Raw genomic sequence first — 131,757 nt, forward strand, 5'->3', positions numbered from 1 at the left:
AACTCTTTTCTTCCTCAAGGACAGTGGAACCATGTCTGGATTTCATCATCCCAGTCAGGGGAAAGGGGGATCAGAAATGACATCAAAGAAAGAGTAGACCTGGATAAGGCAATATAATTGGGAGGAAAGGAAGAGAGAGATTCCTAAATGATCTCAAGGAGAGGAAGACACCCAAAATGAGGGCGATCATGATTACAAGTCAATGTGCTTCAGTTCCTCTTTGTTAAGTTTTCCTTATAAGAATAAAGTAGTCAGACTTTAGGGGCATGCTAGTGAGGCAGGGGAGACAGGAAGCCAAAGGTCTCAAGGCAATCGTAGGGGGAGCAGGGCAGAGGGTGCACTCTGCAAGCATCCCTAAGGAGCACACAGAAGGGTAGCCCCGCGTCCCACCTCCGGGCTATTTGTAAATCAGAGATGCTGCCTTGTTGGCTATTCAAGGAGCTAGGCCCAAGCTGAGGGCTGGCCTGGGAAAATGGTTATCAGTCAGAGAGAGGAAATGTGCAAAGCGGAGTAGGAATAAGCTCCTGTTGGGGACAAGATTCTGCTTGCTCTGATTTCCAGTCAAAGAGTAGCAAGAGTGGGTTGTCCTGAAGAAACAGCCCTGGGGGGGAAGCAAGCGCTATTAGCAGCAGAAATCCAGAAAAAACACAGCGACCGGAAAAGTCCTTACCCTGGGTAGGGAAGGCTTACGCTGCTGGGGTAACCTGGGCAGGATACAGCCGAGGACACGCTCCCTACACAGCGGGAGTAGCTGGGCTCTGGACTACAAGTAGCAGGCCACAGAAAGCTGAGAATACTGAACCGCCGCTTGTTTTATCATCCCTGCTGAGGTCCCACACATGAGTCCCCTGACCATGGGACAAAAAACTCCTGTCTATTTAGTCTGGTATTAGAGGTCACCGAGAACAAACCCTTGCCTTTCCCGCTCTACTCCCGCCCTCGACACAAGCCCAACTCCCATGCCCTCTTTCCCAAAACCTTCACTGAAGTTAACTCTGCCCGGAGGGAATTCTCCCGTGGAATCCCCGTACCGTTTACACCAAAGCTACATGGAAGTAATTCCACAGACAGTCCCAAGTCCCACACGAGATTTGAGGCTCTGGGACAGCGGATCTCTGGCTATCGTTGCATCTCCTATAATGTGGTGTAGACAGTAAGGATGTCGCAAACATCCTGCCCCCACAGTCACCGGATCTAGGGGTCATCTTTGCCGAGGATCTGTCCTACCAGCTTCCCTCCAACGGAGAAGCCCGCTCAGCTGCAAACAGCACCAAACCAAAGCAGAGGGCCTAGGGAGCCACCCCGATTAGCTCGAGGTGGAGGGGAAACAGAAATACTCATTAAAAAGCCAAGTCAGAGAAAACCTGCCCTCCAGTGACTCCCCACAAAGCTCCCAGAGGACCTTTGTCTAGCTTTGTGATAACAGTCAGAAAAGGGAAAAGGGACCATAAAGGACTATTAGAAACCTAAGCTTCTAATCAAGTCTTTGGTTCAGTTTGAAGCAAGAAATTGAGAATCCCTATGTTACAGAAAAGCCCAGTGACTAGAACACTAGACAAAATCAGAAACATCTGAGTTCAAATACTGCCTCGGGCAGTGTGTGACTGGGTGACCCTGGGCAAACCACAGTTGGTAAAATGAGGCTAAGAAGGGCCCCTTCCCTCAAAGGGGGCAGAAGGCTTAAGGAGACGTCTGGAAAGTACATGACAAATCTAAAAAAGGCTACAGAAATCAGAGATTCATTATTGCTTCATCTTGCTCATGTTTGAGGGAATTCAGCTAGAAATGGGCCTGGAGACAATGGGGCAGCCGGCAAAATGAATCCAAGGCCTGGGACGGAGGCTCACCTTCCTCAGAATCACCGAGAGCAGTTTTGGTTGGACTCCAAGAGTAGCTGGGCTGCTCAGGCCCAGGGTGTGAGACAATGGGCCAAAGCTGGAGCTCTCAATTCCCTGATTTCAGCTGTTCTAGTCATACCAGTATGGGAGGGTCCAGTGGAAGTTCAGAAAGTTTAGAAAGCAAAGCTAACCAAGGGACCTCTGTGCACATGGCTTAGATCGTCTAACTCTGGCTGGGTTCTGAGCCTGCTGTTACTCGACACCCCCTTGCCAAAGCAGTCTGGCCCAGATTCGCTCCCTGAGTTCTCCCAGCCAGGCCCAGGCTCTCATCTTCCAACGTTTCTGCCCTCATTCTTTCTCCTTTTTGGGGTTCCTCAGCTGGGCACCATCACCCGTCAGCTCCAGCAGCCACTGCTGCTTCAGTCAAACATGAAAAAGCCTCCGAGAAATAGTCCGATGGGGATGCAAAGTGCTGAAGGTCAGCACCTTTTTCTCCAGAGGTTTGTTTAGGGCCAAGATGCAATTGTGTCTTTAAGGCTAACATGTTTCTGTAGACCTGACACTTTAGGCCTGGTTCATGGGAATTCTGAAGAAGGTCAAGTCTCTGCCACCACAAGGGTGAGCACCGCTCCGTTTCAAATCTCACAAAAGAATAACGGCGGACATTTTGGTAGTGTTCTAAAGCTGGCAAAGCACTTTACAGACGTTATCTCATCTGGGCCTCGTGACACCCTGTACTTATAAGAATTATCCCCATATTACAGATGAGAAAAATGAGATTTAGAGATGAAGTGATTTGCCCAGGGTCACACAGTTAGGAAGCATCAGAGACAGGATTTGACCCCAGGTCTTCCCGACTTTGAATCCAGCACTCTGCCGGGGTTTGGCAGAGCTGAGCAGGGTAGGGCTACTGGCCTAGCAGATGAAGAAAAAAAGTTCTCGAGTGGCTTCAAGGTCACGCACACCTGGGATTCCTATGTTACAAGCTTGACATCGCCACCACCATCTCACTTGCTTGTATTTATGCCCCCAGAACTTATAGCACAATGCATACCAGCTAGTGAGTGGCTAATAAAAGCTTTTCCTTTGTGCTCCATCAGGTAGGTGGCCCCCCGGCTTCCTGCTTCTCCCTCTGACTCAGCCATCCGAATACATTTCCTATAATACCAGTTTCAACTGGCTGAGCTATGGACTGGCCTGGAGCTGGAGCCAGAGTCAGATGCAGGGGCCTACATGCCTCCGGAGCCCACGGTGACCCTTTTTCTACAACAAAAACCAAGTCTCTTCACATCCACCATATCCAGTTTTGTGTCAGCAGACACAAGAACCCAATGAACATTTCTTGGGCCGACTCTTATCGATCACACTTTTTCTTTCTTTCTTTTTAAAAAACTAACACGGTAATTGAGGCACTTGCGGTTACAGAAGCTGAACATACTTCAGACCCTACTTAATTTTATTTCCTATCTTCCTATGTTTCGGGTCTCATGAAAAGGTTTACTTTGAATCAAAACAGAAAGAAAGCTTGCCACCACCAAGAAAACCGTCCCAAGCGCCCAGAAGAAAAGCTCGAGGCGACTTTTCCCCAAACGCTGTCCCAATCAATGCGACTGCTTCCCTAATGCAAGCTAGGATATCAAATAAGCATCGGCCCTGTTCTGCCCCCCCCCCCCCCCCCCCCCCCCCCCCCGGCCTGCATGCTTACAATGTCCAGAGAGTCCCAATCTCTCTGAACATTCAACTAATCATTAAGCATTTATTAAGTACTTACTATGTGCACAAAGCTAGAATACAAAAATGAAACCAATCGCCTTACATTTGAACTTTGTCGCTGATACTCTGTCTGCTGGAGTGATACCCACCCAGCAGAGACCTACAAAGTGGCTGAATGTAAAGATGAAAGCGCTAGAGCTTCCTGTGGGACACTGACAAAAACGAAATAAAGCGGCTGACCTCGTGACTCCATCACCTTCCTCAAAAGAAGCCAATGTAGTGCTTCTCGGTAACAAACTAACATTTTACCCACACACAGCCTGTCACGATCGCTGGAGTCCACGAATGAGGATCTCTGCCTGGTGCCGACACCAGCCTAAGGGAACGGGAGAGCGCGAGGTCCTCTCGGAGAGAGGGAGCGACCGATTCAATGGACGGCTCCTGAGCTGCCCCTCTCTCCTCCCGTGGCAGAGACCGCGGGAACAGTGGGGGAGAGATCACGAGCAGGGGCAGGAAGGGCACATCGGACAAAATGGAACTTCAATTCCCTGACTTAAGAGATTCCATGAGTCTCCATGAGCGGAAAAGTAGAGCTCGGGGGACTCCCTTACTTCTGCCATCCCTGTACCATGACCATTTCTAGCTCTTTTCTTGGTGCAGGTTCCTGCTACGGGACTTTAAACAAGCAGAGAAGAAGGGAGATCATAGTGCATTGCTTTGAAATCCAGCTGGCCCCACACTGACTGGAAAGCACTTGGGGAGTCACAAGGGGAGAAGCCCGGCCCTTAGTGGGGAGTCCAGCCAAAGAGCCCTAAGAAATACAAAGCCGTTCTGAAAACGCAGCACTCGCTCCCAAGAAACCAAGCACGATCAGCAAGTTTCTAGCAGCATCCGCATGCCGGGCAGCCAAAACGAGAAGCTATTCGTAAGATCAAAGTTACGAGCCGTCACAAAGGAGGGCCGAGGACAAGCACTGACGAGACCTGACGTCACTTTGGTCCACTCAGGCAGAGTGCTCTGGCTCATTCACCAAACCGAGTCCACACCCCCCACCCCACCCCTTCCCCACCCCAGAGCCACTATATGCCAGCAACCAGAAGCGGCACCAAGGGCTTCATCCCCAGCACAATCCAAAGCTCTTCACGGGACAGACAGAGCTGCCCGTCTGATTCTAAGAACACTGGAACGTTTCTAAGAAACTCTCCAAAAACTCCGACTCCTTAGATAACAGCTACATGAGGTAGTTCAGAGATAACCCCATCTTGGAGATGAGGAGACCCAGACAGTCCAACAGAGCAGCAGCTAGTACATGGCCACACAGACGGAGCTAAGGCCAAACTGCGGAACCCAAGGCTCTGCAGGTCACTCGGGTCAACAAGCTAGTTTGCCTTTGCTAGGTTTATAAATAAGACGATTCCTCATGATTAGTGGAAGAGGAGAGCGGAAGACAAGACTCTGGCGCCCACAGCACTCAGTCTCACATTTACACCGAGCCCTTGGAAGAGATATTCGAATAACCAGTCACTTTAAAAATTCCTTATAAAAATGGAAAAGATCCGTTCCCAGGGGGGAACCTCCCCTTCAGGGGGAAGGGGGCAAGAAGAGGGAGCAAGTCGCTAACTTCAGAACTGTCAGCCAGATGGACCCCAGGCCTCAGACTCGGGGCCCCTGGTCACAGCTCCTCTCAGCTTTACCGATGACTTCACCGGAAGAGCAGGAGACGGGACGACAGTCCAGATCCAAGACCATGTGATCCACATGAGGAGCATAAGACTTCACTGGCTGAACATGCAGGATCTGGATCTCCCAGGGCTTCCCGTGCAGCTGCAGAAGCAAGACTCCAATGCGAGCAGCCACAGCCTCAGCCCACCTGAGCCACTCTAGCTTGGTGATCTTTGCCGGTGTCTGCCTTTCTGAATTCCTGGCAGCTCTCTGTTCCTTCTGCCCCGCCTCGCTGCTGCTGAAGAGCTGAAGTTCCTTCCCTGGGAAGGACTCCACATTGTGGTGGATATGCAGGATGCCCCCTGTGTCCCGGCGTAGCACCTGGCAGGCAGTGGGCCAGCCCTCCTCCGAGCTGGGGATGAGCCCCAAGTTCACCCTGTCAGCAATGCTCCATAATTTCAGCTAAGGAGAGGTGGGGGGGGAGAGATACAGAGAGAGGGGGGTGAGTAGACATCAGGGCCTCCAAATGAGTCACCACATTAAAAGGCCAAAAGGAGGGAAGGAGAGAGGAAGGAAGGAAGGAAGGGAGGGAGGGAGGGAGGGAGAGAGGGAGGAAGGAAGGGAGAGAGGTAAGAAAGAGAGAAGGAAAGAAGAAAAGAACAAAGGAGGGAGGGAAGAGAAGGAAGGGAGGGAAGGAAGGAAGAAAGGAGGGAAGGGAGGGAGGAAGGAAGCAAGCAAGAAAGGGAAGGAGGGAGGGAGGTAAGAAAGAGAGGGAGGGATGGAGAGAGGAAGGAAAGAGAGAAGGAAGGGAGGGAAGGAAGGAAGGTAAGAAAGAGAAGGGAGGGAGGGAGAGAGGCAGGTAAGAGAGAAGGAAGGAGGGAGGGTGGGAAGGAAGGGAGGGAGGGAGGAAGGAAGGAAGGAAGGGATGGAGGTAAGAAAGAGAGAAGGAAAGAAGCAAAGAACAAAGGAGGGAGGGAGGAGAGAAGGAAAGGAGAGAGGGAAGGAAGGAAGGAAAGGAGGGAGGGAGGTAAGAAGGAGAGAAGGAAGGGGGGGGGGAGGGAGAAAGGAAGGAAAGAGAGAAGGAAGGAAGGGAAGGTGGGAAGGGAGGGAGGGAGGGAGGGAGGAAGGAAGGAAGGAAGGGAGGGAGGAGGGAAGGAGGAAGGAAGGAGAGAAGGAAGGAAGGGAGGGGGGGATGGAGAAAGGAAAGAAAGAGAGAAGGAAGGAAGGGAAGGTGGGAGGAAGGAAGAGAGGGAGGGAGGGAGGAAGGAAAGAGAGAAGGAAGGAAGGGAGGGTGGGAAGGAAGGGAGGGAGGGAGGGAGGAAGGAAGGAAGGGAAGGGATGGAGGTAAGAAAGAGAGAAGGAAGGAAGGGAGGGAGGGAGGGAGGGAGAGGGAGGAAGGAAGGAAGGGAGGAAGAGAGGGAGGGAGAGGGAGAGAGGGAGGAAGGAAGGGGGGGAGGTAGGAAGGGAGGGAGGTAAGAAAGAGAAGGAAAGAAGGAAAGAACAAAAGAACAAAAGAGGGAGGGAAGAGAGAGGGAGGGAAGGAAGGGGAGGAGGGAAGGGAGGGAAGAAGGGAAAGAGGGGAGGGAGGTAAGAAAGAGAGAAGGAAGGGGAGGGAGGGAGAGAGGAAGGAAACAGAGAAGGAAGGGAGGGAGGGAGGAAGGAAGGGATGGAGGTAAGAAAGAGAGAAGGAAAGAAGAAAAGAACAAAGGAGGGAGGGAAGAGAAGGAAAGGAGAGAGGGAAGGAAGGAAAGAAGGGAGGGAGGGAAGGGAGGGAGGAAGGAAGGGAAGGAGGTAAGAAAGAGAGAAGGAAGGAAGGAAGGGAAGGTGGGAAGGGTGGGAAGGGAGGGGGAGGAAGGAAGGAAGGAAGGGAGGAAGGGAGGTAAGAAAGAGAGAAGGGAGGGAGAGAGGGAGAGAGGGGGAGGGAGAGAGGGAGGAAGGAAGGGGGGGAGGTAGGAAGGGAGGGAGGTAACAAAGAGAGAAGGAAAGAAGAAATGAACAAAGGAGGGAGGGAAGAGAGAAGGAAGGGAGGGAGGGAGGGATGGAAAAAGGAAGGAAAGAGAGAAGGAAGGTAAGAGAGAAGGAAGGGAGGGAGGGAGGGAGGGAGGGACGGAGGAAGGAAGGGGGGGGGGGAAGGAGGGAGGTAACAAAGAGAGAAGGAAAGAAGAAATGAACAAAGGAGGGAGGGAAGAGAGAAGGAAGGGAGGGAGGGAGGGATGGAAAAAGGAAGGAAAGAGAGAAGGAAGGTAAGAGAGAAGGGAGGGAGGGAGGGAGGGGAGGAGGAGGAAGGAAGGAAGGAAGGAAGGAAGGGAGGGAGGTAAGAAAGAGAGAAGGAAAGAAGAAAAGAAGAAAGGAGGGAAGGAGGAAGGGAGGGAAAGAATAAGCATTTCTCAAGTGTCTGCTATGGACTAGGCCCCGTGCTGAGCACCTAACAGATGTTCAGCTGAATCCTTCCAGTTCTCTTTGGGAAAAGGCTGCTCTGAAACACACCATCACCAGCCCCACTCCAGACAAGAAGTTCAGAGTAGATAACAACCTCTTCCTTTGGCTCTTCTTCCAACACAGACTCCCTGTCCCTAGTCACCTACTCAGACCCCTTCTAGGGCTGCTGATTCTTCAGATTTAAACCCCACACTGTAAGGACCTGAGGCAACCACTCCGTTCCCTTCTTGCCCTCGTTCTAACCCTTTGAGGTTCTCCTCCACTGCAAAAACCAGCATGTGCTGCTCTCCATCAGATGCTTTAAATGTCAAGAACGTGAGTCCCACAGAGTGAGGTGATCCTGGCAGACAGCTCAAGACATCATTGTTCTCCATCCCCAAAAAGACAGGATCCAACTCAATGATTTCTAAGGTATATCCTGGCCCCCAAGCTGTCTGCGTTTTCCTGAGGAAGGGCGGGACTGGGACGGGCCGCTTGAGAAGAGGGCGAGAGAGGGGATGGTGGACCAGATGCGAAGTCCTGCTCGTTGGGGTCCGCTCACTCACCTTCCTGTTATCACCGAGGTGGATATGGCATCGATCCGCAACGCCATTGAGCTCCAGGTTCTTCCTCAAGGCAGCGGCGGCGTGAGGGTCCCACTCGCAGGCATGGACGAAGGCAGCATTTGCGTGGATCAGGAATGGCAAGGTGAAGTAACCAATGCCTGAGAGAGAGGAGACAAGGATGAAGGCCTTGAGCGGGCAGGTCTTGCCAGACCAAGGCGGGCTCCACGCTCTTATGTGCGTTGTGACCCACGAACAGTAGTCTCCCGTGGCAAGAGAAACCGTCTAGGAACAAGGGACGAGGTTACAAAGGGAACGAGATTCGGCCACATGGATGCTGGTGGCGGGTGAAAGCCCCGAGGACCGACATGCAGAAAGGCAACATCTGGCTCACAGCCCAGCACATGGCTTACTCTGCCCGCCAAAGCTACGCAGCGACTTCCCACGATCACAGCCCAGCCCCTGACACAGAGGAGGCACTTAATGCTTGCCGGTTCATTGGTAGCCAAAGGGTAGGGTTAGAGAGGACACAAGAAACCAACTCCCTCGGTCTACTTCAAAAGCGAGACAACTGAATGTTCTTCCTCGAGCTAATTAAGAACCATATTCAGAGCTTCCTGCCGCTTACGGAAGCAGAATCATACAAGCAGACGTCAAAAAGCAGCCAGCCGGCTCCAGATGGACCATGGTGCTGGCTAGGCACTGGACGGACCCACGCTCCCTACTTTCTAAGGCCCTAGGATCTGACAGAGACGACACTGATACAGACAGAAAGGAGACAGGAAGGAAACAGAACTCCAGTATTTACGTCACATCCATGCCAAGGGTTAAGTGCACATCTGGTGTGGAAACTCAGGCCACAGCTATGGGAACTTCCTAGCCAAGCAGAAAGTGGGGGGGCAGGAAGGCAACTGAGGAGATCCCAGGAAGGGAAGAGAAGGTTCCAGAGTCAGGTATGGTTCGGGAGAAGGTCTCTAGGCAGGTTATGACAGAGAAGGAGAGAAAAGGCGTGAAACAGTCTGTGGCAGGGAATCTGGTGAAAGTTGGTGAGGGAAACCACAGTGGACGTGCTACAGAGGAAGGAATGAATGGATGGATGGATGGATGGACGGAAGGAAGGAAGGAAGGAAGGAAGGGAGGGAGGGAGAAAAGAAAAAAGGAAGGAAGGGAGGAAGAAAAGGAGGGAGGGAAAAGAACAAAGGAAGGAAGAAAAGAAGGAAGAGCGGAAGGGAGGGAGAGAGAAAGGGAAAAGAACCAAGGAAGGAAGGAAGGGAGGGAGGGGCTATAAGTGGTGAAGGAGTATGGTCAAAGCTAGGGGAGGGCCACTCCCAAAAAGGAAACTAAACTAACTGAGGCCCTGGATTCCGATCTCAGCTTTGCCACTTCACAGCTCCTACACGCTCCCTCAGCCTGCCGGAGCCTCCTCTTCCGCATGTAACGTCCAAGGTCCCTTCCGGCTCTGTCTGAAGCTCGGCCTCTCTCCGGGCCCCTCCTTCCGAGCGGGCAGGATTCCTGAATCCGCACGCTCGGGCATCAGCACAGAGCAAGCCTACCAAAAAGCTCCTTACGGTCTGGCACCGACAGCATCGCTCCCGAGCGGAGCGGCGCCTCTGACTCAAGAGGCTGCTCCCAAAGGTTGTCACCTGCATAGAGATCCACCAGCACTTCTCCAGCACAGGTCATTGATGCTACCCGTAGCTTCTCAGTGATGTTTCCAAAGGAGAACATGCTTTGGGTCACATCAAACGTGTACCTAGGGAAATCAATATACCGAGGGGCCAAGTGAACAACATGGTGAGCATCCTCAAACTTCTGAGCGCCCCCCAAGAAACGCTCCATTAGGTAGTTCAGAGAAGAGTGCAGGAAGGAATGAGGTTCTCTCAACCCCAAGCTCTACGGCTCAGCCCGAGTGCCACCGACAAGGAACAGTGCCTGGTGCTCCAGAGCTCTGAGGTGATGCCCTCACCAGCCCTTCTGCTCCCTTCTGCCCATGCCCTCAAATGAGTTTCCCTTGGCTCACCATCCCTTCCCGTACCTACCTGATGCCATTATCCACATGCTCCACCCAGCCATGGGCACCCAGCAGCAGGGTTACTTTGGGAGCTCGAGTCCCACCTGGTGACACACGCCCCCGCTTTGCCAAACGCTGGCCTCCCAGCGCAGAGGCGACAGTCTTCCAGAGGCCTGGTTCTGGAACAAAGCACAGCCCCCCAAAGGGAGATGGGGATGAGGCTGCCTCAGAGGGAGCGTCGAGTTAGACCGGGGTACTTCTTTCACTTACCCAGTTTTTTCCAATGGGCAGCTCTGAAGCTCTCCTCATTGAGCAGGATTAGGTCACCGTGACGTTGCCAGGAGCGGGGAAGATCTTTCTCTAGTTCGGCCGACCACACGCGCCCCTGGCCCTCCACCAGACGCCGCACTTCCTGACGTAACTTCTGGGTGGGAGAACGATTCTGAGCTTTCTTCGAGGGAAGGGGGTTCTGGGAAAGGAACACAGAAGAGACGTACGCAGAGGACATATACATAGGGAAGAGTGGCACGGGGAAATCCCAACGCCAAAGCCCGCACGTAGAGCGAAGGACCGCGTCTGGCAGACCGGACGACAGCTACCCACAGAGTAAAGCCAGTCTCGGCGAAAAGCTCCCCAGGCCCCAGAGAAGCGGAGCCAAACACAGGGTCCCACACCCAGGACTCATCAACGCCAAGGTCCGCTCTTGCCAGCGAGGGCCTCTACCCGGATACTGACCAGGACGTGCGTCAGCCTGCAGGTGCTCTCGGGGAGCCCTTGCTGCCTCAGTATTTGCAGGTGCTGCTCAGTGAGGCCCTCTTCCAGAACAGGTAGCGCCATGGTACCGTTGGGCAGCTGCTTCACTCGGTGGCACTTATCCAGGAGTTGGTGCTTTTCGAGAAATTTCCTGCAGGACCAACAAGGAATTTGGCTCCGGGGCCAAGGAGCTTCAAGCTGGGCAAGTCACAGGATGACATTTCTTCTCTGGTCTCCAGTGTCCCCACGGTCCCAGCTGGCTCAGAGACCGAGCTACATGCATCCTGTCACATCAGCACCCTGGTTGCGAGCACAAGGGTTGAGGACTTCACAAAACCAGTGCCGCCACTGTACCCCCAATCTGGGATCCATTGTCCTATAGTCCTCTGTTAAGCTCCATCTCTCCTTTCATACAAGTACTAAATCATTTAACCCCATTTCTGCCGCAATCATCTCCCCGAGATGTCCCCGTAACCTTCTCTTACCTGCAATGCTGTGTAAACTGAGGTTCTGTCACAATAGCCACGATAACCTCGGTCTTTCCACCGTCAGCTTCTGTTTTGTCAGAGCCTGGGGGAAAGAAAAAGTAGCGGCTCAGTTGGAGAGGAAGCCCGGAAGCGTCCGCCTTCCCAGGTTGGGGATGCATCCGGTGGCCCAAATCTCTGTTCAGCCTTCGTGCCTGGAGCGCCATAATATGAGCCTGCCTGGGACGGGCAGAGGAAGGGGGATCCGGCATATGGACCACATGGGAAACTCCCAAAGGTGAGTCTTTGAATGGCACTCTAGCCATCCCATCTCCTCTCTGGTACGGCCAGAGCCTTGAGCAAGCAGCCAGGCACCGGTCTTACCGTACGAGTTGGTGGAGAGCAAGGAGCCAGGCGAGCTTGTGGCCCTCCGGGCCTAGCTGGCCCAACCTTCCATGCCAGGGACTATACTGGCACAGCTGTGTGAGGAGACTAGCCACGGGGAGCTGAGAGCACAGAACCAGATAACCCAACTCACTCTTAAGAAATGCCACACTGGCACGAGGAGACGTGTTCATACGGGGCCAATGCAGGAATTTCTTTTGCTTAAAGAAGTAGATTTGTTTGGAGGCTGTTTTCCTCCCCACCCTCCCAAATTTAGAAGGGGAGAGGCTAGCAATAGGGGTTGTCAAAGAGAAAAAGAAAATGTCACCGAGGGATTTTTTAAAGTACACTGAAGACAAGAGAAGGAAGGCCGGTAGAAAAAAATGAGCAGAACAGCTTTGAAAGTGACAGGCTGAATTTATTATATACTTTAAAAGGAAAAAGCGAGCCATACGTAAAGGAGAGTCATGGTTGCAGGGACAATCTTCCTTGTCTCTTCTACTCTGCACCTTGACTCATTTTACTTGGCGCTGGGTAAGGTCAGAATAAGAATTTACAACAAAGAAATGCACGTGCGTTTCTGATTCCTGAATTCCTTCTACTTCTGATACAGACACTGAGTGACTGGGAGAGAGTCATAACAGGGGCCTCAACAGACTAAGGTTCTAAGGCCAAACACCCCTAAATTACCCTTTGAAAACTATCTGGGACCTAATTTTTTCCCAAACGGTGATATAGAGTCTTTTTATACCTTAATTCACGCTCCTTCCTGGCTGTTTCTCACACAAGAGGCTTTTTCAGTACCTGGAGCAAAGGGGGGGGGGGGGGGGGGAAGGGGGAAAGGATAGTGTCCTCACCTCAATCCCTGAAGGTTTAGCTGAAATTTCAGCTGGGGGGGCCCCCAGAGGCTACCTCCCATTTACCTTCCATATGTCTTATATGTACCCAGGTGTTTGCACTTAAGTCTCCCCGTGTGACAAGGAGCTCTCTGAGGGCAGGACCTAGGATTTTGCCTCTATCTTGGTCCTCAGTGTTTTAGCACGGTGGCTGGCACATGAGGCGTGTTTCAGAAATGCTTGGGGGGGGGGGGGGGGGGGGGGGGGGAGCCTCCCTACACCCGGCTGTTCGGAGGCCCAGCCGGCTCCTGGGCTGCTGCTGCTGCTTCCTTGATTGCTCAGGGGAGAGGAAGACCAGCAGCAAGACCCAAAGGCTGCCGGGAGCTGGGCAGCGAACCAGGCTGCCTCCAGCACCCCTTCCTTCCGGCTCCTGCCAGGCAGCCCTCCGTCAAGCACCCCCTCTAGACCGGCAGGCTGGAGACAAAGGCGCTGGCCCCGCCGAGTGCCGGGGCCCGGGGCCAAGGTCTTCCCCTCCGGCCAGTAGTGACCGGTCCAGGTGGCGCCCCCTTCCGGCCGGGTAGCCCCGAAAAACGTTCCCCACTGAAGCGTCGGGTCGCGATGGGGAGAACCTGAACCTCAGCCGGCTCCGGCCCCCGGTCCCCGGCCCCGGTCGGCTCCCCCCGCGCCCCCTCCTCGCCCCCCCACGCCGAGCACATGGAGCTCGAGCCCCCTGCCCGGTCCAGCGCAGCAGCACCTCCCCCCGCCCCCCCCCCCCGCTCCCCGCTCGGGCCCTCCCCAGTCCCTTCGGCCTCAGGACTCCCTCCTACGCGTACCCGCGGGCGCTCCAGTTCCAGCTCCGGGGCCCCGGGGGCCGGGGGCCTTGCTGGCACCCGGCCCGGCTGCTGCATGCCGCTCCATGCACTCGGCGTCAGCCCGAGCCGGGGCGGGCGCTGGGGCGGGGCCGGGGGCGGAGCCGCGCGTTTCCCGCTCCCAGGAGGAACCAAAGCAAAGCGGCCCCGGAGGCCGACGGAGGGCTTCGGGGTGGCGCCCCGGACACTGGCGCCGCCATCTTTAATGAGACGCCGCCCTCCGCCGGGGGCGGTCCAGAGGAAGGGAGGAGGGTGAGCTAAGCGTGGAGAGGGAGGGGCCCGCGTAGACTAAGGGCTCCATGGAGGCTGGGCCGAAGGGCAGCTTTCCAGGAAGCCCGGCCAGTTCTTTGCCACGAGCCCGGGGCCCGGCGGAAGGAGCGCCGGGCCTCCCTCCGCCGCTGTTTACGGAAGAACGCTGGCGGGGTCCTAGGGGCCGTCCCTGCGAAGGGAGCCGCCCCTCGCGCATTGCGGAAGTGCGGGCAGGCGCACAAGCTACTTGTACTCGCACCGGAAGAGGGCTCGGAAGACGATGGCGGGTCTGGCGGTCCGCGATCCCGCGGTGGACCGATCGCTGCGCTCCGTATTCGGTGAGCTGCCCTCGCCGAGGGGGCCGGTTTCGGAGCCGGCTTGCGGGCTGAGTGGCTCTCGGGGTCGGGTTGTGCGGAAGCGGGAAACTGGACCGGGCCGGGGTAGGGGGGCGCAGGCAGGCAGGAAGGGGAGGACTGCGGGCCGCCGGGTTGGGGGGGGGGCGCGGCGCTCGCACTCTCGACCTCAAAGGCCTACGGACCGAGCGCGTAGGGCTTTAGGAAAGGAGGAGGGGGGGGGGGGCAGGGCCGCGGGGAATGGAATCCGGCTTTTTGGCTACGCGTGCTGCGTCCGTTGAAATGAGTGCGCGTGCTCCCGGCCACCTTGGCTCCCGTGGCCCACGTGCCTCGCGTGGTTCCCGTGCCTCGCGTGGTTCCCGTGCCTCGCGTGGTTCCCGTGCTTTGCGTGCTGCGTGCTTCGCGCTTCTGCGGCCGCGCCGCGTTCCCCCCTCCTTCCGTCGCTGCTACCTCTGCCCCTTTCGCAGCCCTTCGGGCTCCGATTCTGGCGTCTTCTCCCTCCGGCCAGGGAGGAGGACGGTGGGCTCTTGGGGGTCCCCGGCTGCCGAACGAACGAATGACGCCCTGGGCTGGCGGCCAGACTTGCAGGCAGCAGAGCGCTGGGCCCACCTTGTGGGCCTCTTCCAATCGCGCTCGAGTAGCGCGCTCCATAGCTCCTGCAGACGCCGAAAAAGGTCGTCTCGCAACCAAAGCAGGGCCGGGCCTTTCGTAGCCCTCTACCCTGAACCAGAGTAACGAGGGGGACAGGGGGCAGGGGGCAGGGGGCGGCAAGCTTTGCTATCCCGGTGGCGGCGGCGATGACGACCAGGCAGCCTTTGAATGCCCCCTCCAACCTCATCCCTGCTGGGGGTGGGGGGGCGGTAGAAGAGAAGGGTGGTCCCCCCAATGTCCCTCCCCCCAGCTTGGGAACCTCAAAGCCGGGCCTACTGCGGTGTGGGAGCAGAGGTGAGATAAAAAGGCACCCTCTGAAGACCAAGGTGCCCTAATGTCTAGGGACACGGGGAGCGGGGAGGGAGGAACCCACCAAAGGTCTACTTGTTAGAAATGTAATCAAGTGGAGAATTCGTTGCTCCCTCTACTGTCTAAATCCAGGCGATCCTTTTTCAGGGAGTAGGTAGGGAGATGGAGATTAAAAACAGCCTAGACAGAAAATTGGATATTTTTCTCCCTGATTGCTAGAAGTACTATGGCCTGTGGAGGTCTAGATTCCAGTCGGCTAATCTTCTCTTGAAATGGTCTACTGCAAACCTGGGATTTCATCTTTCCTACTTTCTCTTCCTTAGTGGGAAACATTCCTTATGAAGCTACAGAAGAACAATTAAAGGACATCTTTTCCGAAGTTGGACCAGTTGTCAGTTTCAGGTAACAGGCCATTCTTTCCTCACACTTTTTGAAGTTTCTTCTAGGGAAAACTCTTAGAATAGATTATTACTAGTAATTCTTGATCCTGAATTCTAAGCAGAAGTTTAATCCTCCCTGATCCCTTGATAAAATTTCAGTGAAGAAGGCTTATCCTGTCCTTTGGTTCTCCCCTTTAGGTTGGTATATGATCGGGAAACAGGGAAACCAAAGGGTTATGGCTTCTGTGAATATCAAGACCAAGAAACTGCTCTCAGTGCTATGCGCAACCTGAATGGCCGTGAGTTCAGCGGGAGGGCGCTTCGAGTGGACAATGCTGCTAGCGAGAAGAACAAGGAGGAACTAAAGAGTGAGTTCGGTCACAAAGCGTTGTGGGCGTCTAAGTTGCAGAGGGCTTTGGGGATATAAAAGATTTCCATTTCTGAATGAGATGCTCAGTCCTGCATTATTCACCGAGATGAAGCACTGGGTTTGTCAACTGATACAATTATAATATGACATGTTGAGGAAAGGTCAGTAATCGATGACCCAAACATTAGTTTGCCTTGAAGCTCCTTAGTTGAAAGGAGGCAAGACTTGTATTTGAACTTGGGCTCGTGATGCTAACGTGTAATATTAATGTGTCCTCTGCTCACTTTGGTGATTACTGGACATTTAGAACGTTGTGGTATTTCTGTGGTGTCCATTTTAGGAATGACCATCCTCTAGAACTCTGAACTCAGTCCTGTTAAGAGGAATTGGGAAGCCTTGTCTTCCAATATAAGCTCAAAGCTTTTTGCCGGTTTGTAAAGTTGGCTAGTTAACCTTGTCAAAATCACTCCCAGTTGGGAGGGAGCAAAGGTGTTTGTTTTCATACTGCCAACAGCAACTTCCATTTATTGTTCTTATAAATTCCAATAACAAAGATTACTGTTACTTAGGGGTTCAATCATAACATACAAGGAAGAAAAAATTACGCTGGAAATACTAACCATGCTGATGGGTTGAGCGAATAAGCATAGGGGAAAAAAACCCAGACAGTTATGAATTGTTCATAAGTAAATTCATTTAAGTTGCTAATCCTCCTATATATTGGCAGTAAAGCCCAGCAAGAAGAGATAGCTACAGAATATATGAGAATACTTGGCAGTCTTCCTATTAAAATACACACACAAGGACTAGATGAATCTACCTACAAAGTACTCGATGGGAAAGGGAGATTTAAATAATTGGAGAAATATTAAATTCTCTTGGGTAGGCCAAGATAATCAAATGAAAATGTCAGCAGCACTTAACTCACTGGGTGCCATACCACTCAATCTGCCAAAAGATTCCTTTGTAGGTCTAATAGAGGAACAAAAGGTTCTCAAAGAAAATGATGAATAAAAGGAGATAAGGGAGGACCTGCCAGTACCAGTTGTGTACTATGTACTTCAAAGTAGTGATTATCAAAATTAATCAAATAATGAGAAGTCAGTGGAACAGAATCAGTATGCGGTATAGCCAAGCAAATGAACAGTGGTAGCCTACTGTTCCATAAACTCGAAGCCCTCGTAGCTGCTGGGATAATGGCTCACTATTTGGCAAAAACTGCTTAGAAAATTGGACTGCTGCTGGCAGAAATTAGAAATAGATTAACATTTCATACCACATAACAAAATAAACTCCAGATATCTCAAAGATCATGTTATATGTGAGCAGAAGGAGGAAGAAATGACATTTCAAGTCTATGAATAGGGAAAGACTGACCAGATAAGGGATAGAAAGGGTCACAGAAGGTAAAGTGGATGGTTTTGATTGTGCAAAATTAGAAAGGGTTTGCAAACAAATCCAATACAGCTAAGATTAGAAGGGAAACAAACCAAGAAGATCTTTGCAATCAATTTCTCTGGTAAAGGCTTCACTTCCCACATATCTGAAGAAATTTCTCATATTTACAGGAATCAGCTGTTTATCTGTAACCCTATAAAAAATGCCCCTTTTTCATTGCATCAGATTGGCAAATTTGACAAAAAGGGGAAACGGCAAAACAGACATATGGACACAACTGTTTTTGGAGTTGTGAAGTGGTCCAGCTATTCTGGAAGACAGTTTGGAAGTATGGCTCAAAAGTTACTAAACTGCATTTGTCTTGTGCCACTGCTAGGCTTGTACCCCCAAAGAGAACAAAGAATGAGGGAAAGGGAACGTGTGTGCACAGATATTTATAGTGGCTCTTTTTATAGTGAGAGAGAACTAGAAATGGGGGGGGGTGGCAGGGGCATGGCACTCATCAGTTGGAAATAGCTGAGCAAATTATATATGAATTTATCTAAATGCTGTTGCGTCTGAAGAAAGTTTTCAGAGCAACTTAGGAAGACCTCTGAACTAAAAGTGAGCTAAGCCAGTACTTGGACATTGTAAAAAAGCAATTTTTAAGATTTAAGAATTCTGGTCAATACAAGGACCAGCGAATCTGCTAGATCAGAGTTGTCAAACTCATGGGAGGGGGAAAGGGACCGAATTCAAATACAATCGACAGACATTTAACTAAATACAAATATAATACGGCATAGGCAGTGTTAATTGTCATTTTCGAGTCTCTGATGTGATCTTGCTATTTGAGTTTGGTATGCCAGTTCCAGAGTGCTACCCACCGTTCACATGAAACACACATAAATAATAAATATTTGACAACTGGTAGGGGGCAGGGAGAGAAAATGTGATTTTAAAAAGATAGAAAGAAAAAACTATCTCTTAACAGCAAAATCATTCCTTTTGACTTGTCGAAAACTACAAGTTATGCTTTGTAAGCTTCTGGAATTTCTGTTAATCTTGCTTTGCTATTGGGTATGTTCGATGTTCTGCCAAGCCAATCGCTACTGTCGATACAGTATAGAATTTCAGTAATTTTAAACATTTCTTGGCATAAAAATTCAGAAGCTTTGATGATAAACATTTGTTTCCCTTAGTTTCCACTGTGTCAGATTAAGGGCAGGACAGCTATTGTCTTCATATGGCATCTAGATGTGGTTGGCCTGATGTGGCCTATGCAGGATTTATAGGACTTTAAATTTGTAACAGTTTCAAGATGCTAACATAAGAAGCAGCTCTGCATTTGGCATCATTTGGGGTTTCGTTTTGAATTTTGTCATGTTTGTCTTGATTAGGTCTTGGCACCGGTGCCCCCATCATTGAATCTCCCTATGGAGACCCCATTAGCCCTGAAGATGCTCCAGAATCCATTAGCAGAGCAGTTGCTAGTCTACCACCTGAACAGATGTTTGAGCTGATGAAACAAATGAAGGTAAGAAGTTGAAGACAGATGGAAATTCTCACATTGAAAGAGCAATCCCAAATGTTAATAGAAACTGCTTCCTTTGGTGTGAACGGTGTGGCCACAGATAAGAGTGGTCTTTGCTTGGTTCCATCTAGATTTAGTATCACTGGCATTCCCTTGTAGCAGAGAATTGTCAGGTACTTGTTATCTTTGTAGACCAAGAGGAACTAGTATTTCAGCTGGGGGGAGCCCATAGAAAACCTGATCCAGTGGTTAGAAGGGAGGGGTGTAATTAAAGAGGCTCTTGAAAGCCCCCAGTTGAATGAGGTGTTGCCCGATGGTAGTACCTCCTCAAGGAGAGGACTCTCAGATTCATCAGTCAGGGCTCTTACTGTATTATTTCACTTACTGTATTCCTGGGATCTGATGAATTCTCTCTTTGCTCAGCTTTGTGTGCAGAATAGTCCCCAAGAAGCACGGAACATGCTGCTCCAAAACCCCCAACTAGCCTATGCTTTGCTGCAGGCCCAAGTCGTGATGCGAATCGTGGATCCAGAGATTGCACTGGTAAGTCCTTCAGGTTGTCTGTGGGAGCGAGCCACTATTCCTTTGTGGTGGGAGGCCGGGCTTGGCGGATTATCCTCTCACATCTTGGCCAGTTCCAGCGCATATGTTTGTCTCTTTCCCATAGAAAATTTTGCATCGTCAAGCAAATATCCCATCTCTGATTCAAGGTAACCCGCAACCTGGCCAAGGACCCGGTGCGCCAATGAACCAGCCAGCTACTCCAGCCTCTCAACCACAGCCCTTGGTAGGGGTTCACATATAAGCACTCCTCTCTGTCTTAGAATGTTATTGTTCTCTTGCTGAGAGAAAAATGGAGAGCAAATAAAATAAATAGAAAAAATAAAATAGAGAATATTTTCTCTAGAATACAGGGGAAAAAAAAAAGCTGCCCAATTAAAAATTGTTTTCACTTTGTGGTATGTACGTCTAATGTGATGCTCTCATAGATGCTGGGAGGGGAGTAGAAATTGGGGATGATTGAATAGTGGAAATGAAGTTGGGGACTCGAAAGAGAGTGGACTCTGCTCACTTACTGCTCTTAACCTATCTTTGGCTTTGTGCAGTGGCGAGTCTTTCGAATGAGATGGTTTTTATTTAAAGTACTTAGCGCAGTCCGGGGCACAAAAGTGTTTGATAAATGCTCATTCCCTTCCCCTGTATGTAAAGAACTGTGGATATGCGACTCAGTATGAGAAGTGACCTTTGAAAACAACTCCACCAAATTCACCCCAAAGTCTCCCAGTTGCCTTCTTAAAAGCATCACTGCTTTGGTACTTCTCTAAAGAGAATCTCAAGACACCTGCCTTTCTTTTCCTTTAGTTACCTAGGAGCTCCCCAACTGGGATTGAGTGGAACAATTGGATTGATTGGGATGTCAAAAGAACAGATGGATCCCAATATCCAGGGGCTACTCAATCCCAGCTGTACTGAGTTTTGGAATATCCTACTCTGTTATGCAAACACTCCTGTACACCCTTCCCTGAGAAGCCCAAAGGATTGCATCTATGCCTTTTTCTGCTTTTGTGCCCTGTGGGTGGGCATTACCATCTGGACAGGGATGGGGGGGGGGAGGTGGTTAGAGTGACTAGTTTGAAGGGAATTTAGGGTTATCATCAACTAGTGTATTTATTAAATCCCCACAGGGACATGGGACAGGCTCTGATTTCTTCTCTTGTTCAGGGTGGGATGCATGTGAATGGAGCTCCTTCTCTGATGCAACCACCTCTGCCAGGTGGCGTACCCGCACCAGGAGCAATGCCTACTGCAGGACCTGGCCCTGGCCCTTTGGCTCCTGGAGGTGAGCTGTGCTTCAGATTCTCGCCATTTGAGGATCTTTAAACACAGTCCCATGGCAATGTATTCATTCCAGAGGAGCACCAAGGCTCTTGCCATTAATGTGATGCGATGAGAGAAGCCCAAAAAGTGCTATCGAAATGTGCTCTCTTGGAACATTTTGTTGAGTTGCTTTTAGTCAAGTCTGCTTCTCTGTGGCCGTATTTGGAATAACCAAAGTAGACGATGCTTCGTATCTTTCTTTCTGAAAAAGATGGGATGAAGTAGTCTGAGTGAATGCTTTGAACACGATAGGGAAAGGAGGAAGGTCTCAAGCATATAATTAGTCCCAGTCTCTGGTCTCTTTTGCCTGTGGTTTGATGGAGTGCTTTGGGGCCTTGAAACATTAAAGATGAAGAGAAATGAAGGCCACTGGGCTGTAATTTGCCTCGCATGATGTGTTCAAGGCTTGACGAGGCCTCGGCCCACGGTTCACCTTTTGGCTGCAGTTTGAGAAAGCCTGAGGCCCGTTTGTCTAACCATGAAGCCCTAGGCACATGGGTAGAAGCCCCTTGTGGAACAGGTGGCATCTCTCAGCTGAGGCCTTTCCTGAGTCTCAGAAGGCGCTTGTTCTTTGTACAGAGACTAGCTGGAGGTCTACTAAACAATAACTGCCTTTGTTACTCAATCCCTAGCCAAGTGTGTGGTTTTTTATGTTTGTTTGTTTGTTTGTTTTTTTGTTTGTTTTGTTTTTTGTTTGTTTTTTTGTTTTTGTTTTTTTTGAGGGGAATGGAGCAGGGAATGAACTTGCCTTTGAGGGATTATAATTCTGTCTAGGAGGAAAACGATCCGTAAGCTTCTTCTTTGTCCTAAATTGATTCTCTTGGCTTTTGTCTTCCAGGCGGGATGCAGTCCAAGGTTGGGATGCCAGGCGGTGGGCCAGTATCCCTAGACCGGGGCCAAGGTAGGCTGTGTTGTCTTACTAACACAGATTACTCACACAGTGCTTGAATCTTCCAGACTCTTCATTTAGTAAGGTAAAAAGCCCACTTGCACAAGCATCAGTCATGAAACCGAGCCACCCTCAGCCTAAGACGAATCGGACAGCACTTTTTTGCTGATGGGTTAATAGTCGTGCTAGTATGTGCGCGCGCGCGCTCTCTCTCTCTCTCTCCCTCTCTCTCTCTCTCTCTCTCTCTCTTCCTGTATTGCTAGTGCTGGCTGTTCAGCGGGCAAAGGGAGCGATGGGCACATGAAGGAGCCAGGGTGCATAAAATGACAATAGCTTAAAAAGCCTGCTCAGAGCTGTTGGGCAGAGTACAGGCCAGTGAAGCCCATGCGTCTTGGGTCTGGCGTACCAGCATGGCCGCCACAGCAGCGGCCAACACTTGGTTGTCGTCATCGGCGTGCGCAGACTCCTGGTCACAATAGCAGCAGCAGCCCCAGACTTTCTGCCTTCTGTCTCCATGTGGCCAGATCCTTTTAAAAGCAAAGAAAATGTGGTTCATTTGCATTTGAGAACCAGGAAGACCAGTGATGGGGAGCTTCAAGTGCTCTTTTCCTCAAATAGCTCTCAGATGCCTCTAGCCTTTCTTGAGGGACGAAACCTCCCCTCAAGGGGCGCAGACAAAAGTGGCCAGCAAGGAAGATCTGCGAGGCCTTAAGACACAATATTCTACCCTCCTTCTCATTTCAAGCTGGTGTACTGGGGAAGGTTCCTGAAATGACAGGACCAATAATCCACTCCACAGATGACTGACAGCAATCCGGTTCAAGACCATTGTCTCGCTCTTTCCCTCAGGGTCTGTGTGCTTTGAGCGTAGGTGGATAGGGGTGCGGTGTGCCACCTATCTGGCCACAGAAGAGATAGGTGAGGGGTTTTCCCTCCTTTCACCCATAGGTAGTGCCACTTTTGTGTTTGAAAATTGCTCTATAGGAAAAGTGGAGAAACGGGGTTCTGAAGCGGATGCTCTTGGGGCTCCTTGGTAGCAGCTCTTCTTGCATGCCTCTAAAGGGCACAGGAGTCCGGGCTCCCTCTTGCCTTTGCAGCTATCGTCTCTCCCAGCAGTCTTGCTTCTCCTGCATGCGTGTATGCTGTGGCCACGGGGGACAGGGAGCCGGCCCGAGAGCGCGGCATCTCTCTGCCTTCTACCACCCGTGATTGTGGTGCCATCGCACCTGTGCTGTTGCTATTTGTGTGCATGGGAGCGCAGCCCTTCCTGGGGCTCGGCTCATCGTTCCTGAAAAGCGATTTCCTTGGAAGAGCCTTGGTCTTCCGAGACCCCACCTGACACTTGCTTCGCTGTTGGCCGCTTTTATGTTTTAGCTCTGATTTTGCCTGTGCCACCCCACGTGCTTCGACCCTTTTCTCAGTTAACCCACCCTTCACGCTTGGACTTCTTTTTTTTTTTTTTTTTAAACCTGCTATGTTTTATTTGTGAGCATGTGACCATACTATTGGATGAAGACTATCCATTTTCTAGCTCAAACAACACAGAAGTCTTTTTAGGAAGAAAATAAAATTGTAAGAGAAATAACGATCCAAGGAAGCTAGGATTGCTTCCGTAGTCAAATTTGCAAAACAGGCTTGACATTTCTTTTTGGTACTCTGGTCACACACACGGCTTCTGGGAATCCACCTTCCCATAGTTAAAGTGTGGTTCAGGTACAAAAAGAAACTGAACGGCCTGACACGGGAATGATTTTGAGCTTTGGTGAGCATGTTTACAAATCCGCAGGTGTGGGTATGTGTGTGTGTGCGCGCGTGTGTGTGTGCGTGCGGGCGTGTGGGGGATGTGCAAGCCATTCATGTCTTTGCTCTTTTTCCTTCTCTTTAACTTGCTGCTCACCCAGGGACCCTACAGCACTCGCCCGTGGGACCCGCCGGGCCTGCACCCATTGAGCGAGTTCAAGGTACCCACGGTAACTGCAGGTTTCTTCTGCTTGTGTTCAGGGTGGGGCATGAGAGGAGGAGAGCTGTGTGGAAGTGAGCGTCAAGTTGAGAACCCCAAAGGGTGATACTTTGGCTTTGCTTTTCCCTGGGAGGGAGCCACAAGCCTGAGATAGGCCTTTGTTTTGGAGGCTTGGTTGTCAGGAGGCTCGGATGGAATGACAGTAGTCTGTAGGATGGCAAGTGGTCTTTCCCCGGCTAAGAGGTCCTCGTAGGCACAGCCACGTTCACATGTGCCGAGACAGGAGCTGCTTTTTGTTACTGTGGTTGTTGGGCCGAGGTACGAGTTCTCCTCATGACGACAGAGGGCACAGTTGGCAATTCTGCACGAGCCGCCGCTGTGGCCCCGGGCTCTGCTCGTTCCCTATTTTCTCCTATGGAATTTATTTCAGGAATTTCTTTTTCTTTTTCTTTTTTCTTTTTTTTTTTTTTTTTTTTTTTTTTTTTTTTTTTTTTGGGATGAGTTTTCCCGAACCCTAAGGTGTGGTAGTTGTGTTGACTGTGGTACACTGAGTTATTACTCTGAGTGTCCTTGGTTTTTCACTTCAGTAATTCCCCCTTTGTTTCCCTGGCAGTGCCAATGCCAGACCCCAGAGCCCCTATGCAGCGTGGACCTATGCCTGCTGGCGGCCCACCTCCCCGAGGTCTTTTAGGAGATGCTCCAAATGACCCACGTGGAGGGACTTTGCTCTCAGTCACTGGAGAAGTAGAACCCAGGTAAGCAAGTACAAAGCGAGAAGGGCGAGCTTTAACTAACTCGCGCCCCCTCGCTTGGAGCCAAAGATTTGCCATATCAGTTGTGTCCCTCACACCCCCACGCTCCCCCCCAAAAAAAGAAATTTTTCTAAAAAGAAAAGAAGGAAAAAAAGAAAAAAGTGAACTATTCTTAGATGCTCTCCAGGACTGAGCGCACCATGGGACAGAACTGCAGATTGCAGACAGGTACATCAACCTGGGCTGACTGGCTATTGTTTCCTTGGCAATCTTTCATCATTATTAAGTGCCTGACAGTGAAAGGTCAAAACATCCAAACGGGGAGATGGTCAGTGTCGGGTGGTCTCTATGGCATATATGTGTGTATGGGTAATGCAAGGTCACGGCGTGGTATGGCCTAGACCCCCACCAGAGAAACGTGCTGCTGTTCAAAGAACACAAGTAGGACGACATTACTCGGATGGCCATGTGTGATTGGTTTCCTGCCGTAATTCTGGCAGCGCGTGAGTTGGATGATTTAGCTGTCTGATAACCATCATCTTACTCCTGCCAATGTGTAGACTTAAGCTCTGGTGTCAGGTTTATGTCTAATCTCTGTTTTTTTGATCCTTTCCTAGCTGACTCCTTCCTTTTGCCTTTCCCTTTCTCCATGTACAGAGGATATCTGGGTCCACCTCATCAGGGTCCTCCCATGCATCACGTCCCTGGCCATGACAGTCGTGGCCCTCCCCATGAGATGAGGGGAGGACCGCTGGGAGAGCCACGGCCTTTAATGGGAGAACCCAGAGGACCCATGCTGGATCAGAGGGGCCCACCTATGGATGGCAGAGGTAAGGATAAGCTCATCACATTAGTTGGCCACGGTAGTTTTCACTCGAGTCAGATTTTGTTTTTAAAAGAAAATAGAGGTGAGGAAAGCCTCACATAGTAGGAAAGAAATGAGTCGAGTATAAAGCAATTTTGACTCCAGAGGACTAACAGTAAAACACCTTCCTCCTCCCAGAGCAGAGACGGATGCTTGGCGTGGAGCACAGGGAGGCAGGCTTTCGTAGTCAGGTGTGGCCAGGGTGTCAGGTTGTTTTGCGGTAGAGAATGGGGTGTTGGCAAGTGACAGATGGACAAAACGAGAAGGATGAGCTTTACCTACCTGTTACCTCCTCTCTTGGAGCCAAAGATTTTCTTCTGTATCAGTTGCAACATCCACCTCCCACTCCCACCCCCCCACCCCCCCAAAAAGAAAAAAAGGAAACACACAAAGTTTTCTTTCTCAATCAGACAGTAAAAAGAAACAGAGGTGAAGGGATAGAGTGTTATTAGCCAGGAGTGTGCAACATACACAATGGAGGGACGGTTTTGAGCCAAGTCGTTAGAATTGCATTCGTTGCCTGGATGTTTACCTTGTTCAAGCAGTAAGCCCACAACAAGCAACTGTTGGTTTTTGAATTTAGAGCTGTAGCCTTCTTAACTCTTACCACAGGTGGACGAGATCCCCGAGGGATAGATGCCAGGGCCATGGAGGCCAGGGCCATGGAGGCCAGAGGCATGGACGCAAGAGCGATGGAAGCCAGGGGGATGGAGGCCCGGGGCTTAGAATCAAGGGCCATGGAGCCTAGGGGCATGGACACAAGAACGATGGAAACTCGAGGACCTGGCCCCAGAGGCCCAATGCCGGGGGGACTCCAGGGACCTGGGCCAATCAATATGGGAGCGGGTGGCCCTCAGGGCCCTAGGCAGGTATGCATAGCCCCTCTTTTAGTAGTTTTGGATTCTTCTCCTCCGGTTCTAAATGACCACTTCCTTGTTGTTTTTGCTCGAGTTCTTAGAGACAGGAGTCATGGTATGCAAGATTCTACTTAAAGTTTGTTTTGTTTTGCCTTGGTCTCTTTTTTGGCCGGTGCTACTGTATCCTAGAGACTAAGGTTCTCTTACTGCAGCTGATACCTTCGAAGAAGCTGTCTGATGTGTCTAACGTGTCAATCTCTAGCCCAAGTAAACAGGGTGTCACGGGAGTGGTTTGTTAATACACCCCTATTAAAACCTCCTGATCTCATCTCCCTACCTCCTGGCTTTTCTTCCTAGTGCTCCTAGAAACTAAATGGCTTTTTTCACTTTGCATTATTTCAGAAGAGTCTTGTTGGACCATCTTGGTCACTTTACAATGTTTCGTTTATAGCACATCTGCCAAAGGGTATTTAACCACTCCTCCTCTTCAAGAATCACCCCCTTGATTTCTTTCTCCACATGTACAGGGTTCTGGACTCTCACCCTAGGCAAGGTCATCTACCTTCCTTGGGTTCCAGGCAATTCTTTTAAGACTGAGTTACATGTATGGGACTGGCTGCCCTCTAGGGGAGGGAGGGAGGGAAGGAGGGGAAAAGTTGAAACAGAAGTTTTTGCAAGAGTAAATGTTGAAATATTACCCATGCATGTTTTGTACATAAAAAGCTATAATAATAAAAAAAAATGTAATTCAAAAAAAAGACTGAGTCACAGGGATTTCTCTTTTCCCATCTTTGTTTATTTTGCCTTTCCCTTTCTGGGGAAGGTGTATGTCTCCCTTTCTCCCCCATGGGGGGGGATCAGGGAGCTGTCTCTTGTCCCTTCCCTCCCCACCCATCCCCTCTCATCGTTGTGCTCTTTGGTAAAAAAGGTATCTCTTTCTGACTTCACAACTCTCAACTCTAGGGGGAGCCCAAGCCCTGTAGCTTTTTTCCCCCTTTATTTAAAGCTTCCTTGGCAGTTTTTACAGCTTAGCCTACAGCACACACGCTAGCTGGCCGGCCGGCTGGCCCGCCTCACTTCTAGCTTCCCATTTCCTAAAGAATAGGCTCTGACTGACTGGCATCTGGCCTACCTTCTATGGCAGGTGTTACTACTTTTCCTACAGAACACTCCCGGAGTACAGCAGCATCTGCAGAAGAGGACGCTTGGGTTACTTTGTCGCCTCTGCTTACTCCCTCAGTTCCTTTTGCCGCTGTGCTCGCCAGAGCTAGCATTTCTAGTATGACATTGAATTTAGTCAGGGACGGCAGACATCCTAGCTTCACCCCTGGATCTTATTCAGAATTGGCCTGTGTATCTCCATTACAGAGAGGGTTTGCTCTGGGGCTGACTTACAGAAACCCTTTGAGGAGGCCTGTACTTTCAGTGGGTTCTGTGTTTGGTCAAAAAGCCTTTCTGCATCTATTGAGATAAATCACACATTTTTGTTATTGATATGGTCAGTTATGCTTATGGTTCTCTTAATATTGAACCAGCCCTGCATTTCTACTATAAATTGAACCTGATCAACATGTGTGCTCTTGTTCTTTTTCTTGCAATTGGAGTTAAGTGACTTGATCAGGGTCACACAGCCAGCAATGCATATGATTTTTGTGATTTATTACTATAATCTTGCTGGTATTTTCTTGAAAATTTTTGCATCGAAATTCATTAGGGAAATTGGCCGAGAGTTTCCCTGGTTTAGGTATCAAAACTATAATTATATCACAAAGGGAATTTGGTAGGAATCTTTTTTTTTTTTTTTTTTTTTTCTTCCTGTTTCTATAATGTTGGAAGGAATTGCTTTTTTAAATGTTTGGAAATTCATCTGGTGGGGAAGGGATTGTTCCTTAAGGAGATTCATGTTTGTTCAGTTTCTTTTTTTTTTTTTTTTTTTTTTAATGGGCTTATTTAGGGTTTCTCTTTCTTCTTTTGTTACTCCGGGCAGTTTTGTGGCTTCTCATTTCCTCCAAAACATTCCCTGTCTCTCTGTCAGTCATCAGTTCTAGCTTCCATAGCAGAGGCTAATTACTTTTTCTCCAGAATACACCTACTCCCATAATCAGACAGGTATATTTTCCTCATCTTTTCTCTAGGGCCAGTCCTAGTCATAATTATGCACCTTTCTTCATTGTTCTTTCTTTGTAGTTTGTTGTAGCCATTTTACATGCTCCTTTCCTGGTTTGACTTCCTTGCCTCTGCCACAGAGTTTCTCTCAATTCCTCATCTTTGTAATTTCTTACAAAGCTATTATAGTATTTTCATTTACCAGTTTGTTGAACATTTCCCTATTTGATAGATTATCATTTTGTCTACAGTTATAATTACAACACACACTCCAGACCCTGTTGCTCTGACTCTTGTGGTGTGGATTTCTTTCTTTCTTCCTTTTGACTTTGAGATTAGGGCAATTCCTTAGGGTACATGACTAGGCCTTTGGAGGGTTCCCAGTTTCATGTTGTTCTCCCAGATGGTTGAACTACTTCACAGCTACACAACAGCATATTCTTCTTCTTGATCTGGCTTTTTTTTTTTTTTTTTTTTCGGGGGGGGGGGGGGGGGGGGGGGGGGTGGGGGCGAGACGGACATTGTGTGTCTCTAAAACTCATCACGTTCTCCTCTCTTTGGACACACAGGTCCCAGGCATGCAGGGATCTGGTCTGCAAGGCGGAGGTCAGCCTGGGGGATTTAGTCCTGGGCAGAACCAAGTTACTCCACAAGATCATGAAAAGGTAAGTCAACTCTGCCAGTGATTCAGATGCCTCCTCTCCATCTGAGCATGTGCACAATGAGGCTGTGATACAATGAAGGATTTTCTGTGTCCATTCAGGAGTGGTGTTTTTACTTGTCCACAGACCCAGAACTCTGGTAACTGAATGAGATTTCTGTAGTTGCCTGATCTCCATCAAAGACAGGCTAAAAAGAGCCTCATCTTGTCTTCTCTTTCATCCTTCACGCTGTAAAAATATTAAAAAGACTAAAAAAAAAAAAAATGCTGTTGAGGCAGTAGATATTACTTGGATTGGTGAAGTCCAGTTCTATTCTCTGACCTCTGGGCAAGTCACTTTATTGACTCAGTTTCCTTAAATATGAAATGGGATCACAAGAGCAGGCCCCTCTCTCCCAAGATTCTCATGAGGATTAAATGAGATAATTTACAAAGCACCATAAAATGTTGACTATTGTTAGCTCTTTGCTTTTATATTAGGTCTTTGCAGGAAACTCATGTATGGTAGGAATAAGAATAGCAAATGGTGGTTTACATATAGCCTCTCTTGTGATACCACCATCCTGCCTATTATAATCTCTTCCTTTATGGCTGAGGGAAATGTATATTCAGGGAAAGGAAGTGACTGAGGTGGAATAGGAGTCTTCCTGACAACAGTCCTGTGTGCTTTGCACTAGCCTTGGCTGCCTGGGGGGGAAGAAAATAGAGGGATTTGAAGAAAGGAATGCCAGGTCTTGTAAACCAAAGGGATCCCCTCTCCTCTAGGCTCCTAATTTACCAGCCTGGCCTTTGGGCTCCTGGAGGCCCTGGTCTGTGGTTTTATTTGCATGCAGGCTTCTCTGTTGGCCTTCTCCCTCCCTTGGTCTTGTTGCCCGTCGCCTTTGTATAAGATGGTCTTTCTTTTGCCATTTGACGTCGTCTTCCCCGCTCCCTCCCAGTTCCAGGACTGACTTCGTAGGCAGATGATGGCAATGGAGATTTACGTAGCTGCCATTATTACCGTTCCATAATCGTCTTCCTTTCTATCCACAGGCTGCTTTGATTATGCAAGTGCTCCAACTGACTGCAGACCAAATTGCCATGCTGCCTCCCGAGCAACGGCAGAGTATCCTGATTTTAAAGGAACAGATACAAAAATCTACTGGCGCCCCTTGAGTGGTGAGCAAACAGACTCCCAGCCAGGGAGGGTGGGGGGGCTAGAGAATTCTACACGGGTCGCTTTTGTACTCATCCAGAAGTTTCAGTCCTTTACTTGTCCCTCCTGATCTCTGTTTGGCTTCTGTGGGGCCAATCCAGCCCCTGGGAGGTGGGGTGATACTGTGGGCCAGCGGCCCCATCATCATCAAGGCTCTGAGTTAATTGCTTCGGATATGCTCATATATGGAGCGTTTCGATAAATATGTATGTAACTTAGTAACCGGAGTATTGACTTGTGAAGCAAATTCTGATGTGAAAAGAATAGAAGTATGTAGCCAAGGAAGCAAATGGTCAAAAAAATCCACCGTATGCTCTGACAGGTTTTAGAATGAGTTAGTACAGCCTGACACATAGCTCACTCCCATTATCACCCTTCCTCCTTTGCCAAACTCATCTTCCGAATAAAGTCATCGTGACCCTGAAAGTGGTGGTTCACTTTACAGTTTGGTCTTCAATGTTTTTGAGATTCAGTAGCTTTGTGGAAGCTAAGCCGTCTGGCTAGTTCCACAGACTGGGTTGATTCCACCCTGCCAAGTTTTTCTACTCTCCTGTGCCTCTTTCTTTCACTGAGAAGGTGACATTGGGCTCTCGGAGGTTTGCCAGCCAAACCCAAATCGCGACGGGTCCTGCCCGAGGCGTTAATAGCCTCAATCACAAATCACAGGCCTAGCTACCTCCACAGAGCTTTGCTGCCATTTAGAACTTCTTTGGATCCCATCTCCCAGTCCAGTGATACATCTCTGGCAACAGCCAGTGATCTAGTGATCTTATTGCACGACAAGCTAGATCCCCACATCAGTCAGTCCGTGAACATTTATTGTCTACTATGTCATGGCACTGGGCTAATTGCTAGGAATACAAAGATACAGACAGTCCCTCCCCATTGAGTAGGCCACAAATAGAGCAGACTTCTTCCCCAAAGTTTTCAAGCCTCTGGCCACCCTTCGAAGCATTGCATTCAAGATTTGACATAAGTCTTAGTTCATCATCTTGGCCACAAGTGTGTTTACGCAGTTTTCCTGCCCCAGGAAATGGAAAATACGAAGTCTGCTTTGGGGCCAAGAGTGGGAGAAGACCCCCCTGGGAAAGGTAGCCTGAGGGCCTCACATGGTCCTGTGTGTATCTCTGCTTCATTCCCTAACTCATCAGGATTCCCCAGCTTGGATGGGCCTGCATTTTCTGACACCAGGAGATCTTTCTTTGAAGATTTAAGCTGTCAGGTCGCTTCTACTTTAGTTAGGCTAGGTACTTACTAGGGGAAGAGAAATGGGCCACTCTTTGTAATTGCTTGGAGCCACCCCCCATAAGCTTCTGTAGGAGTTTCCTCTGTTGTACTTATGGGGGAGAGGAGGCCTCTCTCCTTGTAAATAGCAATTGAAAATTGCCAAGGAGGTTCCATGTAAGTGGGCAGCAGGCCTAGCTTCTCCCTCCCCATCTCAGAGGCTCGTTCTTTGTGATCTACAGTGGTCTTACAGGCATTTCTTCACTAATAGATTTCCCCCAACTTGTCTTTGCACGTTTACAGAATGCCTGAGAGCAATCCTGCTTGTCTGATTGAACGATGTGGAGGAGGAGCCAGGATCAGAAGATTTCTGTATCCCAACACTTGACAGACCTTAAGTGGTGGTGAATGGAGGATATCTTAATACCTCCACCAGAAGTAAAATCTGCTTGTCTTCATTCTGCTCATTGTTATTGTCGGGTTTTAGGTGGGGGGTGGGGGGTGGGGTCAGGGATAGCGGTGGGGAGGGGATAGAAGGGGAAGGTTTATTTAGTTTATTTTATGTGAATTAAAAAGAAATATTCCCTGGGGCTCAAGTGTACCACTAATCAAGATGTATATGACCTTTTTGCTTTGAAGACAATTGTTGTTGCTTTTGCTTCAATTGCCTTCAATTGAAGGCTGTGAAACAACTTGTTAGATTATGGCTTCTATTATCTCTGAGCTGTGTTCCCCAGCTCCGCCTTCCCTTGTGTATCAATGATCGAACAAACATTTATTGCTAGTGTGTGCAAGATATTGTGCTAATCAGTCTTTTATTCTTCTAGATGGTTAATTTTCGGCTCTATGATTTTTTGAAACCAGTTTTTCGTGTTCACTTTGTTTCTATCCAAAATAACATGATATATCTCTTGAGAATGTACAACTGTGTATCTAATAAGAGTAAACCATAAATGGATCCGGCCGTGGATGCTCGGTTTACGGGAGCGAGCAAATATCTAGAAAGGCAACAAAGCAATGACGTTGACACAACAGTCTGTTGCTTCTGAAAAAGTCCAAGTACCATCATGCATCTTTAAGTCAATAGCAGACAGATTCTTGTATGTCGTTCTGAGCTAAAGTAAAGATGTTGTGATTGATGTTGATGGCCTGGTGTCATCCACATAGAAACAGATGCCACTTGCTTGTTATGTCATAAAGCTCTTGGGTCTCCGGAAAGCCAATTAAAAGCTTTTTTTCAGGTGTTCGTGATGCCTTTTATTTGCACATCATTGGCAGGTATGCTATTTGGGTTGGGAGGTTTCCAGCCCAGTGTTAGTGGAAGGGTATAGTGCCTGGTCAACAGAAATTACCAATCAGTGGGGATCTGCAACACTTGGCACCCATGTGGGACCTTTCTTCTGGGGAAAGGGACAGGTTTCGTTTTCTGTTGTCTGACATTAAGATCAGTCATTAGAAATTACATTTAAGAGGCAGCTAGGCGGCGCAGTGGATAGAGCACCAACCCTGGAGGCAGGAAGACCCGAGTTCAAATGTGGTCTCAGACACTTAACACTTCCTGGCTCTGTGACCCTGGGCAAGTCACTTAACCCCAGTTGCCTCAGCAAAGGAAAAAAAAAAAGAAATTACATTTAAGGTAAAAAGAAGTTCTCTTTCTTTTAAAGTTGTCTTTGTTTACATGACTCGCCCTGCTGTGGGCTCACTTCACCCTACTTCAGTCTAGCTGAGTCTTCCTGGATTTCCTTAGTTCCTTAGACTTGCCATTTCTTACTGTAGAACATTCCATTGGTTCTACATACCATACTCGGCCCTTGTCCCCAGAATTTTCTCTCCCCAAAAGACAGACGGATGAGATGAAGGCTCAGAGTCCAGAGTCTACTCAAAACTTGCAAATCTGGATAAGAAAATAAGGCTCTCCTTCTGTTGCTCTTTATTTGTCTCTTCTAAAAGCCCCATCCTGACTTCTCGGTCTCCTTAGCAATCCTTTGCTATAAGACATCCTGGCTCCTCCCTTATCTGTACCTTGCTCTCCCACAGGCTGCCTGAATCCCAACATTTCTGTATCTCAAGCTCTCCCAACTTTTATTTATTGCCAGAGTCTGTTTCCCTCCTGTATGAAGTCTTGTGACTACAAGAGAATTTATTTGGATTCTTCTAAACCAACGATGTGACTCCGGGACACATCAGTAGTTTGTTCAGCCATTCTCCAATGAATGGACACATAGTATGTAAAATCCATTTAAAGGGAAACCAACCCCAAATAAAGTGAAATAAGAACAGAAAGCTCAAAATCCAGGCCTCTCCTGCCATCTGGAAAAGGCTTTCAGCATGTGATCTGATTGGCTTCCAGTTGCATTACTCCAGTTAAAAATAGTTGAGAATAAATGTAGATGATGTACTAGAGGATTCTAAAGTGAGTATATTGCCTGCTGAAAAGCTTAACTCAACTGCTGGGAGCTGGCTACCCATACACCACTGCTTTTGCCTTGCAGATTATGTAAGAAAGGCCAGTTATCTACTCAGCTCTCTGATCCTTCTAACCCAAACTGCCTGGGACCAGTGGCATTCAGAGCTATGTGGTAAAAGATCATGATTATCCTCCATTCCACGAAGGTGATTTCAGAACATTCTTAATAATGCAGCAGAACTGTTCAGGAATTGATATAAATCATTCGCAAAACCTATTTCTATTTTCAGCCTGTGCTGCCTCTTGAGATTACTTGCAATCAGTTGTATTAAGAGGCTCACAGAATGTGATGAGCATGTACCGAGCCTGAGATTTAGGAGCCAAAGGCCATGAGATCCCAAAAAGAAGCAAAGAAAAATTGGCTGCTAAAAAGCTGAAGGAGAGGTTTTTGACTGTGATGTGCAAAGAACTTGAAAAATTCTCATAAAATGGCCCTTCTCCCTTCTAGGACATTATCGATGGGGAAAGGGACCGGGGAAAATGAAATGAACTATTATTTCCTACTTGCTCCTTTGTTCTGTAAAATTGTTTTTAGTGTTAAATATAGTGGAAATCCCATTTTTAAAAATGTCTGCTGTGGAACTGTAACTAATACTTAAAAGATCATAAGCTATCCTATCGCTAGTGATGGTCATTAGTATAGTGATACCAGACTGAGAACCAGTCTACCAATCCCCAGTCATACAGGCCTTGGGGGAAGTTTGAACAGGCAGCTGATTGTTTACCCTTTCTACCCATTTGAAGTTATAGAGAAGGGAAGAGAGATCTGTTCTAGTACGCATAGTCAATGGAAACCCCATTGGAGGTACCTGCTGTTTGAGCAAACTAGTTCATCAAAACCAGCTGTCGCTGTGTATGTATGACACTCTGTCCCTGCCGTGTACCACCTCTCTGCTCAAAGAGTTGATGTGACTGTTTACAACCAGACTGACTAGTCTGAAGCCAGGACGGAGACTTTGCTTTCTGTGTGACCCAGTGTACTGAGTATGTGCCACTTCCCAACTGACTGGCTGGTCAGCTGAAAAAAGAGGGAGTTGGATTTGATGACCTCTAAGGTCCCTTCCAGTCCTCCATCTGTGATGGAGCAATAATATAAAGTTGACTTTAAGTATCCAAGAGAGGTAGAAGCCAGGTGTTTTGAGGAAAGGGTCAAGTTCAACAAATACAGGAACCACTGGAGTTTATCAGTGGGAGAGGGGGGAATGGAGGATGCCATGGTCAGACCTGTGCTTTGGGAAAAAACACTTTGGGAGCTGAATGGAAGATTGGTTGGAATAGGGATAGGTTTGAAGCAAGGAGACCTAGCTCTTGCTGTTGTCTTAAGTGAGAGGTTTTTGAGGGCTTGACCACGATGGGCGGTTACGCACAGAGAAGGGAACGTGTGTAAGAGGTTGTGAAGGTAGGAATAACGAGATTGGATATGTGTGGAGGAATTGAGGATGGCACTTGGGTTGCAAACATGGATGACTGGGAGGATGCTGGGATGTTCAGCAGTAATAGGAAGCATCTGGAGTCAGGAGAACCTGAATTCAAATCCATTCTCGGCCACTAGACATAGACTAGCTGTGTGATCCTAAGTAAACTTAACCCCAGTAACCTTGCCAAAAAACAAAATCGCACAAACAACCAAAACCAGGAATAGAGAAGTTGGAAAGAGGGGAGGATTTGGGGGGAAAGATGAGTTTCATTTTGGACATGCTGCGTGAGGTTAAGATACTATCCAATTTGAGATGTCACATGGTGTTCCCGGACAAGCAAAGGACTGTCACAGAGTATTCAAGAGTGTTAAGTTAAAAGTATTTCACCAACACAGACATAATTAGAAGGGAAGCAATAAACTGGGAAACCTTTTTTATATTCCAGGGTTCTGATAAAGATCTCATTTCTAAAGTAGAGAACTGATTCAAATGTATAAGAATTCAAGCCATTCTCTAATTGGTAAATGGTAAATGTTCAGATGAAGAAATTTAAACCATTTCTAGTTGCATGAAAATGTGCTCTCAATCACTATTGATCAGAGAAATGCAAATTAAGACAACTCTGAGGTACCACCTCACACCTGTCAGATTGGCTATGAAGGAAAAGGTAATGCGGAATGTTGGAGGGGATGTGGGAAAACTAGGTAACTGATGCATTGTTGGTGGAACTGTGATGGCATCCAACCATTCTGGAGAGCAATTTGGAACTATGCCCAAAGAGTTATCAAATTTTGCATCCCCTTTGATCCAGCAGTATCTCTACTGCGTCTGTATCCCAAAGAGATCTTAAAGGAGGGAAAGGGACCTGTATGTGCCAAAATGTTTGTGGCAGCCCTTTTGATAGTGGCTAGAAACTGGAAACTGAGTGGCTGCCCAGTTAGGGAATGGCCAAATAAGTTATGCTATCTGAATGTTATGGCATATTATTGTTCTGTAAGAAACAATCAGCAGGATGATTTTAAGGAGGGCTGGAGACACTGAACTGAATGCAACAGATTATGATGATCAATTCTGATGGACATGACTTACCAAGAATGAAATGACTGAAGCCAGTTCCAGTAGTCCTGTGATGAAGAGAGCCATCTACACCCAGAGAGACGACTGTGGGAACCAAGTGTGGACCACAACGTAGCATTTTCAATTTTTTGCTGTTGTTTGATTGCATTTTGTTTTCTTTCTCATTTTTTCTTTTTTGATCTGATTTTTCTCGTGTAGCATAAGAAATGTGGAAATACGTATAGAAGAATTGCACGTTTAACCCATATTGAATTATTTGCCATCTAGAAGAGGGGGTAGGGGGAAAGGGTAAAAATTTGAAACAAGGTTTTGCACAGGTCAGTGTTGAAAATTTATTCATATATATGTTTTGAAAATAAAAAGCTTCAATTTTAAAAAATAAAAGAAAGAGCGTAGGACGTGTACAAAACCAAATCCCAGGTTGAGGGTCAGCAGGGAAATTGTCATCATCAACCTGGGCAGGTTTAATGGGGAGTTCTTACCAAGCCAGGCCTTAAAGAGTAACTAGGAGGTCATCCAGCCAAGGGGGATGGAGGTGGAAAGAAAACCCTAGAGGCCATCCACAGTATAGTGAGAAGAGACAGAGATAAAAAGGAAGGCCCAACTAGCGCACGTTTTGGAAGGCATCCTTCTGTCTCAACCTTGAAGAGATGTGAGTTGAAGGTAAAGACTAGATATTAGAACCCTGGTCAAAGAGAGCTAACATTTGCCCAGGTATGATCTCTCTATCTGGGGGCACAGAAGGAGAGCTGAAAGAAACCAGGAGCTCATGACCAGCTGCTCTTGTCTTGCCTCCTCTATTAGAAGTTTTCCTCATTGAGACAGAACTGGATCTTCCTGGGATCCAAGCTGGAGCAGTGGTTACAACACTTTTTGCCAGGGTCTGGGGGCCTTACAGGAAAACCCCTACCACTGATAGACATAAACACAAAAGGAGTAAGAGCTGAGATATAGGAGATCATGTGGGCATGGCACTGTTGTTTCAGCCTTCAACTAGCTCCATTTCTTGGCACTTTCTTTTCTTAACATTAGTTTTTAAAACTCTCAGTTCCGGATTCTCTCCCTCTCCTCACTCTCCCCATTGAGATCGCAGGCAATTCAATATAGGTTATACATATGCAATCACGCAAAACATTTCTGTAATATTCATGTGAAAGAAAACAGACCAAAAGCCTTCACAAATAAAAAAGAGGATCCCTCAATCTATCTATAATCAGACATAATCAGTTTTTATCTCTGGGGATGGATGGCATTTTTCATTATCGGTCCTTCGGAGTTGTCTGTATTGCTGAGAACAGCTAATCATTTTACAGTATTGCTGAACTTTGCACACAGTACATGTCACTTTGCATCAGCTCATGGAGGCTATTCCAGGTTTTTCCAAGATGAGGGAATCCTGCTCATTATTTCTTATAGCACAATAGTGTCCATCACAATCCCATCACAACATAACCACAATCCCGTTCAGCCATTCCCCAATGATGACCATCCTCTCAATTTCCAATCCTTTGCCCTCAGAAAAGAGCTGCTATAAATATTTTTTGTACATATGGGTCCTTTTCCTTAAAAAAAAAAAAAAAAAAAAAAAAATCTCTTGGGATACTGACCTACTAGTGGTATTCCTAGGTCAGAGATTGGCCCTTTCATAGCCCTTTAGACATGGGTCCAAATTGATTTAGTGTAAAGCTTTTTCAACAGGGTAAAGACTCCATATGGCATTGCATAACTGAATGTGGAGGTCACACAAAATATGGCAACAACTCTCGCAACTTCACTGCAGCCTTGCTTCTGAACACCCAACATGCGCGCTCTGCACTGTCCAGGCACGGGGACTTCCAGAAACATCTGGGTGCTTTCCCAATACAGTCAAGCAGGTCCCCTCTGTCCCGAGGCTGGAGGACACAGTTCCCAAGAGATAATGCTACCTCCTGGTCCACTGACTGAAAGCAATTCGAGTGACTGCAGCTCTCCAACACAATATCCTGCCTCCTGCTTCCATTCCTTAAAGGAATGGTAGTTCTACCCTAGCGCTGGGAAGGAACGATTCAGGCAACTGTCCAGATTCCATTCCCAGCATTTTCACATTAAAAACAGAAGTAATTAAGGTAAAAGCGTCTCTGTTGTCCACTTCATTTGCTAGCTTAGGTCAAGTACTTGACTGTGCTTTCTTGCCACAGAGTTCTCACTGCTGCCAAAGCATTAGTTCTTCCTTAATGGCATTCTAGATGACATTTTCTCAGTCAGTGGTCAAGAGTTTCAGAGTGCCCCAGAGAGATTTCCACAGGACAGCTCCAACTGATTGGCTCATTCCCTTTCACTCCTAATGCTATAATTTAAGTCAAAGCATCCAGCTTTAAATCCTGCCTTGCCACTTACTACCAGTGGGCCCATTCACTTCCCCTCTCTTCTCTGGGTCTCACTTTGCCCATCTTCAAAATCAAAGGGTTAGATTAGGTAGCCTCTGACATCCCATTCTACTCCAACTCTCTGATCCCATGATACCACGGGTCTTACCTGGGATGGACAGCAGCCACAGCCAAAACTTCACTGTCCCACGCAGATCTCCCAAAGGAAGTTTTCTGCTTCAAACCAGTCGTAACATCAGTAAATTTGTCAACATGCAGTGCTGCATGACCAGCCTAGGGTCAGAAAGGAATATATTAGAAGGAGCCCCGGACTGCAGGCTTGCAGTCCTGGAGGTCGGGTCACTAACGCTGGGGGTTTCCTGCTCTTCCCCAACTCTTCACTAACTTGAGAGGATCCACAGGGGCAGCAGCTCATACTCAGCCCAGTGCACCACAAAGAATCGGGAGTCAGGAGGCATTTAGAGTGATATCACTGAATTCAGTCCCCTGCCTGCATGCCCTGTGGATGAAACAGTTCTCAAAGACTATATTTCCAATCAGTATGCTGCTAAGATGAGAGGGAATATATTTACCATTCAAAATAGGTGTTGCAGTTAAAGGGGCAATTTACTTTTGCTTGATTTCACGGAGTGATTTTGTTTGCTTGATTTCTCAATGGGAAGGGGTGGGAGAGTTAGGGAACGGTAAAGAAGACAGTTCTTCCTTTGAAACTAAAAATTAATCTCAAAAAGTAAAAAATAAATAAAAAGAACTCAAAAAATAGGTGTTGGCAATATACACATTACTACAACACAGCAAATACTGAAGAGAACTGAATGCTGGGTCACTGATATGACCAACCTGGGCCCTGAGCAAAGACAAGGCTGTGCAACTAACTCCTTGTGTTAGAAAGGGGGGAGACTACAGGGGTGAAATGGTGATGTTGCATGCAATAATTAGTTGGATTTGCTTCTTTTTTTTTTTTCATTTGTTAAGAGAGAAGATTCAGGGGGAGGTGGGCAAGGAGGATACCTAAAATGACTGTGATGTAAAAACAAAAGCTATCAATAACAGTTCAATTAAAAACAATGTTGGGAACTCACAATGTCCTACACAGTGAAGAAGAGCCCATAGAGGATAAGAAACTCACTTTTTCATACTCTTCCACCTTCTATTCTAGGGAAGCCAGCAGGTCATTGAACGAGATGAAGTAGAAATAAATCTGGAACCCAAGAGAGAGTACAACTTTACCCTATTTGTACTTTGAGGAACATGTTAGATATGTCATTAAGAGGGCTTCTAAGGACCAAAAGGACAAATCCCAGTTCTCATTGCTAAGTGACTTTCTAAGTCACTAACTCTTTCTTTTTTTATTATAATAACTTTTTATTGACAGAACCCATGCCAGGATAATTTTTTATAACATTATCCCTTGCACTCACTTCTGTTTGATTTTTTCCCTTTCTCCCTCCATTCCCTCCCCTAGATCCCAAGCAGTCCTATACATGTTGAATATGTCGCAGTATATCCTTGATACAATATATGTGTACAGAACCAAACAGTTCTCTTGTTGCACAGGAAGAATTGGATTCAGAAGGTAGAAATAACCCGGGAAGAAAAACAAAAATGCAAGCAGTTTACATTCATTTCCCAGTGTTCTTTCTTTGAGTGTAGATGCTTCTGTCCATCATTGATCAACTGAAACTGAATTAGGTCTCTTTGTCAAAGAAATCCACTTCCATCAGAATACATCTTCATACAGTATCGTTGTTGAAGTATTTAATGATCTCCTGGTTCTGCTCATTTCCCTCAGCATCAGTTCGTGTCTCTCCAAGCCTCTCTGTATTCATCCTGCTGGTCATTTCTTACAGAACAATAATATTCCATAACATTCATATACCACAATTTACCCAACCATTCTCCAATTGAAGGGCATCCATTCATTTTCCAGTTTCTAGCCACTACAAACAGGGCGGCCCCAAACATTTTGGCACATACAGGTCCCTTTCCCTTCTTTAGTATCTCCTTGGGGTATAAGCCCAGTAGTAGCCCTGCTGGGTCAAAGGATATGCAGTTTGATAACTTCTTGAGCATAATTCCAGATTGCTCTGTAGAATGGTTGGATTCGTTCACAACTCCACCAACAATGCATCAGTGTCCTAGTTTTCCCAGCATCTCCTCCAACATTCGTCATTATTTTTTCCTGTCATCTTAGCCAATCTGACAGGTGTATAGTGGTATCTCAGAGTTGTCTTAATTTGCATTTCTCTGATTAATAGTGATTTGGAACACTCTCATATAAGTGGTAATAGTTTCAATTTCATCATCTGAAAATTGTCTGTTCATATCCTTTGACCATTTATCAATTGGAGAATGGCTTGGTTTCTTATAAATTAGAGTCAATTCTCTATATATTTTGGAAATGAGGCCTTTATCAGAACCTTTAACTGTGAAGATGTTTTCCCAGTTTGTTGTTTCCCTTCTAATCTTGTTTGCATTAGTTTTGTTTGTACAAAAGCTTTTTAATTTGATGTAATCAAAATTTTCTATTTTGTGATCAATAATGATCTCTAGTTCATCTTTGGTCACAAATTTCTTCCTCCTCCACAGGTCTGAGAGATAAACTATCCTATGTTTCTCTAATTTATTTATAATCTCGTTCTTTATGCCTAAATCATGGACTCATTTTGATCTTACCTTGACATATGGTATTAAGTGTGGTCCATGCCTAATTTCTGCCATACTAATTTCCAGTTATCCCAGCACTTTTTGTCAAATAATTCTTATCCCAAAAGTGAGGATCTTTGGGTTTGTCAAACACTAGATTGCTATAGTTAACTATTCTATCTTGTGAACCTAACCTGTTCCACTGATCAACTAATCTATTTCTTAGCCAATACCAAATGGTTTTGGTGACTGCTGCTTTATAATATAGTTTTAGATCAGGTACAGCTAGGCCACCTTCATTTGATTTTTTTTTTATTAATTCCCTTGATATTCTTGACCTTTTATTATTCCATATGAATTTTGTTGTTATTTTTTCTAGATCATTAAAATATTTTCTTGGAAGTCTGATTGGTATAGCACTAAATAGATTAGTTTAGGGAGTATCGTCATCTTTATATATTCTCTCAGCCTATCCAGGAGCACTTGATATTTTTCCAATTGTTTAAGTCTGACTTTATTTGTGTGGAAAGTTTTTTTGTAATTTTGCTCATATAATTCCTGCCTTTCCTTTGGTAGATAGATTCCCAAATATTTTATGGTGTCAACAGTCATTTTGAATGGAATTTCTAATCAAATCAAATTAATAGACATATAGAATGATATTATAAGGAAATTAGAAGAATAAAGGATAGTTTACCTTTCAGATTTGTGGAGAAGGAAGGAATTTGTGGCCAAAGAAGAACTAGAGATCATTATTGTTCACAAAATAGATAATTTTGATATATTAAGTTAAAAAGTTTTTGTACAAATAAAACCAACGCAGACAAGATTAGAAGAGAAACAATTGGGAAAGCATTTTTACATTTTAAGGTTCTGATAAAGGCCTCATTTCTAAAATGTAGAGAGAATGGACTCAAATTTATAAGAATTCAAGCCATTGGTAAATGATGAAAGGATATGAACAAATAATTTTCACATGAAAAAATTGAAACCATTTCTAGTCATATGAAAAGGTGCTCCAAATCCCCATTGATCAGAGAAATGCAAATTAAGACAACTCTGAGGTACTACTACACACCTCTCAGATTGGCTATGAAGGAAGAGATAATGATGAATGTTGGAAGGGATGTGGGAAAACTGGGACACTGACATATTAGTGGTAGAGCTGTGAACTGATCCAACCATTCTGGAGAGCAATTTGGAACTATGCCCCAAAGGCCTATCAAACTGTGCATCCCCTTTGATCCAGCAGTGTTTCTACTGGGTTTATATCCCAAAGAGATCATAAAAGAGGGAAAGGAACCCATATTTGCAAAAATATTTGTGGCAGTCCTTTCTGTGGTGGCAAGGAACTGAAAACTGAGTAGATGCCCATCAGTTGGAGAACGGCTGAATAAGTTATGGTATATGAAATATACCATAATTATTATATGAAATATAGAATATTATTGTTCTATAAGAAATGATTAGCAGGATGATTTTAGAGAGACCTGGAGAGACTTACATGAACTGAGTGAAGCAAGCTGAACCAGGAGATCATTGTACATGTCAACAGCAAGATTATATGAAGATCGATTCTGATGGATGTGGCTCTTTTCAACAATGAGATGATTCAGGCCATTTCCAATGGTCTTGTGATAGAGAGAACCATCTGTACCCAGAGACAGGACAGTGGGAACTGAGTGTGGACCACAACATAGCATTTTCAGTCTTTTTGTTGTGGTTTGCGTGAATTTTGTTTTCTTTCTCATAGTTTTTCCTTTTTGATCTGCTTTTTCTCATGCAGCATGATAATTGAATAAATATGTATACATATATTAGATTTAACATATTTTTAACATGTTCAACATATATTGGATGACTTGCTGTCTAGGGGAGGGGATGGGGGAAAGGAGAGAAAAATTTGGAACACAAGGTTTTGCAAGGATCAATGTTGAAAAATTATCCATGTATGTATGTTTTGAAAATAAAAAAGGTTTAATAAAAAAAAATAAAAGTTCCTTACTATCCTCACTTCAAATTACCTCCAAGGAAGCATTCACTTTTCCTAGCTACTGACACAGTGCCTTACACATAGTGTTTCATAATGCCCATCAACCCTGAACTAAGTGTTTGCCCAGAAGTCAGGCCCAGGGACTGATTCCCAGAGAGGATCCAGGAGGGAAGTAGCTCAGAGATCAAGGGAGCTGACCAAAAAGTACAATTACCCTTTTGGTTTTGAAAGTGGGGTCTGAGGAGAACATTATATACTTCAACAACAATACTATATGATGACCAGTTCTGATGGACCTGGCCATCCTCAGCAACGAGATCAACCAAATCATTTCTAATGGAGCAGTAATGAACTGAACCAGCTCCACTCAGAGAAAGAACTCTGGGAGATGACTAAAAACCATTACATTGAATTCCCAATCCCTATATTTATGCCCACCTGCATTTTTGATTTCCTTCACAAGCTAATTGTACAATATTTCAGAGTCTGATTCTTTTTGTACAGCAAAATAACGGTTTGGTCATGTAGACTTATTGTGTATCTAATTTATATTTTGATATATTTAACATCTACTGGTCATCCTGCCATCTGGGGGAGGGGGGGGGGGGTAAGAGGTGAAAAATTGGAACAAGAGGTTTGGCAATTGTTAATGCTGTAAAGTTACCCATGCATATAACCTGTAAATAAAAGGCTATTAAAAAAATAAAATAAAATAAACATCAAAAACATGAATTAAAAAAAAAAAAGTGGGGTCTGTACCTGCCATCTAGGGGAGGGGATGGGGGGAAGGAGGGGAAAATTTGGAGCAGAAGGTTTTGTAAGGGTCAATGTTGAAAAAATTATCCATGCATATGTTTTGTAAATAAAAAGATATAGTAAAAAATTTAAAAATAATAAAATTTTGCTGAATAGAAAAAAAAGTGGGGTCTGCATGTCAAAATTTGTACCAAATGGATTTCAGGATGGAAGCAAAGAGGGTGACCCCAATTCCTGCTCCCACTAACATAGACACTTCATACTGAAAAACATCCTCATTAGCTGTATCAAATGGACCATCTACTTTCAGCTTGGAAAGAGTCAAAAGAAAATGAGTCAGAGGAAGTTCTCATCTTCTTCATAAAGGTCTGAGGGCTCCCTTACTTGTTTTCTGTGTGTTTACTTGGATTAGAGCAGATGGCCTGGAATTTCAGATTCCACCGAGGAGTTTTCCAAACTTGCTTGCCAGGCTACCATTATCTTTGCCCATGTCTTGGATCTCGGCTGCTTTCTAGATCACATGTGGGCACAGGGGATTTCTGTTGTTCAAATGCTCTTATGAGTCTCTGTCCAGTCCCCAACCGCCTGAATGTGGATAGAGAAAAAATGTTCTCTGGGTGTTGAGGTCAAGGTGAAAGGGAGACACTCCACTCCAAGGGAGACACTGAGGGGCAACTGACAAGGCTATACTGTCCCACTTCCATATTGAAACCTCACTCGTTCATCTGAAGCTCCAGTACTTTATAAGGGTGCTGGACCACCTATGAAAGTACATGAGCACACCCTGAATATATTCGCCCCACTATTCCCTCCCTGATTCTGTGTAGGATTAGAAGTACTGAGGTATATACTTAATGCCCAGGATTTCATTCTAGCTCCCTTCAAGGCTGCCACCTCTCAGCGCCAAAACGCAAGATGGTTTCTTTAGGTAGGTGGAGAGGCAGGACAGTACACTCAGTATCAAAGGAGCCCAGCCCCCATCCCTTATTCTTGGAGATCAGCACCTTCTGCCATGATCAGAGGTGCTATTCAAAGACATAGAGGATGACTGGGGCTAGAGCCCACTTCCAGGACTCTAGGGAGACAGGGGTAGAAGGCAGATATGACATTAATTACCCAGGAGTCTGATGCTCCCACTATGCACTCCAACATCTGAGCAGAGCCTTCCTTAGTTCTTCCATTGAAAGAAAGAGAAGGAAAGAAATACCAGCCATTTTACTCATTCAGCTGTCATTCAAAGCAGATAATTTCCTGCAGGTTTAAAAGTCTGGCTAAGTAGCAAAACAGAACTAATGTATTTCAGACTGCTAATCTGAATAGTTAGCTAATACCAAAAAAACAACAAAAAAATCATTGGGAGTGAGATGGGAAGCAGGATAACATGACCTTGAAAACATCAGGAAGCATGCACATAATAACAATGACATCTCCTCCAGTACATCAGGGATCTCATTGACCTAAATGTTCTCTCTCACCCAAGCACACCTGCCCTTCCTGTGTGCCTCTTGTCTCTGTCTTTCCAGAAATATACTGCAAGGGGGGGGGGGGAGGCAAGAACAACATGTTGGGCACCTTCCACTAGTTTTCTTGCCATTTCAAGGATCCCAGTGGAACACATAAGCAGGCCCATAATTCCTCATCACCTGCTATGTGATGTCCCCCTTTGTGATAGCATCATTTATGAAAGATCATATTCAGTGACAGAGCAAGCATTTGAACCCAGGTACTCCTCTGACTAGTAGTTGGCCACTCCAAGCTCAGTGTTCGATACAGTCACCATCAATCCTTCCCTTCTTGGGAAACTGAGGGATTATCCCCCCCAAACAGCTATATCAAATACCTGACATTTTCTTGCCCTCCCCATGCAGTCTCATTGACCTTTTCTCTTGAAGAAGTCTCTAGAAGTGCCACTACAAAGCACAGCTCAGATGGGCCATGTGGATTTCATATCATGGACGGAACACGGGCATTGCTAAGCATTCGCCGCCAGCATCCCACTTGCTGTTTCACTAGCTCCCTCCTTAGCCTGCAAGACCCTCAGGCGCTGACTATTTCAACACAGTTTTGTGGATGTCGTTTATTTTTCTATCAGTCACTTCTAGATATCCTACACTTTATTCTCATACTACCCCAGTGAGTCATAGGATCAGAGATCTTTAGCTGAAAGGGATGTGAGTTAATCAATGCAGAGGAGGAAACTGAGGCTCAGAAAGGTTAAGGGCCCTTTTAAAAAACAGTTATATAACACCGACACAGTAACTAACTGGGTAAGTCACATTCGGCACCCATTGCACCCTCCCTCGTCGTTTCTCCCAAAAAAAGGAGAGAAAGTCATTTCTTCTTCTCTCCTCTAGAGCCAAGGCTGGACACGCCAATTATCATCAGGGATTGACTCTGAGGATCGCATCAGATGGTTTGTTTCGACACTTCAGAAGGACTGCACTTTCTATTCTTACATGAAGTCAGGGAAGAGGGGGGTTCACACATTTTTACTACTCAAATAGAATATATCCCCCAACTCTTGAGTCAGGTAGATGATGGAAAACACAATAGAGAAACATGCCAATCAGTGAAGTAGTCCTTTTTAGCGCCCACTGTGTGTCAGACATTGTGTTAAGTGCCAGGGATACAAAAAAAAAAGGCAAAAGACAGACCCTGTCTTTGATTCAAAGGAGCTATAGATGAGATAAACTGGGGTAGTCCCAGAGGAAAGGCATTAAGATTAATTGCAAAAAAGATCCATTTTGCCTTTGGTTTCTTAGTAACACGCACCAAAAAATTCCTTTAATTTAATTAATTAATTCATTTTGCCTTTTTAGGTAAGAGCTGAGATATTGCTCTCTCGAGACACTTCTTTTGATCTTTTATTTTCTGTGTTTTTGATTCAAAGCGGTCATTCGTTTACAGGCCGTTTTGGGGGACTACCTTCTGCCTTTCATCCTTTGATCTTTAATCTTTATGAGCAAATAAAAATAAATCCCAGGACCTGAGACACCACTAGCTTTGTCGCACTATCTGATCTCATAGATTACTGCTCTAGTTCTATATAACTGTTGTACTATTGGAATCAACAGGATGAAATTTGGAAGCTCATTTCCCATCCCACTTACTCCTACTCCTTGCCCTTGAGAACAAAGTACCTTTCAAAGGCTTCTGGATCCCGACAGGTTCCTAATAGCCTTAGTTATTATTACCCCCACTGCAATTTTCTCAGGTTGCCTTGCTATAGTCCATCCTGGTACATGAACAATTGCAACTGGTGTGGACTTTCCAAAGAATATTCTTGTATATAATGCCTAAAGAAAACCCCACCTTTCAGTTGTTTACTCTTCTGAGAAATTTGAATGGGATTCAGCTCCAGAAGAGATGTCATCCTCTCTACCTTCAGAGAGTAGTCTCAGAAGCTGTTGCTACTATGAGTTGAAGAGTCATATTTTCTACATCCTTGGGACCTTTCCTTGTGAGGATCTTCTAGATTGTCTTCCCTTTTAGAGCAGGGATCACGTACCATACTTCTTGAAACAACCCTTCTCCCCAGCCAAGACCTACCAGTATTATATCTGTTCAAAGTGCTCAGTAAGTATCTGCCAAGACTGTGAATGCATTATTAATTCAGGGAACCTGAGGACCCGAAGGTTCAATTCCTTTTTAAAGGTGAGGCAAATGAAACCAAAATTAAGGGCAGTGACTTGTTCAGGTAGGAAAAAGCAAGGCTGGGGCTGGAATCCAGGGAGCCAGCCTCTTGAGTGAATGCTTCCCTTTGCTTCCCAGACTGCAACTTTCTTCTTAAGTCAGCAGCGATCCTTGATATGAGCTTTGGAGGCTTGTCACCCGGTCAGACTCTCCACATGGAGCTTCTGTCCAGTTCCAAAGCATCCTGACTTCACCAGCAGGCAGCTGTTCTGCAGTGTGTTGCAGAAATTGCCAATAGCCAGTAAGGAGACTCTGCTCTGAGCCACCCTTGTGATCTGGGTCAAATTGTTTAACCTCTTTGAGCCTCAGTTTCTTTTTCTCTAAGATGAGAGACTTGGATTACAAAGGAGTTGACATTTAGAAAACATTTTAAATTTCTCAAAGTATATTATGTTATTTGACCTCCACAAGCCAAGCCTATGCAAGAAGCCACATGGGTATTATTATTCTTATCTTATAGATGAGAAAACCAAGTTTCAGAGGGCCTCTTAAACCCAAAACTCATAGGGTCAGAGATCTAGAGCCAGAAAGGACTTTAGAGCCACCAAGACTAACCTCATTTTTAAAAAAAAAAGGAAACTAAGTTCCAGAGTAGTTAAGCCACATGCTGTGATGAAATAAGTAGCAAGTGATGGAAATGGGATGAAAAGCCAGGCCTTCCTGGCTCCCAGCCAAGGGCTCTATCCACTGCCACCCCTTCCAACTCTGATGCTGGGGGGATGGGGGGGTGGAGCCAAGATGGCAGAGAGGAGACATGTTTTTATCTGAGCTCTCCCTGATGTCCCTCAAATCAACACCAAATCAAGCCTCTGAACTGGTTTTAAAGTGACAGAACACACAAATATTTAGAGCGGAACAAATTTCCAGCAGAAGATACTTTGGAAGAACTTCAGAAAAGGTCTATTTCAATCTGGCCTGGAGAGACGCAGCTGAGCACAGGCGCAACACAGAGACCCAGGGTGCTGTGGGTCCCCATGCTGGGGGATCTTCCAGAGGAATCTATAGCCGCGTTGACTACTCTGTCCTGGTTGCAAACCAGTAGAACAGCAAATTAGCTTCACAGCTAACATCTAACACAAATGGTGAGCCCCTGAACCCCAGAATAATGTGGGACATCTGGCCACACCCACCCAGCACCAGAAGTTAATCAGCACTGACCCAGCGTAGACACTGTCATCTGTAGAGGAAGCTTGGACACTCTCCCCGCTTTGCCCTAAAAGAAGACCTCAATGTTTAAAAAAAAAATGAGCAAAAAAAAAGAAGTCTGACCATAGATAGTTTTTCATGGAGAAAGAGATTTCAAACCCTGAGGACACTAAAAGTAGATCATCTCCAGATGAAGCCCTAATATGATATGAATTGATCCCCATCTTACAGGGCTCTCTTGGAAAAATTCAAAAAGAATCTTAAAAGAGAGTTAGAAGAAAAATGGGGAAACGAAATGAGAACTTTGTAAGAGGGTTTGGAAAAGGAAACACAGAAATTATCTGAAGAAAACTCCTTGAAAAATAGGCTTAATGAAATGGAAAAAGCAAATAACTCCTTACAAAATAGATTTGACAAAATGGGAAAAGACAACAACTCCTTGAAAAAACAGGGTATTGGATTTATGAAATGGAAAAAAATTATCCATTGATCAAAACAACTCATTAAAAATTCAACTGGCCGAATACGAAAGGAGCTAAAAAAAAAAGGTAACTGAAGAAAATACTTTACTAAAAATTAAATAAATGGAAATTAATGATTCAATGAGACATCAAGAATCAGTCAAATGAAACAAAAAAAAAAAAGAAAAAAATAGAAGAAAATGTAAAATACATATTGGAAAAACAATTGACCTGGAAAACAGATCTAGGAGAGACAATCTAATCTGGACTTCCTGAAAACCATGATGACAAAAAAGCTTAGACATGATCTTTCAGGCAATCATCAAGGAAAACTTGCCCTGATGTACCAAAACCAGAGGTAAAATAGCAATTTTGAAAGAATTTACTGATTGCTCATGAAAGAGACCTCCAAATGAAAACTCCAAGGAACACTGTCGCTAAATTTCCAAATTATCGAATCAAGGAGAAAATACTGCAAGTAGCCAGAAAGAAATAATTCAAATATGGAAGAGTCACAATCAGGATTACCCAGGCAGCTTCTACCTTAAAGGATCAAAGGGCCTGGAATCTGATATTCCAAAAGGCAAAGGAACTTGGATTGCAGCCAAGCATCAACTATCCAGCAAAACTGAGCATTATCCAAGTGTGATGCCATATGCTGCCTGGAGATTTGTACACTATGAGGGTTCACCCCCTTCTCATATGCCTGTGCCTACTTTCGTGGGGGGGGGGAGAGAAATGTTCTTTCATGCTGTCTTCTGACCTCAGACAATCCCTGTGAGACACCAAAAGAGTAATGGTTTGGACCAGAGGGTGAGATAAGGCAAGGAGTGGATAGGTGGGGAGGGGAGGCATCCAGAGACTTAATTCCACGAAGTACAAGGCCAGTGAAATAGATGATGAAAAGGTAGTGTGTGTACCATTAGACCTCAAAGTAGCAGCAGCAGATAGACTCTGTGACCTCAGATAGAGCCCTGAAGATCAGGGCTAAGGTGATGATCACTCCAGTGTGGAATGGCTACGTGCTGGTGAACATCAAATGCTCTACTGTGTACAGTCAGAAGGAACAAGAGACAGCCTGTCTCAATGGCTATGTGAATGCCCCTCACCACTCACCCCAGAAGCCTCAATGCTTGGCCACTGGAGCTACTTACCATGTTTGGGAAGAGAAAAGGGCTTAACCACAGGCTTCCCTTCTCATGGAGGCACAGAGTAGAGAGGGTGAAAGTCAAGGAGTCCTTATCAGCCTTGTAGCTCATGTTGCACCATTCAAAATTGAACAAGTGAGCAACAATGTGAATGACTAAATAGAAAAAGAAGAGAGAGATGGAGCAGGAAAGCCTCTGGGAAACAATCATAGACAAAGCCACTCTTTTCTGGGCACTGGGAAAAAGGTCCAGTATCAACACAGTGCCAGACACATAGGAGATACTCGGTAGGTGCTTGTTAAGTAATTGCTGATGGAGGTCATGGTATAATGGAATTAGAACTAGAAGAAGCCTTTTAGGGTATCAAGTCCAGCCTTCCCATTTATCAAATGAAGAGACTGAGGTTCAGGGTGGTTAAAGGATTTGCCCATATCAGTCTTGCCCAAGAACAGCAACTGTGGCTGCATTCTAACATATGTAGTTTCCTAAAGAAATGCAGGCTCATTCTCCAATTGATAAATGGTCAAAGGATATGAACGGTTTTCAGATGAAGACATTGAAACCATTTCTAGTCATATGAAAAGGTGCTCTAAATCACCACTGATCAGAGAAATGCAAATTAAGACAACTCTGAGGTACCACTACACACCTCTCAGACTGGTTAACTTGAAGGAAGAGATAATGAGGAATGTTGGAGGGCATGTGGGAAAACTGGGACACTAAAACATTGTTGGTGGAGCTGTGAACGAATCCAAACATTCTAGAGAGCAATTTGGAACTATGCTCAAAAAGTTATCAAACTGTGCATCCCCTTTGATCCAGTAGTGTTACTACTGGGCTCATATCCCAGAGAGATCTTAAAGGAGGGAAAGGGACCCACATGTGCAAAAATGTTTGGGCAGCCCTTTTGATGGTGGCAAAAAACTGGAAACTGAGTGGATGCCCATAAACTGGAGAATGGCTGAATAAATTATGATATATGAATGTGATGGAATCTTATTGTTCTATAAGAAATGACCAGCAGCAGGATTTCAGAGAGACTCACGTGAACTGATGCTGAGTGAAGGGAGCAGAACCTAGAGATCATCATACATGGCAACAACAAGATTATGCAAAAATCAATTCTGATGGATGTGGCTCTTTCCAACAATGAGATGATCCAGGACAGTTCCAATGATCTTGGGATGAAGAGAGCCATCTTCACCCAAAGAGAGGACTGTGGGAACTGAATGTGGACCACCACACAGAATTTTCACTCTTTTTGTTGTTTGTTTGCATTTTGTCTTCTTTCTCATTTTTTTTTCTTTTTAACCGGATTTTTCTTGTGCAGCAATATTATTGTATAAATATAGATATAGATATAGATATTAGATTTAACATATATCGGATTACTTGCCATCTAAGGGGCTGGGGAAAGGAGAAGCAAATTTGGAACACAAGGTTTTGTAAGGGTCAATGTTGAGAAATTATCCATGTATATGTTTTGAAAATAAAAAGCTTTAATAAAAAAAATGCAGGCTCTTCTTGGCCAACCCTTGGTCTCCTGGAGCTCCAGGGTGGGTCAGTGCAATTAGAAGGCCTGGCTTTCAATCTCACTCTCGAAACTCGAGCTCTAAACACAAATTCAGTGTTCTAGCCAGTATCCTGAGCTACTGAGTATATATTATGAAACTGGATGTTATCACAGAGAGATTCTAGCGGCTTTTCTCAGTGCAAAATTTTCTAATATCAAGAGGGGAATTCAGTGGCTCTTAAATATATTTCCATATAATATAACTTAGGACTGTTTTATTGATAGAAAATGTGGATTGTGGATTTGTATTGGCTATGTATTATAGGCTATTTACTGTGGCCTGCCCATTTACTGTGACCAAGTCACCCCCTTGCTGGACCTCAGTTTACCCACTGTTAAAGTGAAAAAGCTGGACTACATGACCTACTTTCTTTCTGTCTGCTTGAGTTACCTGTGTGCAGGCAAATCATATAGGATCCCAGCTTGTGGAAGGTGAGATTATGATCCAATTGCTTCTTCAACATGCACCTGCAGCACTAGGGACAGTGGATGGGGGACCAAAATGTCAGCCGCCTACACCCCAAGATAGAGGCTACCTCTAAAATCCCTCTCCCCGAACTCCCCCCAGGAGCATGAGACCTTGCTCAAAGGGCTTGGCAAAGAGCTGGGAGTCCATTTCTCGATAAAGATGAGGAACCAGCTCTGAGCTGAGGTTTGGCCCCCAAAAAGATTCGTGGCTCACCGAGCAGTTGCCCCTTAGGAATGAGAGTACATTCAGGCACATGGGGAACAGGACCAACAAACTGTTAAAGTTCAGAGCAAGCAGAGGCCTGGATCTATGCTAGTGAAGACTGCAAAGGAAGGGAAGAAGAAGGAGAAAGAAGGAAAAGACAAGGAGAATGAGGAAGAAAGAAGAAGAAAAATTACTTACTGGATCCTGGCCTGGGTAGACACTATCAATAAGCTGGACTTTACATTTCGATGAGGAGATATGTTCGAATGGATGAATGAAATGAAAAAACAGATCTCTTTATTAAGCACTCTGTGCCAAGCATTGTAAACACCAGGGATTTTTCTGGGTATCATTTGGCGTGAGAATCAATGCAGTCATTGAAGGACAGTAACCCAATAGTCAGAGGCAAGTTCCAGATTGCTGCCTATAAGAGGAATCCTTAAAAGTCTGCAAGAAAACCAAAATATAATCTGTAGGAGCCTAGGTATGTGACCGAGCATCTGGTACATATCTTGAATAAAATACTAGAGCTACAATCTGCTTTACTCCAATTTTTTTGATATGGATATCAATGAATGAGATGGTGCGACTAAATTCAAAGGCAAGGAAACCTAAGGGAGGGAGGGGCAGGTCCTGAACCCCTTATTTGATTATAATGTTTTCTCTTGCCAGCTTTTTCTCTGGCTTATAACCCCTATCCTCACCATGGCCCGTAGCTGTTCCAGCCCTCAGTTCTTTCCTGGACCATCATTGCTGCAATGATTTCACCATCCTCCCTTCTCTACCTTGACCCTTTGCTGAATCAGTTCAACCCTATACTGAAATCCCTAGTCCCTTTTCTTACTGCTTATCACTCCAGCCTTGGATTACTTCCACTACGCACCATCTTCACTCCTATTTGTGTGAAGTCCAATGGCATTTTAGAAAAGCACAAAATCCTGCTGATCGGTTCCATGAAAAATTTAGGTTCCATTCTTTCAAGTGGACCCTCACAGCAGCAAGACAATACTTTGACACCTCCCTAATTAACTCTCATTCGCCCCAAGAGCTAGATTTCCTTACCTATGAACTGAATAAAGACATTCCATTTATTGGTATCAGTACCAAAGAAATTGGAGTCGAGTGGATCATAGAGCCTGTAATCCAAACTTTTTTATGCCATCCTCAAGCCTTCTAAAGCACTTTTCCATGCCTCTTTCCAAGCTGAGGACTTTTCCTCATACTTCCTGGAAAAAATTGGAGCCATTCATCGACCCACACTTCACAACATATACCAAGATAAGGTCAAAATGGGTTCATGACCTAGGCATAAAGAATGAGATTATAAATAAATTAGAGGAACACAGGATAGTTTACCTCTCAGACCTGTGGAAGAGGAAGGAATTTATGACCAGAGAAGAACTAGAGATCATTACTGATCACAAAATAGAAAATTTTGATTATGTCAAATTGAGAAGTTTTTGTACAAACAAAACTAATGTAGACAAGATTAGAAGGGAAGCAATAAACTGGGGAAATATTTTTACAGCTAAAGGTTCTGATAAAGGCCTCATTTCCAAAATATATAGAGAATTGACTCTATAAGAAATCAAGCCATTCTCCAATTGATAAATGGTCAAAGGATATGAACAGACAATTCTCAGACAAAGAAATTGAAATTATTTCTAGCCATATGAAAAGATGCTCCAAGTCATTATTAATCAGAGAAATGCAAATTAAGACAACTCTGAGATAGCACTACACACCTGTCAGATTGGCTAGAATGACAGGGAAAGAATAATGCCAAATGTTGGAGGGGATATGGGAAAACAGGGACACTAAGACATTGTTGGTGGAATTGTGAATACATCCAACCATTCTGGAGAGCAATCTGGAACTATGCTCAAAAAGTTATCAAACTGTGCATCCCCTTTGATCCAGCAGTGCTTCTACTGGGCTTATACCCCAAAGAGAAACTAAAGAAGGGAAAGGGACCGGTATGTGCATGAATGTTTGTGGCAGCCCTCTTTGTAGTGTCCAAAAACTGGAAACTGAGTGGATGCCCATAAACTGGAGAATGGCTGAATAAATTGTGGTATATGAATATTATGGAATATTATTGTTCTGTAAGAAATGACCAGCAGGATGATTTCAGAAAGGCCTGGAGAGACTTATACGAACTGATGCTGAGTGAAATGAGCAGGGCCAGGAGATCATTATATACTTCAACAGCGATACCATATGATGATCAATTCTGATGGACCTGGCCATCCTCAGCAATGAGATGAACCAAATCAGTTCCAATGGAGCAGTAATGAACTGAACAAGCTACGCCCAGTGAAAGAACTCTGGGAGATGACTAAGAACCATTACATTGAATTCCCAATGCCTATATTCTTGCCCACCTACATTTTGGATTTCCTTCACAGCCTAACTGTACAATATTTCGGAGTCCAATTCTTTTTGTACAGCAAAATAACGGTTTGGTCATGTATACTTATTGTATATTTAGTTTATACTTTAATAGTATTTAATTTATACTTTAACATATTTAGCATCGACCGGTCATCCTGCCATCTAGGGAAGGGGGTGGGGGGGAAGGAGGGAAAAAATTGGAACAAAAGGTTTGGCAATTGTCAATGCTGTAAAATTACCCATGCGTATAGCTTGTAAATAAAAAGCTATTAAAAAAAATGGAGCCATTCACTGAGACCTTCTTTTGTTCCCCATCACTTCATCTCACATTAATCACATGTCTTCCCTGATAATTTCCTCCTTCATTCCTGTCTTACATGAAGAGGTAGCCCTTCTCTTTGCCAAGCCAAATCCCTCTATATCCTCACTTGACTCTATTCCACCTTTCTTCTCCAGCAGATTGCCCCTTCTATCATCTTCTTCCTCTCTGTCTCTCTCTTTCTCCTTCTGTCTCTGCCTTTCTCTGTCTCTCCTTTAATTCCTCCCTCTCCACCAGCTTTCTCTGCTACCTACAAATGTGCTTATGTTTTCCCTATCTTGTCCTCCTATATTTCTCCTGCCCTTCTCAGCTGAATTCAGAGAGCCATCTATATCCAAGATCTTCATTTCCTTTCTTCCCACTCTCTTTGAAACTCTTTACAATCTGGTTTCTGACCCCCTCATTCAACTGAAACATCTTTTTCCAAAGTTATAATCTCTTTTTTTATTTGTACTTTCATTTCTAAATTCTCTCCCTCTCTTCAACTCCTCCACTCTCCATTGAGAAGGCAAGAAATACAATACCCATTATACTCACGAAACCAGCGAAAACATTTTCAGATTGGCCATGTTGTGAAAAAATGCAAGAAAAATAGTGAGAAAATAATATGCTTCCATCTGCACTCAGGGTTCATCAGTTCTCTCTCTGGAGGTGGGACAGCTTTTTTCATCATGAATTCTTTGGAATTGTTGTGGATCTCAATGATCTCCTTTCTTTTCATTTTTAATAGCTTTTCATTTTACCAAATACCAAGATAGTTTTCAACATTCACCTTTGCAAAACCTTGTGTTCCAATTTCTTTCCCTCCCTCCGCCCCCTCCCATAGACAGCCAGCAATACAATATAGGTTCAACATGAGCAATTCTTCTAAATGCATTTCCATATTCGTCATGCTGCACAAGAAAAATCAGATCAAAAGGTGAAAGGAAAAAAGTGAGGAAAAAACCAAGCAAACAACAACAACAAAATAAGATAAAAATACCAAACTTTGATCCATATGCAGTCTCCATAGTTCTCTCTCTGGATGAGGATGGCTCTCTCCATCACAAGTCTATTGGAAGTGGGGCAGCTACATGGCATAGTGGATACAGCACCAGCCCTAAAAACAAGGGGACCTAAATTCAAATCCCAGCCTCAGATATTTAATGCTCTCTAGCTGTGTGACCTTGGGCAAGTCACTTAACCCCACTTGCCACACCAAAAAGAAATTAATTTTTTAAATTAATATCTTCAAATATATAAAGATAGCCTTTGTATATACCACAAGTCTATCGGAATTGCCTTGAATCATCTCTTAATGGCCAAATTCGATGACCTTTTCTCAGTCTTTAGCCTTTAAGACCTCTCTGGGACTTTTGACACTGTGGTTCATCTTCTGATGGATCCGCTCTTCTCTCTAGGTTTTCATGACACCAATCTCCCCTGCTTCTTTCACCTGTCTGATCATGCCTCAGTTTCCTTTGCTAGCTCTTCATCCAGATCATTCCTACTATCCCACTCCCCACTACTTTTTTTCCAGAGCTCCCATCCTCTCAGCCAAAGCTCAGTCCTGGGTCTTTTCCTCTTCTTTCTAGTGTAAAGATAGTCTCGCCCTGGGTGTGAAACTGAAATAGGAAAGGGGCTGTATAAGGATACCTAAATTGATTTCGACACTATATATTACCATTACCTATGTTCTATTGTATTTTTCTTTTGCTAAATATTTTTACTTTGTAATCTGGTTTCACCTCAGAGCTTTTGGTTCTAGACTATCTCAATTGGTGGTGATCTAATCAGCTCCATTACAATGTCTATGCAGATGACTTCTAGATCTACAAATCCAGCTCTAATCTCTGTCCTGGAGCAAGTGCAGTAGATAAGAGGAGTCAGGAAGACCTGAGTTAAAATCTCACCTCAGATTCTTACTAGCTGTGTGACTCCCCGCAAGTCATTTTGAAGGGGTGGTCCCTTTAAGAAACTGTATATCCTATTGATCTGTGATCCCTTTCAGATTCCCAGCCCCTCCTGGCAGAGGCCTATTCTCCCCAGACAAGTTGTCTTTCCATTCAAATTACAAATCAAAATTCAAATTACAAATCCTGGTCAAAAAGCATCCCTTTGAATTCCACTAGGAGATCCGGGCTGTCCCACCCCCCACTGGGTCTGAGCCAACTTGAGCTGTTCCAGCCCCCACTCTGACTTGCTTGGGCTGCCCCAGCCCCCACTGGTTCTGATCTGCTCGGACTGTCCTAGCTCCGACTAAGACACTCAATATAAAAGAGCCAAACTAAAATCCTCTCTTTGCAGAGGTTCCAAACATGCCAGCTCTGCTATGCTTGCCATGCTAAGGAGCCTCTGTCTATTGGAATATTTTTTTCCAGTGCCATCCTCTCTTTACCCTCACCCATTTCCCTAACCAGACTATGCATCTGACAGGATTTCTAACTTTTCCTATCATAAACCTCTTTTATCAATCTAGGTTTTCAGGTCTGTAAATGACTAACCCTAACCTCTCAGCCACCAGAAGGGAGTCCCCAAAACTCCCTATCCTTGCACCGAATCCCAAGGGTTTGCAGGGGAGCCAGACCTCTTCATTTGGTTCCCTGAACCTCAAACCTGCCACTAGACCTTATCATTTAACTCTCTGGCCACCAGAAACCCTAATCTCATTCTGGTTCCCTAATCTAGACCATATCAATTTCATCCTGTTTGCCTCAGTGTCCTCTTTTGTAAAAATGAGCTGGAGAAGGTAATGGCAAACCACTCCAGTTATCATTGCCAAGAAAACCCCAAATGGGATCTTGAAGAGTCAGACATGACTGAAAACCACGTGAACAACACTCTCTCCCTTAGTTATTATACTCCCATTTCACCAAGTGCCCCTTGGACATCTTGAACTGGGTGTCTTGTAGACTTCTCAAATTCAGCATAAATATAGGATTTATTCATTTATTATAATTATCCCTCTCTGTAATATATAATAAATATAAATTTATTTATTTATTTATATTTTATATATTCAATGTATTGGTTCTTAGTCATCTCCCAGAGTTCTTTCTCTGGGCGTAGCTGGTTCAGTTCGTTACTGCTCCATTGGAAATGATTTGGTTGATCTCCTTGCTGAGGATGGCCAGGTCCATCAGAACTGCTGACCTGAGTTTTGAAGGGTGTCAGGAAGACTAGGAGGCAGAGGTGAGGAGGCAAGACATATGAGGCCTTAGGATAGTTTGTGCAAGGATGCTATGGTATTAAGAGATGAAGTGGCTTATTTGAGAAAATGTAATTGTAAATATAATTTATATCATATTTATAATATTATTATAATACTATTATTAATAATTAATAAACAATAAAATTATAATATAATTATTATAATATATTTATTATAAATATAAAATATATAATAAATTTCATTTATTATAAATATAGGATTTATTCATTATCTTTGCTCTGAAAACTTTTTCTCTTCTGAATTTCCCTGTTGCTGCCAAGGGCATCGCCCCATCCTTCCAGGTACCCGGGCTCACAATCTAGGTGACATCCTGGACTCCGCACTCTCTCTCACATCCTATATCCAATCTATTGAGAAGGTCTATGTTAATACAGTACAGCTGTTGTTAGGAACATGAACTAACTCTTATCTATCAGAGTCCATCCTGGCAACTTTATCACATACTCAGAGGGAGGCCAAACTCCCGAGACAGTTTGATCTCAGAATGACTAAGGCTTGCTCCACTCAAAAGATCTTGCAGATAAGGGATCCTTCCTCCCCCAAGCAGGCACGCTGGAGACACTCTCACCTTACAAAATAACCTTTGTGACCAAAAGCCCCTTCATTATCTTGGATTAGCATATCCCACTTCCTGGTATCCCATCATGCAGTTGCAAACAGACATAATGTGCACCTTTACATTTAGCCTGCTGCTAAATCATTTTGACCAGGGCATTTTGTCCTTTTTATGATAATAAAGGGTTGGTTCTTTGTGACTCCGATAATACCTTTGTGAGTTTCTCACATTCCAAACTACTCTTCAAGAACCTAGTGCTTCATGAGATGGAGTGGGTCAGACCCTGGACCTAAGTTTCAGGAAATCACAAGTGATCCCTATTCCTAGATGGCTGTAGGGCAGAAAAGATCAGACTCTAGGTCAAAATTTCAGGAAGTCATGTGATCCCTATTCCCAGAGGCCTGTAAGGCAGAAAAAGTCAGACCCTAGGGCTAAGCTTCAGGAAGTCACGTGACCCACAGGAAGTAGACAGCATTGCTGACCATTGGTCAAGGGTTACTTTCTTTTCAGTCCATCCAATGAACCCAAGTCTTTTTTTTTTTTAATAGTTTTTATTTCAGGAAATTTTGGGAATTTTGCATGACATTTTATCCTTTTTTCATTTTTTAACCCCAAGAAGGATGCCTAGTAGATGAAATATTAAAATATTTGATAAAAAGAATGATGGATTTTGTTGACAAAAGAATGGATTTTGAATATTGTTTTATTTGGGTAGAGGTGGCCATAAATAAGGGATTGGGAATTCATTGTTGGTTTTTAGTCATCACCCAGAGTTCTTTCTGGGCGTAGCTGGTTCAGTTCATTTCTCCGTTGAAATGATTTGGTTGATCTCCTTGCTGAGGATGGCAGTCCATCAGAACTGGTCATCATATAATGTTGTTGAACTCGGGAGATGACTAAAACCATTACATTGAATTCTAACCATATTTATGCCCTGTATTTTTGCTTTCCTTCACAAGCTAATTGTACAATTTTCAGAGTCTGATTCTTTTTGTACAGCAAAATAATGTTTTGGTCATGTAGACTTATTGTGTATCTAATTTATATTTTAATATATTTAACATCTACTGGTCATCCTGCCATCTGGGGGAGGGGGTGGGGGGTAAGAGGTGAAAAATTGGAACAAGAGGTTTGGCAGTTGTTAACGCTGTAAAGTTACCCATGCATATAACCTGTAAATAAAAGGCTATTTAAAAAAAAGTACTGTTGTTGAAGTATATAATGGTCTCCTGGCCCTGCTCATTTCACTCAGCATCAGTTCGTGTCAGTCTCCCCAGGCCTTTCTGAAATCATCCTGTTGGTCATTTCTTACAGAACAATAATATTCCATAATATTCATATACCACAATTTATTCAGCCATTCTCCAACTGATGGGCACCCACTCAGTTTCCAGTTTCTAGCCACTATGAAAAGGGCTGCCACAAACATTGGTGCACATACAGGTCCCTTTCCCTTCTTTATAATCTCTTTGGGATATAAGCCCAGTAGTAACACTGCTGAACCCAAGTCTTTTGCTATTTAACTAATTCACTCTTTCCAGCCCACCAGGCCAGACATAATGCTGGGAAATGAGAACTGAGAAGCTATGTGTCTGTTCAGGTCTGCTTGGACCTTTCCTTGCAAGGACCGAATAAATGCTTCCTGTTGTATCTGAAGATGCCTCTGAGTAGTCACTCTGGGCAAGGGGGTCTAGCACCACCCCCCACATGGCTACGATAACACCTTTGTGAGTTTTTCACATTTCAGATTCCTCTCCTAGAACCTGGTGCTTCATCCTTTCTACTTTCACAACTTTCAGAACAACCCTTCTCTCTGACACAACCAGGAGCCTAATTCAGGTCCTTATCATCTCTCATCCAGGCTAATGAAATGGATTTCTAATCAGTTTCCTGGTCTCAGATTTCTCCCCACCTCAGTACTTTCTCCACTCAGCTATCAAGATATTTCTTCAAAAGTGTAGATATGGCCATATTACATATCCCACCCTATTCAATGAGTTTCAGTGACTCACTGTTATCTCCTGTCCTTGGTTTGGAATTGAAAAGCCTTCATAAAAACTTAGCTCCTCTGAATGACAATCCAAAGGACTCATGATGAAAAATGTCAGCCGCCTCCAGAGAGGGAACCGAAGGACTATGAATTCGTGCAGATTGAAGAGGATTTTTATTTCTTTCTTTCTTTTTCTTGCTGGGTAATGTGAAAATGCTTTCCATGACTTCATATGTATAATTGGTATAATACTTCTTGCCTTCTGGATGGGTTGGGGAGAGATTGGTAGGAGAGAGACAATTTGGAACTGAAAATCTAAAAACTATTAAAAAATAAGTAAAAGTCTTCCTAACCAGCCCCTTCCTACCTTTTCAGTCTTATAATGTCTTATTTATTCTTCTCCACGTACCATATGACCTAGTGCCATGGGACTACATTTTCTCAAATAAGCCACTTCATCTCTTAATACCATAGCATCCTTGCACAAACTATCCTAAGGCCTCATATGTCTTGCCTCCTCACCTCTGCCTCCTAGTCTTCCTGACACCCTTCAAAACTCAGGTCAGCAGTTCTGATGGACCTGGCCATCCTCAGCAAGGAGATCAACCAAATCATTTCCAATGGAGCAGGAATGAACTGAACCAGCTACGCCCAGAGAAAGAACTCTGGAAGATGACTAAGAACCATTACATTGAATTCCCAATCCCTATATTTATGCCCACCTGCATTTTTGATTTCCTTCACAAGCTAATTGTACAATATTTCAGAATCTGATTCTTTTTGTACAGCAAAATAACGGTTTGGTCATGTAGACTTATTGTGTAGCTAATTTATATTTTAATATATTTAACATCTACTGGTCATCCTGCCATCTGGGGGAGGGGGTGGGGGGTAAGAGGTGAAAAATTGGAACAAGAGGTTTAGCAATTGTTAATGCTGTAAAGTTACCCATGCATATATCCTGTTAATAAAAGGCTATTAAATAAAAAAAAAGAAATCCTGGCATTTATTTCCTATAGGAGCCTAGGCAAGTATCTTTCTGTCTCTGGATCTTACTTCATCTGAAGAGAGAGAAAGAGAGAGAGAGAGAGAGAGAGAGAGAGAGAGAGAGAGAGAGAGAGAGAGAATGAATTTGTGTGTGTGTGCGTGCGTAAATAATTGCTAAGGTCCCTTCTAGGTCAAAATATATGATATATTCCAAGGCAGAGAGAGGCTGCACATTGGATACTTCATCAACATTTACTGAGTGACTGACAAACAAAATGATAGATTCTTGAAATATGGAAATAGTTTTGGCGAATCGTTGCAGGCGCTGGAGAAACACTAAGGTGGGATTAACGCTGCCCTAAAAGTGCTTCCATCCCACACAGGTCTGATGGGATGGAATGGGATGGTACCACACAGACACAGTTCTGCCACTAATGGAGGAGGGGGAACACAGAGTCGGTAGAGACAAAGAACTCCTCACTGGGGAGGGACCTGGCCTATCGGTGAGGTGTCCACCACAGCCTCTAGGCCATCTCCAAACTTTCCATTTACCCCAATGATTTCCCTTATCTGATTTCTCAGGAAAGCATAGACAAACAGGAAAACATTTAGGCCCAGCCAAACAGCTTGGAGAAGGCAGAAAGAACAAAGAAACAAAGCACAGACTGCTGGAAATGAAATGGGAAGCCAGGGCTAAAAAGGAGAAGAAAGATTATATCCACTCCAGTGCTTTATATGTGCCTGCCTTCATTCACAAAGAGTAAAAATGTGCCAGCAGCTCATTTGCTGAGGTCTTTAGGGAAAGGCTTGGAGAGAGGCAGCCTTGGGTGCAAATCCTGTCTTTGCCACCCTTCCCTTCTATGTAAGCTTGGACAAGTCTCAATATTCCCCAGATTCAGTTACCTTATCTGTAAAAATGGAGATAATATGCTCCCAAGACCAAGCTCCTAGGATTACTGTGGAGCTCAGAAAGCGTGACACGGAGTCCCGAAACAAAAGATGTCGAGATGTTTAAAAGGGGGGCTTTGAGCAATCTTGAAAAAAATCTGCAGTTTAGCATGATACATGAACTCTTTGTGATCTGGAATAAATAGTCGAATTTCTAGAGACAAAGACTTCTCCACTTGAAGACTAAAGTATTGCTGATGGAGCCGCCCACTACATTTTGATGCACATTCTCCTCTGCCTTGCTTGGATATGTATTTTTTTTTTAAACAAGCTCGTCATTGCTCTGGACTTTGTACTGGGGGATTTATTGTCTCTGGCTGCAGTGGGCTCCCAGGGCTTCCTGATCTGCTCCTACTTGCAAAGGCAGCTAGGTATTACCTGGTTCGCTGGGGACCACTGGGTCTGCAACTTACTGGTATAGTTGTAGGTCTGGAGTTCCGTAAGCCCTGTCTTGCTTGCCTCACCCCCTAGCTTATTCCCTGGGTTTGGGGCAGTGCCCGGGACTGCTGGCTCAAATCTCTGGGCAATATAAGAATAATCCCAGAAGTCTTCAGCCTAGGAACATCTAAGAGTTTGTCCAGAAGACCCAGACAGCTAGCCAGTTATAATACTAACTCTAGCTTCAGAAAGACCTGACTTCAAATGAAATCTCAAGAACCTCCTAACAGCCTTGTGGCCTTTGGCAAGATATCTAACTTCTGTTTGTCTCAGTTTCCTCATCTGGAAAATGGGAGTAATAACACTGCTAATCTGGTTGGATGGTTGTGTGGATCAAAGGAGAGGAGATGGAAGGGGACTGCTAGTGGTGGCCTCTCCCCTCTAAAAAAAAGGGCACCAATTAGACCTTTTAAAAAATACACAGATAAGTCAGTTAGTTGTCGCAATGATAAACGGTCTTATTCTTTTCAAGTTGTCTTGGCAATGATGTAATTATATAAATTGCTCTCCCTGCTCTGCACCTCCTGACAGAGAGGTGAAGGACTGAAGCTACAGAACGAGCCACATACGTGGGGGGATTTGTTTTGCTTGACTATGCAGATTTGTTACAAGGATTAAGTTATTCTCTTTCTTTTTTTTCAGGGAAGGCCTGGGAAGGAAAAATCAATTTTTATGAGTCAAAACCTGAAAAATTCAACCTTAAAAATATGCACAAAAGAGATCAGAAGGAAGTTCAGACAGACAAAGGGAGGGACAGCTTTGAAAGCGCTATGTTCAATTTACCACATACTTAGATAAAACACCAAGCTATAAATAAAATAAAATAAAATAAAAATAAAACCCATTTTCATAGACGCTGCTTTTTTTCCCCATCTTTCTTTGCATATGGAAATATGTTTGTGGATATTTGTCAACGTCCTTATGATAAAAAAAAAAGTGCCATTCTATTATCAGTATTATTATTAGATAGCTGGGTGCCACAGTGGATAGAACTGGGGTCTGGAAGCCCTAAATTAAAATCTGGTCTCAGACACTTCCTAGATGGGTGACCCAGGGCAAATCACTTAACCCTATTTGCTTCAGTTTTCTCATCTGTAAAATGAGCTGGAGAAGGAAAGGGCAAACCCCTCCAGTGTCTTTGACAAGAAAAAGAGCCAGACACAAGTGAAAGGAATGAACAAATTATTATTATTACCCAAAGAAAAGGCAAGGTTCCCTCAGCCTCAGCTTATAAGATGATGTGGGGGTCAGAGAGCTAATGTTAGACCTTCCAAGGTTTACTGGCTATGGCCTAGTTTTCCAACTCTATTCCAGATTAGGAGACGTGAGTCTTGAGCAGCAGTGGAAACTAGACCAGGGTGATCATCAATACCAGACCTACCTTCTGGTAGAGATTTTTATGACAAAAGCTAGGTTGGTATCCTGGATGGAGAGTTAATCTCAGAAAGATCCAGGAAGCCCCGGGTTCAAGGCTTGCCAATAAAATCTTGGTTGTATGTCTGTGGACAAGGAAACCTCTTAATCTCTTAGTACTCCAAGCCATTTTCCAAGACTCTAAATTATATAGAGAATATTTATATAGAGAGAATAGCTGTGTATTTGGAAAGAGAGTTTCCTCATCTGGGAGGTTCCTAAGCCAATGAAATCACAGGTTTTCAATCCCTCTCCCTATCTTTTTTCTTTTTAGGAATTTACCCTACACCACAATGTAAGCCAGGCACTCAAGAAGAGTGGACTTGGTAGACGTCCCCAAGTAAATCAGTCCCGTGCTCCAGGACTCTGTCTCTAGTCAAGAAGGAAGAAAGGAAGAGAGGGAGACTGAAGAGTCACCCTTGACTTTCACAGAGATGAAAGAGATGAGACTGCCAAAGGAGTCCAATTTTTGCCCGAAGGATATGGCTGCACATTGACAGGGATTGGATTGATTTGAATAAAAACTATGCCGTGGAAGAACAGTAAACTAAGAAGAGGCAGAAAATGTCAGAGCTGGAGTGACCCTCAGTCTAATCACCTCATTTCACAGATGGCAAGAATGAGGGGATAAATGAGGGGTAACAAAGGGGAAGTGATTGATCTAAGATCACATGGGCAACTAGTGCGGGAATTGGAACAGGGCTCATGACTCCTAGATCAGGGCTTTCTTTAGCCTGAAAAAAGAAATACTTTTTGATTGATGCCTTTTGTTTTCACATCACTGGCATTTCGGGAATTCTTTCCCCTCCCCTCCCTTCTTCTCCCCCCCTGAGAATCAAACCCTCCCTTTTAACAAAAAAAAAAAAAACAAAAAAAACAAAAAAAACAAAACAAAACAAAAAAACTGAAAACACTCAAGTGAGAGCACAGTGAGCTCATCTGAGCATGTGGGCCAGATTGCGCTCTAGGAGCCCCTCCTGGCTAAGGCTGAGAGGAAGAAGGCATATTTCATTGTCTGGTCTCCGGCACCATTACTGTGCTTTCAATTACTCAGAGTTTGGCTTGCTGGCAGCGAGTTTTTTCCCTGAAATTGCAATGGGCTGCCTTTGGTTCTGCTCATTTCATCTGCAGCAATTCATCTAGCTCTATTAAGGGCCCTTTCCATGCTAGGCACACCTAGGGACAAAGGCCAGAAGTCTAAATTCAGAGAACTCCAATAAAAAGAGAATCACAGTGTTCATGCAGGCAAGGACAGCACATAGAATGTTCCCCAAATCCTCAGCTTTTCAATAAAGAGTCCCCTCCCTGCAGAAGCAGTCCTGTGGGACACTGAGGAAAAGTGAGAAGCCAGGCAGGCTCCATAAGGAGCACTGAAGTTGAAGGAAAAGCCCTTAGAAATCTGGGAAAGGAGACAGCAAGTTTTGGTGGCTAAGAAATGGGGATGAGAAGAAGGAATGAGAAGTGGAGCGCTGCTCTGGGAGCTCTCCTTTCTGTCCTATCATTGACCGCCTATGTGACTTTAGATTAGCTGCTTGCTTTATTCCACAGGTTCCCCATCCCCTGACGATACTGAAAATGTCTGATAGGTATACGATTTAGACATAAAACGGGATATCATAAGGAAATTAGGGCAGAATCAAAGTTTACCTGTCAGATTTATGGATAAGGATAGAATGTATAGCCAAATAAAAGATAGAAAGTATTGTGGGATATAAAATGGATGATTTTGATTATGTTAAATTTTTAAAATGTGATTACATTTTTAAAAGCCCCAAATTAATGCACTCAAAATTAGAAAGGAAGTAGGAAATTGGGGGGAAATGTATAGCAAGTTTCTCTGATTAAATAGCCTTATTTCTCAAATATATAGAGAACTGAGTAAAATGTATAAGAAGATGAGCCATTCCCCAACTGATAAATGATCAAAGTTTTTAGAAGTTTTTAGAAGAAGAAATCAAAGGTATATATAGTCATATGGAAAAAATACTCTACATCACTACTGATTAGAGAAACACAAATTAAAACAATTCTGAGGGATTACCTCATACCTACCAGACTGGCTAATGCGACAGAAAAAGAAAATGACAAATGGTGGATAGGACAAAATGGGGAAAAACTGGGACACTAATGCACTACTAGTGGAACTGGGAACTGATCCAACCATTCTCAAAAGAAATTTGGAATTGTGCCCGAAGGGTTGTAAAACTGTGTATGGCCTTTAACCTAGAAATTCCACTACTAGATCTGGACCCTAAAGAAATCAAAAGAAAAAGGAAAAGGACCTATAGGTACAAAAATATTTATAGCTGCCCTTTTCTGGGGGCAAAGAATTGGAAATTGAGGGAATGTCCATCCACCTAAGAATGGCTGAACAAGTTGTATTATGTGATTATAACACAATACTATTGTGCTATAAGAAATAATGACCAGGATACTCTCAGAAAAACCTAGGAGGATTTACATGAATTTATGCAAAGTGAAGTAAACAGAATCAGAACATTGTACACAGTAACAGCAATATTGGGCAATCATCAGCTGTGAAAAATTTAAGTCTTTTCTCAGCGATACAGTGACCTAAAATTTCCAAAAAACTCACATTAAAAAAAAATGCTATCCATCTTCAGAGAAAACAACTGGTGGAGTCAATGCAGATTGAAGCATACTATTTTTCCATTTTTTAAATGATTTTTCATGGGGTCTTTTTGGATCTGTATTTTCTTTTGCAACATAGCTACTATCATTGCACATGTTGCTTTTTCAAGGGGTGGGATGAGGGAGAGAGAAACAATTTAGAACTCAAAATTTAAAAAAAAAAAAAGAATGTAAAAATTTTTGCTTCCATGTAATTGAGAAAAAAGAAAGAACAAAAAAGTCTAAGTTTTTCTTTCTTATGAGACATTGATGAGCAAAGTGAGGATAGGATTAAGAACAGACATTCTTTTAAAGATTGTTAAGAAGAAAGAGTGGGGGGGGGGGGAATGATATGAGAGGAGAAAGGTCTGAAACCCAGTATTTAGAATTTGGCTACACTGATACTTCTCTGCTACTTGGCTCTGTCCCTTTGGCCACTCCAAGATTTGGCCATATTAATGCACATCTTTTTCTTCACAAAGAATACCAGGAAAGTCCAAGAATCAGCCACATTATCTTTTCTCCCACAAGGAATTATCAAATACAAGTGCTTGGGTCCTTCTACCCTGTTAGCCTTCCTAATGAAATGATAGCTGTGCCACTTAACAGAATCACAGCTGAGAACCAGTGGTTAACCTCCAACCCATCTCCACTGGCTATGGGCAGTCTACAGTTTCTCTCTGGGCAGAGGGACAAGGGAGGCCACTTGGTTTCTGTGAAGGGCCTTCAGGATCTAATATCTGTCTAGAGTACTGACTGGCTGCTTCTGGGATCTGGATTTAAAAATGCAAATCTTCCTAACAATCTTCTAGGAATGAATGAGTGAATCATATATGAATCACATGCTTGAATGAATGAATGTTCCTCCTTGGAACACCACTCATCAGCTCAGGTGGAATAGCCAGCTGTCTTCACAAGAACCACAGGGGTTTTTTTCTGAAACCTTGAAGAAATAAATTTTCATTGGGTTATCAGATTGACCCAGTATGAGGTATCCAGGGAGTGCTTCTATTTTTTTTTTTTAATGGATAGGAGATGTTCTTTCAGGAAAAGCAAATACTTGCAAAAATTATTTTTAAAAAACTTTTAAAAGAAAAGGACCCACCTGCACAAAAATGTTTGTGGCAGCAAGAAACTGGAAACTGAGTGGCTGCCCATCAGTTGAAGAGGTTGAACAAGTTATGGTATATGAATGTGATGGAATATAATTGTTCTATAAGAAACAAGCAGCAGATCCCAAAGAGATTTTAAGAAGGGAAAGAGACCTGTACGTGCAAGAATATTTGTGGCAGGCCTCTTTGTAGTGGCCAGACACTGGAAACTGAGTAGATGCCCATAGACTGGAGAACGGCTGAATAAATTGTGGTATATGAATGTTATGGAATATTATTGTTCTGTAAGAAATGACCAGCAGGATGATTTCAGAAAGGCCTGGAGAGACTGACAGGAACTGAGGCTGAGTGAAATGAGCAGGACCAGGAGATCATTATGTACTTCAACAACAATACTATATGATGATCAATTCTGATGGACGTGGCCCTCTTCAACAATGAGATGAACCAAATCAGTTCCAATGGAGCAGTAATGAACTGAACCGGCTCCATACACCCAGGGAAAGAACTCTGGGAGATGACTATGAACCATTATATTGAATTCTCAATCTGTATATTTTTGCCCGCCTGCATTTTGGATTTCTTTCACAGGCTAATTGTACAATATTTCAGAGTCCAATTCTTTTTGTACAGCAAAATAACAGTTTGGTCATGTATACTTATTGTGTATTTAATTTATACTTTAATATATTAAACATCTACTGGTCATCCTATCCATCTAGGGGAGGGGGTGGGGGGAAGGAGGGGAAAAGCTGGAACAAAAGGTTTTGCAATTGTCATTGCTGAAAAATTACCCATGCATATATCTTGTAAATAAAAAGCTATAATTTAAAAATAAAAAAAATTTTAAAAAGAGTTCAAAAAACTAGAAGGGGAAAAAAAAAGAAACAATCAGCAGGATGATTTCAGAGAGGCCTGGAGAGACTTACAGGAACTGATGCTGAGTGAAATGAGCAGAACCAAGAGAACATTGTACATGGCAATGGCAAGATTATAGGATGATCAATTCTGATGGGCGTGTTTCTCATCAAGAATGAGGTGATTCAAAGCAGTTCCAAGGGTCTTGTGATGAAGAAAGCCATCTGCATCCAGAGAGAAGATATGGGAACTGAATGTGGAACACAACATAATATTTTAATTTTTTTCTTGTTGTTTGCTTGCATTGTTTTCTTTTTCATTTTCTTTCCCTTCTGATCTAATTTTTCTGGAGCAGCATGATATTTGTGGAAATATGTACAGAGGAATTGCACATGTTCAACATATATTGCATCACTTGCCAAATGGGGGAGGGGGTGGGAAAAGGGAGGGAAAAAATTAGAATACAGGGTTTTGTAGGGGTGAATGTTGAAAATTATCCATGTATATATTTTGAAAATTAAAAAGCTTTAATAAAAAAAAAAGGAGCCAGTTCTGCCATAACACCTTCAAGGGAAAAGAACATCACCTGCCCCCCAAGAGAAGTATAACAGTGCAGATCAAAAAGTTTGCTTCAGCTTAGGCTCTGGGCTTGTCATTATCATTGGCCTAGTTTCACCTTGGGTTGGCATATTAAAAAATGGTTTACATTAATTTTTCTTAGGGTGACGAGGCTGGGTGGGACCATATTTATATCCTAGAGCTACAAGTGGAAGAGAACTCAGAAGTCACTAATTCAACCTTCTCATTTTACAGAAGAAAAAATGGAAATGATTTGTGCAAAGTCACGTAGACATCAGAGGATCTGCCCTGCCATGGCCTGGCTCACCTTCACAAGAGACTGCTCAAAGGTTGGAATGCTAACAGTTTTATTTTACTAAGAGGAGACACACTTATCAAATTGAGTGAGTAATACTGGCAATTCATGCCTCCTAGAAAGCCAAATCAATGATCACATTGGACATTCTTTTTTTTTTTTTTTTTTAGATTCAGTTAGTCAGTAAACATTTATTAAGCAACTACTATGTGCCAGACAGTTTACTAAAGCATGAAGCATACCAAAAAAGATATTGTTCAAAAGACTGGATTTCAGCTTCAAATAGAAATCCATTGAAACATCTTTTCATATCCATAGCAGAATAATTTGACTGAAAACTCAATTTCTAAGTTAAGGTTAAATAACCAAGTAATTGATCTGAGAGTCAAAAATGCATTAATGATTCAGGTAATAAAAATGTTGATTAGATGAGTTATTGTACTTAAAAATCAACAGAATAATCAGATTATCCTAACCGTAATAGCAGTTAGACAGATTCATAGATAGTTTCACAAATAAACACATTTTTAAAAATAGATTGCTGTGATAGAAAAGAAAAGCATCTTGAAGCAAGTTGCAGAATTCTGTGGTCACATTGGACATTCTAGTGAGAAGAGAACCAGAACAGAAACATCTGGCTAGTTTTAAGAGAAGCATGGCTGAGGAGAACCCAAACTGGATTCTTGAGGCTTGAGACCTGAGCTCAAAAATCTATCTTTTCCACTCCCAAGTCTACAATTTTAGCTTTCCTGTCATTGATAGCTTATCATCAAGATCTTTTTTTTGCAATTTGGTTGGTTTCCTCTTTAAGAAACCAGGCTCCATGCCATTGGCTGTGTATATTTAATCAGCGTAGTGTTGTTGCATGATCTATAGTCCTTTCCAGTACAATGACATTTGTCTGGGTTATCTCACTTGGCCTTATTGATTTCGCCTTTTGTCCAATCTGAAATCATGATTGCAATTCCGGCTTTTCTGGAATTGCCTAAGGCAGAGTACATTTTCTTTCACCACTCCAATCTCCCCCATTTTCACTCTGTAGGTCTTTCTGTTTTAGCGTGCTTTCTCACATGTAGCAGAAGTTTAGATTGTGTTTTCTCATCTATTCTCGGGAGACAAGAGAGTAAAAAACATTGTGGCCTTGGGAGTCAGAGAAGTTAATTTTAAGATTCCTCTTTGCTATTGATGACCAAATTCCTCTTCTGTGAAATGAAGGGGATGGCCTAGATCAGAGATGTTTGGTCAAATACTGGGCAGCCCCGATATGGCCCACAAACACTCCTGTGTGGGTTCAAAACAGGCAAGGCAAAATTGAATAAAATTATTAAAAATACCATAAAATATAATAAAATGATAAAACCTGCAAGGATCCTTATGTATGAATTATTGGCCCAATTTCTTTTTGAGTTTGACATCACTGGCCTAGATGAGCCTTATGGTCCCTGCTGGGCCAATCCTGAAATACGCATTGTCAGAAACCACAGAAACCATCTAGGTCAATCCATGCATGAATGAGAATCCTCTTATCTACAACACCCCACAATTAGTGATCATTGAACCTTTGCCCTAAAACTGCCCTTTCCAGATAATTAAGAGGAACACAATAAGAAAGTACCCAGAGCCCACAACTTAAGTAAAAGAATTTATTAACCCTCCCAAATCTTAGAATGATTTTTTTTAGATTAGACAGATTAGATAGAACATCCACTCAAAGCTGGAAGAACCATTAAAAATGTATTTTAACTATCTTACATTGTAGAGGTGGAAACGGGCCCAGAGAGGGGAAATGATTTCTCCAAAATACCATTCAAACAATCTTTTGAGAAATAGGTCCAAATGGAAGAACATTTGTGATGTATAGATGTAAGGATCTATATATGGATATGAAGTCCGTATAAGATGTAAAGGATCTAAATATTCTACCAAAACAAGCTCTCTTTGTTCAGTAGAATAATTGCCTTAGATTCTTGATTTTCCAATTCTCTTTCATTTCATTGGTGAGTTTAATCCATTCACATTTTATGTTAATTATGCACTTTGTGGTTTCCCTTCAATTAATTGCACCACAAGAGTTTTGTTGTTTGGGTTTCGGCAAGTCATTCAACCTTTCTGGGAATTAATTTTCCCATTTGTACATGGGAGAGGGGTGGGTTAGCCTAGATCTCCAAAGCCTTCTTTCAATTTCATATATTTTGATTTTGTCACTAAGCTGCTGCGACGGCTATAGCCACTGCGACGGCTATCGCCGTCCCCACAGCGATCGCCATTGCCACAGTTATTGTTTCTGCGCATACTCGGCACACCATTCGAAATACGGTAAGCCCTTTGAAATCTTAAAGGGGTAGGCAAATGTCTGTTAATATGACTGTCCTTTTTATGCGCAGATTGCATCAGCAGCGAAAGCTGACGACTCAAAACTCCCTGGAACCCCAAAATCAAAGGCTGCCTGAGGCCACAAGCACTCCTTCTTATTATCCCTGACTTTGAGGTATTCCTCTTCTCCCCGCTACCCTCTGTGTGGCATATTACTCTAGCAACCGCTTGGTGACGTTGGTACACAACATAAAACTCCCCGCCTCATCTTTGGTGGGTTGGGTTACCCAGAACTCAGAGGGGCTGAGAGAGCTGGTGGAGGTAGTTGCTTTCATCCGTCCTCCCGCAAGGTCCCAGGCCCAGTATTTCTGACCTAGGCCCAGATTCACTCAGATTCTGCCACCATGGATCTGCCCCCTAATGAAGGGTCTGCTCAGTTTGGGGCAAGCCCTCACTTTTTGGACTGGCAAGACAATCACAATTGCACCATTGAAGTAGCCTGGGACGAGGTCGAGTGTAAGTTTGCTATCACTTATCACGAGGGCCCTGAGCGCGAAAACGGCAACACCAGCAGTGAGGATGCCTCCTCTACCCTCCCGATGAACATTGTCCAAACCGCGGAGGCCACCGACGAAGCCATGGCTGGGGATATGGCGGGAGCCATAGCGGGAGACGATATCACAAACAACCAGAATGGCCAAGGAGATCCTGCTATGGCATTCCCAGAAGATCAGCTCTCGTCACCCACTCACGGCACCGAGCTTCAGGGAGACGAGCTTAAGGAAGACGAGCTTGAGGAAGACGAGCTCGAGGGAGACGAGCTCGAGGAAGACGAGCTTCAGGGAGACGAGCTCGAGGAAGATGAGCTCGAGGGAGACGAGCTCGAGGAAGATGAGCTCGAGGGAGACGAGCTCGAGGAAGATGAGCTCGAGGGAGACGAGCTCGAAGAAGATGAGCTCGAGGGAGACGAGCTTGAGGAAGACGAGCTTCAGGGAGCCTCTGACTTCCAAACGGTCTCCACCAGAGCCCAGGAGATGCTGATGTGGTACCAGTCCTTGCCGGCCAATAAGATTGCCGAGGTGAGCTCCGGCTTCAGCGATCACGAGGCCGCCGCCGCCGCCGCCGCCGCCATTATTGCTGCCGCCACTGCTCCTGCAGGGGACGTCTCCATGTTGCAAGGTAATGGGGATGGAGAGGAAAATGAGCTCCTGAGCCAGAGTGAGGAGCCTTCCGCCAGCCTGTTCTTCAAGCTGCCTTGGTCTGGGGAGGAGGAGGAGAATTCCCTAGAATACCAACAAGATGAGCTGGAGCTAGACCTTGAAATCCAGGTCGACACTGAGGATCTGGAAGCCATCCCCAGGCTGACGGAGCTGGTTCTAACCCCAGAGATGTCGGAGGCTGCTGCTGCTGCTGCGGCCCAACGAAGGCGAAGCTGGACAGGCCTCTTCTCTTTCCAAGATCTTCAAGCCATCCACCTGCAGTTGAGTGCCTTGTTCCCGGAGCTAGAGCCCTGTCTGCCCTCTTTCCCCGATGATATGTGCATGGCCACGTTCATGGCCAACCCAGAAAGATTTCCAAGTTATCTAGATTCGCTTTGCAGCCACCTTCAAGCCTACTTTGATTTCGCCCTAATGGTGTGCGGCCCGGCGTTTCTTTTCCGCATGTTGTTCGGAGAGGAGGCGGAAGCCGAAAGCCGGGTACCTCAGATGAGCCCTCAATTCTCGCAGAGCCTGTTGCACCTGCCACTGGAAAACGTACAGCAAGACCCGGTTTTCACCTATCGGATGATGCTTTGCCCGGACTCCTGCTGTGATGTCGACCAGAATTCCGAGCAAGATCCTGATAGCGGAGGCAATGGCGGAGGCCGTGGAGGCAATGGCGGAGGCCCCGGAGCCGGAGGTCCCAGCGGAGGCTGTGAAGGAGCAGGTTTTTGAATTCTTTAACTGTTTTTTGGGTTTCTTTGAGCCCTTCAAATTCTGAGTAACTGCAGAATTCGTTCTCAAGGCCTCACAGTTTAACAGTTTAAACCCAGATTTTTTCTTTTTACTGGGTTCCATTTTTTCCTTCCATTTAAAAAATTCTACCAAGTTTTTTCCCCCTAAACTCATTGAAATAAAATTAACCTGGTTCACTGCAAAAATCTAATATTCTTAAGCGCCTCCTATTTCACAAGTACTAGACATCCACAACAAAAAGTACAGGCCTTATACTCAAGGGAGTTACTTTTCACTGAAGGGAAAAAGGGGGGGAAGAGAGGGGGCACAACAGAAACACACAGGAAAGGCAATGGGAGAGGGGAACAACACATGCCGAGTAAAGGTAATGGGTGGAGAAGACATACACACCCATATAGACTTATAGGAAGGTGGGATAGATTTCCATTCTTGCACTAAAGATTCTAAAAAGCAGAGGTAAAAGGGCAGACATTCTAGATCTGGGAACAGCCAGTATTAAATGGCTCTAGAGGAAAGATGCAGGATGGTGGTTCTGTTCGACTGAACCGTTGGAAGGCTTCAGAGGGTTAAGGGCAGAGAAAATGCCTTCAGATTAAGCATTTAAAAATATACTTCATTTAATATTTTTCCCTGAGTTACATGTAAAACAATATTGTTTATTTTTAACACTTAAATTTTCTCCCTTCTGCCTTCCAACCCCCCTATTGAGAAGGCACATGTTGAAGTTATATAAAACAATTCCATAAAAATCATGTTGTGAAAGAAAAAGTATATTTCTCCTCCCCCCCAAAAAAACGCTCAAGAAAAATAAAGTTAAAAGATAAGGTATGCTTTAATCAGTATTCAGACACAATCAGTTCTTTCTCTGAGTATGGAGAACATTAAAAATATACTTCACCAAGTGTTATATTTTTATGCTAAATGATGGGGAAAATGACAAAATAATAATTATTCAGGGCTTATACAAACCCTTTCTCTTCCAAGGTATCAGTGAGCCATAGTGTCTACAAATAAGAATAGTAACTGATGTTTTAATAGTGCCTCAAAGTTGCCAAAGGGCTTTCCAGCCCATCTCCCTAGCACCCCACAACTGAGGCCCCTGCCTCCAAATCCAGCACCCAATTCCACAAGGATGAGGTGGCACCAAATGAGCAAGCAGCAATACTCAATCTTGTCCGTGGCTTAGGCCACAGCAAAGCAGCCCCTCTCGTTATTTTCTTTTGGAAGTATCATATGTTTGCGTCCCCGGTCCAGCCTTTGGCGGGCCTGCGACCGTCCACTAAAGGTGGGCCCAATTTTATGCAAAGGCCGTTGGCATGAGCCTTCCATTCCTAAAGGCTCAGCATCCAATGATTAAAGGGATAAGGAATGCAAAAGCAGCCAGCCAGAGCAGTCACAACCATTATATATAGGCAAGCACTCATGGGGGCTTTTTGTGGCAGAATCTTTGCGCTCTGCAAATGGTATTGCTGCTGCTAACGGTCTGTAAGGCCCCATGTCCTCTGCCCAAATCTGCCCTGACCCAATGCTTCCTCTCCCCTGAGGAACTTTTCCATTTTCCAGTTTAGTAATCTGAGGCTCTGTTTCAGCCATGGCCACATAGTTTGGACCCATCTGAGCTGGCCACTGAAACTGGACCCTGTGCATCTAAACCTTTCTGAGAAAACAGAACTCGGGTTCCTTTTGTTTAAAGAAGACTGTTCAATCCTCAAGGGAAAGAGTCAAACACTATCAGGCCAGGAAGGAAACCCCCAAATCCCAAGCCTTTCTCTGAGCTGAGATGAAAGGGAAAGCCTCTGGTTCATTGTGTAAACATGAGAGATTCTTAGAGAAATATGAGAATCAACATTCATGCCCCAACTTCTGCGGGCAGCTCGAGAGAAGCTGCTTTCGGATTTCTAGCAAGGAAATTGGTACTTACAGATATTATCCTGGCCATCTCCTGGCCCCAAACCCCTGACAAAGAGCAGGGCCGCCGGTGCTAATAACACAGTTCAATTTTGCTTTCATCATAATAACTCAGTTGTACAGCACTTTAGTCACTAGAATAACACATTCATGGAGCATTTTTACTAATAGTGACTCACATTTACATAGCTCTTTAGGGTTTACAAGCATCTGCCATAAAGTATTTCCTTTGATTCTAGCTTCTGAGGGAAGTCTTACAGAAATCAAAAATTATTATCTCCTTTTTTTCAGAGGAGGAAACTGAGGTATTATGACTCCCCTGTAAGTGTCAGACAGGGCATTGGGAACCAAAATTTACAGGTCAGCCTGGGCTGCCTCCCTTCAGCTTTAAGGCTTACAAAACCCTTTCTGAATGTTATCACTTTTTTTTTCTCCCCAGCCAGCTCTAAGGCAGGCACCTCCCTGACTCCCCCAGCTAAACCTTGCAGGCTGGGGCTCAGCTTAGCCCTTTGTACAAGGCTTCCCATCTTTCTCTGAGTTTCTCATATTTGTAATTTTCCTTAACTGGGTGGTCTACTCTGGAAGGGAACTCCTCTTCCCCTAAGTGGACACACTAGCTGTGTATTTGAGGGCAGGTGGAGGGTGACACAGCAGAAATCTTTCAATAGAGGTAGTTGGTCTGCGGTAGTTAAGGAGGTTAGAAAACCTCTCCTGAATCTGTTCTCCTCAGGGGTCTGACCTTTTGCTATCCCGTCAGAATCCCAGCTAGAGTGGGAAATGTTGGAGACCACTTGAGTGGAATGATAGATAGCATTTTATATTTTATTTGGAAAAAATGATCTGCAATAAAACAGACATGATTGATTTGCTGGCTGCTTTTTATTGAGTGGCTATTTTTCCTCTTTTTTTTTCCCTGTTCTCTGTATCAAGGGAAGGCTCACTGGACTAGGCAAGGGAAAAGGCGTATATATTTATCAGAGATTGCTGTAGCATTTTTGTTTAAAATACTTTTTAAATAACTTTTAAAAATGAATTCGCTCTATGACAATGGAAAATTACAGTATCATAACTTACAAATAGGAGAGACTCAGAGAAAGATGGGAAACCTTGTACAAAATTATATAGAAGGAAGTAAGCAGAACCAGGAGGAGGATATGCAAATAACTATGGTATAAAAGAAAAGAATGATAAAATGAAGGTTAATGTTGTGTAATTGCTCTTGGCCCCAGAAAAGAAATAAAGAAATGTATTATCTTTCTTTTTTTCCTTGGAGACAAGGAAAGCTTTGGATACACAGATGATAGATGTGGTCACCATGGCAATCAGATTCACTTAGCTATTTTTCTTTTTATAAGAAAAGGCTCCCTGGCTGGCTGGCCAAGGAGCAACTGTTGGGGGCAGGGAGTGGGATAATATGCAGAAATGATTATGATATAAAAAACAAAAGACATCAATAAGGCTGAAAAAAAACCATCTGCAGGCTGGGTGAGAGAATATCAGACTAGAAATCAAGGCAACCTGAATTTTCCCTGCCTCAGACACTAGCTGGGTGATTATAGGCAAGTCACAACCTCTCTGTGCCTCAGTTTTTACATCTATAAAATGATAAATCTATATATAAAAAAAGAGGCAATAGCACCTAACTCACAGGATTCTTATGTGCTTTGTAAAGTGCTACATAAAGCGATTTGAAAACTAGAGTTCAACATAGGTGCTAGCTATTGCTGTTATTATTACTAGCCCACTTCAAGGAAAGGAAAAGGAAGCTCACAATAGCTATATGAAAAAAGGCTCCAAATCACTAATAATTACATAAATGAAAATCAAAATAACACTAAGGTTCTACCTCATACAAATCAGATTAACAAAGCAGACCCTCCCCAAAAAGGAAAATGACAAATGTTGGAGGGGATCCAGGAAGATGGGCACATTAACGCATTATTGGTCGAGTTGTGAATTGGTCTTGTCATTCTGGAAAACATTTTGGAACTATTTACCCAAAGATCCCCAAACTGTACATTCTTAGGGCCCTTGATAATATTATTAGACCTATACCCTAAGGAGATCACAAGATGAAGAAAAGGTCCCATATCTATATGCCCTATGTATATAAATATACTTGTAGCAGCTTTTTCTGAAGTGTTAAAAAAAAGAAAAGGGGTTGCCTATCTAACCAGGAAAGCCTGAGTGAATTATGGAATATAAATGAAATAATAGAATACCCTTGTACTGTAAGAAATGATGAAAAGAATGATTTCAGATAGTACTGGGCCTTGGGGAGTCAACTAAAAATTAATTGAAACAATAACTTCAATAAATTTGTAGGCTACGAAATAAAGCTAGCTAAACAATCAGTATTGCTTTTGTTTTCTGAAAAATTTTTTATTGTATTTAAAAATGTTTAATAATAGCTTTTAATTTTTCCAAATGCGTGCAAAGATAATTTTCAACATTCACCTTTGCAAAACCTTATGTTACAAATTTGTCTCCCTTTCCCCGCTCCCCTAGACTGCAAGCAATCCAATAGAAGTTAACCATGTGCGGTTCTTTTAAACATATTTCCATATTTGTCATGCTGGGCAAGAAAAATCAGATCAAAGGGGAAAAATGAAAACACAAGAAAGAAAAAAACAATAAGCAAGCAAATAACAACAAAAAGGTGAAAATACTCTGCTTCAATCCACATTCAGTGTCCATAGTTCTCTCTCTGAATGTGGATGGCTCTTTCCATCCCAAATCTTTTGAAATTGCTTTGAATCACCTCATTGTTGAAAAGAGCCAAGTCCATCACAGTTGAGCATCACATAACTTTGTTGTTGCTGTGTACAATGTTCTTCTCTTAGTTCTACTCATTTCACGTAGTATCAGTTCCTATAAGTCTTTCCAGGCATTTCTGAAATTAGCTTACTTGCCATTTCTTTTTCTTTTCTTTTTTTTTTTTTTTTTTTTGCTGAGGCAATTGGGATTAAGTTATTTGTCCAGAGTCACACGTCTAGGAAGTGTTAAGTGTCTGAGACCAGATTTAAATTCAGGTCCTCCTGACTTCAGGACTGGTGCTCTATTACTTGCCATTTCTTACAGAACAATAAAATTCCATTACCTTCATATAACTTATTCAGCCACTCCCTAACTGACCATTAGTATTTCTGTATATTATCAACACAACCCAGCAGGAAGACATAAAAAAAGAGAATTTCCATTTAAATAGCTACAGAAGGCATAAAATACTTGGGAGTTTATCTACCATGGAATATATAGGAATTATATGAACACAATCAAAACTACTTTGGGCAGAAATTAGATAATTAAAGAAATATTAGTAACTCATGTGGTAAGCCAAGTCAATGTTGTTTGGAACAGCAAGTCAATATAATGAAAATGATGGTACTACCTGAATTAATTCATTTTTGGAGTGTCATACCAATAAATCTACCAAAGAATTATTTTATAGGACTATTACAATAATAATGAAACTTACCTGAAGGAACAAAATGTCAAGGATCACAAAAGAAACAAAGAGAAAAATGTGGGAAGGAAGGGAGGCTGGCAATTTCAGATTTCCAACTATCTACCACAAAGCTGTAATCTTCAAGATGATTTGATACTAATTAAAAAACAGAGAGGTCAATCAGCACACAAATTAGGCACACAACATACCGAAGCAGATGAACCCATAACAACTGCAGCAGAAACAAAGTAAATTATCAGAAACTATTTTACCCAATTATATGCTAAAGACAGCTGATAATTTAGAAGAAATGGATGACTACTTACAAAATATAAAATGCTCAGATTAATCAACAAAGAAATAGAGAACTTCATATCAGACAAAGAAACTGAACAAGCCATAAATGAACTCTCAAAGGAAATATTCCAGAACCAGACGGATTTACAAGTAAATTTTATCAAACATTCAAAACCCAATTAATTCCAACACCACAGAAACGGTTTGCAGTAAGAGAGGAGAAAAGCGTCCTTCAAATCCCTGTCTATGAAACAAATACGCTCTTGATATCTATACAAGGGAAAGGCGAAGGAGAAAAGGACAATTATAATCCTATATCTCTAATGAATATTGATGCAAAAGTTTTAAATAAAATATTAGCACAGAGGTGACAATCACATGTTAGAGAGATTTTATACTATGCATAGGCTGGATTTACACCAGGAATGCAGGGGTAATTCAACATAAAGAAGCCTATAAACAGAATCAATAATATAAATAATAAAGTCACAGGATTATATTACTAGATGCCAAAAAAAGTTTTAATAAAAATCCTACACACACTGGAAAGCATAGGAATGAACAAATCTTTCTTTGCTATAGTAAATAAACTCTAATACCAAGAGCAAACATATACAACGAAAAATACAGTAAGATCAGGGTCAGAGCAAATATGCTATCACCACTACTGTTTAATATAATGTCAGAAAAGCACGCTGTAGCAATAAGCTATGAAAAAGAAATTGAAAAAATAAGAATGAACAAAGAAAAAATAAAATGATCACCTTTTGGGAAGACAATAATGAAGATTTACTTAGAAACCCTAGAGTCAACCAAAAATTGAAATAATTAATCACTTTAGCAAAATTACAGGATAAATAAATATGATATAAATAAAATAAAACCACAGAAATCTTTAGTGTTTCTGTAAATTTCCAACAAAACCCAGCAGGAAGAAATGCAAAGAGAAATTCCATTCAAAATAATTAAGTGAAGGCATAAAATGCTTGGGAGGCTACCTAACAAAATGTACCTATGCAGTGTATGGCTCCAACTATGAAACACTTTTTGCAGTATAAAGACAGACCTAAAAAGTTGGAGAAATATCATTTGCTTAGGGGTAGATCAAACCAATGTGATAACAATGATGCTACCTAAATTAATGTAGTCACAAAATTTGTACCCTAGCAAACTAGTGAAGGATCACTTTATAGGACTAGAAAAAATAATAACAAAATCAATCTGGAGGGGGAAAAGGGCGACTCTCAAAGGGAAATGAGGGAAAAAAAGGAGAAGAAAGGAAGCCCGGCAATTTCATATGTCCAGCTACACTACACAGAACATCTTAGGTATACCACATACAGAAACAATGAATATTAAGTACTACAGTGTTCAATAAATCAAAAGGCCCCAGTAAAAGGAAAAGGACTCGCTTTTTGACAAAAACTGGAAAAACTGCTGGCAGTTTGGCAGAAATTAAACTTAGCCCAATATCCTACACCATCAACCAAGATAAACTCTAAATGGATATATAACTTAGCCATACAAGTTGACATCATAAGCAAATCAGAGGGACTAGCAAACAATAACCTTTCCAATCTATGAATAACAAGTGACAGAGAGGATCACAAAACACAAAATAGACCATTTTGATTATGTAAAATCTAATTTTTCAATGAACAAAATATATTTTCTCTTCCCCCCAGCTCCCTATCTTCCTCCTTTGGAAAAAGAAAAATGAAACCTCTGTAAGCAATCTGGATATTCATGCAAAACAAAATCCCCATCAAAATCTAATACAATTAAAATTAGAAGGGAAACTGGGAGGAAATTTTGCTATGAGGTTCTCTGATTATGGTGTCATTTCCAAGATATATAAGGAATGATTTTAAACCTATATAAAGATGAGCCATTTTTCAATTGATAAATGGTCAAAGGAAATAAGTGGGTAGTTTTCAAAGGAAGAAAACCAAGTTTTCTTTTTTTTTTTTTTTTGAGGAGATGATGAACTTTTATTTTGTATTATTGTCCTTGCCATTTATGGAGGAATGTGCAGAATATGTGTGTTTGTGTGTGTGTGTTTAAATTACTAACAAGAATTTCAGTACAACCACTTTTAATTAGGTCAAGTGCACTGGGCTAAGCAATGGCATCACAAAAACTGAAGCAAAATAACTTTCTTTCAAGGAGCTTACATTCAACTGATATAGAGAATAAGTAAGCAGATTATAAATGACAAGTAATTTAGAATATAAGTGAACAAAAGGTAATTTGAGGAAGAAAAGACCACAAAGACTCAGGACTGACCAGTGAAGGCTTCATTTAAATATGGCATGTGAGTGGAGCCGAACTAAACCTCAAAGAGCTCATTGGAGATAGAATTACGGATGGAAATGATTTCAGATATATAGGTCAAGTATACAAAGACATAGAAAGGGTACATAGAATAGTACAAATTAAAGGGAAAACCAAGTTTTCAATAGCTATATGAAAAAAAAATGCTCTGTCAATAATCATTAGAGAAATCTTATTAAAAGTAACTGGCTTTCCACATCATAACCATCAGATTAACAAAACTGACAAAAAAAGAAAAGGGGAAATGTTGGAAGGGGCTGTAGGAAAATAGGTATGTAGATATACATACCACTGTTAGTGGAGTTATTATTTGGTCCAGTTGCTCTGGAAAGCACTTTGGAAGTATGCCCCCCCAAAGACACTAAACCGCAAACCATTTGAATCCCACTAGTGGGCTTATACCTAACAGAGAGCCAAGAAAGAAAAGTTCCCATATGTATAAAAAATTCTAAATGCTATTTTTGTAGTGGCAAATAACCGGAAACTAACAAGGTGTTTTCTCATCAATTGGGGAACAGACACGCAAATTATGGTCCATGAATGTAATGGAATGCTCTAGTGCTCTAAGAAATGATGAAATGAAAAGTCCAGAAGCTTTGTATGAAATGACATAGAACAAAATGAGCAAGACCCGGAAAACAATTTATGCTATAACGACATCATAAAGAAAAACCACTTTCAGAGACTTAAGAAGTCTGATCAATAAAAGGATGAGTCAGAATCCAGAGGGCTGATGATGCACCCTGCCACCCACTTCCTGAAAGAGAGATCAGGGTGCAGAATGAGGCACACTTTTTTTTTTTTTTAACATAGTCAATGTGGGATTTTGTTTTGCATGAATATCCAGATTGATTACAGAGGTTTCATTTTTCTTTTTCCAAAGGCGGAAGGTAGGAAGCTGGGGGGAAGAGAAAATATATTTTGTTCTTTGAAAAAATGAAATGTTTTTAAAAGACAGGAAGAAGAAAAAATATACTTTTGTTCACTGAAAAGAATGAAATGATTTTAAGAGGTGGGAGGGTGGGAAAATATACTTTTGTTCATTGAAAAATAAAATGATTTTAAGAAGTGGGAAGAAGAGAAATATACTTTTGTTCATTAAAAAATGAAATTTTCTAAGAAATGGGAAGAAGAGAAATATGCTTTTGCTCATTAAAAAATGAAATTTTCTATGAGAGAGGGAAGAGAAAATATATTTTTCTTCATTGAAAAAAATGAAATGATTTTAAGAAATGGGAGGAAGAGAAATATACTTTTCTTCATTGAAAAAAATGAAATGATTTTAAGAAATGGGAGGAAGAGAAATATACTTTTCTTCATTGAATTTTTTTAAAAAAATTTAAGAAGAAAAGGGATGGATTTGTAGGGAGATCAATATTTTCCTAAGAAATGTGATGATCTTCCCCTCTCCACTCCCACCTCATAACTGGGTTTCCAGGCAAAGAACAGGCCCCAAAGTTCTCTGGGCAGAGAAAACTGGACCAGTCCACAGCATTCGTGGTTCATGCATGCTGGTACAAAGCAAAGTCTATGAGCCAGTGCAGCCTCTGGCAGGCTTAAGTGGGCTGCAATCTATAATGGTGAGAGGCACATTAACATCCTTGAAATTCATGAGAGTACTGGGTCCCCAGAATAACTCCCAGTCCCTTCAAGACTACTCACTCATCTTGTGCTAGCCTATGGAGTGTCTGGAGCCTGTGGGAGCCCAATCAGGGGCCTCCACAAGATCTCTCTTACCTGTCTGCTCACATCAGGGCCAGGCAGATTTCTTTTCTCTCCCATACAGGAAGCAGCAAGTATTTCCTCTCCTGCTTGACTGGTGAGGAGCAGGCTGCAATCGTTTCAGGCTTGAGGGAGGGGAAGTGAGAATAGGGGTCTCAGGGAAATCATTCCAGGCAGGGATGGAGATCAGATCTGGGTAAGTCTGCCTTTTGGCCCAGCTTCTACAGACTACCTTTTCCAGAGCCGTCCTCTTCCTCCTTGTGGTGTCCCATCCAGCTCAGCAGGCAGCCTCCATAGGCCCAGCTCAGTCCTCTCCTGGGATTACAGATTGTCAAGAGTTGGTCCAGTCTGGGTGTGTGTGAAGAGATGCTCTGAGGACTCAGTAGCAAGCAGCAGCAGGAGACTGTCTCTGACCCAGGACCAGGCCTCTTGGTCATGTGGCACAACCTGCAGGATCCCGTTTGTCCAAAAGCGTGCTCATCTTCCCTCCATCCTCTGTCCTCTCCACTCAAAGTGGAGCCAGTGCAAGTCTCAAGGCAAAACTGACTATTGAAAAGAGCATGTGATTGCGAGTTGAGAGACCTAAGTAGGTGGTGAACTGGATAGGTAACGTTGATCCTTAGTTGATTTGGGGGATCCTCACTGGCTCATCTGTAAAATGGGCATCACTTATGTGCACATCCAAGTGGGCAACTGATCTGTGTACTGTTTTATCACTCAGACTGGCCACGGGAGGGTGCTAGTGCCAAAGAAGGAAAGAAAAAGTTAGAAGAGGAGAGCTTTCTCTGGGGCAATCACTTCAGCTTGGAGGGAGTTGGGGGCCTCCAGGAGGACCGGTTTCCAAGTTAGAAACAACTAACAGGAAACAAATGCTTTGGGAAGTATAAACACTTAGTTGAACATCTGGTCTCTGCCTCAGTGCGGGGCAAATCTGGGCCTTGTCACCTAGCACAGGTGCAAGGGAGATCATGTGACCAGCGTAGGCAGCTGAGGGTGTTGCCTCTCTCAGCCAGGAAGGAGTCAGAGCTACCCAGCTAGGCCTGGGCCTGGCACTCCACACGGGGCTTTATAATCCAGTTCCTATTGGAAGAGACCCTCAGTGGCCATCCGCTTTAACCCATGGCTTCAGGAGATGGATCTCACATTCCCCGTCTCCTCTCTCTCCTACAAGCTACTCATACCTATTTCCTTCATCTAAGGACTTAGGCTCTTCCTCAGTCTGGTCCTGCCCCACCCCCAGCTGTTCCCCAGATCTTCAGTGTCTTCCATAAATCCTGGAGTCTAGTACAATACCCATGTGGTCTGGCAGCTAGACCAGAAGCTGTTGCTCAAGATCATATTAGCTTGGGGCAGGGAGTGGGGCTGTCACATGACACTCTGGAGTCCTATTTAGCATTCAGCACCCTGGTCTTTTGTAAACTGCTCTGTAACCCTCTCTCGTCAGAGCCCTCCGCCCCCCTCCTTACATCCTATATGTCTGAAGTTGAATTTGGGAACCCATATGGAAGAGTTTTTCCCCCTATATCCCTGCTAAACTATCTTATTCGAGCCAGCCCAGTGTTGCCCACCTCTCTACCGTGGCAACACTTAAGATGCAGAACGAGACATGCGTTTTTGGAAATGAGCAACATGGGGATTTCTTTTGTTGCGCTACGTATGGATGTTTGGTATGGGGGGTTTACTCTCTTTTTTATCGTTTAATGAGGAAAAGGGAAATCTGGTAATTGCTTGCTAAATTCATTATTTGATTAATCATTTAAAAAAGACTTAGTCTAATGGGCTAGCCTCTCGGATCCTGTCATTCAGTGGGTTTCTGACCAAGCAGCCTTGTGTCACATGTAAATTGGATGAGCAAAAAAATCTGCGCTTCTCTCTTTAAAAAATGTAAAATGATACAGCGTCAAACCCAGATCTCTGGAACACACTAGTGGAAAACTCCAGCCAAGGTGACGTTGAACCATTAACGAGTACTCTTTGAATCCAGTCAGCATTCGGGATGCTGACGAACCCTGAGCCCATAGCACAGGACTGATGGCAAAACCGGGACGTTTGCTCCCAGGTGAAGATAAGGTTTGGAAGAATATGATAACTGTCTTTGATTTCTGAAAATTTGTACCCTGAACAACAAATTAAATATGTATTTTCCCATGCATTGCAGAACAGGAGAGGGGAATATTTGAAATTGCAAAGCTCTCATAAAGAGCTGAGTTAAAATATATCTAATAAATTCAGGCTTTAGCTTTCAAAACTGTTCCCATCTGGGATTAAAAAATGCTTCTAATAAATAGGCATAGTCAAGCAAAACAAATGCCCCCCAGAAGCCACCGAGCCTCATTCTGCATCTTGAATTGAGTAGCTCTCCCTCAGGAAGCAATCACGGCCGGTCACTAAATTGGCCATAGCTGTCTTTAAAAATTTAAAGAGCTGCCCAATAGAAAAAGGGATTCGATTTGTCCTACTTGGCCCTAGAGAGCAGAAGGTGCAGCACAAATCAAAGAGAGGCAGAATGTCAGGAAATGCTACTTAACCACTTAGAACTGTACCGAGACCCTAAGAGAAGCCTTTAAGCAGAGGCTGAGTGTTGCTGGGGGATGCACTAGATGCCCCTCAACTCCCTTCAGATCACTATTCAAGGATGCTCCCAAAGTACTTGGGCATTTCCTTTTTACCTTCAATCATATAATACTTTGCTTGATCATTTCCAAGTTTCCCTGCTCTACAGCCATATTGTGAACCCCTTGAGAGCAAAATCTATGATTTCCTTTCCCTATTCAAGAAACATTTGAGTTGAAGGCATTGGGGGATAGTCTGATGGTTATGGAGAGAATGCTGGACTCACAATCAGGAAGACCTGCCTAAGATTCCTGCCTCAGACATTTAATAGCTGTATAATCTCGGGCAAGTCGTTTAAAGTTCTCTGAGCCTCAGTTTCCCCATCAGTGAAATGGGGATGATATAATGAAGTATCTACCCTCACAGGATTTCTGGGAGACTCAAACTTGGTAAGTAAAGGAAGCCTTTTACGAGCTTTAAAGAGCATATTTATGAAGCACCTACTCTGTTGCCAGACTGTGACAGATATTACTTCTTTTGATCCTCACAACTATTATTATCCCCACCTCAAAAACTGAGGAAATTGAGTGTAAGTGCCTTGAACAGGGTCACATGATGGGGCAAAAGAGAAGTCTGGATCAAGGACTCTGGGAATGTTTGGAGAGAGTGATCTCTTGAATCCAGCTTGGGAGTGGGCAGGGTAAAGAACATAAAGGTCACACTGATTGGGCAGTCCATGAGCGCAACACATTCTAGGCACAGGGTAAGGGTTCATTCCAACCATCTCCTGTGGGATATGGCCTACAGAATATAGCACAATTGGGCTGGATCAAAGAAGGCATGATAGGGTATTGTGGGAAACAAGGGAAGTTGGAGGTCCAACTGGTTTTTGTGTTTGTGGAACCTGATTTGTTGAGCTGATACTTTTTAATTCCGTCCTCCATGCCCACGCTCCCCGCCCTCTCCCACCCCAGTACTCAATGAATAACGTTGAATGAATGACAGGGAGCCTGTTATTTTATTATAAGCTGTCCCCCTGGTGCATTAACTTGGACAGCCTTAGCACAGCTGAATTTACAGGGATCAGGAACACACCTCTTAGCAGAACCTCCATTGGCCCAGCATTTCCCCCCAAACGAATGGGGTCCTTCCTTCCCTCCTCGGTTCCAGGGCCCGTTGCCGGCCCACGCCCTTGTATCACACCATTCCTCTTCTTGGCCCCTTACCTCGTTCAGAAAGAAGCTTCCCTGGTCTAGCATGTGACTTAGAGGAGCTTACTTCAGGTGCTGTTGGAAGATGGGAAGGTAAAGGGAGATGGGTCGAGCATTCTCCAAAACCTCCTTCCTGCCCCACAAAACCCTGTAGCTAAATAATTGTTATTTCTATGGTTCTCCAAGATGAACGATAACAACATATTATCTCTCATGCTAAATAAGAACTTAATATACAATCTCTCATTTGATCCTCACAACAGCCCTGGGAGGTGATGTGTTACTGTGGAAAGTTCTGGATTCAGTCAGGGAACCCGAATTTGAATTCTGCCACTGCTACTTACTGCCTTCCCATGGTGGGCAAGATGGGCCTCAGGCCCCTTCCACCCAGGTCTCTGACTAGAAGTCAATTCCTCTCTCTGGAGCTCAGTCTGTCAAGTCTCTGATGTCCCTTCCAGCTTTAAATCTAGGAGCTGATGAGGTACCATTACAGGAAGGGTTTCGATCGCCGTTCTACAGCTGAGAAAGCCGAGGCTGAGAAAGACTAAGCGACTTGATTGGCCAGGGTCAGACAGCCTACATCATCAGGCTGTGATGCAGTTTCACTGCTATCAAAGATCCTTCTGGTGTCTCCTCCTGGCCTCTACAAGTTTTTCAGGTTAAAGCCTCTCCCCACCCTTCTCTCTTCATTTTTCACATTCCCAACATGTTGGGGCACTGGGATCTTCAAGGAAATGTGGTAGACTCTACCTACTGAGTCGTGTCTTCCCCTGCAGGGCAATCAACCTGCCAATCCAGTCCAGATGTTTCCCTTCTAGATCTACTGGGCTTCCCACCCAGCCATGGCTGCCCGACTCCATATTTCCATGATGTACAGCATTCAAGTCACCAGATCACATTATGGCTGGGACAGATGGAGTCAACTTGTGCTCACAGCTGGTGAAAGTCAGTAGGTCAGGTGGCTGTATCCCAAGGCCTAGCTCTATTATTTACTGGGAAGCCGGCCTAGGACAACCAGTCAGACAAATACCACACAGTGGCAGCATGAGATGATGGGAGAAGAACAGGATCTGGAACCCAAAGATCTAGGCTTAAATCCCAGCTCTACCATATCCACAATTCACTCATTCTCAGTTTCCTCTCCCTGTAAAATGGAGATAATAATAACACCTACTTCACAGGGTTGTGGTGAGCATGAAATTGAGATGGCGTATGAAAATCCTTTGCAAACATGAAACGAATAAATGTTAAATACCATTTCAAAGCCGGGAAAATAAAGTAATTCACTAGACATTTATTAAATTCCCACTGTATACAACGTGTCATAGTAGGCACTGAAGATACAAAGATGGGCCTTGCTCTTAAGAAGCTTAAAGATATAGCTAATACTGAATAGAAAACATAGAAAAGGAAATAAATACCTGTATCCATCTGCACAGAGACAAGAAGGTTGTGAACCTAAATTACTTACTGTGAAGTGAACTCTTCTTGAACAAAGATGAGGAAGTATGGAGAACAGGTCATCTGAAAAAAGATCTGAGGGTCTGAGGGGACAGTATGATTTACGAGTCAACAACATAAGACAGCCAAGAGGATGAATGGGATCTTGCGCTACATTGAGGGGCCCAGGTGGAAGGAAAAGGGAGTTGACAGGAAATTCCATTATATTCTGCCCTGAGCAAACATTAGTTAAAGAAGGTCACTGTGAAGAGGAAGACCACTGGGAGGATGGTAACCTGGATCGTGAAAGGCCTCAAGTCTATGCCAGAGGAAGGTGGATTGAAGGAACTGAATATGTTTAGCCTGGAAAAGAAAAGTCTTAGATGGAGAGAGGGTGGGTAGGACATGCCTGCTGTCTTCAAGTACTCAAAAGGTCATTCTAGGGAAGAAGACAGAACCAAGAGCATGGGGAACAGGAGGCTAAGTAGGGGACATTGCAAAAGAGGCAAATTGGGGGGTTAAGAAAACTCTCCAATAATTGGAGCCTCCCAAAGAGGAAGGGCCTGCCTCAAGAAATGATGAGTTCCCTTTCCTCAGAGGCCTTTAAACCAAGACTAGATAAGCGTGCTGTAGCGATAGGTTCTTTGAAAGCATGGGGTGACCTGCATTTTGGATTTCCTTCACAGACTAATTGTACAATATTTCAGAGTCCGATTCTTTTTGTACAGCAAGATGACGGTTTGGTCATGTATACTTATTGTGTATCTAATTTATATTTTAATATATTTAACATCTACTGGTCATCCTGCCATCTGGGGGAGGAGGGAGGGGGAAGAAGGGGAAAAATTGGAACAAGAGGTTTGGCAATTGTCAATGCCGTAAAGTTACCCATACATATAACCTGTAAAAAAAAAAAAGAAAGAAAGAAAGAAAGAAAGCATGGGGTGGACTGAATAGTCCGAAGCGCCTTCAAACTTGGAATTCTGTACTTCTGGGATGAAGCTCTCCTTCTTTTCTGGACATTTGGATGAGATTTGATAACTGAGATGGACTTGATTCATATCTACCCTCCTTAGAGTGGCAACTCTTTCCCCTCCCCAACCACCAGAAAGAGGCAGTCCCAAACATACTCCCCTATCCTGGAAATCAAATAGTTAAGGGACAGTATCTAAAATAAGGTAAAGGTGGGGGGGGTGTAATAAAAACACTTTTAGTCACAGGTTGGCATTTTAGAAATAATTTGTAATCAAACACTAAGAGAACAGCTGGGTCTTGAAAGAGGGATTAATGATGATGAGGTGCCCAAATGGTGGAGTGGGAGGGGGGGGGGAAATAGGGAAACCTGAGAAAACCATTTTCTCCACTCCTATGCCCCTTATGGCCCATATGTATATGAAAGTCTAGTGAAGGGTGTGATGAAGCTTAGGTCTGAAGGGCCACAGATCAAACTGGGGGACGGGAACACATGACTCCCCTGTACTACTAAGAAAAAAATCTGAGGGTCTGGATCCCTTCTCCTGAAGCTTGTGAGCTCTAGATTCCTTATAGGTTTTTGCTCATGATGGGCCCTCACTGGTCACCAAAACACAGCCCAGAAGCTCAGCTCTGGAAGCGTAGCTATCCCATCTGTGCTGGGAGCTTCCAGATGGCTCCCAGTAGCGTGTATGTGGATGTGGGGATATGTAGGGGCATGTGTGTGAATGAGAGCCGAGTATGGCCCTTCTTCTGTGGCCTGGACCCTGTGAATTGGGAGCTCCTCCCAGCTTGACTCCTCCCCAATTATCTCAGCCTTGCCAGCCATCTCAAAATCACATGATTGCTTTTCTATGTGCTCAGCCATCATCTTCATACTTTCAGTTGTGCATCTCTTCTCAGCTATATTCCCCACCCACCCACCCCCCCGCCCCCTCAGAAAAAGACCCAGTGGGGGAAACCTTAGACAATACCCCGATTCAACTGTGTCTCAGGGGTGGACTGTACATTCTCTGAGCCGACCCGAGAGGACCAGGGGCAGCAGACACAGTGCAGGTAATCGGCTACGTTGTGGCGAAAGAGTGAGCGCAACGGGTGCAGGTACTGGTAGAAGAGGAGCATGAAGGTAATAGAGATCAAGTAGGCCACAATGAGCTGAATGCAGATGAAGGTGTGGCAGTAATTAATCAAGACCCTGACCCCCAGAAAGCGGAATACTAGCACCATGGCGATGTTCTCCAGCAGCCTCAGTATGTAGTGCAAAGTCATGTGGCTCCAGTTCTGAGTCTTTTCTACCAGATCCCGGTCAGCCAATCTCAACTGCATGGCTGGCCAACAGGAGAAGTTGATGGCTGAGTAGAGCACGGTGATGGAGATGAGCACCACCAAGGTGCCCACACGGCTAAAGTTCTTCTCAATATTGTTGGGCATCTGAGCACCGCTCTTCCAGAACCTGACCCACGGCTCCAAGAGAACGATCACGAAATTAATCACAAAGAAAGGCAATGCTTTCAGTCTCAAAGTGGCTGCGAAAAGTACCAGAATTATCAGGCGGGAGGTGATCTCCAGGCTGCGCCAGATGGTGACACAAATGATCTCTGAGGCATGAAAAGGGACCTTGTAGTCATCATACTTGATCTGGATGGCCAGCATGTTGCAGAGGGTAGCTCCATAGGTGACAGAGACCAGGGCAAAGGATATCAGCAAAACTGCAAGGAAGAAATATGAGATGGGGAGAGGTGGCTTAGACCATGTGTAACAGGGAGCATGGAGATGATTATAGATGTGGACTTAAAGAACCCCACACGAGCTACTTAACAGCTGTATAACTTTAGGTAAATCAGTTCCCCTCTCTGGGCCCCAGTTTTCTTCTCTGTAAAATGAAGGGATTGGATAAGATAACCTCTAAAGTCTCTTCCGAGAGACTTCATCCAAGATCTCAAGATCTTATACTCAATCCTTAGGACTCCAAAAACTTGTTTGTGGATTCAACTTGGAGTCACTATGACTTGGGCCCAGGGACAGGATAGGAAGAGCTAGATGTTTGCCCTTCTTGCCATAACATTTTCCCTGGTGAAGTCCAGACAGGGATACAAGGAAACTAGTATTCTTCTGGACCTCAAAGAGTTCTTTTTGAAGAATTAATTGTCCAATTGATTTGCCAATAAATAAAAATAGAAAAAAGGGATGAGGAGAATCTATATTCAATTCCTAGGACTCAGTGGTCCAAAAATTTGACTGAGGCTCAAATATTCCAGTTCAGAGTGACTGTAGAGGGGTAGCTAGGTAGCGAGGTGGATACAGAACCAGCCCTGAAGTCAGGAGGACCTGAGTTCCAATCTGATCTCAGACACTTAACATTTCCTGACTGTGTGACCCTGGGCAAGTTACTTAACTCCAATTGCTTCAGAAAAAAAAAAGCGACTGTAGAACATTTCGCCCTTGAAGCTCCCTAATCCAAGTGCTGTGTTCCACTTGTTACCAGCTGCCTACACTTGTGGATTCAACTTGGAGTCAGTATGACCTGGGCCCAGGGACAGCATAGGGAGAGCTACGTGTTTTCCCTCCTTGCCATCTGAATAATAACATTTCCCTGGTGAAGTCCAGCCAGAGAGATGAGGAAACTAGCCCTTCCGAAATCAAAGAGCTCTTTTCTAAGCAGTAATTGTCCAAATGATTTGTCAATAAATAAAAACGGAAAAAGGGATGAGGAGAACAGACTGGGTTATCAAGCAATTTAGATGATCAATATTCAAACTCAATAATTTAGTGTTGGATAAACATGTGAGTATAAATTACTTGGGAAAAAGTCCATATTTCACAAAAACTGTTGGGAAAACCAGAAAGCAGATGTTTTAGACCAATGTCCTACAGCTTGTCTCACAGAAAGCTCAAAATGGAGAGGCAATTTGAATAGAAAAGGGCACATCATTAAAAACAATGGAAATGAATAAGTTCAGAGAGTAGAAAAAAATTCTTAAGCACACAAGAGATAGAGATGATCACAAAAATAAAATTATTTCAATTAAATAAAATGGTCTCGAGAAAATCAATGCAGTTATGGGGTTTTTTAAAAAGTAGTTAGGGTTTTCCTATCAACTGGGAAAAACAATGTTTGCATACCAAAGATATCTCTGGTATCAAAGATAGAGAGAATTAACACAAATCTATAAGACCAACAGCCAGTTCCCATAAGTTTTCAAATTTATCTAACCAAGTAATTCTCAAAAGAATTGTAAACTATTAACAGTAATCCGAAAGGTCTCTCCAAATTGTTAATAATTAGCAGAAATAGTAAATCAAAACTCCTTCTCAGGCTTTATATCACACCCAACCGATTCATAAAGATGCTAAAGAACAGAAATGGTCAACGTTGGAAGGGCTGGAAAAACAAAAACCAAAACCAAAAAAACAAACAGGTACCCTGATACACTGTTTATGGAGTGGTGAATTGATCCAACCAAGTTGGAAAGCAATTTGGAATTATGCTTAAAAAAAAAAAAAGAAAGAAAGAAACGATGTTTAAAAAAGCACATGGATTCAAAATGTCCACACATTTTGACCAAGAGATCACAGTGTTAGGTGTATTAGAGCAGCTTGGTGGGGCAGTGGAGAGAGCACAAGACTTTAGAGTCTGAAGTCGCAGGGTTCTAATCCTGCCTCATGTACTCATCTAGTAGATGAGTGAACCTGTTCTCTCAGTGCCTCAGTTTTCTCATTTGTAAAATATAACTAATCATGCCTCCTATATAACAGAAGGATCAATTGTGAGGATCAAATGACTTAACATATTCAAAGTGTTTCATAAACCTTAAGGCGCTACATAAATGCAAACTATTATTACAAGTCCCAAGGAAGTCAATAAAAGAAAGATCCCCTACATATCAAACAATCAATGAAAACACTTTTTGTGACGCCAAAGACATGGAAACAGAGAAGCTGTCCACGAGTTGGCGAATGGCCGAACAAATTGGGGTACACGCATGTAACTGGATATTATTAAGTCATATTAAATGATGAATCTGAAAAATTAAGAGAAACATGAGAAGACTCATATGAACTGATAAAGTGAGTAGAGCCAAGAAAATCACATGCAGGCTAACCACAGCAATGTAAATGTAAAGAACAAGAAATGTAATACTATTTAATGACAATGATCAAGTCTGAAGAAGAATTGAGAAAATTCACTTTGATTTCTTTTTATAAAAGTGGGAAGCTAGAAGTGTGGGATCTTGCATATATCATCAGCTGTTATATCGCATGTAGTGTCTGACAAGATAGTTTTCTTGAACTGCCTCTATCCCCCTCTTTCTTATTTTTTTCTTCATTAACAAGAGTTAGCTAGAAGAGTAGGGAAGGGCAGGGTGATATTTCCAAATATGATATTTGGAAATAAAGGAAACATAAAAACAAAAATACATCAATACAAATAGTTTTAAATAGTTTTTAAAAAAAGATGGTGTCCTAAAACTAACACAAAGAAGGCAATTTATGTAAGACCCGAGTAAATTAGGGGGCAGGAGGAAAGTAGCTAAGGCACAGTGAAATGGGACTCTGAGCAGATATGGAAGAGACATTTATAGCTCAGCTGGGGGAAAAAAGGAAAACTAACCCATATGGGAGGAGAAGTTAAGATGATACCTTTGTGATTTGTACACAAGCAAAACCTGAGCCTTTTGTCTCAAGTCAGAGAATCTGTGTTCTAAGCTCTGTCACTGAGTATAACCCTGGATGAGTGACTTTAACCTCTGAGCCCCAGTTTTGTCATTTGAAAAATCAGGGGGTCAGTCTAGACCAGAAGTGTCAAACACATGGTTTGTGGCTGATTGTGGCCCCAGCCCAATGAAAATGAAGTTTCTATTTGATTTGAATGTATTGATATTTTTAACACATAGATATATTAATAAAAAATACATAAACATGTATGGTTTTCTAAGTCAAATCCTCAAAGCCTATCCTCCCAAGCTTGAAATTTGTGATTCCATCACACTTGCTTACACTTATGTATGATTCTTATTTAACCTTAGGGAGACATATCACAAAGAGAATACAGTGGGGTAGCAGTTATAGTAAAAGAACTTAGATTCGAAACCCCATGTTGTTGCTTGCTACCTGGGTAACCTGAAGCAAGATATTTTCCCCTTCTGGTGCCTGGGTAACTGATCTCAAAAGGTCTCTTATTCTAAAATGTGTAGAAGAGCTCAGGGTTTTGAGTGGAATAGTAGAAGCAATGTGAAGCTTGGAGTCGGGGTACCTGGGCTCACTTTTGCCCAGCTGACCAAGCCGGTTATCTCTGTTCGAATGGGAGAACTGTCTAACAAGGACGGCTAACCAAAGTAGAACGGACTGTTCTGTGAGGTGGTGAAGATGCACAGTAGCCCTCCTGGGATTCATGCAGGGGCTGGATGCCCATTTCTCAAGGACTCCTGCTTGTGGTATAGGTTGGACTAACCCATGAAGCTCCAGGCTCCATTCCTACTTGGAGACTTTGCTGCTACTGCTACAGTTGTCGCTATTGAATGGAATGGACACGAATGGAAATATTTCTAATGAAGCAGAAAAATGGGATCTATCTGAAGAGACCAAGGTGGATGTACAGAGAGCTCATCAGCCAAGAGACTTCAATATATCAAAATATAGAAAACGGATGGCCAAGTAACACATGACAAATATGAGCATTGCCCAGTTTTGTAAAAGTGACATCAGGAAACCTGAAGCCCAAGTTGAATTGTGACAGGTGAGGAAAATCTAAAAACACCCTCAAACGGGTTGGGGTGTGTGTGTGTGTGTGTGTGTGTGTGTGTGTGTGTGTTACAATAATAATAAATAATAACTAGCATTTATATTTATTTATATTTATATTTATTTATAAACATATTTATTTATTTATATATTTATATTTATTTATATATTATATTTATTTTAGCACTTTAATGTTTTTCAAAGTGCTTTAGGAATATCTCATTTGATCTTCAGAACAACCCTAGGAGGTAGGTGCTGTTATCACTATTTTACAGCAAATAGGAGGAAAGTGACTTGCCTCAGATCATCCAGCTAGGAAGTGTTTGAAGGGTACAATCTGAACTCAGGTCTCCCTGAATCCAAGTCCGGTGCTCTATTTGATCCCAGGAGCAACGGAAACAAGTTGAAAAGAGACAAATATGGGCTTGGAGTTAGGAAAACACTCCCTAAAGAACACAGAGCTGTCTTGAGGTAGAGTGGGCTGCCTCAAGAGGTGATGAGCTCCCTTTTCCTCAAGGATTTTAGAAAACCACTTGTTGGGTATGTTACTATGCTGATTCCTTTTCAGCTCCTTTCCAATTCTCCATGTTGGGATTCTGTCATCCTTTTGGGGTCAATGTGTTCTAGTGGCAAGCAACTAAAGCCAGAAATTTGAGATGGCTATTCCAGTCCCAGCTCTGTCACAAATGAGATGTGTGACTCTGAGCAAATTACTTCCCTGCTTGGGGCTTCCGTGGGGAGGAGGGTAGACTGAGATCTGAGAGAGTATTCCATTTTCAAGATTCTATGACTTGTTTCTAAGCTTAGAGAGAGAAGGCTAAGGAAGTGAATATCCAAAAGAAAATGAGAGGGGGGGGCCCAGAGATGAGCTGCAGAAGTACTTCTCTGCAAGTCCCACAGATGGCCTGAGGGGAGCCTGCTGCCCAGGGGCACCTTGGATTGGTGGGGTAAGAGATCAGATCCAAGATGGCAGCAGGCACCGGGGAAAGTCTGAGTTTTGAGGCCACCCGTTGGTCCCTTCAGGGATCCATGGGAAGAAGCTGCCTTTTCCTTGCATGATGAGCACCACACTTGTTTGGGTTGGATTGGTGGGCGGGAAGAAGCAAAGGCAGCCCTAATTGGCAACACAAATTAAGTGGGATCTGGTTACCTGAAGAAGGCTGCCACTTGCTCCAAGGTGTAGACAGGCTGTGATCCATATCAATGGCAGGAGCACCCAGTGATGTGAAGGTGTGGACTTGTCATTGGGAAGCCCTGGCTTGGAATCCTGCCTCAAAAACTTACTAGCTGCGTGACAAAGGGACTGAGCGAATCCCTTTGTCTCTCTGAGCCTCAGTTTCCTCATCTGTAAAAAGACAACGATCCTAACAGCAGCCACTTGTCACAGTGTTGGGAGGCTTAGGGAAGATAATGGATGCCTCTGTTGCAATATTAGTGGCTGACACTGGAAGTGAGAACTGGTTCTTGCCTCTTTTTTCACTCTAAGCAGCTTTAAAGAGTTTTAGGTAAGAGGGAAATGTGTCTTTCCTTGCGGTTCTAATTTAATCCATTGCCTTGACCAAGCATTCTCTCTAGGCCAGAGGCATCGGGCCCCTAGCATTCTTTATGAACACCCCCCCTTTGCAGATAGATTTTCAGATATTTCAGCTTCCTGAAGAATCAAGGCCTTACAAGAGAATGGAAACTCTCGGCCCACTTCAGGGAGAGGAATCCACCCTCCCCCCTGAGTCATTAAATAAGTATAGGAGGAAGTTTGTGAGAAAGTCTAGGAAGATGCTCTTTGGGATGCAGGATGCACGGAGGCCACTCACTGGTTCTGTACCAATTCAAGGAGTCAGATTTTCTTTCAGAAAGTCCCTGAAGGGCTTGGCTTAGGTGGCCTCCACCAGGACCTCCAGGGTTATATAGTCCACCCCTTTCATTTCATAGATAGGAACATGTTAACCTAGCGGCTACCAAGGCCATACCAAGAACCCCAAACCAAGAACGAAGAGCAGAGCCTAGATTCAAATTCCTCTCCTTTGACTCCAGATCATTGCTTTTCCCATTGCCCCCAAGCTATAGCCTGTAGTTGTCCTGAGGGCTAGCCTCACCTCCCACTGGACTTGACAGACATTCACACTATCATAGCTGCTGCTAGGGGTTACTAATCATCTTACACTCCCCATTTTCCAGGTGGGAAAAAGTCAGTGACTGGTTAGGACACTGTTTTCTTGGCTTCTTACCCTAGGCCACCCCCTCCTTCCTCTCTCCCCCACCCCATTGGAGATCCAGTTTGCTGAGCCCATGAGCGAGCTCCCCCGTTCCCACTCACCTCTCCCTAAGGGTATCTCAGGGGAGACCAAGGAAACATAAAGCTGGTAGGTCAGCTGGGGCACCGAGCCCAAGAAAGCCTGGATCTGGGTCATGCGTTTGTAGGCGTTCCGGTGCATCGTCAGGGCTCGGACAGAGTGACCCACCTCCCATTCAAGCAGCACCTCCTGGCCATTTTGAAACATCTTTTTTCGAGTAAGGCTAACATAGGGCTCCTCCTCATCGGCCTTCTGCCATACTTCAAAATACTTAATCAAAGCCTCCAGACATCTGTGGGAACAAAGCATGATGGGAACAGAACCAAAGCTGTCTTTCAAGTATGGGGACTGAAAGTTGGGGAGGCCCGTTCCCAATGCCATGTTGTTGCTTGCCCCTTCCTTTCTCTATTTAGCTCACTTCTCTTCAGACTTATAGGACTAGTAGAGCTTCTGCAGTAGCCACAGATTTTTGGAGCCAGAAGAAAACTCAGCCCAGCTGTGCCCTCAACTCTCTCCCTGCCCAGTGATCTCTTAGCCTCTGCTTGGAGCCCCAGGTGACCCCTTCTGCTTTGGGACAGCTCTCTTGCCAGGAAGTTTTTCCTGATGTCAGGGAAAATCCTACAGAATGTCATTGCTTCTATAAAGCCCCTCTGACCCCCTCTTCCCCCCCCCCCCACAGAAACCAATGTTCAATGACTCTTAACTCATTACCTTTATGTCGGCCCTCGGGGCTCTCCACAATTTGGCCTCAGCCAATATTTCACTGTCATCTCCCACAAATGCTCTATGTTATGGCCCAAATAACCCTCCCACTTCTGAATCTTTACTCACTCATCCTGCTCCCTTCCTCTGGCACACCTTTTCTCATCTGCTCCCCCACCTCAACTTTGTAATCTGGGGTCCATGGGTCTTGGGGTTCCTTGGAGAGATGTTGAGAGTTCCATGAATTTGGATGGGAAACATGACATCTTAATTTCCACTAACATTTAACTGAGACTCCCCATGACTTCAGGATGCTACCAAGGAATCCCTAGACTTTGCCAGACAGCCTGCCTGCCCCAGGGGCTAAGCCGGCACAGGTGAAGAAGCTGGGCTGCCTTGTTTTAAGGGTCTCCTCCCAAAAGAAGCTTTGAGGGGATGATGGTGGAGTCTCTTGTGGAGCTTCTGCTTCTCTGCTTCCTTCCTTAGTACCCCTTAGTCTTGCATTATAAACTATCTGCTTCCCAGCCTGGAGCTAAGCTCTGTGAGGGCAATACAGTGCCTAGCCCACAGTTGGCTCTCCAATGGAGTTGGCTTCAAAAATACTTCCCTTGGGACTCTAGGGATTCACCAGCTCTCACAAAGAAGTTTCTCTGAGGCTGAGCCATCTTTCCTGTATGACGACACCACACCTCCTTCTGACCCATATTCCTTATCTCTTTTCAGCTCTGTGTCGGGCATTTGGGCCACGCCTATTGGCGGGAGTCCCAAGTCCATTCATTCCTCTCTCAAACCTGGGCATTTACTTTGTCTCCCTCACCTTGATGCCTTCAACAGTGAGCTTGGGGAGGGGGGGGGGTATTCTGGCTCGGTAAAAGCAAGGGTACTGAGGTACAGGGGCAGAGTTCAAATCAGATCTCAACTGCTTCTTATTGCTTATGTGAGCTGGGCAAAGTCACACCCTCCTTCCTTTCTCCTCGGCTGGACTAGGGTTCGGAGCCTCCTCCTGGCTTTAAATCTTGCAGCTACGTGTCTGTCTGAATAAGTGCTTTCTTAATATCATGAAATCATTCTGCTATGATGTGCACTGGGAGGGGGGAGGGGGATGGAGATAGGTAGTGGTCTGTCACTTCTAAGCGGTAGGAAGGGGTCCTTAGGGGACTGCTGAGCCAACATCCGAGGGCCAGGGCGGGGACAAACCCGCCACAAAAGAGCACCGTGGTGCTCATTGATGGCCGTCTGGCTTTAGACAAAGTGGCCCAGCTGGGAGCTGAGAGTGGAAGCAGGTAGGGCGGGAGCCAAGGGAATGATCATCAATGCAATGGGAATTCTGGATATCGAAGCAGAAAAGCTATCAGGCCTTGGAGGCCTGGAGCCAAGGACAACATGGGGGAGCATGTGCACGTATGTGTTTGTAGAAGGGACAATAGTCTCCGCATTGGCTTTTGCATCACACGGCCATATGGCAGCCACCATCCAGTGATGATAAAATAATCCCAAACCCAGCAGGGTACAGGGGTGGCACGGTAGCACTTTTTCTACACTCATCCCGGTGACATTTCAGTGGCCTGGAAGGTCTGGGAGGGTAGCCACTGGCTCAGGCCCTGAGCACAGGATGCCCAGACTTTAGAAAAGCCAGAGCCATTGAAGTGAAGGTCCCCGCTGAATTTCTACAGCAAGGTGCCTGGTGCCAGGAAGGCCCAGGTTTGAGGCTGGCCTCAGATATTTCCTAGATGTGTGACTCTGGTACAAAAATTCCCCTTCCTGCAGCTTCCATTTCCTCATTCTGAAAACAGGAATCCTCACAGCACCACCCCACTGGATCACTATATAAAGCATTCTGCAGATGCCACCTATTATTATTATGGGGGGGAGGGAGAGGGAAAATGGTGCCAGTCAACAACAAACAATATTCCTTCTCAGCACTGGTGTGTCAGAGCAGTCTGGTACCTCCGAGATGCACACAAGACAGGCGCTGCACTATTTGAGGAAGATGCCAAGATGAAAACAAAAGGGGCCCTCCCCGCCCTCCAGGAGTTTCCAGTCTACCAAAAGGTCACCAGGATGGGTCAGTTGGGCCAACAGTCACTCACCTGATGAGTGGTCCCATGAGGATAAGATGCATAAACAGCAAGAGAGGCTTATCTTTGGCCAGATCTCTGTGGACGAAAATGAGGGTCAACTGGTCCATGATGGAGGCGACCAGGAAGAAGACAATGGTGTACGTCATCCAGTAAAAATCATTGTTCTTTTGATAGACTCTGGCCATGTACAGGGCAGACGCCGCCTCGCCGCAGTACAGGAACGTGGAGAAGAGGATGCTAAATGGAAATCTGCAGGGAGATTTGGGCCCTCGGCAAATGGTTTCTTGCACGGGCGGGGGGCGGACAGGCACTTCAATACGGCTCTCCTGGACCCTGGTGATCCCATATCTACTCATTGTCTTCATCTGATCCCTTGAGAACTTTGTATTTCCAAGTGTTTGCCATGATTGACAAGAGTGGTAGAAGTCCCTAGACCTTGAGGGGGAATCTAGAACACTAATGAGCTGGAAGAGGGACCTCCTGTCTCTCTGAAGTGAGTTGGCCCTGATGACTTTGGGGAAGAAGGGAGTGGGGATGTTGTCTTGACGTGGGTCTGCCATGGTGGCGGTCACCGCAGCGACCACTGCTGTGTAGGCTGTCCAGAGAACGAATGGTGATCCGATTCCAGATCCCCAGAGGGCTGGAGAAAAATCTGCTACCGCTACTAGGAAGCTCTCTCCTTCTTGGCCTGTGTAGAATTACCAGCTTTCTCTTACAGGTGGTCCACGGAGAGCCACGAGGTCCCCAGGGTGATTCAAGTTCAAGGCCTTTGCCTTCACCAGTCGTGGCCCTCCAGAAGAGTCTGAGCAGGCACTAGGGGCAGGAGCGGATGAGGGGCCGACAGGGCTTTGACCCGAGAGGGACAGACAGACGCCCGAGTGTCCTGGGCCTTGCTAGACTCTGCTCATCACCTGTGCTGCCGGCTTGCTCCACAGGAAGTCAGGACCACTTGCTGCCTCTCTGGCTTCCCCTGTCCCGTGACAAACCTCAGAATTCCAGGGATGCTGGAGAGAGGAGCTTCCAGATCTTGAGCCCTGGGGTGCAGCAGGTAAACAGGAATGGTGGTCCCAAGACCAGCTTTCTGTGGACAGAGAGACAGAAAGATCTGAGTGAGATAGAGGACAGAGACAGAGAGACAGACAAGAGAGGTGAAGGTGGGCTTGGGTAGGGCAAGGAAAACAGAGAAGACAGACACGGATCGGGCGGAAGATAAGGGAGGAAGGGAGAGAGGGAGGAAGGGAAGGATGAAGGGAGAGAGAGACACAGAGAGACAGAGACAGAAGGGAAGAAGGGAGGAAAAGAGAAAGACAGGGAGACACACACACAGAGAGAGAGAGAGAGAGAGAGAGAGAGAGAGAGAGAGAGAGAGAGAGAGAGAGAGAGAGAGAGAGAGGCAGGCAACAGGCAAGGAACCACAGGGAAGGAGCAATAAAAAGACCAGAGTGCTCCTAGCCTGCACTGGAGAGAAACTTTGCTTCCAAGAGACAAAGTGTGGGTAGAAGCAAATCACCACTTCCGCGGCCGGGTCTCAGCTGTGCCCTGCCTGTTGCTCCTGTAGGCTCAAGGGAGCCTGTCCTCTGGCACAGGTGTTGGGTGGCTGGCCCCAGGGGTGACAGGAAGGTGCCACTGGCGGTGGGGGTGCTGGGGAAGGAGGACAAGAGAGAAATAGGTGGGAGAAGCCAGGGACAAATCAAAGTGGCCTGCCTGCCGGTTACAGGGGAGGAAGGCACTGAGACAGGGGGATGCTCCAAAGCAAAAGAGGAAGGAGAGGCCAGTGGGTGGCTTCTGCCACTCCCCCGAAGCGTCTGTGCCCACAGTGGCCCTGGCACCCCAGCCTCAGAGGAGGCATCGCTCTAGATGGGCTGACTCGCTGCTGAAGGCAGAGCGTCCTCCAGCCTCCCTGGCTTCCCACGCATGGGCTTACACCCTAGGGACTCACTTACTCACCCTATGGGGCTTAAGCAGGTGGCTCCGCCTTAGCTGGGGTAGAGCTCCCTAGGTCCTACTGCCCATCAGATTTTCAGCTCTACAGCTTCCACCTGGCTGCCAAAGTGATTTTCCTAAAGCCTCTCAAGGTCTGTCCATATCACTCCCCTGCTCAGTAAACTCCAGTGGCTCCCTATTTCCATCTGGATCAAATCCAAAGTCCTCGTTCCTAGCTTGCCTGTCTTTCACCTTAATTCTTCTCCACACTCTACAACTTATGTCTGAGGCCTCTTGTGGTTCCTCTCCCAAGTATTCTTTTCTCACCGCTGGGTTGCCATGCTCAGATGCTCTCTTTCTTACAGCCAAAAGGCTCCGGGCTTCCTGATCACCGAGAAGGGTCAGCACTTGCCTAATCCCACCTTCCCAAGGAACGCTTTCCTAGTGCCTTCTTCTTGGACTTTGTCTTCTCCTTCCATTATACATTTCTTGCACATACTTAGTTCTTTACAAATGTGGGCTCCTTGAGGAGCATCCCTGGCCCTTAGCACAGTGGCTGGTACACAGTAGGTGCTTTTAAAAAAAATGCTATGTGGGAAAGTGCTGGAAGCAGACTGCAAGTTTGCCTTTTCTCCCAAAGGAGACTTGGCTGGAGAGGTGATGATAAAATCACAGATTTAGAAGTGGAGAGAAGCTTCAAGTCCTTCCAAATGCACCTGCTTTGCCCATGAGGAAACAGTCCTAGTAAGTAAGGCCCGGTGTGACAGAGGCAGGATTGGAACCCAGATCCCCTCCCAGAAATGGAGCTTTTGCCTCAGTGCCACACAAGCTCTCTCTGGAGCCTCTGTGAGGCCTCAGTTTTCAGCCTTAGTCTCCAAAAACTTGGCCTAAATTCCTACACCTCGGTTGATCCAGAAGCACATGGGTGATAAGAAATAAAGGATGGGATATAGAAGGAGTGAATCATATGGGTATGAATGCCCAGTTAGTCTTTGCTTCCCAGATCTCCTCAGAACCGGAATTCCTCCGGGGCGGGGTCTGGCCCTCCTGATTAGCTCTGGAGCTGTCACCTTGACTAGGCATGGGACTGGACACGACGGGGGTGGCAGCGGCCACACACTCCCGGCATCACCAGTCTTTCCTCCCAGGTCCCTTCCTTGCCCTTTCCCATTGTCTACTTCTGTCTAGCCTTAGAATTCCCCAGCACTTCCGTTCCCTAGTCCTATGGGTCTCATTCCCGGTTCTCAGGCCCTGACAGAGTCGGCGGGAGGTTGCCCTGGCTTCTGCTTGGCACTCTTTCCTTCTTCAGATGGAACGGGCCAGTAGGGCTGGAAATGTTGAGCTCCCGGGGCCTTGAAAAGGTCATTAGGATCTGCTCTGAATGTGTCAGCTGCCAGGCCCTCCCCAGCCCCTGGTCACAGGCTGCCGGCTTCTGACTGGGCGAGTTTCTCTCCCTGGAGCCAGTCGGTTCCAACTTGGGGAAACAAAGAATGGCTGAGTTGGGTGACCTTAGACAATCTGCACCTTCAAGCAGATCCCCAGATCCAACCTGGGTCCTTCAAGTGGGCTCTAAGCCTCTCTGTTCTTCCCAGATCCCCTCAGCAACAAAGGAGCCTGGGGGAGGAGAGGAGGCAAAATTGCCACAACCCCCTTTACGTAGTTCCCATTGCCAGTCCCTATACTAGTCTGCAGCACCTTTGTAGCCAATCCCTGAAACTGTTCCATGCTCCATCCTTCTCCCCGAATCCCGTTCTTCTGGTCCCAAACTCCCCCGTTTTCCCCGGTGCCAGGCCAGAGGCCCACAGCATCTCGAGCTGCCTGGTCTAACCCGTACCCACCTGAATGAGAATTACTCCACCAACATTACTCTCTGGGGCCCCTGCCCTCAGCAGGACAGCTGAGGCTGGAGCCACGGTACAGCATCAAGTTATGGCTAGTGGTGGGTATTCTCGCTGGGCCTGGGAACTGCCCCCTAGGACAAGCTCCGCCTGCCCTTGGTGCCTAGACCGGTACCATCCACCAGCACAGAAAGCCCAAAGTAAATATTTGCTACTGCTATTGGCAGCTGACCCAGAAGCCCCAAGGTAGAAATGAATGTCACTTCAAGTTACCAGCCCTTGCTGGCTCAGCCTCGTCACCCGTGGGAGGGAGGTTACAAATCCTTGACGCCCCGTGTCCTAGACATGCCAAGAGAAGGAAGAGGCACACCCACGGATTGCCAGCTCACTCAGTGGGAGAGCCAGGAATAGAAGGCAGCATCAGGAGACCTTTTCCTAAGTTGTTTTTTCTCTCTCTCCCAGAAGCCCCTTAGCCTTTGCTCCTGGAAGCCCATAGATGGCCAGAGCACATCTGAGGGCACGTGGGCCCTTGAATGGCCAGTTTTGCTCTGTAGGGGACTAAGAAGGGAGAAGGGTGGAGGTAAGCAGCCAAGGAGACTGCGGTGGAGTGGATGGAACATTCCAGAGGACCTGCCCACTCCGATGCATCCTCTGCCACTTAAAAACTGTGCAACCTACAGCAAGGCCCTTCTTCCTTCCAGACCTCAGTTTGCATCTGTCAAAGGAGATGTTTGAATCTGAAGCCTGTAAGGTCCCTTCCGGGTCAGGATCGATAAGTATTCAAATACAGGTAAAGGGTGAGGGGTCCTGGGAAAGAAGCCAGCTGACCACAAAGAGGCAGAGTGATCAGCAGTCCCGAAATGCCCCGGGGTCAGGTGGAAATTGGGCAAGATTCCCAGCCAGTCACCAGCCTGAGACTGTGGGGGAGTAACTCGTGCCTACAACAGGTAGCCAAATGTGCCAGGAGACTCCAAGCACCCTAAAATGGGCAAAGGCCATTTCATCCCACTGCCTAACACATCGCAGGTTCTGAGAAACCGATTCTGAACTGACTACCAACTCCCTCCTGAAAAATCTACTCTTGTTCCCTATTGTTGCTACAGGATTAACCAAAGAGTTCCTGAGATGCTCTCCAATTTTTTAAAAAACTTGATGATGCTGTGATTTCAGGTTCTCTACAATCTGCCTCCCATCTACCTTTCTCCTCTTATTTCCTATTACTTGGCATCATGTTCTAGGGCAGACTCACTCCGGCTTGGGAAGCTTTGCAGGTTGGCTGGTCCCAAACCTGGGAAGCTCTTGCTCCTCAACACCACTTCTTAGTGTACACATCCCCAAGCCCCACTCAGCTACCATCTGCTCCGTGTGGGGGATGTTACTCTCTCTTTCTCCTGACCTCCTCCTGGAAGATGTTGCTCAGCTACTAACTTCTGCAGAAAACTTTCCCCGATCCCCTCAAAAGTTTCTTCACTTCATTTGGGTAATAGGGACCCCTTGGGCAGGCAGGGAAGCCTAACGAGCTTTGCTCAGAATAAGGCAATGCTAGATTTCAATTAGAAATTAGTGATAAGAAAGTTGTGATTTTTTTTCTATCAGAGTTCATAGATCCTAAAATCTCTCTAAGATTACTAAGAATATTTATACTTCTGGTTCACCCTGTACATATATATATGGGGGGTGTACACAACACATATATATGTATATATGTTTATGTACACGTGCATATTAATACATGTGTCATATAATTTATGGTGTGCATGCATATATCCATATGTGCATATATGCTTATGTACACCTGTCTATATCTATAGATCTCCAGTCCAGAATCTAGCCTGAGTTGCACTGGGAGTGTGACTTTGCTCCCTACAGTAGGAATAGCCTAAGGAAACAGGCTCAGCAAATGTTTATTTCAGAAGTTTAAGCAGGTTTGTGTGTCTATATGCACCGTTAGGGTTCTACTGTTTTGTTCTCTCTGCATCCTAGCCTTTAAGCAACATATTTTCCATTACATTTCCATGTGAGCCTTCTGCTCCAATCAAGGCAATCTCCTCACTGTGTCCTTCAGAGGTCAGGCATGTTCCTACCATCAGGCCTTGGCTGTTCCCTCCCCCTAGAATGCCTCCGTCTCCCTTGCTCTCTGTAAATCTTCTTTGGTCTTCAAGACTCTGTTCAACTGACTGTGCTTCCATTTTCTCCCATCTCTCCAGCTCACAATGACCTCTGCATCCTCTAAACTCTTACAGCACACACAGGGCAAACCATTCTCTGGACGCTTATCCTATCTTGTCTGTTTGGTCCAGACCCGTGATATCGGTTGGACAATTTTAATGTGGCGACTCATCTGAAACTTCCACCTTTAGAGATTCCTGAAGAGGCACTGGATAACATGGCAATTACCACAGCTGATGTCAGTGGCAAGAAGTTTTCCCGACTTCAAGACCAGATCTCTATCCAGTATCCTCTGTAATGGACTAAGGGGAGAGTTAAGTTTAGTGGGTCTTATCTCGGAAACCATGAAATAGGTCCCCAGTCCCTTGGGCGTACCTTCTTTGGAGGGTTTCTGGGAAAACCTTGGCAAAGATCTCCCAGGACAAGGCTGGAATGACTAGGTCCCAGTCCCATTTATACATCAAGACACCAAAAGGTTTAATCTCAGTGTATAGGACCTGTCCAGGATCAGATTTGGTGCTTCCATGACATTCTCTCTCCATCTCCCCTTTCCCATCCCCTTCTCCTTTTACCCATAATCTTTCCCAACATCAGGGGCTTTTCCAAAGAGTCCCATCTTCTCATATGGCCAGAGTATTTGAGCTTCAGCTTCAGCATTTCACCTTCCAGTAAACATCCTGAACTTGCCACAGCTTTCCTTCCAAGGAGCAAGCACCTTTTAATTTTGTGGTTATAGTCACTGTCTGCAGTGATCTTTGAGCTCAAGAATATGAAATCTGACCCTGCTTCCATTTCTTTTCCCTCTACTTGCCAGGAAGTAATAGGACCAGTTGCCAAAATCTTGAGGGTTTTTTTATGTTAAGCTTCAAACCAGCTTTTACACATTCGTCTTCCACCCTCATCAAGAGGCTTCTTAATTCTTCCTTACTTTCTGCCATCAGAGTGGTCTCATCTGCCTTTCTCAGATGGTTGATATTTTTCCTGGCAACCTTAATTCTAACTTTGGACTCATCAAAACAGTAGGTGCTTAATAATTGCACCTATAGGCTCACTGACATCTTACTGACATAAAAACGAATAATAATTCATATAATGATTCCAGGTTTACAAAGTACTTTCCATCATCTCATAACTGTCCTGGTCTCAGAGTTGTTTTATCATGCCCTTTTTCACAGATGAGGAAACTGAGCCTCAGGTAGATCAGGTGGCCTGCTGAGGGTCTCACAGGTACTCTTGGTAGAGGGTGCACCAAGGTACCTATTACAGCCACCGCCTTATTGAGGTAACTTAGGCAAAACCAGGCTTCCTGGCATCCCCTTTTCTGCTCAGGGTCTAATATCACAACATCATGGATTTTAAATGAGGAGGTCCTAGAAAATCACTATTCTAACTGGAAAGTTTCACGATTGAGTGATTTCCTGGGCTTCCCTTAGACAACACCGTTTGTATTTGATTACTCCTGGCCGCACTTGGAGTCCCAAAATGGCCCAATGAGACAGAGAAGCAACAAAGCCCCGATTCTATCATACACCATTCTATGAGCCAGCATGTGTCTTAAATGCCTACTGTGTGCTAGGACGTGGCTACTTCTGTTATTGCAAGTTGACACAGACAGAAGCCTACTCGGGTTGCACCGTAACCTGTTTTCTGATCCCCCATCAGACTTCGGCCCCAACATAAGTGTTCCTGGCCAGTAGATAGAAGGCAAGGATGTGGAAAAAACCCCACTGCCTCGTGCTGCCATAATGTAAATGAGCCGGTTAACCCGGTTCCTCAGGGAAGTTAGCCTCATTCCCATCATGTGGCGTATGGCAAAGCCCTTTCCTAGAGGGAGAGCGCTGAGACAAGAATCTGAACAGTTCTCAGCATTCTTAAGCCACTGCTCTTTAGATGGCTCAGAGAAATTCAAAAGACCTTCCATTTCCCTCTCTAATAAACTAGCTGCCTGCCCTCAGGCAAGCCCCTTTCCTTGGCTGGACCTCAGTTTCCTCCCCTGTACAATGAGGGTATTCATTGGACCACATAATTCCTAAGATCCTTTCCAATATTCCAAAATGCTAATGGGAAATTGAGGTAAGAGAACTAGGTATGTGACATTAGGAAACCAAGTCATGAAAACAGGTTTAAAAGGCTCTGAGTTCAAATGCTGACTCTAGCCCTGATTACACATAATCTGAAGGTGGGCAGCAACCAGCCAATGGACCAGGTGGAACATAGGCATTCTGAGTAATTATTCCAAGCATGAGCAAGCCCCATTCTTGATTCTACTTGTCCTTTTTTCCCCCTCAATGCTGGGGCCCAGATCAGATATTCCCTGAGGATCTTTGCCTGGTCCCAAGCTTTCTTGGAGCACGAACAGAAGATCCCTTCCTGCTGCTCTCTATTACCTCCTGGTAATTATGGAAGCATTTCCGAAACTTTTCAATAATAGACTATTCCAAAATTCCCATCTCCAAAAGCCCAAAACAAACCCGGGCACCAGAAACTTCCAAAGGAGGTCCCAAAGATGCATCATTCTCTTTGATGGCCTCTCCCTCAGCTTCACTTTTATCTCCTCCCCCTTCTCCCCACTCAACATCCCAATCTCCTTGATCTTTAAACAAAGCTACCTTAGATTCCCAGGTTTAATTTTTCATGGTAGATAAGTGAGCCTTCTCTCCCTTTCAGGCAGAGAAATACTGAGACTGGAGAGTGAGGAGGAAGGGAAAATAGTGACAGACCACTGGGCAGTCCTCCCCCTCTTACTTTCCCTGAGAGATAGAGTCTGACTAGGTCACCTAACCTTGTGTGGTGGAATTACTATTACCCAAAATTCCCATCAGGGGAGGGAATGGCCCTTTTCTTCATTACCATAGGGAAGGCTCAGCATCCTCTCCCAGCTTCTGAAAAGTGCTCAGCTCTCTACAACCAAGTATCTACAGTCTCATCGCCTCCTCTAAGATCTGCCTCCAGGAGATCCTTATGGTTTAAGGTGGCTACTCCAAGGAAGCAGAGCCTTTCCGAGAAGAAAGCCATTGATCTTAGGCACAGGGATGGACTGCCAGCTAAGTGAGGGTCAAGCTGGCTGAGTATGGAGAGGCTCGTCACAAATCAACGGCAGGAAAATGGATGGTAGGAGCGATATGCAGCTGAGGAGAGGCCAGAAATGAGGAATGATAGGACAAGGAGGAGGGAGACTCCGAAGCAGGGGACTGGGTAGTTAAAATGACTAACTGCTGGGATGAAATTGGAGGAGGAAAGTAAAGTCAAAATAAGAGTAAACGGCCTGAGAAAGTATTGAAAGGTGGAGGGATTAGGGGGCTCAAAGAAATTGCTTTAGCTGCTGTGAGGCAAAGGGAGAGACAGAATGACAGAAGATCACAGTCCGATAGAAGAATGTCCGAGTTTCAAATTAAGGACATAGAACACTAGTGGATAACGTGGAGATCCAGCGTGTGACTGTCCATCCCTTTGGGTGACTGTAGTCGAATGAGGGCATAGGTCGTGACATTGGAGGCACTGGGGGGGTTAAAGAGTTAGAAGGAATAGCAACATGAATAGCATAAGAGTAGGAGCTGGGGAGGAGAGGAGCAGAATGAGTTGGTAGCTGAATTCCTTGAGAAGAGAACGAGAAAGACCTAGGGGGCCATTGCAATAGCCACCATGATTTGGACTGGATAGACAACTTTGAGTGTGTGAACCTCAAAGGATGAAAGGTTGCTGAGTAAGAGACCTAAAGGAAGAACGCAGAGGGGATTGGGGTAAAGTCTGTGCTCCCCTTGAGGAATGTGGGAGAATTCTGGAGGGGCTTCCTGGGATGCCATGTCACCAGTGAGGTCTAAGAGATAGAAGTATGGGAAAAAAGAGGTAAAAAAAGGGGTAAAGGGAAGCCTGTTCATTGAGGAACATGAATTTCAGAGGGCACTGCAGAAAGGGTGAAAATTATTTTCATCTATGTGGCCAGTGATTTATTAATACTTCAAGAAAAGCTCGAGAGGTAATACTGGGTGGCAGATGACTAAGACAGCTCAGTCTCCAGAGGAGCATTTCAGAGGACATCGGAGGGACTGGGCCTGGATCCGAGTTCAACATCAAGCTGTTCGTGTACCTGTTACTCCTTCTAGATGGCTGGGGGATGGCGAGGAGGAGCTGAGCTGATGGTGACTATGTAAGGTGAGATGATGGGAGTAGCATGGGGATGCAGGAAGCCAGGGAGAGGAAAAATGTAAAACAGCATTACTTCCATTCCTTTTGTTTCCCTCTACCACAAACCCCGAACCGCAGCTAAATTTGAAACCCAGACATGGAATTAAATTCAAATTCAAAAACACAAATTTCATCTTGCATGAATGTGCATTTCCTTTAAAATGAAAAGCAATGTGGCTTAATAGAAAGAATATGAGGATGGGAACCCAAACATGTAAGTTTTATTCCCATTTCTGCCAGAGGCTAAACTATGGGACCTTGGACAAGTAATTTTTCCTCTTTGTGCCTTACTTTCTCCCTCTATAATATGGAGATGAAGGGTAGAGTGGTATAGAAGAGTAGCAGATAGTCTCCGAGCTAGGATAATTTGGGATGACAAGATGACCACGGACTCAAAGTGGTTTAAACTCAAGCCCTATAAAACAGTATGTTGCCAAACAGTGACTAATCTGCTTTGATAAGAGCAAGTTTCCACACCTCAAATTCTCTTTGCTGATGAAATCACAGACCCAGATCCCAAAAAAGAAGTAATAATTCCTACCGAGTTGGAATGTCAGCATACTGGGATGACAGCATAGTGTTATAGAAAGAAAATCAACAAATAAACCACCCTCAAAAAGCACAGAGACCTTGGAAAATTAGAGGAGAGAGAGACAGAGGAAACCCAAAATACTATAGGATGGATTAAACAAAACTAAAAGCTGGCTCTGAAAAAAAACCCGCTACCAAAATTTATAAGTTTTTTGCCAAACTGATTAAAAGAAAAAAGGAACCTCAAATTAGCAAAATTAAGAAATAATGGTTAAATAATCATTAAGAAATAATGACTAAAAGAAAAAAGGAACCTCAAATTAACAAAATTAAGAAATAAAAAGAATTCTCAAAATCTACTCTACACTTATATGCCAACCAAACTGAGAATTGAAAAATAATAAATTATCTGCCCCCTCAAAACCCCAGATGAGCAGAATACCAAATAGTGATCTTAACCCAATTTTAGAAAAGAAAACCGAACTAGCTACAAAAGAACTACCAAACAAATAAACAAAAAATCTGGTCCAGATGGATTTTCAGTATAATTCTGTCAAACTTGTAAATAATTTATATCTATAATCAAATTATTCTCAAAAGCTGAAAAAGGAAAAAAAAATAGTCCACCTAATTTCTTTCATAACTACCCCAAATGCTCACAGGGACTATTTGTGTCTGACCTGTGGCAAAGCATTCCAAGCTCATATCGGTCTCATCAGCCACAGTCGGACAGTTTGTAACTGAACTCTAACGTAGTGATGTCATTTTGGTTCTCTTTGAGTACCAAGGAAAACAATCAACCAACCAGAGTGTAGACAGTTAAACCAAGGAAGGAGAAAGCAAAAACATAGGATTATATACCAATACCATTCATGAAAATCAATTTAACATCTAAAGTAAATCCTGGCAAATTTAATTCCACCCCCCCAATCATTCACTATGAAGTTAAGAAAAAAGTAAACATAATTAAATGTATTAACAACAAAAGCAATCTCAAATCACACAATTCTCTCAGTTGATGCAAAAAGACCTTCGACAAAGTATGACATTCTTGCTTTAAGAAAGCATCCAAAGCATAAGCATAATGGCATATTTTTTTCAATATGATACAAGTTGCCATATAAAACCGAATGCATACATCACATACAAGGGAGGTATACCGTAAGCGTTCTCACTAAATACAAGAGTAATACAGTATGGGTGGATTTGGGAATGGGTCCAACCATTCTAGAAGGCAATTTGGAATTACTCTAAGAAATTAACTACGATGTTCAATCCCTTTGGTCCAGAGAGCCCTTTACTAGGTACTACACTCCAAAGAGGTCAATGACAAAAAAAGAAAGGTTCCATATTGTAAGGGTTAAAAAGCCTCTAGAAGCAAGGAATGTGGCTCAAGGCATGTGGGAGGACCTGAGGGATGAGAGGTACCGAGGCACAGGGAAGTCCTACATGGGGGTGGGCCAAAGCCCCAAGAGGCGGTGTCTGACCCCAGGTACCACGTCTCCCTCCTTAGTGCTCTCACAGCCTGGCATGCCTCCCTCCTTCTTCTCGAGCCAATCCCATTATGCCAGGTTCCTAGAGGACCTCCCCCTTTCCCGAGATCCTCAGGAGGGTATAAATATGTGCTATCTAAGAATAAAGTTCTCTTTCGCTTCACCCCAACTCCTGGTGGTCTGTCTCTGTGGGATCTGGTTTGGTGCCCGAAGATGGGTAAATGTGCCCTAGCTGTGCCATCGACGGATGGGCATTAAAAGTAGCTCAAAGGGGAGCTACAAGGTTAGTGTTAGCGTTAAGAGATACTACACATATAAACCAACACATTTATAGTAGCACTTTCTAAAATAGTAAAGAACTAGAAACAAAATAGATGCCCATTGATTGAGGACTGGCTAAGCAAGCTGTAGTTAACAACCGGAATGAAATATGATTGTGCTGGAAAAAACAATGAATAGAATGCAATGAATACAGAATGAAAGAGGAAGAACAAGGAAACGGACATATGCAATAGCTACAAGAATATAAATGGAAAGAGCAATAACAAAACTATGTTGTTGTTTAGTCACATCCCACTCTCCATGACCCCATTTGGGGTTTTCTTGGCAGAAATACAGGACTGCTTTGCCATTTCCTTCTCCAGATCATTTTACAGAGGAAGAAACTGAGGCAAACAGGGTTAGGTGACTTGCTGCTCAGGGTGACCCAACTAGTAAGTATCTGAGGCCGGATTTGAACTCAGGTCCTCCAGAATCCAAGTCCAGTACTCTCTCCACTAGGCCACCTAGCTGCCTAACAATACTATACACACTGTGTAATTATGATGACTTTTGACCCCAAAGACAACAGTGGAGATGGCCTTTCTCCCTCATTTCTTTACAGAGGTGAAGGTCACCAAATATAGCATCACCTTTTAGAATAGATTGGTTTGTTTTGCTGACCTTGGATTTTTTCTTCTTTTCTATTCTTTATAATAAAGATGGGTGTGATCACTCTAAAGGGGAGAAACACAGATCTGTAAGTGTAGTAAAAACAAAAGATAATAATAATACTTAAAATTTTTTTAAATGAAAAAAATTATAGCTTTGAAATCAGGGGACTTGAGTATGAATCTGCTACTTATTCTTGGGCAAGTCATTTCCCCTGTATGGGCCTCCATTTTCTTTTCTGGAAAGTAAGAGCATTGGCCTCTAAGGTCCCTTCCAACGTTGAATCTGCAATCCTACTTGTGACAGTAATTTCGAAGTGGCGGCGGACAGGGTGTTGTTATTATAGGATCACAGTTCAAGAAGGAACCATGAGATGGTCTCTTGCATATCCCTTTGACTTCAATACGAGATAGCTCCTACCAGAGCCCTCCTTGGTCGCTCATTCCAATACTCAACAGCCCTTTCATGAATTTACTTCTTTCTAAAACTAACAGTATAGAAAGTCTTCGATTTTGAGTCAGAGGACTGGGTTCAAATCTCTGTTCTGCCCTTTAATGTATGTATGAATGACTTTGATGAAGGCATTTTCCTACTTGGGACCTCAGTTTCTCCATCTGGAAAAAGAAAGAATTGGACTCAATGTTTTCTAGTGTGCTTTTTAGTCCTGACAGGCTATGGTTCTATCATCTCGGACTTCTCTGGTGGATTTGAAAGAGTCACAGTTTTCAACTGCTTCAAAAAGTGTTGCTTGGTGGCTCAGTAGATAGAGCTTTGAGCTTAAAGTCAGGAAGACCTTACTTGTCTCAGATGTCTAACTAGCTGTAACCTCTGGCAAGACTTCTACCTTCTCTCAATCTGTACAAATTGGAATAAATAATACAACTCCCAGATTTGTTCAGAGGATCAAATGTGATCACATATCTCAAAGACTTTGTCAACCTGAAAGCATTCTATTATTCTAATGAATTATTACCTTCATCCACGTAGGACCTTTGGACTAGAACAATTGTTCTAGGTAAGTTTTCTTGCTTACTGTCCCACCAGCTATTAACTTATTTCAATCTTGTCCTAGCCCCATTTGGACAGTTGCCATACCCCCTCCACACCTGCGATGTGTGGAGTCTGACAGTTTATGCCAGTATCACAGCTAAAATTTCAATGGCACTTTAAGGGTTAGAAGGCCCTTATCATACATTCATCATCTCATTTGTTCCTTACGACAACATGTGAGGTTGTTGCCATTAATATCCTCATTTTACAGGTAGGAAACTGAGGCTGAGGGAAATTAAGTGATGTGCCCAAGGTCACATAGGTAGTAAAAAACCAGGGGTGGAATCCAGACCCCTAGCCATTATATCCCACTGCCCTGGTGGCTTCTTCATCAATTCTGTCTCGGCTAGCTCTCCATCAAACTAACCATGCTAACCCTTCTGAGAAACCTTTCCCATTTGTCTCAGATAAATCCCCCTCTTCACCACTTTGATGCTCCCCAATTTTATCCTGACTGATAGCAAGCTTAATTCATACTAGCATGTTGTGACCTGCCATGCCTTTTGCCTAACCTCTCATCTCCACTGCTGCCCGTCCTGACCTAATTCCAGATCCCTATTTGTCTTTTCTAATCAAACCTTTTCCTCCCTTCATCTCAGAACAAGCTGAGAACCCACAAGAAGGCTCATTTCAGAGACACACACGCCACGTTTGACAGAATGAAACCCCAATGGAGAAGTGGGGAGAAATCCTTCCCTGGCCGAGCGTTGACAGGCCAGTAACTACTTTCTCCGAGGCAGTGCTCAGGGTGTTAGCTTAAACTGATTTCCTTCAGTTAGTGGCTTTGGGGAGAAGTGGTAACCTTGAGAGCCTAAGCCAAAGAGCTCCACTCGGGAGTTCACCTAGGAATGCCTTCTGCTGCCTCTCAATTACAGAAAAGATTTTAGCCACACAGCCTCACTGGCTGTCCATAGCCCATCCCAAGAATGAGTCTTGGACTAGGCTCCTAGAGAACACTGGCTTCATGAAGAATGAGACTAGATGAATTTGGCCCGAGCCTCAGGAGGGAGGGCCTTGAACAATGGAGGTCCAGATTAAGGTTTTTCTATACTTACTCTTAGTAGGATCTGGAGTGAAATGAATGTCTTGTTTTATATCTCAGTGTAGTGAACTAAGTTAGGGTCTTTAGGAATCAGGTAGATTGATTCCCTACTCAGATCCAGAGCTACATTTAATATTTGTGCCCTGTCCATTTACCCACTGGCCTGGAGAGTCATCTGGGAACTACTTGGAGAACCACAGAGCCAAGTTCTTTAATAGATTTTTGACTGTTCAGAATCCTGTTTGGTAACAGTTATCCTTGTTGAGGGGGAGGGCACAGTGTTCTAAGTCTAGGTATCTCCTAGATACTGGTTACCAGGGATACTTAGAAAAATTATCTGGTGAAGGTTCTTTTGCCTGACATTTTACCTTCATCCATGTCCATCCTGGCTTTGATATAAACGTGGATTGTATCACATTTAAAGATGTCTTTGCTTTTTTAAAATATCATATCACTTTCCAATGACAATCACCACTATTACAACTCCATCTTTGTAATAAAAACAGTTATTCAAAAAACAACAGCTCAGCGGCCCTGTCTGACCATGTACACTGCACTCGGAACTTACCCTCACCTCTTTTTTGCTGAAAGGAGAGTGGCCTGCTTTACCAAAAGCCCCAAAGAGTCATGATAGAGCTCTACATTGATAATTTCCTTCATGTGATTATAGTCATCATGTAAACGATTCTCTGGGTTTGGCTTAATTTGCTCTGCATCAGTTCCTCTAGTTCCTAAGGCTCTCTGAAGCCTTCATAACCATTGATTCCTCTGGTATAACGACTTATTATGGGGCCCCCCATCAAGCCAGATCCCTAGGGATGCTCCATAGACTTCCTTCATCCAGCACAGAGCCAGAGGGAGGAGGACTGCAAGGGGAGGAAGGAGGTCACTCATGATTAGCCCGTCTATATTTCTTTTTCTCCAAGGAAAGCAAAGCATTTGGGCCCAGACCTCTGGGAAGCAGGCAGAACACTGTCATCAGGCTCACTTTACAAAGAAGGTAGCTGAGGTTTTGAACAAGTTAGCTCCCACAGCTGGAGGAGGAATAAGGAAGGACACACAGCAGTTCCAGTAATTCCCCCAAACCATGACTTTCCCAACTAGATTTTCTGACACAAGGAACAAATATTCTTGGATTTTAAAAAAATCCAAAGCCAACATTTGGAAGGAAAAGGGGGCTTTGAGAATAAAAATGAAGCTGTTGGGAGAAGAGAATTTAAGGGAGGCCATGGTATCATGGGAAAAGCATTGGATTTTAAGTCAGAGAATGTGGATTCTAATTCTGAGTCTGCTCACTTCTCCACACCTCCATTTGTCATCTCTTTAAAAACCAGAACTTGAACTAAATGATTTTTGACATTCTGTCCATTTCTATATCTGGAATATTATTTGTCAGGTACCAGTCACTGGAGATACAAAGATGAAAATGAAATAATCCTTGCCTTCAAGGAGCTTACTTTCTAATAGTGGAATCAATATGTACATATATAAGTATATATAAAGAGATATACAAGGTAATTTTGTAGGAGAAGCATTAGGAGGTGGGGGGGGGGATCAAAAAAGTTTTCACATACGCCACAGTCCTTAGGCTAAGCTTTGAAAGAAAGTTGAGATCCTAAGAGGTCAACATGAGGAGAGAATGAATTCCAGGCATGAGGGACAGCCTGGGCAGGGGTACAGATGTAGGACAAAGTGTCAAGTATGACCCACCTCACAGCGGATCAGTTTGGCTGGATTGTAGTAGAGTGAATGAAAGGAAGGAAAGTATAATAAGCCAAGAAAGGGAGGTTGGGACTAAGTTGTAAAGAATTTTAATACCAAACAGAGATGTTTATATTGATTCAAGAGCCAATAGGAAGCCACTGGGGTCTACTGAGCAAAAGAGTGACCTCAGAGGGACCCGGTAACTATGTGGAAGATGAAATAATATTTGGAGGCAAGGAGAAGCACACAGGTGGCCAGCAGAAAAGCTCATGAGGGTCTCCTCATTCTTAGTGAGCCAATGCCAGCTCTTAGGGAAGCCAGACTGATGGCTGATGAGAACCGCTGTACACAGTCGAGTATGGGCAGGCCCCAAATTTCCATGGAAGTGCTACCATTGGGCCTGCATGGAGGAACATTGTTTCAATCATGGAAAGCAGAAAGTAAATAATGGAGAATTAACAGCAAGAGACTTCACTTCCTAAGCAGGGCTGGATTAAGGTGGTGTGGGCTCCACAGGCATGTAGCCACTTTCCTTCTTGTCCAATACATGAGCCCTCAGAGATGTTCTATAGTAGAGACTTAAGAGAAGCTCATCCATCTTCTGGTAATTGGAAAATCAAGTTGGAGGAAGGTCAAGAGTAGGCTGTGGAGAATTCAAAGTGTGAAAGCTCCCTTTGCTAATAGAGAATTGAATTCTGCACTAGAGAACCAAGGTTCAAATCCCAGTTCATAGGTAAAATGTGGAGGTCGGTCCAGATGGCCTCTATGGTCCTTTTGTACTCAAATCTATGGTACTAAGATACTATTTGGGTGATCTTGGACCAAATGCCCCCTTCTATAAAGTGGTTGGACTATATGGACTACACTAACAGTCCCTCCTCCTTTAAAGATGTGACTGAAAACAATAGTGATTCCCAAACCCCACTCCTGTGAAGTTAGCGGGGGGATTCGGTTTCCTCGTGTCACTCCTCTGCTCAAGAAAGTTCAATGGCTCTCTACAGACTAGACTAAGATACAGACTCCTGTTTGACACTGAAAGTTTGACACAGTCAGGCTACAATCTCTCTTAAGATTATCAACCTCCCTCGTGCATAAGTTCTAAATTCTTGTTCAACTGCTTTTTGTTACTGTCCCTTGTTCTATTCCCTCCCTCTTAGAATCCCTACTTCCATTCAAGTTTCAGTTTACATGCTACCTCCTATGAAAGGCTCTTCCTGATTTTCCAGAAATGAGTTCTCTCCCTCCATCCCAGATGACCTGGAACTTTGGCCACATTTATTTCTCTTGCTGTTGTTCAGTCAAGTCTGACCCCATTTGGGATTTTCTTGGCAAAGTGGTTTGCCGTTTCTTTCTCTGTCTCACTTTGCAGAAGAGAAACTAGAGGGAAAAGGAGCCACATGTGCAAAAATGTTTGTAGCAGCTCTTTCTGTGGTGGCAAAAAATTGGAAAACGAGTAGATGCTCATCAATTGGGGAATGGCCAAATATGTTATGGTATATGAAAGTAATGGAATATTATTGTGCTCTAAAAATGATGAACAAGCTGCTTTTGGAAAGGCCTGGAAAGATTTACACAAACTGATGCTGAACAAAACAAGCAGAATCGGGAATACATTGTACACAATAACAGCAAGAATGTGCAATGATCAATTATGAAAGACTCGGTTCTTCCCCATGGTTCAGTGATCCAAGGCAGTCCCCATAGACTTTAGACAGAAAATGCCATCTGCATCCAGAAAAAGAACTAAAGAGACTGAATGTAATCAACACATGCTATGTTCACTTTTGTTCCCCCTGTCTCTTCTGGGTTTTTTTCTCTTATAGTTTTTCCCTGTTGTTATGATTTTTTTCCTACGTAAGGAAATATGAAAAAAAGAAAAGAATGTACATGTATAACAAAAAGTTATTTTTTACATGTAACTGGAAAAAATAATTTTTTTATTATAGCTTTTTTATTTACAAGATATATGCAATATGGGCAATTTTTCAGCATTGACAATTGCAAAACCTTTTGTTCCAATTTTTCCCCTCCCTCCCCCCACCCCCTCCCCCAGATGGCAGGTTGACCAATACATGTAAAATATGTTAAAGTATAAGTTAAATGCAATATGTGTATATATGTCCATATAATTATTTTGCTGTGCAAAAAGAATTGGACTTTAAAATAGTGTACAATTAGCCTGTGAAGGAAATCAAAAATGCAGGCGGACAAAAATAGAGGGATTGGGAATTCTATGAAGTGGTTCCTAGTCATCTCCCAGAGTTCTTTCCCTGGGTGTAGCTGGTTCAGTTCATTACTGCCCTATTGGAACTGATCTGGTTCATCTCATTGCTGAAGAGGGCCACATCCATTAGAATTGATCATCATATAGTATTTCAACATTCATTTTTATAAGATTTTGAGTTCCAATTTTTTCTCCCTCTGTCCCTTCCCTCTCCAAGACAACAAGTAATCTGCTATGGATTATATATGTACAATCATATTAAACATGTTTCCATATTAATCACGTTGCTGGCATATGTTTTTAACAAGTATGTGACCGTGTTGTAGTGAATAGAGTGTCCTGGACTTGGAGTTAGGAAGTCCTGGATTCAAATCCTTCCTCAGACACTTCCTAACTGTGTGTCAAGTCACTTCATTTCTGTCTCAGTTTCCTTATTTGTCAAATGGGGACAATAATAGCACTGACCTTACAGTGCCACTGTAAAGTTTAGAGGAGATAATATTTATAACTTGTGACTGTTCTGTTTCTTTTTGTTTTTCTGAATTATTATTTACTTATGGCCTGGCATGATGATACTATAAGGACAGAACAAAGACTAAGAGAAATTTTCTGAGACTCACCTTATCCTTTCTGTTTCTGAGTTTCAAGGGAATGATCACTCAAAGGGGACAAAAATCTTGAAGAAGTCAGAAAAATAGACACTTTTGCAGTTATATAAGAGTGAAAGGCTTTTTTCCCTTTCCTTTTTCCTCATATACCTTTTCCTAATAATTTGGCAAAAACTATGCACTGACTAATGGGATCATGATGAATATGGAAATATATTTAGAAAAGTTGTACATATTTAACCTATTTCAGATTATTTGCTGTCTGGGGGGGGGAGCGGCGGGTAAAGAAGAGAGGAAGAAAAATTTGGAACACAAGGCTTTGCAAAGGTGAAAACTATCTTTGCACATATTTGGAAAAATAAAAAAAATTTAAAAATAAAAATGAAGAAACTGAAGCACATTAAAAAAAGAAATGGATTTATGATTTAGACATAAGGGTGATATTATAAGCAAAGTAAGAGAACAAGGGATAGTCTACCACTTAGATCTGTAAAGAAGGGAGGAATTTATGGCCAAAGAAGAACTAGAGAACATTATGAAATGCAAAATGGATAATTTTGATTCCATTAAATTAAAAAGATTTTACACAAATAAAAACAGTGCAACCAAGATGAGAAGGGAAGCAGAAAGCTGGGAAAACTTTTTTACTGGCAGCATTTCTGACAAAGGCCTCATTTCTAAAATATACAAAGAACTGATTCAAATTTGTAAGAATGCAAGCCATGGACCCCGATTGATAAATAGTCAAAAGATATGAACAATTTTCAGACAAAGATATTGAAGCCATTTCTAGTCATATGAAATAATGCTCTAAATCACTACTAATTTGAGAATGCAAATTAAGACAACTCTGAGGTACTACCTCCCACCTCTCAGATTGGCTAGGATGGCAGGAAAAGATAATGACGAATGTTGGAGGGAAAACTGGGACGCTAATGCATTGTTGGTGGAGTTTTGAAATGATCCAGCCATTCTGGAGAACAGCTTGGAACTATGCCCAAAGGGCTATAAAACTCTGTGTATCCTTTGATTCAGCAGTGTCTTTACTAGGTCTGTATGTCAAAGAGATCATAAAAGAGGGAAAAGGAGCCACCTGTACAAAGGTGTGTTTGTCAGCACTTTCTGTAGTGGCAAGGAACTGGAAATTGAGGGGATGCCCATCAATTGAGGAACTGCTGAATAAGTTATAGTATATGAATGTTATGAAATACTATTGCTTTATAAGAAACGACCAGCAGGATGATTTCAGAGAGGCCTGGAGAGACTTACACAAAGTGACACTAAGAGAAATGAGCAGAACCAAGAGAACACTATATACAGTAACAGCAAGACTGTGTGATGACCAACTGTGATGGACCTGGTTCTTTTTAACAATGCAGTAATTCAAGACAATTCCAATAGACTGGTGATGGAGAGAGCCATCCATATCCAGAGTGAGAACTATGGAGATTGAATGTGAATCAAAGCATAGTATTTTCCACCTTTTTGTTGTTGTCACTGTTGCTGTTTGCTTGTTTTTTTTTTTCTTTCTCATGATTTTTTCCCTCTTGACCTGATTTTCCTTGCATAACACGACAGATATGGAAATATGTTTAGAAGAATTGCACATATTTAACCTATATCAGATTGCCTGCTGTCTTGGGAAGGGGGGAGGTAAGTGAGGGAACGAGAAAAATTTGGAACACAAAATTTTACAAAAACAAATGTTGAAAACTATATACCTTTCCCTGTTCCCCATACTAGGACATAAGAGTGGACTTTGGGAGTTGAACATTTGTTAGACTGGTGAGGAGCCACAAGTAGCCATGGCCCAAGATTCTATCTCTTGCAACCGAGATTGCCCAAAACCTGTGCTGCAGAGGTAATCCTGATTGCTCAGGAAACTAGAGACTCGGGCAGACAAAGATGAGGGGGAAAGACTGGGAGCTACTGTGATTTGCACTGGGCTGATGGGATGAAGGGAAGATGGCTCTTTTCAACAGGCCTCTTTTTCTTGATACAGTATGAGTTCTCAACACCTTTGCTACTCCCCCTTCTATGACCTATGGGTCAATGTGCTTCGCAACCTTTCTGAAGGTACCCCAAATATCTGGGAAGGTAAGCGGGGGAAGTTTGGAAATGCTAAAAGCAGAGAACCTCCAACAAGCATGCTTAACGACTTTCATTTTTTCATTATGTTTTCCAAATTCTGTAGCTTCCACATGTCAATTTCCTTAATTCTGAAAATGTGAAAGGGGAGAAGAACCTTAGAGATTCTAGACTTTTAACATATGTTTGATCAATATTCCGTGTTCTCTTCTAGATCACGAATTCTTAATTATTTTTGGCTCATGGGCCCTTTTGGGAGTGAGGTAAAGCCGAGAGACCCCCTGCTTGGAATAACTTTTGTTTAGCTACATTTAAAATGATTACAAATGCTGTTTCAGTTAGAGGTTTGTGAAAATAAAGATGCCTTTTTTCCCATTCAAATTTGCAGATCCTTAGAAATATGTCCTTCCAGGTTAAGAATCCCTATCCTAGATCAAGATTGAACAGATGAATGAAGAAATGAAGCACTTATTCAGTACTATGTACAAAACATGGTGCTAAGCCCTAAGGATACCAAGAGAAAAGTTAGATAATCCTGACTTTCAAAAAGCTCCCATTCTAATGGGGGAAACCCCTCACGTGGAAGATTTCGGTTACAAGGCAGATGGAAAGCTCCCATAGTCCTTAGGATGCAGCAATAAAATCATTTCCCCCGATAAAAATCCTATCGGTTTCCGATGTTGAATCATTTGGCTAGCCAAAGGACTTGGGCTTTAAATGCTTTCTTTTTCCATGTATCCAACAGATATGGCCACGACACCTGCAAGACCAATAGCCAGGCTGCATCTCCACAGGGGCTGCTTCCCAGGAGCATGGCAGCAGGCCCATGACTGGAAGCTATTGCCAAAGTCCCCGGATTCAGGATCCTGGGTTTATCCCATCGGAGTATGGGAGGAGATAGCGGCCAAGGTAATAGTGGTGGTGGCAGTGGCCTGACTTGCCTGGTACGTGCTGCTTTCTATCTTTCCCTCAGGGTGCCCGCTTGCTGGAATCAGGCTGACTTGGCTGCTCTGTGGCCACATCTCCCAGAAGCTTCCTAGCTCTGTGGAGGAGGGAAGGATTCTAAGTGCATTTGCAACTCAAACACCCTTCGATAGCTAGTGTAGATACTGAAGGCTTTTAGGAGGTGCCTCCATGCTTGTGGGAGGAGACCACTTAGTTGGAGACTTGAAGAGACCTGCAGCTGGTGGGAGACTAAGAAATTCCACTCCCTCGATGGATAATTAATGCAGTGACACATTCCCTTTCTGTAGAACACGCGCTAGTGTGGACTGTTACTGTTACTCCAATGCCCCAAGTAACACATGGAGTTCCCACAGGTGTCACATATATAAAATGTTTTGGAAACCTTAAATACAATATAATGTGAGCTATTGTTGTTGTGCATTTAAAGCTGGGTTCTTAATTTTGCAATTGAGAACCAAGGATCACCCATTCTCTGTAGGTCATTCCTTTCTTTCCTGTGCCTACTCTTAGTCTTTAGTTCCCTCCCAGTGAGTCAGTTAATAAAACATTTATTAAGCACATACTATGTAATGAGCTATGCACTGTGCTAAGAACTGAAGATACAAAGAAGCAAAAGACAAATGCTGCTCTTAAAGAACTTCTGGTTTAATGGAGAAACGACAAAGAAATACAGAGAAACAAATTGTAGGGGGGATAGATGGGAAATGATTAATAAAGGGAAGACACTAGAATTAAGGGGGGTGGGGAAGGCTTCCTGTAACAAATAGGTTTTTAGTTGGCACTCAAAGGGACCCAAGGAAGCCAACAAGAAGAGATGAGGAAAGAGAGGGGGAGTCGGAGAAAATGGCCAGAGCCAAGAGATGGAGTACAGAATGATCAGAAGATCCAGGAGGCCTGCATGGAAAAGTATGTGGCTGGGAGTGTGGTAGAAGATTAGAAGGTGAGGAACGGGGCTAGGCTCTGAAGGGCTTTGAAGGTCAAATGGAGCATCATCAGTTTGGTCTTGAAGGTGACAGGGAACCATTGGAGTTTACTGAGCTGGGAGAGTGCCATGGGTGGATCTGATCTTTAGGAAAATCACTTTGGTGGCTAAAGAGAAGCTGGCTTAGGGTAGGGAAAGACTTGAGTTAAGCAGTCAGCTGCCCTAATTCCCAGCTCTTCTGGCCAGCCCAGCTCTGCGCTTTCTCTCTTTGTCCAGCTGAGAGAAGGCCCCTGAATCTGGGTAGCACAGGGCAAAGCTGAGAGGCTCCAGAGAAGAAATCTGCCTGGGATCTTTTAGGAAGAGAGGAGTGTCATCTGTATCAGCTGATGCAATCTTCAAGTCTAATGTGCAACCCTGCCTTTGCAGCCTGGCTTGTTCCCGAGCCCCCAGCCTACACTTAACCTACTTCCAAAGAACTTGCTGCAGATTCTTCTTCCTTTGAGTATGCAGCAGAGCAGCTAGGAGCTAGGAGTCAGGAGCACCTTCAAACTGTTGTTCTCTGAGAGAACCTTTGCTTCTTTCTGGCCTACTTGGTACCTGGCCAACAGATTCTGTACTCCCTAGCTATACCTCCTCCTCCTACCAGATACTCTCCCAGGCCTTTACTTCTGCCCTGTTCCTTTTATCTTCTCTCCACCCATCACATTTCCATGTTCTGTGCCTGGAAAATCCCAGTATGCATTGCCTACTGTTTCCTACTGCCTGTAGTCTTAAGGGTGGGAAATGAATCCTACCCTCCTGGATACAACCCCTCCACTTCCTATAAAAAACTTAGAGCTATTTCTGCCAGCAAATTGCCTTTGTTATCATTGTGTATGTGTCTGTATGTCTGTCTTCCCCATCTCTCTCTCCTCTCCTTCCCTCCTCTTTTTTCTACTTGCTTTTCTCTCTCTCTCTCTCTCTCTCTCTCTCTCTCTCTCTCTCTCTCTCTCCCTCCCCCCCACCTCACACTTTCCTCCCTTCCTCTCCTCTCCCTCATTTTCAGTCTTTCCTTATCTGGCTCCTCCATGCTGCTTACACACAGTATGTCTTCCCAGTCCTTAAAAGAACCTTACTTGTTCTGACCATCTCCACTAGTTATCATCCTATACTTCTCCTGCCCTTTGCTAAACTACTTTAGAAAGCCATCTACACTATACTTGGTGCTTCCACTTCTTTTCCTTTTAAGCCCTCAACAATCTGTCTTCCATCAACATCTTTTGCCCTAAGTGGCTCTCTCCAAAGTTACTGGTGATTCTCAATTGCCAAAATGAATGACCTTTTCTTAGTCTTTGTCCTTCTTGATTTCTCTCTGACATTTTGATCCCATTCTTCTCGGAGACTCTCTTCTCTCTAGGTTTTGGTACCATTTTTTCTCTCCAGGTTTCCTTACTTGTCTGACTGTTCTTTCTCAGTTTCCTCTGTTGTTCCTTCCCATGAGTCATTCCTATTCACTTACAGCAGTGGCTGGCAACAGCATTTTCAACGGGAGCCAAGGACAAACTAAACATATCAAGAAAAGGTAGCTTTAGGACTTTGAGGCACCTAGCATAAAAGGACAATATACCTAAGGGCAACATCATAAATATCCCACAAAGAAAAGAAAGGACTTCTGGCAACCAGGGGCTGTGTGTTACCTGTTTGCTACATGGATTCTTTAAGCCTGAGCTCGCTTTCCTCTGGACAATCTGTATACTACTGGGAGACTGTGGCACAGACTTTTGGGCGCACGGTTTATACTAATTGTTTTCATCCTACCACCTCAGCAAATATCCCTTTCTAAAAGCTAAGACTAAGGGCAGCTAGATGGCATAGTGGATAGAGCACCAGCTCTGAAGTCAGGAGGACCTGAGTTCCAATCTGGTCTCAGACACTCAACACTTCCTAGCTGTATGACTCAGGGCAAGTCACAACCCCAATTGCCTCAGGGGAAAAAAAAAGTCTTCCTGAAACCAAATTTGTCATTTTATCCAATCAAAGCTACCAAGGATTGGCAGTAAACTGGCAGAAAATGAATGCGGTCCACCCTCTGGGGCAGCTTGTTGTGCAGCTGAGGCTAGGGTGCCATCCAGTGGAGAGAGGAGATGTGGGTAGGCAGGGATGCTTGGATCCTAGATTTCAAGCAGGAAGGTCCCTCAGAGGTCATCAAGTCTGACCCTCATTTTACAGATGGGGAAACTGAAGCCCAGACAGTTGAAGTGACTAGCCCAAAGTGACAAGGGTAGTAAACAGCAGACTCCTTGGGGGCGGGGGGGCGGGTTTCAGAGATTCCCGATACCCTAAAAGAAGAATATGCCGGTGAAGAGGCCATTCCAGCAGATACGGGGAGTAATGAGAGCACAGCCCCGGTGAGGAGAGAGGGTGGCTCATGACAATAGAAAGGCAATCATCCCCTCCAGAAGAACATAGCACCAGTGGAAGGGAATAGTGTAACATAAGGCATCTGATTGTAGACAACATTGAGTCATGAGTTAAGGGAGCCAAGTTTTAATCACGGGTTAAGAAGGCCAAGTTTTCTTTGATAGTCAGTAGACGAGCACTGAAAGATTTGAGCTGATGGGTGACCTGACCAGATGGAGACTCTTGTTTTTCTTTTTTCTTTTCACTCCAGGTAAAACCTGATTGCAGAAAACTGTTACAGTGCCAAGAACTTGTCTTTGCCAGCCTGGCATCGACAGCATCAGGGTCACTGGTGTAGGAGTGAGACAGACTGAGCTATCATCTCTATCCTTCAACCCCTTTTATAAGGTCCCGCCTTCTCTTTGTGTGTCTAACAAACTCCCTGAGGACTTTAGTACTGAGGCCCAAAGAATCTTAGACCCATTAAGCCTCCCTCTCTTCCTGGCTAATACACTCAGACCAGAGTCCAAGGCAAGATACTGTCCTCGTGTGGAAATGGGCCATAGGCCCTCTCATCCAGTGGATCTACCCACACCCAGCCACATCTGAATGGTTTCTGCTCCTTTCTTTTATTATTTTTAAGAGGACTTCACTTGAGTTCCTTTCTCCCAGCCCTTTCTGTCTTCACCAGCCTTTCATCAGAGGTTATAGAAACAAATCTGACTCTTTTGGAAATCAAGGCCTAGACTGGGGAGGTGAATCTGGCAATAACAGAGCAAGGACCCCATGGGGAAAGAGAAGGGCCAGGAGAGTAAAGAGCCAGAGCTGTGCTAAGAGTGATAGTTAGGGAACTATCTGAAGGGGAACAGAAGTTTAAAGCTCTTGGAGATGATGCATACTGACAAGCTCCAGGAGACGTTCGTGGCCTTTGGTGAGTGACCGATATAGAACAAAGTTAGAGGGCATGGGAATATCCTGACTGTGATCAGCCCTTACCATCCTAGGAGGATCCTGGTCTATTTCTGCCTTCAATTCCTTAAACGGCCTCCTTGTCCAAAGACAACCACAAGCCTTGTTCTGAAACCCTCCTGAAAACAGTGGTCTTTGTCACACATGTCCAAGGTATCCGAGGAGAGCCCTGCCCTGAAGTGATCCAAGCCAAGCTGCATTTATTAAGCACCCACAATGTGCAAGATGCTAAGGATATAGAGACAAGATAGTCTGCCCTCCAAAGGTTGAAATTTTACACTGGGGGTCTAAGTGTGAGGGAATGATTTACAGCTACATTCTGCCAACAGATAGGCACGTACATAATTATTTGAGCAGGAATCACAGAATTTGAGAGTTGGGAGAGACCAACAAACCATCTAAATCCCCCTCAAGTCCTGGGAGAATGTCTCCTATACCATATCTGACAAGTAGTGGCGGGTCCCTGCTTGAGGACCTCCAATGAGGTGCCCCTGCTACCTCCTGAGTCAACCTATCCTAGTCTTGAACAGCTCTTAGGCAGTTTGTCTGAAATCAGTCCTAACTCTGCCTCCTTGCAACTCCTGCCCATCGCTCCCGATTCTGTCCTTTGGGGCCCAGCAAAACAAACTGACTCCCTCTTTCATATGATAGACCTTAGGTAACCTGGGCTGGGGTCTGGGGGGCTAGACCACACACCCAGAAAAGCTCTAGTTAACAATGCTGGAGGATATTCTCTGGCTTTTATTCTCTACGGGAATCACTCATTGGGCACTCCATTCTGGGGATGTGGAGAAGTCGGGCACCCATCTATTAATGTCATGGGATCCCGGCCCACCACTTAGAGCTCGGGAGGACTTACCCACAGGCCCAGGATAGACTGTGACTGTGTGAGAATGGAAGGAGTCTCTGTAGAAGAATATTTTCCCCCTCCTCCATCTCGACTTGTTCTTTGTGGCTGTGCCCCATCTGGATTTGAATTCTCAGCAGCAGCATTTCCTGGCCAGAGTATAGCTCCCCTTTATCCCAATAATTGTTTCCTCTGACCCCAGCCAGTCTGAAATAGAATATTTAGCCGGAGCTTTTCAATGTCCGTCTCCAGAGGAAGCAAGGACCCATCTTTAAAAACTTCTTATTTTGAGTTTCATCCTATTAGTTTCAATTTCTACATTTACCTCTCAGTGACTGGGAGATATTCAAATTTACAAAACTATCACTCTAGATGGTGCTTTTTGTTTTTTGTGGGCCATACTGTAATGCCACACAGAAAACTGACTTGAGTGAAACTAAGCCAATCTTTTTAATAAATTTAATAACATAATAATAAATTTAATACATGCTAATCACATTGTTAAACTCCTCCTATGTGCCAGGCACTGTGCTGAGTGCTGGGGATGAAAAAAAAAGGCATTGGTAGTCCCCACTCTCAAAGAATTCATAGTGTCATTGGGGGACGTCATGCAACGATTGTGGACAAAATACACACACAAACACACATACCCATATACACAAGACATACACGCAATATACACATAAACACAGTAATGCACACAACACCTATACACACAATACATAGGTACCCATATCTATACAATACACACATGTATACCCATACACACACATACACATACATACCCACACATACAGCCTGTGACACTCAGCGAACAGTGTAAGTAAATAAGGCTTTTTTTGGCTCAAGGCCGCCTTTTGCTCACATGTCTTGATGTCTCCATAGGCAACTCTGGTACTCCAAAGCAATGCCAGAAGCACTCCATCGCTCGGAGATTTTGTCCAAGCCTTCAGAGAACACCATGTGTGGGAAGCTGGCTATTAAGTGTTGAATTCTTTTGTGGTAGCACCTGTGAAACAAAGAGAAATAATCAATACTCTTTGGTTCATTCCACTCCCTTCCATTTCTGCAAAGATAGCGGCAGATTGACAGAAAAGTGGGCAGAGGTGGACACAAGTAAGCCCAGAAAATATGCTGCTACTGATTTCTTTTTTTTTTTTTAATTAAAGCTTTTTATTTTCAAAACACATGCATGGATAATTTTTCAGCACTGACCCTTGCAAAACCTTGTGTTCCAAATTTTCCCTCTCCTTCCCTCCTCTCCTCCCCTAGCTAGCAAGCAATCCAATATACGGTAAAATATATGTTCAATCCAATATATGCATTCATATTTCTATAATTATCTTGCTGCACAAGAAAAATCAGATCAAAAAGGAAAAAAATGAGAACAACAATCAAAAGAGTGAAAATGCTAAGCTACATATTTCTGACATAAACTTCCAAGACCAACAATGGTTTAAAAAGGTGAGCAACCATTAGGGAAAACAACCGAGAATTATACAAATGAAGGAAATGAAATGTCCACAGGCTCTGACCCCGAGATCCCACTGCTGGTCATATACCCTAAGGAGATGAAAGGCAGAAAGAAAGGTCTTACATCCATCAATGTGCTCAGAGCAGCCCTTTCCATGTTTGCAACAAAGAACAGAAACAAAGTAGATGGCCATCTATTGGGGAATGGCTAAGCAAATTATTTTACATTACTGAGATGCAATATTACTGCCTGTGAAAAACAATGAACATGATGAAAACGCAGAAGCTACCAAGGCTTGCTGCATTTCTCACTGATGCCGGCTCAAGTAAGAATTCAAGGAAACTTAAGAAGACTTGGATAAAATTCTACTGAGGGAAGTCAGCAGGAACCAATGTACAGAATGACTGCAAACCGGCACACAGTAGGTGCTTGATAGATGCTAAACACACTCTCTCTCTCTCTCTCTCCCTCTCCCTCTCCCTCTCCCTCTCCCTCTCCCTCTCCCTCTCCCTCTGTGTTTCTCTTCCCACCCCCCACCTCCGTCTCTGTTTTTCTCTCTGTCTCTGTCTGTCTGTTGTCTCTCTCTCTGCCTGTCTCTGTCTCTGTCTCTCACAAAAGTGATAACTCCCTAACTAGAGGAAAAGGAAAGAATTTGTTGAGAAATGAAAGCAATTGAAAAACAAAAGCTATCCTTTTAAAAAGGTGAGGCAAAGTATATCATTCACAGAAAATGTAATTGGAAAAAAGTTGGACTGAGCTTTCATCAAGGACAAAAGCAGGCCAGTCAGCCAGAGTTCTCCAGTGGTACCATGTTGTGGAGAACTTCTAGGCAGGTTATATGGGAGGACATACTTAGAGGAGTCATAATAAAAAGACACAGAAAGCTGGCAGTCTATACCCATGGGCATGGAGGAGGTCCAGGTTGGTGCCCACCTCACAGATCAACCATGAATGTAGCTTTTGGGAGTGTTGCTAAATTCGGTTTTGGCACATTATACAAACCTAGAGAGACTCAGAAGTTAATCCCCCCACTTAAGCAAGATGACATAAAAAAAGCTATTGAGCCAAACAGTATAAGCAACCTTATATTTGCATGTTGTCTTGTTTGTCCAAAGTAAGGAAAGGGAGTGGGCTTTAACTTTAATAACTTGGTACCGATGGCACATGCCATTTTGAG

General features: G+C 44.1%; 4 protein-coding genes across 13 annotated transcripts; 1 reads left to right on the forward strand and 3 right to left on the reverse strand.

Moving 5' to 3' along the window:
• Positions 1 to 882: 882 nt before the first annotated feature.
• Positions 883 to 13,944, reverse strand: TRMT12 (tRNA methyltransferase 12 homolog). 2 transcript variants are annotated; one of them, XM_031944912.1, is made up of 8 exons: positions 13,476 to 13,944; positions 11,444 to 11,528; positions 10,941 to 11,109; positions 10,476 to 10,674; positions 10,234 to 10,384; positions 9,838 to 9,947; positions 8,198 to 8,355; positions 883 to 5,675 (listed from the first exon to the last, which is right to left on the reverse strand). In XM_031944912.1, exons 1-8 carry the CDS (start codon positions 13,558 to 13,560, stop codon positions 5,205 to 5,207), a joined length of 1,428 nt encoding a protein of 475 aa, XP_031800772.1. In that variant the 5' UTR covers positions 13,561 to 13,944; the 3' UTR covers positions 883 to 5,204. The 2 variants fall into 2 exon arrangements, with proteins under 2 accessions (XP_031800772.1, XP_003775191.3); XM_003775143.4 differs by lacking the exon at positions 13,476 to 13,944 and adding an exon at positions 12,558 to 12,878.
• Positions 13,945 to 13,954: 10 nt separating this feature from the next.
• CSTF2 (cleavage stimulation factor subunit 2) lies at positions 13,955 to 32,367 on the forward strand. Of its 7 annotated transcripts, none has more exons than XM_031944908.1 (15): positions 13,955 to 14,098; positions 15,397 to 15,475; positions 15,652 to 15,821; positions 18,601 to 18,737; positions 19,158 to 19,277; positions 19,402 to 19,521; positions 20,457 to 20,574; positions 21,451 to 21,513; positions 23,403 to 23,471; positions 24,075 to 24,216; positions 24,871 to 25,043; positions 25,691 to 25,947; positions 28,611 to 28,706; positions 29,735 to 29,860; positions 31,425 to 32,367. In XM_031944908.1, exons 1-14 carry the CDS (start codon positions 14,041 to 14,043, stop codon positions 29,855 to 29,857), a joined length of 1,725 nt encoding a protein of 574 aa, XP_031800768.1. In that variant the 5' UTR covers positions 13,955 to 14,040; the 3' UTR covers positions 29,858 to 29,860; positions 31,425 to 32,367. The 7 variants fall into 7 exon arrangements, with proteins under 7 accessions (XP_031800768.1, XP_031800769.1, XP_031800770.1 ...); XM_031944909.1 differs by having other exon boundaries at positions 23,403 to 23,462; XM_031944905.1 differs by lacking the exon at positions 13,955 to 14,098 and adding an exon at positions 14,873 to 15,058.
• A 4,501-nt stretch (positions 32,368 to 36,868) lies between these two features.
• On the reverse strand, positions 36,869 to 72,561 carry NOX1 (NADPH oxidase 1). The gene is given in 15 exon segments (XM_031945072.1): positions 36,869 to 36,951; positions 36,954 to 37,000; positions 38,598 to 38,722; positions 39,290 to 39,296; positions 39,532 to 39,650; positions 44,029 to 44,147; positions 44,353 to 44,411; positions 44,413 to 44,483; positions 44,486 to 44,607; positions 44,836 to 44,919; positions 49,952 to 50,191; positions 50,295 to 50,447; positions 52,257 to 52,341; positions 52,548 to 52,646; positions 72,475 to 72,561. Coding segments are annotated over 15 exon segments (1,485 nt in total). The 3' UTR covers positions 36,869 to 36,883.
• Positions 72,562 to 90,675: 18,114 nt separating this feature from the next.
• XKRX (XK related X-linked) lies at positions 90,676 to 116,570 on the reverse strand. Of its 3 annotated transcripts, none has more exons than XM_031944550.1 (4): positions 116,413 to 116,570; positions 101,248 to 102,319; positions 98,479 to 98,747; positions 90,676 to 92,131 (listed from the first exon to the last, which is right to left on the reverse strand). In XM_031944550.1, the coding sequence occupies exons 2-4, from the start codon at positions 101,796 to 101,798 to the stop codon at positions 91,386 to 91,388; spliced, it is 1,566 nt and encodes a 521-aa protein (XP_031800410.1). In that variant the 5' UTR covers positions 101,799 to 102,319; positions 116,413 to 116,570; the 3' UTR covers positions 90,676 to 91,385. The 3 variants fall into 3 exon arrangements, with proteins under 3 accessions (XP_031800410.1, XP_031800411.1, XP_031800409.1); XM_031944551.1 differs by lacking the exon at positions 116,413 to 116,570 and adding an exon at positions 105,000 to 105,217; XM_031944549.1 differs by lacking the exon at positions 116,413 to 116,570 and adding an exon at positions 102,749 to 103,153.
• Between the last annotated feature and the right edge of the window lie 15,187 nt (positions 116,571 to 131,757).

This window comes from Sarcophilus harrisii, chromosome X (genome assembly GCF_902635505.1).
Source record: "Sarcophilus harrisii chromosome X, mSarHar1.11, whole genome shotgun sequence".
In the NCBI taxonomy this organism is placed as follows: Eukaryota; Metazoa; Chordata; class Mammalia; order Dasyuromorphia; family Dasyuridae; genus Sarcophilus; species Sarcophilus harrisii.

Excerpts from the sequence above, each read along its gene's own strand:
- XKRX (XM_031944550.1), bottom strand. The coding sequence starts at position 101,798 with ATGGCAGACCCACGTCAAGACAACATCCCCACTCCCTTCTTCCCCAAA. Across the intron at positions 98,748-101,247 it reads CTCATGGGACCACTCATCAG|ATGTCTGGAGGCTTTGATTA; the intron begins GTGAGTGACTGT and ends TTGTTCCCACAG. Across the intron at positions 92,132-98,478 it reads TGAGATACCCTTAGGGAGAG|TTTTGCTGATATCCTTTGCC; the intron begins GTGAGTGGGAAC and ends TCTTCCTTGCAG.
- TRMT12 (XM_031944912.1), bottom strand. The coding sequence starts at position 13,560 with ATGGAGCGGCATGCAGCAGCCGGGCCGGGTGCCAGCAAGGCCCCCGGC. Across the intron at positions 11,529-13,475 it reads TGGAACTGGAGCGCCCGCGG|GCTCTGACAAAACAGAAGCT; the intron begins GTACGCGTAGGA and ends TCTTTCCCCCAG. Across the intron at positions 5,676-8,197 it reads ACCTCGGTGATAACAGGAAG|CTGAAATTATGGAGCATTGC; the intron begins GTGAGTGAGCGG and ends ACCTCTCCTTAG.
- CSTF2 (XM_031944905.1), top strand. The coding sequence starts at position 14,911 with ATGACGACCAGGCAGCCTTTGAATGCCCCCTCCAACCTCATCCCTGCT. Across the intron at positions 15,059-15,396 it reads ACTGCGGTGTGGGAGCAGAG|TGGGAAACATTCCTTATGAA; the intron begins GTGAGATAAAAA and ends TCTCTTCCTTAG. Across the intron at positions 15,476-15,651 it reads GGACCAGTTGTCAGTTTCAG|GTTGGTATATGATCGGGAAA; the intron begins GTAACAGGCCAT and ends TCTCCCCTTTAG.